Genomic DNA, 144,179 nt, shown 5'->3' with positions numbered 1-144,179 from the left:
CGGGTGTTCTTCAAAACCGTGGGATGAATAGACAGAGCGTAGTATCCCAAAGAGTTAATTTTGTGTGATCCAAGCAGTTTGTGATGTGTGTTGTTTTTACCAGACAACCATTGATGGAGTAGGACGATAAATTGTACTGATTCTTGTGCTAAAACTGTGCTAAACTGTTGTTTATCTGGGCACATGGTGTAACTCCAGCACTGGGGAGGCAGAAGCGGGTGTAAGGTCTTGCTTTGAGCAAAGCTTAGGAGTGCACTCAGTGGCTAAGTGCTTTGCCTGCTATGCATGATGCCCTGAGTTTGATTTCCAGCACCATGAAAAAAACAATGCAAAACAAGCAAGCAAAAAGTAATTATTTGAAGGCCTACACTCCCCTGCTCTTAGTGATGGGAAGAATATGGGATGTTCTTGCTGCAAAGTTAGTCTGTCAGCTAAAGAGCCACCTTTTCATCGCTTCGTTCTTTTTCTGAAAAATTTTAATTTGCTTGTTTGCCTATGTGCACTGTGTGCACCTGCCAGGGTTTATGTGCACCACATGCATACAGAAGCTCATGGAGGCCAGAAGAGGCCATCAGATCCCTAGGGACTGGAGTTACAGGTGGTTGTGAGCCACCTGACATGGGTGCTGGGAGCCACCTGACATGGGTGCTGGGAGCCACCTGACATGGGTGCTGGGAGCCAAGTGTGGGTCCTCAACAAGAGAAGAGGGTTCCTATTCTTCTCAAAAGAAAAAAAATGATTTGCTACTGATATAAACATGTGAATGATACGTGTGTGTGTGTGTGTGTGGGTGAGAGAGAGAGAGAGAGAGAGAGAGAGAGAGAGAGAGAGAGAGAGAGAGAGAGAATGAATCTTTTCTTGTCTTTACAAAAACCCTTATGGTGTATGGTGTGGAATTACAGTGACCTCGTTCTGAGGAAACAGGACAGAATCTAAAAGTACCGAGGGGGTAAGTGGGAAGGCCCGAGGCTTTATCCTTCTACAGTGAGTGCTGCTTCTAATGATAACTTTACAGACCCCTCCAAACTCACTTTCAGCCATTTCCCAAACACCCACAAGACAGCTCAAAAGCTAGCACTGTTTTATTAATGCCTTTTGGGTTCCATGTATCTACACACAGCCTCCTCAAAATAAAGACACAGACGCTGTCCGTCTGTGAGAAGGGAGACGCTCAGCCCGTGGCTAGCGAGAGAGCTGCCTTGTTGAACTCAGGGAAGAGGCACATTCCTTTCTCTTGGCACACAGCTTCCAGAACAATTAGCATTTTATAGGCATCCAACAAACACTGTGGAAGGGAATTGAATTGCCGCTGGAAATGGCTACAGTGATTAAAATATTAATTCTAAACAGCAGAGGGAGCACCCCTTGCGTAAGTAAATGTTTCACAGTGGCAGTCAACCCTGACCGTGCATCACAACCTCCCAGAATGTCAGGAAGTAGCCATGCCTGGCCCTCACACTCAGAAACTCTGGTGGAGTAGATCTGGGGTGAGACTTAGCCATTGAGAGTGTTAAAAACTCCATTGGTACAGTTGTTTTTTGTTTGTTTGCTTGTTTGTTTGTTTTTTTAAGTAAAGAGTTTATGCTTCTTTTGAAAAGTAACAGTTAGTAAAACTGTTCCCTGAATAGCATTCTTCCAAAGGCAGCACCTCTGAGAAGTCCCTCAGAACACAACTGGACCACTTGCAGAAGATGAAAGCCTTGCCAAGCCATTTGGCGACTTGCTTCTGAGAATTTATTTGTAGACTAAGAGGCAGTTTTGTTTTTCTGAAGCAAGACCTACCAGCTTGTTGTTAAAGGGCCAGATAGTGACACTCTCTGCTCTCTGTGGGAAACACTCATCTCTGTCATGGGACAGAAAGCAATCACTGTCAAGACAAAGGAGAGCAAGCACAGCTATGTTCTAATAAAACTTTATTCATGGATGTTCCATGTTGAATTTTAGATCTCAAACTCCTGTCCTCTTGATTTCTCCCCCCTTTCTTGAGACAGTCTCACTGGGCTTGGAATGCACTGTGTAGACCAGCCTGGCCTTGAGTTCACAGAGATCTGCCTTCATTCTCAAGTGCCAGGATTGAAGGCATGGCCACTGTGCCCAGATTGATTTTTTTTTTCTTTTTTGTTTTTGTTTTGTTTTTCAAGACAGAGTTTCTTTGTATAGGCTTTTGTTGTCCTGAACTCACTTTGCAGACCAGGCTGGCCTTGAACTCACAGCGATCTGCTTGCCTCTGCTTCCCTGAGTGCTGGGATTAAAGGCATACACCATCACACCTGGCTAGATTGATATTTTGCAACCATTAAAAAACATAAAAGGGGCTGCAGAGATGGCTCAGAGGTTACGAGCACTATCTGCTCTTCCATAGTTCGTGAGTTCAATTCTCAGAAACCACATGGTGGCTCACAACCATCTAGAATGAGATCTGGTACCCTCTTCTGGCAGGCAGGCACACATGCAGGCAGAACATTATATATATAATAAATAAATCTTGAAAACAAAACAAAAAACCATAAAGGGCTAGCTGGGCATAACTGTAATCCCAAAACTCAGCAAGGCAGAGGCAGGCGGATCTCTGTGAGTTCAAGGCCAACCTGGTCTACAAAGTGACCTCAGGACAGCCAGGGCTACACAGAGAAACCCTGTCTCAAAAAACAAACAAACAAACAAACAAACAACTACAACAAGCTAGTACAAGCTAGCCTAGTCTCCAAAGTGAGTTCCAAGACATCCAGGGCTGTTCCACAAAGAAACTCTGTCTCAAAAAACAAAAAACAAGCTTTTCTCCAAGATGGCGCCGAAAGCAAAGAAGGAAGCTCCTGCCCCTCCCAAAGCCGAAGCCAAAGCAAAGGCCTTGAAAGCTAAGAAGGCACTGCTGAAAGGCGTCCACAGTCACAAGAAGAAGAAGAAGAAGAAGAAGAAGAAGAAGAAGAAGAAGAAGAAGAAGAAGAAGAAGAAGAAGAAGAAGAAGAAGAAGAAGAAGAAGAAGAAGAAGAAGAAGAAGAAGAAGAAGAAGAAGAAGAAGATCGGCATGTAACCCACCTTCCGGCGGCCCAAGATCCTGCGGCTCCGGAGGCAGCCCAAATACCCTCGAAAGAGCGCCCCCAGGAGGAACAGGCTTGACCACTGGGCCATCATCAAATTCCCCCTGAGCACCGAGTAAGCCATGAAGAAGACAGAGGACAACGACACACTCGTGTTCACTGTGGCTGTCAAGGCTAACAAACACCAGCTCAAACAGGCCGTGAAGAAACTCCACGACGTTGATGCGGCCAAAGCCAACACCCTTCCAAGGCCTGAGGGAGAGAAGAAGGCGGGTGTTTGACCGGCTCCTGATTATGATGCTCTGGATGTTGCCAACACGATTGGGATCATCTAAACTGAGTCCAGCCGGCTAATTCTAAATACACACTTTTTTCACCATAAAAACAAACAAACAAACAAACAAACAAACAGTCAATAAAAGCCAGCTGGTGGAAGCACACGACTTTAATCCCAGCACTTAGAAGGCAGAGGCAGGCAAATCTCTGTGAATCAGAGGCCAGCCTGATCTACAGAGTGAATTCCAGAGCAGCCAGGGCTACACAGAGAGACCCTGTCTTGAAAATGCAGAACCAAAACCAAACCAAACCAAACAAAAAGAAGCCAGTATAGAGACAAAGAAGGGTTAAAAGATAAAAATGAGGCACCAAAAGGAAAATTTGTGTACAAGGGATTTAATCGATTTCTTGCCTCATATCCCTCACAGGAAGTCCCAGCGGAGCGACTTCTCAAGCCCCGTGTGTACTTGAGTGAGCAGGGGCTTTGCTTCTGTTATTTTTTGCTGCTGCTTTGTTTGGGATGGGCCTGGCTTGTCTCTTAGCTCAGTTCTTACTAGAGCCATCACAAGCCCCAAGAGCTGGCCAGTAGGGTCAGGACAGGACAGAGCTAACAAGAGCTTAATAGCCCAACCACAAAACGTGAGGCTGCCCTATGTCGAGCCGCTTTTACTGTCTTTTGAGTCATAAAAATGACCAGCCCCCGGTTCTCAAGTGAGTGGTTTATAGGCGTTGATTTACACAAACATGGGTCTATTAAATAGAAACCCAAACATTTTGGAAATTTAGACATGAAAGGGGAGGAGAGGGCATGGAGTGAGCTCCCACCAAGAGAGAGGCAAGAGGGCAGTCTCTCCACAGGTGACAACGGAAGTCTTCACCACTGAGGGGCACATTCCCCAAAACACAGGGTGAGGGGGAGGAGAGCAGTCGGCGGAGAAGGGGAGTGCCACAGTGTAAGCTGAATGGCTTCCCTGCCTAACATGCAAACCCTTCCTGCCTTTGAACTGAGCCAGCACACTGCTTACCCACCACATCAACAGCCATTTACAGGATTATTAAAGTGAGGAATAAAAACCTTCCATTACATTTTCCAACAAAATAATGATTGAGGATCACAGGGGAGGATGTGTGTGTGTGTGTGTGTGTGTGTGTGTGTGTGTACATTTTAGTATAATCTGAATGTTTCTTTCCCTCATCTTTGAAGAAGATAATGGGAGGAGGAGAGAGATAGGGTGCAGAAGGAGGGACAACCCTGTCAGGGTTGCAGCAGTGGCCCTCAAATAAGGCCGAACCGGGTCCTGGTCCTGGGTCTCACAAGCAGCCAGCGCCTCTGCCACTGCAGTGGTCGTAAACGTGTTTTATGCTTCCAGTTGCTGGCGGAGGCCTCATCGTGCCCAGGCAGTTACCCTCCCCTAATAGCATAGAACAAAGACCAAAGTCCCACCAAAATGACACTGGAAATTGCCCAGCTGACCCTCACCTCTTTGATGGGCTTCACTTTGGGAAGCTTGCCCAATCCTATAGGTTGGTCCAAGAGCCCATCTCTGTAGCGACACATTAATGTGCCTCCCTAGTCCCACTGGGGAATTTTCCAATTACACACACAAAAATAAAACCTACAAACCTGACAGCAGGCAGAGGAGCCTCCAGAACTATCGCTGACACCAAAAGCTGCTTCTCATTAAAGCTTGGGATTTAGTGCAAAAGTTAGAAGTGGGGACTTTCTGGAGAAGATAGGTGCAGAAAGCATCAAGCTTGCTTCTGCGGAGACAAAGCCACGGCTCGGGCCTCTGGGGGTGGTAGAGAGCAGACCCACCATCCATCATCACTCACTCCTGCCTGTCCTCCCTCCAACACCCTCCGTCTCCCAGGCACCTGCTCTACCCCCTCAAGGCCACACTCTCCTCTGCATACTTAAAGCAGAGCTTTTATTTCACTTTCTTCAGGGCCCCGCCCCCAGGGTGGCCACCTCTGTGCCACTGTGTGCTGAGTTTCCCAGGGGACAACAGCTCTTTCAGGGTAGGGGCCCTGTTCCCTTGGCAGTCCTGATTTCAAACGTAAATTTCCTGAATTGTTTTAGTTGCTTTTAACGTAATAAAAATATGGTTAAAAAATGGTTTTTTGTCTTGACTTCGTACAAATGCAAGAAACGAATCAGAGGGAAATAGGTCATATATGTCTTTATCTTTACCCATGAGAGTGCAGGTTCTTTATCTGACAAACTGGTCTTGAGCACCTGCTCAGTCAGACACAGTTGGAAGTCGGAAACAGAAGATAGAGCATCCTCCCTCCCTGACCTAATGCAGATCAGTTCAGGCCCCTCGGCAGTCAACTAATGTCGAAAACATGTGATTCCAAGCTCAGCTACATCCATGAAGTTCTGACGACACCGTGCAGTTAGATTGCCCCTATAGCTGGCTTGTGGCACAGGTTTTTAAAACAGTTTTTAAAATTTGACTTCAAGCATGGCAGTGGTGGAGCACGCCTTTAATGCCAGCACTTGGGAAGCAGAGGCAGGTAAATCTCTGTGAGTTAGAGGCCAGCCTGGTCTACAAAGCAGGTTCCAGAACAGGCAGGACTACACAGAGAAACCCTGTCTGGAAAAACAGAACAAAACAAAACAAAAACAACTTCAGGGTCAACTTACTTGTGGCATGGGACATACCTTTGTAATCCTAGCATGAAGGGGGCTAGAAGTCTAAAAACTGTGAATTTAAGGCCAGGTGAGTTCAAGGCCTTTTAGATCCTGTTTTTTGTTTTTGTTTTGTTTTGTTTTTTAGATAGGGTCTCTCTGTGTAGCCTAGGCTGTCCTAGACTCACCTTGTAAGTTAACATCCACATGCACTGAACAGATATCCGGTCCTTGGGTCTCTGGAGAGAAACCCAACAGTCCAAACCATGCAGCTGTGAGGTAAAGCTAAGGAGCCTACAAAACCCTGCCTGCCTTCCACCTCAGGATGGACCAGGCAGTGGTTCCCTGTGGACAGCAGCCAGAGATGAATGTTAGCTTTCAGTAGCTCTGAATAGATGTACCATCCAATCTCTCCACACACATACTGGGAAAATGAGAGCTTTTCTCAGCAGCTTCCACCATGTCCAGGCACCAAAATGTGCACGCCAGCAGGCAAGAGACACCAGTCTCAGAAAACATATCTAGTCTGCTGGCCTCCAGAGAGAGAGAGAGAGAGAGAGAGAGAGAGAGAGAGAGAGAGAGAGAGAGAGAGAGAGAGAGAGAGAGAGAGAGAGAGAGAACATTTTAAGGACCTTTAAAGATATTTTTCTGTCCACAATATTCAGAACAGAAAAAAGCCACATTTTTTATATTGCTCCTTCCATTTTCCTGTGGATCTACACTTAGGACTTGAAGTCCATTAGAAAGTCAGAGTGGCCGCCATCGGCCTGTGAGACAGTGCCATCTAGTGGCCAATGTGAGTATCACAGAGGAGAAATAGATTTCCCCCGCTCACCTGCAGGTTTCCTTTAGCAAACCTAGAGTCTTGCTGTCGCCAGTGTTCATACCTGCAGTGTGTTCCAGACCCACAAATGCATGCTGCTCCTCCCTAGGTATGAGAAACACAGACCATAACAACACTATAAAATATTTGGACTGATAAAGTATGGTAATATTAGAGTGAGTGATAGGGAAGGAAAATCCAGCCAATCAACTGGTCAACAATAACAGTGAGGGTCTGTGATTTGAGAAGAAAGCACATGGTGTATGTACGATGTCAGTGTTCCGCAGCAACAGCGAGCAGTACTGGAGACATACTACGTGTTGGCCACACAATAGGCCGTATGCTTCCGGCTTCTGAGACTAGATGTGAGTGGGGAGGAGGAAAAAATTTGGCAACAGTAAAAAGCTTCTGATGGTGCGAAAACCCAAAATGAACCCAAAGTCAAATGCATAATGAGCATTCTGGTGAGCATTGCCCACGATGCATTGCACAGCTTTACTGCAGCTATGTTTCCGGGCACACGCGTGCACAAGTGTGTGCATCATGGCGCAGCAACTTCTCACACTGCTTGAGACATGTTGGCTCAGACTCCAGACTTAAATGTTACAAGCTGCAGTGTTTTCACCCTTTGTACAAAACTTTCTTCTTTTGTAGAAATATGGTGGCTCAACAGTGGAAAATAAGTACTTACACACTATTGCCATTCTTCAGCAAGTAAGTGGCAACTTTTTTTTTTTTTTTAGACTCTGTTGCCTTGGCTGGCTTGGAACTCAGAGATCCGCTTGTCTCTTGAGTGTAGATTAAAGTTCTGTGACACCACACCTGGCTGTTAGAATGTTTTATCTGAGTTTCGTAAGATATTAGTGAGTTGGCTTTCTGAAACATCCCAGAACATACTTGTGTCGTTTTGTGAAGAGTTTATGTAAAACATTGTTCTCACCAGTACAATTATAAAATCAAAGTGTCATCCTTTTTTGGTTTTGTTTTGTTTTCCTTTTTGTTGTTTTGAGACAGGGTTTTTCTGTGTTGCCCTAGCTGTCCTGTACTCACCTTTGTAGACCAGGCTGGCCTGGAACTCACAGAGATCCACTTGCCTCTGCCTCCCCGAGCGCTGGGATTAAAGGCGTGCGCCACTGGACCCAGCTTAAAAGTATCATTCAATTCTGTTTGCTTTTTCTGTTTTTTGGCAACAGACAGCATTTCTCTGTGTAGCCTGGCTGTCCTGGAACTCACCCTGAAGAACAGGCTGGCCTCCAACTCAGTGCTGAGATTAAAGCCGAGCACCATTATTACCCTGGCTCAACTCTGAAGAACACTGAAGGTGCTCCATGCCCTGCAGCACCAAATGAGCAGCAATGTTTAAGTCTTTATGTAGAAATAAATAAGTGCGTCCATCTTATTAATAAGCAAATTCACTTTATTCTTAAATAGATGATAAATATCTTTAAATAAATTTATGATTTATTATCAATAAATGTTTGACTTATAAATTAATATTAAAAATTAAAAAAAAAAGATTAAGGTTTAAAAAAATAAATGTAGTTAATTAACAAAAAACTTAAAAATAATAAAAATTATTATTGAACTAAAAAAAAATAAATGTTTGACTTTATATAACTGTGTAAGTGAAGGTTGCATAAAAAGGTTTCTCTGTTGAGAATGGGTCATGAGAAAGTTATAAGGACCTAAAGGAAGGTGTCTCAGGGGTCCCCAGGAGACCAAAGGGAGCAGCGTCACCCTGGATCATTGAGCTGCATTTGGCTGTGACACACATGAGAAATGAGGTTCCCAGGTCGTTTGTGGCAGCTGTTGGTCCACTCGGTGTATTAACCCTCTGAAAAAGTGTTTTGAGATAATTAATATTAACGTTCTCTGTAAAGAAACGCCCTGCCCAGTGGAATAAAAAAGTCTAGACTCGCGACTACAGTTGGTTTGTGCGGTACTAGACAATATTTTATTTACATTTATTGATTGATTGATTGGGGGTGCACACACTACGGCATACCGTGAAGGTCAGAGGCAACTTTTGGAAGTTGGTGCTCTCCTTCCGCCACGTGTGTCTTAAGAATTAAACTCGGGTTGTCGGATTTGAGGGCAAGTGCCTTTACCTGCTGAGCCATTTTAGCAGCCCATGTTGGACGATCTATAAAATCAGAGAGAAAGCAGGAGGTTTAAAAAAAAAAAAAGGTCGGGCTGGAGAGATGGCTCAGAGGTTAAGACCACCACCTGCTCTTCCAAAGGTCCTGAGTTCAGATCCCAGCAACCACATGGTGGCTCACAACCATCTGTAATGTGATCTGATGCCCTCTTCTGGCCTACAGTTGTACATGCAGGTAGAACATTGTATGCATAATAATAAATCAATACATTCTTTTTTAATATTTTTTGGTCTTGATTTTAGGTTCCTACAGACGCCCATAAGAGCATGCTCCATGAAATAACACTGAAGTCTATTCTCCAAAGTCTATTCTTGTGACCCCTAACACCTGATCTTGCCGCAGCCGAATGAGTGCTGGCTGACTACGTTGCTGACAGTACCCACGCCCAGAAGGGACGGGGCCCAGGGGCAGCTGCGCCTAGGCCTATTTGAGCTCTCCGCTCCCTGACACCGAGTACAGGCAACGTTGCCAAGGAAACTCATCCGGGCCATTCTCTGGGGTGTGCGTAATGCATTTCTGATGAAAGCCACTTTCACTCTGTCCACCCACACGGGTACGCACATAACTTCTATTTTTTGCATCGCCTGCCTAACTCTCCTGTCTTAAGGCTTTTACTGTTCTCTCATTTTCTAGTCGCTCTGACAGCAAAGCATATAATACCCAGAACTTGTCACCCAAAAGAGTGAGGATCTGCTTCCACTTTTCCTCCAGCCCCTGCTAGGGCCTTTTAGGGCCTTTTTTGTGTTCGATTAGAATTACCAATATACCCGAGAAAGAGCCAGAAGAACTCACAGGGATGCCTTATTCCCTTAGTACATGTGTTAATGAAATTCAAATACAATAATATTTTTAAAAATTGAGCAATAACTGGGTATTGGTGCTTCTGGAAGAAGAAGAGTCAGAAGTTCAAGGTTATTCCCAGCTACATAACAAGTTGGAGGCTAGCCTGGGTTACCTTAGATCTTCTCTCAAATACATACACACACACACACACACACACACACACACACACACACGCACGCACGCACGTACGCACGCACGCATGCACGCACGCAGGCCAATAATATGGGCTAAGTATAGTTCAGAAGTAGAGCCCTGCCCAGCATGTGTGAATTCCTCTGATTAAAAAAAATGAAAAAGAGTAGAGTATTGAGTCAGCAGTGGTGATCCACACCTGGAATCCCAGCACTTGGGAAGGAGGGCCAGGAGAGGCAGAAGGTGAGAGATGGTTTTGGCTCCATAGTATGTTCAAAACCAGCCTGGGCTACCTGAGACTCTGTCTAGGAAAAAAAGGAAAAGAAAAGAAAGGAAATGAAAGGACAGGAAAGGAAAGGAAAGAGAAATAGTATACAATGGCAGCTATATGCCCTGAGTGAAGGGAAAAGTTGCATCTAGCCATAAGCTTGATGCAAGAAAACAACAGAATAAGATATCAATTAAATTTGACTCCATAAAAATTTAAATTACTGTTTCAAAAATGATCCAAAAAAATGAAAAAGTAAACAAGAAAATGATATAATATTTGAGATACAAATATCAAACATTTAATATCCTCATAAAACTGTAAAACATAGGCTGGCAAGATGGTTCCCTGGGTAAAGAAGTTTCCCACGCACACCTGGTGGCCTGAATTTGAACCCTGGGACCCACATGGTGGAAAAAGAGAAACAGCTCCCCAAAACTGTCCTTTGACCTACATGGTTTGGGCAAGGGTGTGCATGCATGCACACACACTCTCACACACACACATATTCACACACACACATGCACAATAAATAAATGTAAAAAATTAAAATCCAAAGAACGAACTAAAATAAAAGCCAAACTTAATACCCAAACAGACCCTCACTAGCACCTTAGTAAAAGCCACAATATATTTACAAAAGAAAAAAGTAAATAAAGCAGAGCATGCTGGCACATTATTTTACTCCCAGTATGAAGGAAACTGAGGCAGGAGGATTACAATCAGCACAAAGCTAGCCTGGGCTGAGTGAGTTCTAGATTGGCCTCAGAAAAATAGCAAAATTGTATCAAAAAGTAAACAAACTAAATAAATTACAAACAGTTAACATATGGAACAACATGGCTTCGGTAGTCATCAAAACAGGTGTTTCAAGATGCATTTTTCTATCATCACATGACCTACAACTTTAAAAAAAAAAAGTAATACGTGAGTGAAGCTGTTAGGACTGTATGCTTTCTCATATGCAAGTGTTGGAAGTATGGTGAGTGCGTACTCCACGCCTTTGCGAGCTGCATCCCTGTGGACATTGCACTCCCACAGTATTTATGAGTATACGCCGAGGGCCTTGCTAGAGATGCGAGTTCTATAACAAAATGATTGGCGCTGCATTGTTTGCGGTTGTGAGAATTTCTGACGCTGGAAGAGAGGTTAAATAAGTGATGGTGTGCTCGTGGAGGGTGAGGTATGCTGTCGATGGGGATGATATTTAAGAAAAGCTTTAAAGTAGGATTTGTTAGAAGACGCTGGGCATGGTGGCACATGCCTGTGATCCCAGTATTGTCATCTGGAGGCAGGAGAATCAGGACATGGTCATCCTTGGCTGTGTAAAGACTGGAAGGTCAACCTAGACTACTTGAGAGTCTTTCTAAAATAAATAAATAAATAAAACCGCTGTCCCCTTCCCCCCTAAAGACACAAATACAGGAAGGAACTTCCTTCAAAGGAAGGAAGGAAGGAAGGAAGGAAGGAAGGAAGGAAGGAAGGAAGGAAGGAAGGAAGGCAAACAAACAGAAAACTGAAAAGATGAAAAAATTGGGGTTAGAGAAAAATTGGAAGTGTGTGTGTGTGTGTGTGTGTGTGTATGTTAAACATTTGCTTGCTGACTTGCTCAGACCCACCTACTGAGGGGATGATGCTGCCCGCAGTGGGCTGGGCCCTCCTACATCAATCAAGGCCATTTTGGTCTGGGCAATCCTCCAATTGAGACTCTCTCAGATGATTCTGGACTGTACCAAGCTAACATTTGAAGGAAAGGAGGACATATATTTAACTCAAATAGAAAAAGATTCATAAATGTTAACATTGTCTGCCTGGGCAACAGATTGTGACTAATTACCCTGTTGTTACTCTTCTACATCTTCAACTTTTCCTTCTTTTCAAAAACACTTGATTTTATTTCATGTGCGTGTGTGTTTTGCCAGCATGTTTGTGCGCCACGTGACAGGGTACCTGTGGGAGCCAAAAGAACACTGGGTTTCAGAGATCTGGAGTAACAGACAGTTGTGAGCAGGTTTCCTCCGATTTCTACCTGTGCTCGGGACCATGCATACACAGATGCCCACCCCACGTATATAAACACACCCATGCACATAAAGTAAGTTAAAATGTAATGAAATTTTGGGGGAACAAAACTCACATAAAATGTAATACAAATTGAAAGAAAAAAAGAAGTCCAAATGAAACTTTCAGAAACATCACTGTTGATGGTTCATTATCTATGGTGCAAACAAGGAAGGGGTTGTGTGTGCATGTGTGTGTGCAGGTGTGCTCAGGTGCAAGGGCACACCCACACAGGCCAGAGAAGGACGTTTTTGGTGCCCTCCTCTATTGACTCAACCATATTCTTCTTCGTTTGTTGATTTGTTTGTTTGTTTGTTTGTTTGTTTGTTTATTGAGACAGAGTATCTCCGTGTAGCCTTGGCTGTTCTGGAACTTGATCTGTAGACCAGACTGGCCTCAAACTCAGAGATCCTCCTGCCTCTGCCTCCCAAGTGCTGGGATAAAAGGCATGTACCACCAAGGTCCAGCTATTTGGCCCTGTTCTTGAACTTGGACCTCTCTTTGGATCTGGAGATGTTTGTTTGGCTAGACTGGCCACCAGCAAGCCCCAGGATTCTTCATATCTCTTCACCACCCCCTATCTCTATACCCTGACATCACCCCTGCAGTTTTCAGGCACATGTGGCCACAGCTGGCTTTGTATGTGGATTTTGGAAACTGAACTCAAAACCTGGGTTTACAAAGGCAAGAGCTTTACCAACTGAGCCCCTCCCCCACCCCCACCCCAAAGTCCCCATTCTTGTTTTTTGAGATGGGATCTCACGGAGGCCTTGAACTCACAATCCTGCTTCAAGCCTCCAGAATTCTGAGGCCACAAGCATGTACCACGACACCCAGCATTAAACCTCTCATTTGTAAGTGGGTTTTGGCTGGGTATTGTAAGTAGTAATTTATACAGTACCCCTTAGATGTGAGCAATGGGGGAGACCAAACCTGAACCCCATTAGGAAAACCTGTGCAGGTCTGCTCCAAGGCAAAGGTCTGCCTTTGCTGCCTAGAATGCAGGACCCAGCTTTGCTTGTCCTCTGGTTTCTTGGCTGTTTGTGTTGTCTTTAGTGTATAGATTGATGAGAAAATAGGCTTCTCAGCAGAAACGAGAACAGACGTGTGGAAAGCAGATCCCTGGCCCGTGACTTCATAACTTGTCACTAGACTAGAGAGACCAGCAGCCAAGTAATCAGCTAGAAGGTTCTGTGAGGGTGCCTCTTGTCCAATCTTCTCATAGCTATACTATTTTTCCAACCTGAAGAAAAGTCTGAGCTGGGCATAGTAGCACACATCCCAGCTCTTGACAGGATGAAGCAGGGGGATTGAAAGTTGCAGGCCAACCTGGGCTAGCTAAGGCCAGGGAGACGCTGTGGGAAAGAGGATTACAAATGTGAAATAGGGGGCTGGAGAGGTGGATCAAAGGTTAAAAGCACTGATTGTTCTTCCAGAGGACCTGAGTTCAATTCCCAGCAACCACATGGTGGCTCACAACCATTTATAATGAGATCTGGTGCCCTCTTCTGGCAGGCAGGCACACATGCAGGCAGAACATTGTATATGTAATAAATAAATAAATCGTTTTTTTTTTTTTAATGTGAAGTAGGTAGGATTTTTCTCTGTCTCTGTCTTCCCCCCTAATAAATCGTTTTTTAAAAAGATGTGAAGTAGGTAGGATTTTTCTCTGTCTCTGTCTTCCCCCCTCTCTGTCTCTCTCTCTTCTAGAGACAGGGGACCGAGAGCCCCGTTAGTATGAGAAATGATTTGTTAACTGGTATATTACAATATACTCAACCTGCTGAGACTTCATTTTCAGCCATGTCACCTATCCCTTCCACACGGCCGATGAAAATTAACATTCTGAATGCTGACTCTAGGACATTGCAAGACCCGGACTTCCCGAGACAGGCCTGTTATGTTCATCTACCCAGAGCCATGTCAATCCTAAAGAAAACACTCAGGAGCTGTACTCAAACACTGTTAGGTGGGAAGGTAAAGATATGCAGTTATTTTGTGAGTGAGCATGTAAAAGCTCAGACAGAAACCAGTAAAGCCATTCTCATGCGGGTTATCCATGTATACTTTCTGGTGTATATATATATATATATTTTTTTTTTTCTTTTATTTATTTATTTTTAAGGATTCATATAGCTCAGGCTGGCTTTGAACTTGCTGTGGCTAACAGCCTCATGTTCCACCTCTCAGGTGTTGGTACTAGTTTATTACTTAGTTTATTCTGTCCTGGGGGCCTTGTGCCTGCTGGGCAAGCCCTCTACCAACAACGCAATGACACCAGCAGAGTAGCTTTCTAATGTTTGTATAATCAGACACAAGTTCTAATTTTTGGAAGCTTTATGTGCAGCACCCAGTAAATCAGGGGTTAGGAGCAATAACTTGTAGCAAGATCTACCTAAGCAGGACAGGATTGAAATAAGCCTCTGAGTTTGCTACACTTGGCCGCTCTGCCTTCATCACTCCGAGAACCCAGGGACTGCTTTGGGAGCTTTTTCTGTGATATGCAGAGTTGGCTGCAGAGCTCCCTCAGCTCCTTGGTCAGTTAGAGGAAGCTTGGGGCCTGGTGGTAGTCGGGGTGTCGGGGGTGGGGGAGTGAGGGGGTGAGAGGGTAGGGGGTAGGGGGTGGGGGAGTGGGTGGACTCTCACTGGGAAGGAGGTTGGGAGTACTTCTTATGGCCTGATGGCTCTGGATTGATTCAGACCTGTTGGGGGAACCATTAAGAGGACAAAGCTGATGAATAATAAATAGGACATTACACGGGCCCCTCCATCCCCAAAGGCCTTTAAGTGCTTTATAAACAAATAGATAAATTACCTACCAGGGACATATCTTCCACCAAAGTAACACGGCCTCTTCTGAGGGGGCAAAATGACAGCCGTTATGTGGCCAATGTCCAAATGGCTGGGCACCCTGAGCTGCCTTTTAAGTCAGAATCACCAGAGGAATGCAGATGAAAAAGAACTGCTCTAAGAGTGGAGCAGGGAAGCCTCTAGAAAAGACCAGAATTCCCAGCCTACTCCTCAGCTGCTTCTGTGGCACCTGTGGTAAGACAGGTGTCTTCAGAGATAGGCTTGTCACTCACTGGCAGAGCTCTCGACTAGCATGACACGCTCAGGTCCCTGGATTTAACTCTAGTGCACAAGGAAAAAAAGATGTCTTCCAGTTCGGCTTCTAGGCACCAAGTATTCTGAGGAGCCCACCAGACTTGCACAAGTCCCAGTCCCTTATCTGTAAAATAAAGACAGTCATAAGGACACTGGGCCGTGGGTGCGGTGTGAAGATGTGAGGGGACAAACTGGAGACCGTGCTTGTCTGAGAGAGGTGGCCGAGCAAACAAAACAAAGCTGTCAAAGGCACATGAAGAAGCCACCAAGAGAACAGGACTCTGATTTATTTATTATTATGTTACACTAACAGAGAGCACTTTTTTTTTTTAAAGTTTTCCAAGACAGGGTTTCTCTGTGTAGCTTGGCTGTCCTGGACTCACTTTGTAGACCAGGCTGGCCTCGAACTCACAGAGATCTGCCTGCCTCTGCCTCCCTGAGTGCTAGGATCAGAGGTACCCAGCTCTTTTTTTTTTTTTTTAAGAAAGAGATTTGTTATGCTGCCCTGGCATTCCCTCTGTTGACCAGGCTGGCCTTGAATTCACCTGCATCTGTCTCTAGAAGCTGGATTTTTCCAGAACAACATTGTCTGCACTGTGGAAATCTGGAAAGGGTGTATTAGAAGATTAATATCTTTTCTATTTCAAGTTGCACACACACACACACACACACACACACACACACACACATACACACACACGCTGCTGAGGTGCTGTAAACTTGTCTCATCTGATGAAGTAGAAGCCTTGTTCCTAGCTCTTAGAACATAAAACTAGAAACCATATGACTTAAGTTAGTCTAAGATCTGGGATAACTGCAAGGGATACAGAAAACCTTTCTAGAAATGTAAACAGGGAAGTCACTGCTTGCAAGGGCTGTCCAGAGGGAGATGCTTCAGGGGGAAAATGCATGCTAGCAACTTTCCTCAGAACAGTACAATGTACAGATGAGATCAGTGGCAGCAGCAGACGTTCCTCTGACCGCTATCCCGGTGAAGCCGCTGTGACTATTGCTGACGGCAGCTGCGGCCCTGCGCCTGGCCTCTGAGAGGATCATGGCTTCTCGTGTGAGCCAGTAATGAGCATCACACTCAGGCTCAGCACAGACCAACAAACCAGAATCAGAATTTAATTTCCCTCCCAGTCAAGCGCACCCACACTACAGCCTACACAGAAGTGAGGATCTGAGATAATAGTCCCAGGGAGGTCCTGCTGTCACGTCCTCTCAGGCGGCCCCTGCAGTGACTCCACACTGTGGAATTTTGAGCAACAAAGAAGACCTGTTTGCTTAAGGTCACACAGAAAGATAACGGAGCAGGAATCAAAGGTTATGGCCTCCGGTTCTTACGCAATTTCAGACTAATGTTATTCTGAGCTGGATAACATTTGCCCCAGCCAGGGATGCACAGTGAGAGGGTAAATAGGAGTAAAATAGAGACCTCAGTAACCCAGTACACCCAGCAGCAAGCTCCCCCGTCTGCTTGAAGGATCCAGAAGAAGCCAGAGTCACTGTTTCCCAGGCTGTACTGCTGGAAGATGGACTTGGGGGCTTAGGGTGTGTTGAAGATTTTCCTCACAGGCTGCCTCTCCTGACCACAGCCCTGCAACTGAGTAAACAGCAGGGCTGTCCAGCCTCCTTCTCCAGCATATATCTCCCCATCCTTTCCCTGCCGAACCTGGGCCCCCCCCTGCTCCTCCATCTTCCCACTCCCCCACCCACTCCCACCCCCGCCTCCCAAGGAGGAAGGGCAGCAGACATCAGAGATTAAGGACTTCTAGGAGCTGTAGGGTACAGGTGAGGCTCAGCACTAGGGGCTAGGGAAGTAGAACTTGCCTTTAAGAAGCAAAAGCCAGAGCTTTACTCCCAGCAGAGGCTGAGGCAGGGAGATTGCTGTGAGTTTGAGTCCAGTGTGGTCCACAAAGCGAGCCTAGGACAGCCAGGACTACACAGAATGAGCCTGTCTCGTAAAAACAAACAAACAAACAGAAAAATAAAAGAAGCAAAAGTCCTCAGAAGGGATGGAAGATGGGGACTGGCATCCACTGTATACCCTCTAATTTTGTGCAAAACCCCACAATTTAGAAAACTCTTTTATCCCCCCCCCAAATAAAATTAAAATACCATTACACTTCACCTAGCCACAATCTTTACTAACCTTTGACTCCATATCATGGTCAACAGTATGAATCCTAGCACTGGGGGAGGTCACTTAAAGGGACATTTGGGGAGCAGAGGTGTCCCCATGGGAAACCCCTCTCTATAAGCATGCAGGAGCCACAAGCTCTATCGGCCAGGGGCAGGAAGCCGTCACTTTCAAGCCAGAGGTGGTGACGATTAAGGAGCAGCTTTAGGGGCAGAGACGGCCTCCAGAGAGAAAGGACAGTTGAGCATCCCACTTGGCCAAGAATGCCCAACCTCTGCTGGATGCCTTCCAACTGGGGCCCTGACTTTTCTCTCCACAAATCTACTCTGAAGTTAACTTCATGGACAAAAAAGGAAAAGAAAGCCTTGGGAGCGCTCCAATCCCCATGCGCTCTTTTAAGAAAAAGCCCTTCTCTGCCTCTGCCAAAAACCCCTAAGATGATGACTTCCCCAGAATTCTCCCGCAGGCCTGTTTAATGCTTTCTGATAAGCACGCTCCGGGACTTCCAGGAACCAAGTCTCTTTGCATAAATCACCGTTTACTTTCAAGGAGGCCCCATTCCTACTCTGAGGATTTAGAAAATACCCAGGCAGCGAAGAATCTGTGATGTCACATCTGTGCACTTTCCAACAGTTACAGCAAGGATTAGGCTTGGGGTGGGCTAGGTTACAAACTGTCTTCCTCAATACTTCAACTCTAGCAGAATAAAAGCGAGGAGAGCTGTCAAGGAGGAGTCAGCTTCCTTACTGCTGAGTCAGCTGTGTGAGCGTCATCATTGCACGTGACCTAAGTCCTTCTGAGGCTCGGTGCAAAGCTCCAGATAAAATAAAAGGCCCTCAGAGGCACTGTGTTAGGAGCCAGTGAACTTTCTGATAATTACATGTCTCCTTCAGAGGCAACGAGGGTAAACTGCAGGATCCTAAGCATGTGGAACAGGCCATGAACCTTTGGGAAAGTTTATGGACTTATGACTGTCCCTACAGACTGATCACATGACCAACAAAGGCTGTATTTACCTAGGAATCGCCAGAAGCACAGTAGCCTCACTTCCTACGCGTGTTTCTTGGAAGCATCACCATGAACTTCAATTGAATGTAACACTTGAAAGGAATTCTCCAATAGTGTTCTCTGAGTCCTGAGCCATGGCCATGGATCCTTTGAAACCTCAATACGTTTTCGGTGCCACAGCAGCAATGCATCACCAAAAGTTATCTACTCAAAATAGATGGATGGATGGATTCTTTGTTTTAAAGTTCAGACTGTCTCTCTCCTATTCAAGAGCCTGGCAAGGTGGGCTGGGTTTGTCAGTTAGCTATCTACTAGACACTGGTAGGAACGTGTGTGTGACTTGGTCTGGCAGTCTACCCGGGCCTTAGGTGCCTGTGCCTTACTTATACCATGACGCTAATCTGAAAGCAAAGCTAGGGAAACAGAGGCTACACATTTTCCTGGGCCCCCTTAAAGAGTTCAGGAGCCTGTAGAGATAACAGTTCGTATTTCACCACAGAGCACCCTTCATGTCCCTCTTTTCCTTAGGCAAGCAGCTGGCAGACTTAGGCCCCTTTCTGCCCGATCACTGGCCACCAGGCTTTCTCCTCAACCCCTTCCTGCCTGCTTCCTTCTATTTCCTCAGGTGTCTGGGTCAAGCAGTACGTAGAAAAGGTTAGAGAACAGGTCCGTGCAATGGGGGATTCTGGGACCAGATGTTGGTAGCAGCGTCCTGGGTCTGGGTAGACTCTGTCCTGATGGACTCAAGCATGGTAACTGCTCATCTTTGCCCAATCTGCTCATCACAGACATCACTTAGATAACTGCCTCTGGCAGCCTACCCACCTCAGCCCAAACGCTTGATAACGGTTTTGGTTATTAGTCATAGAAGTTTAATTGTTTCATGCAGCTGAAAAAGCCCAAATCAGCAAACCCTGACTGCAGACACAGCTGGACCCAGAAACACAACTGAAGTCACTGGGTCCCTGGACTTTCCCCTCCCTCTTCTTGCTCACATGAGCATCGGGTAGTTAAGGGTGTAGGTCTGGTATGGGACACCACAACTGACTCACATCATTGAGAATAAGGAAGAAGATATTTGCTAAACACACCAGGGACAGTGGACAGACCCCCCCCCAAAAAAGGGGGGGGGCGGGGGCAGAAAGGAAAAGATAGTAACTAGAAAATTAACTATAGAAATCGAGCTTTAAAAGAAGTGTTAGAAAGTGTTTGAGGTGCAGGATTCTCTCTCTCTCTCTCAGCCACCCTGTCCACACATTTCCAATCTTAAGAGAAAATGCAAAATTGAGCTCACTGGGCGGGCACTCAACATTTACTTCCTTAGCATCCGAAAGATACTGTCAGGGCGCTGGCCATCATTTATGAGCCCACCCTCCTCTGGGTCGATTGTTTTGTATGATGCTCATGTCTATGAGGCATTCATATGTTTTTTTCATGCTGGTTTTTGGAGATACAGTGGTAGCCCATCACACAAGAATTCCACCATGCTGGGTTGGATCACCGAGGCAAGTTCAAACAGAGGTATGACATGCATGCCACTGAACCTTTATGGCACCACTGTCTGCTTAGCCAGTCCTGCCTGGCAGAACTGTGTTTGCCCCAGGACCTGGAAAGGTGATGACACTGAACCGCATTAGTAAATGTCCTATGCTTTACAGTACTTCTGCAGTATGGGATCAGTTACCTTAGCCTTTGGCTCTCTGTAAGAGCTGGGGCTAAAAGAGCTCTCTAAGAGACTCCTGCCCTTAGTTTGGTCCACTCAGATGCAGAATGCAACCACTGGACTGCATGAAGTGGGGAATAAATATATGAAGCACATGACTATGGTAGAGGAATTTTAATCCGGCAACATGGCTGCTCTGGCTAGGGATCTCATCTAAAGACCTTCTAGGTCTATGTGATCAGGCTGAAATACAGACACACGCTTAGCACACACCTTTAATCCCCAACAGTGAAAGTAAGATTAGTTTATAGGAGGAGGCAGTAATGTTTGAAAGTGACAAATCAGAGAAAGATCTGACAGAATGAGTCAGAGATAAAATATGCCCAACTCTCATGAGAACAGAGAGGAAAGAGAGGCTACTTAAGAGCAGTGCAGGGAGAGAAATGGAGGAGGAAGAGGAGGAGGAGCGAGAAGAGGAAGAAGAGGACTTGTGTGTGTGGCCGTTTTACAGGAACAGTTTTACAGAGACAGGTTGCAGACAGAATGAGCCAGAGAATGAGAAGGAGCCAGAAGATTAGAACATGTTGCCAGAGTTAGTTTGAGGCCAAGCGCAGCAATTGAGCCAGAAGCCAAGAGAAAAACCAGATTGAATCAGTCAGCTTGAAGAGGAGTTTGGGCCAGAACAGCTGAGTGAAGCTAGCCAGAAAGAGTTCAGAAAGAGCTAGAAAGAGTGAGCAAAAAACATTCTAGGCCTAGGTTAGCAGGCAGAGGCTGGAAGTTGAGGCCTTCAAGGTCCAGGCTGGCAGAAGATTAGATTGTATGGAGGCTAGAAGCTTCCAAGCCTAGGCCTAGGGATAGTCAGATAGAAACACGCTGAGCTCAGCCCAAGCTGTGTTTTCGCACAACTTGGGCATGACTCTCATCCCATCTCTTCATCTGAGGAAATAAAGACAACATTTACATCTGGCCCCAACTTTTACAGCTATTAGTGATTGTCTTGGCTCGGGACTGTCCTTGCTGTACCCTTTGTTCATGACTGCTGGGAAGTACCAGTCACAGTCAAACTAGGAGGGGACTAGAGATATAGCTTAGTGGTTAAGAATTGGCTGCTCTTGCTGAGGACCTAGGTTCAATCCCCAGCACTCACATGGTAATAATTGTCTGCAACTCTAGTCCCATGGTATCCAATTCTCTCTTCTGGCTTTCACCGGCATTGTACACATGTTGTATACAGACATATATGGAGGTAAAACAAAACAAAACAAAACAAAAACCTTCCTAATTTTTAACTCTAAAAGTGACTGTGCTGGGCTGGCTAGTTTTATGTCAACTTGACACAGGCTAGAGTTATCTGAAAGGAGGGATACTCAATAGAAAAAAAAATGCCTCTATAAGATCTGGCTGTAGGCAAGCCTGTGGGGCATTTTCTTTTTCTTTTCTTTTCTTTCTTTCTTTTTAAGATTTTATTTATTATTTATACAGTATTCTGCCTGCATGTATGCCTGCACGCCAGAAGAGGGCACCAGGTCTCATTGTAGATGATTATGAGCCACAATGTGGTTGCTGGGAATTGAAGTCAGGACCTTTGGAAGAACAGCCAGTGTTCTTAAGCTCTAAGCCATCTCTCCAGCCCCTGTGGGGCATTTTCTTAATTAGTGATGTATGGGGAAGGACCCATCACATTGTGGGTGGTGTCATCCCTGGGCTGGTGGTCCTGGGTTCTTTAAGAAAGCAAGCCATGGGGAGCAAGCCCGTAAGCAGCACCCCTCCAGGGCCTCTGCATCAGCTCCTGCATCCAGGTTCCTGCCCTGTTTGAGTTCTTGTTATGGCTTCCCTCAGTGATGGACTATAAATGTGGAAGTGTAAGACAATAACCTTTTCCTCCCCAACTTGCTTTTTGGTCATGGTGTTTCGTCACAGCAATAGAAACACTAACTAGGACAGTAACCAAAATTAATCTCAGTAATGGCCCTTGTCTTTATTTTGTATTTTTGGTCAAGGATCTAGTTAAGGCTAATGCATTCCACTTCACCTCTTATTTTGACTCTTTAACATTTTTTGTACTTTTAACAGGCATATAATAATTGTATATAAACATTTAAAGGTAACTAACACTTAATATTTAATGCAACTTCACCTAAAATGAGCAGAAGTCACCTTTTAAGTTAAAAACAGGAACAAGGAGTTGAGAAAGCCCTGGGCAAAAGTGGTGTCCACACACCAGTCAGTCACTCGTTGTTTCAATGGTAACACCTGCACTTAAAAAGACAATTGCAAAGCCGGGCGTGGTGGCACACGTCTTTAATCCCAGTACTCGGGAGGCAGAGGCAGGTGGATCACTGTGAGTTCGAGGCCAGCCTGGTCTACAAAGAGAGTCCAGGACAGCCAGGGCTACACAGAGACACCCTGTCTTGAAAAACAAACAAACAAACAAACAAACACAATTGCAGAAGCTCTTGTGAAAGCTCTCAGCATCCGATGTTGTCATTGAACTCTCCTTGAACCAGCTGCCACAGCCAGCCCTATAAAGCCTGGACTTTAAAGTAGATAGTTGGGGTGGGGGAGATGGCTCAGAGGTTAAGAGCATTGTCTGTTCTACCAAAGTTCCTGAGTTCAATTCCCAGCAACCATATGGTGGCTCTGGTGTCCTCTTCTGGCGGTCAGGCATACATACAGGCAGAACATTGTATATGTAATGAATAAATAAATCTTTAAAGTAGATAGTTGTATTGGTCATGTTTTGAATCTATACATAAAGGGGATTTAGTAGAGTGGCTTCCAGGCTGCAGGCTGGCTAGTCCAACAATGGCTGTTTCCTGACAGGAAGTCCAAGACTGAGAGTTGTTCCTGCTACTAGGCTGGATGTTCAGCTGGTCTTCAGGATACCCTGGAATCCGGAAGAAGGAGGCTCTAATACCCTGAGGCAACTTGCCAGTGAGCGTGAGAGGACACGCAGTCGAAAGCTTCCTTCTTTCCTATCTTTTACGCAGGTGGCTACAAGAAAGCTCGGCTCAGATTTAGAGTGGGTCCTCTGACCTCCAATGATCTAAATGTGGGGTGAGTCTTCCCACCTCAGATGATTTTCCGATGAAGGAAAAAACTCCCTCCCAGGCAAGGCCAGCTGTTTGGGTTTTAGTTGATTCCAGATGTAGTTGACAACCAAGATTAGCATCACAATAGAGCTGTAAAAGGTTTTGACACAGGATTTCACTAGACCAAGCTGGCCTTGAATCAGGATTCTCCTGCCTCTGCTTGAAGCGCTGGAACTGCAGGCCCAAGCCACGGTCGTGTCTGGCACAAGTGTTTTAATTTATGAAGTTGTCTCAGGTAGGGTTTCAATTGCTGTGAAGAGACACCATGACCATGGCAGCTCTTATAAAGGAAAACATTTAATGTAGCTGGTTAACAGTTCAGAGGTTTAACCCATTATCATCATGGCAGAAGCATGGCAATATGCAGGCTGACATGGTGCTGGAGAAGGAGCTGAAAGTCATACACACACACACACACACACACACACACACACACTTTTTTTTTTGAGAGACAGAGTTTCCCTGTGTAGCCTTGGCTGTCCTGAACACACTTTGTAGACCATGATGGTCTCAAACTCACAGATATCCACATGCCTTTGCCTCCCAGAGTGCTGGGATTAAAGGCATGTGCCACCACACCTGGCAATAAGGCAGCGACAGTAATACTACTGTTGTGGTTTGAATGAGAACGCCTCCTCCCAACCCCAGGCTCATACATTTGAATGCTTAGTCAGCAGGGAGTGGAACTGTTTGAGAAGGATTGGGAGGTGTGGCCTTTATGGAGGAAGTGTATCACTGGGGTGGGCTTTGAAGTTTCCCTCTCTGTCTGTGGGTCAGGATGTAAAGCTCTCAGCTTCTGCTCTAGTGCCATGACTGTCTGCTTTCTACCATGATGGTATTAGACTAAAACTGTAATCAAAGCTCAGTTAAAATGCTTTCTTTTGTAAGAGTTGTCTGGGTCATGGTGTCTCTTCCCAGCAATAGAGCACTGACTAAGACAGCACCTAACTTACAAGGCTGTTGTAAGGGTTAACTGAATTGACATATGGCTGTCACTAGTGGTATGGACGAATGGGTGCTGTCTAATGAGCCGTTGCTGTCACTGTTCCATACTGTAGTCCATGGTGGGTAGATTCCAAGACCCCTTGTGGAAGCCCAAAACCATGGATTAGATCAAACTCTATACATACGCAGACATTACGTACCACACACATATGGATAATAAGTTCATACTATGTATTTTCATATGCACAGACACCTGTGCTAAAATAACTTACAAATTAGGCATAAAATAAGAGAGTCATTAAGAGATGAGTAGCAGTAGCTAATGACAGAATGTGACAATGCTGCAGTCTACTGTCCAAGAGTCAAGGCAGGACAAATCCCGTCAGAGAGAGGTTGGCTACCTGTAGCTGGAACTGCAGAAGGGGATTAGTATGCAATGAAGCTGTGGACCACTCATGAGAGTCACCAGAACCTTCTTACAATGTCTAACTAGCCACTGCCAAGTAGCCTTGCCAGTCAGGAAAAAGGATCTTCTTTTCTGGGGCGGGGGAGGTAGGGGAGAAAGAAGGTCAGAGGGCTGGAGAGATGGCTCTGGCTGTGCTTTCAGAGGACCCAGGTTTAATTCTAAGTCCCCACATGGCTCAGAACCGTCTGTGACGACTCCAGCTCTAAAGGATCTGACGCCCTCTTCTGGTCTCCAAAGGCATGAGACATGCATGTACTCTATAGACATACATGCAGGCAAAACATCCATATATATTTAAAGAAAGTCACCATGTGTCCCCATCAGGGTCCCCACTGCACATCCACTGGGGCCTCCCTTTGCATCTTCTGCACCCCTGTTTCTCTATCTTGACACTACTTTCTAGGGTTCCCCAGAGCCTTGTACGAGCCATGAACAGGTGATACAGCGACCGCTGCTTTGTTTCATAAACACCAGGGTCAAGAATGAGACCCTGCAGACACAGCTCCGAGCAGCCAATGCTGATGGCCGCAGGCTTCCGGAGGCCACACTCCCACATATTTATTGACCTGGCAGGCAGCAGAATGAACCTGTTTTGCTTTATGTGCAAAACTTTACTCTGGGGCCAATTTCCTGGTGCCCCCCAATGACATATTGCAAAATGAAATAGAAGTATCAACAACGGTACTTTATTCCCCGAATACATCTTCCAAGAGCTCCAGTTACCTGCCACGTTGACCTCTCCTAGCCCGAACCCAAGCTGTCACCAACATTAAATTACTTTCTAAATCAGAGGTAAACTTTACATCATAAAATACCATTCATAGCCACATCAATCCAGCCTGAGATCTGCATCAGTTTCCTGACCCGAACTCCTCGCTATCCACAATTCACGGATCGACCAGCTTTGCTCTATCAATATGCCTCACCCAATGGGGTATTACGCTAATAGATTACTGGAGCTGCCGCCCACCACATTGATGTATAAGAGCAATATGTTAGGAAGGCCCCCACTCACCCGGCTGACAGATTGCGGCACTGGTCCTCTGGGGAAATCGTGCTGGTGATGTATGGCCCATAAGGGCACCAACTGGGAAAGAACAAGTTCAAAGTGGGTTCAGCTTAGCTTGCGGAGACAAAGGGAAGCAGCCCCAGGTCCCACCAGGCCCCAGCAAGCCCCATGTTTGTAGGCAAGAAGGCAGCTGTCCACACACAAAGACCTGCACGACTGTTCATGACTACTGTGCATGTCCCGGAGCTTGAATCTAAGCAGGCACACGGATGCTTATACTTTGTGGACATGTGATACATGTTATAAGAAAACTAATGGGAATTGCACAAGGATGCCACTTTGGAAAGATTTTAACTGTCCCTGTTTTGTTTTCATGTGATAAAACACCCTGACAGAGACAGCTTATCTGGCTATCTTTAGGCTATAGTCCATCACTGTGGATAAGTCAAGGCTGCAGCAACCGGAAGCAGCTATTCATTCGTTCCCAGTCAAGAGCAGAGAACAATGAACTCAGGCACACACGTCAGCGCTCAGCCTACTTTCTCCATCGTACCGTTCAGATCCCTCTGCCCAGGGAATAGCACCACCTCAGCAGATGTTGTCAAAGCAATCCCACACAGGTGCCTACAGCCTGACCCAGACAATCCCTTGTTAGGTGATTCAACATGTGTCGACTTGACAGTTAAAACTAACCGTCACATTACATTACTGACTGGATGTATAACTGTGATATATACACAGAAAGATACACGTCTTTATGTCAGTTATGGGGAAGCCAGTGTTGGGAGACATACTTTTAAACATGACATGCTTCAAGGATACTTGAACCCCTGGGCATCTGCTTGTACCAGGTATGATCTTGCTTATTTGAGACAGGGTTTTTCTGAGTAGTCTTGGCTATCCTGGAACTCAGTCTGTAGACCAGGCTGGTCTCGAACTCAAGAGATCTGCCTGCCCCTGCCTCCGGAGTGCTGGGACTAAAGGTGTGCGCCACCACACCCGCTGTGATCTTGTTTGTGTAACAAGGTTTTGCAGCTAGTTACAGAAGGGTAGATTAACATTTGCTTACCATCTGCTACTGGCCAGGGGCCGTTCTTCCTTTCTCACTTAGTGCCCACAGACATGGTCCATGAGGTGGTGGGACTTCTCCTTTCTGCACATGAGGAACCAGCAAGCACCTTGTCTAAGGTTGTGTAATTACAATACAGCTTCCAGTGTGTAAAACACTTGTACAGCTTCAAAGCAGAGGACAGGGGAGTAAAGCTGTTTCATGTTCAGCCAACCCGGGGAGCAACACAGTATTCGGGAAGGAGAAAGAAGGGGCTGGATGGCAGCTCAGCGACAGAGCCCCTGAACTCACTCCCCAGCTCCAGAAGCAACTGAGCAAGAGAAATGACATAGCATCTACGGTCATTTTATCATTTTTAAGTGTTTCCTATTTATTTGATTTGCAAAATAGGACAGGTATTAGCCAGGCAGAGCTACTGTGACGTTTTTGAATCATGAGTAAAGCGAATGAAAATAATTCAATTAAAAAAAAAAAAAAATCTTGGACCAGGAGGCAATTGTGAAGCTCACAGGATTTATTAAAGGCATTCTCTTCAGTGCACATGATTCTCACAGCATCCACTCAAACACAGTATAGCAAATTATTTAGCATAAATATAAATAAGTTTACAAGCATACCCAAAACCTTTTTGAAGACAGACAAGAGTTTAAAAGACAGACACTAGCTGAGTTTTGGGTGTGCACTGTAACCCCAGCACTGAGGAGACGAAGGCAACAAGATGACAGGGCAAAGGCCACACCGGGCTACCCTGCAGAACCAAGACTCAAAGAAAGAAAAAACTGAGTGAGAGGAGACGGAGAAACTAAAGCTTAACTGCTGCCCAGCCAGGTGAGAGCCACCACCCTGGTACCTCTGTGAGTTCAAGGAAGTACGGCCTTCAGGAAAAAACCCTTCTATGTACTTCCCAGCTTCTCAGCTTGGTAGCAGAAGGGCTACTTGCCAGAGCATTGACTGATGCACAGTGAACCTCAGAATGGCAACCCAAGTGGCAAAAAGAGAAGAGGAGAGTGGAGACAGGTCTTCTGCCCTGCGCACTTCAGGATAACTGCACTCAGGGAGGCCTGGTGACTGCACCGCACCACTTCAAAGCTCCCAGAGGCACAAGGGCTGGACCCTCACTGCTCAGCCGAGGGAGTCCTGCTCTACAGTCTCTCCTCATAGAGGAAACAGCAGGCGTATTCAAGTCAACCTCCCCGAGCTACCGAAGGCACAGGCTAGCATCTAAGTGAAAAGGGTCAGGCTACTCAGAAGACTTTCTTTCCAGAACCTGCTCAGCTCTCCCAGGCCAAGATACTAAGTATCTTTCAAATTACACATATTCTTGAGGTCAAAAATGTTAAGCTATTTCCTTAAGTTAAACACGCATGTAGGATATAATCTTTAGTACTTGATTGTAGATGAGTTTTTAAAGCTATGAAATATAATAAGGATCTTTAAGCTCCATCAAACAACATATAAACTAATTGTCCTTTAGCAAAGTGAGTGCTATCAAAAAAGGGCCAGCTTCCGATCCCCCAAGTGATTCTGGACACATTTCACAACTACTTTAAATTTTTTATAAATAAAGCAGCCATTTATGGAACACGGATAACACAGTAAACTCTGATGCCATCTGGGCATATTACTAATATGTACTATGTTATCTTTAGGTAGCCCTGTACAGTTTGAAAAGAAATAAAATGTTCGTGTTTATTATAGAAGATGGTAAGTGGTTAACACTTTGACAAAGAGTTTTAGTAAGCTGCCTTGGTTAAATGCGTGTTGAGAGTTCTGCCATACGCCTAATCTTATAAGCTACACTTGGGGGAGAGAATGCATAGGCCCAAAGCAGCCAACTGTTCAGATATCCACTCATGAGAAAATAACCATCTGCCAACAGACTGATGAGCCAGGTAGAGACGCTGTATCAGCGTTACAGGTAAGCATTTACAACTCAAGGCACTGAGAACCGTGGGACACAATCACTCACTTGTCCTGAGACCTTAATTTCATTCTGATGCCATTGTCCCAACATGCTAAACTCTTTGTTTAAAAATTGTTTGCCTATAAAATTCTGAGTGTACACTGAAGCTTTGTGAAAGCAGGACTCCACACTGTTTGTATTATCCATACCCAACAAGAGGCTGCACACAGTCACGGACTGAGGAAAATTGTCACCGAGTGTTTTCTTTAGTCATGGGCGGTCACCAAGTGCCTGTGCAATGGTTTCACACCCACTGAATCCGATTGGGGATGCAGTCCTGTGACGACACTGGCGGGGATGCGTCTATGTGTGGTTCACAAGCATGGGTCGATACGCTCCTACTGCAGTCAGGCTTGCCTGACTTACACTGCCCTTCCTTGCTAGTCTGGTGACAAGATGCCCAGGGTTTCAACAAACTAGGTCTTTCTCCACCTTCAAAACATAAGAGGAGTGACTTAGCTAGAGATTCTAGTTCCCCACAGTCAGCACGAGGAGGCAGTGTAGCTCCACAGGCGCCAAAGTCTCTGTGAAGCTTGCGAGCCAGGCTGCAGATGGTTTCAGTATAGCTTCGGAGACAATGCAGGTCAGTGGGGCACCCTATGCAAGAGGGAGAGGAAAAAGTGGGTTACCCATTCCAGGTGTCAGCAGGTACTGTCACATGACTCTGGGGAATCTTATAAGTAAAAGGGACCGCACACGACAACCCAAACCACTGGAGGTCATTCCGCAGAGTGCCTCTCTGACAGACAAGCTCTCAGCTTCCTGACTGAGCCAGCTATACGGAACCAGCGCCTACACTGGTAACTAATGGCGTTGGAACAGTGTTTGGTGGGCTGCAGTCATAGTTCAGGCTCAGAGAGAAAGGGAGCTACGTCTGAGTCCTTGGGTTACACGGTTCCAGATCCCACCGGGAGGACGTACCTCTCAGGGCAGATGCAATAATCTCAATGGTCTTCTCCAAGCAGTATTTTAACTTCAAGAATTCTGACGCAAGAGTTAACATCTTGGAACCTTGTCCAGAGCTTTCTTGTACTTGAATTCTGAAGCCTTTCTGTATAAGCAAAATTAATATTTCAATTATAGATAAGATAGATGACATGGAAGTAAATTTAGTCACAATGATTTTAATTGCTCAGAATTGTATCATTAAAGCAGTTTATACTATGTAGAAGAAAACTACATCAATAACAAATTACACTGAAACATTTAATTTTCTCACCAGTGCATAACTTCATTTCTATAAGCAAGCTCAAAATACAAAATTAACAATGATTACTTCTAAAAAGCAATAAGAATTTAGTCATAATTTAGGCCACATCCCTAGTATCCTAGCACAAAGAACAGAATGAAGCACAGTGCCGTAAAAGGCAAACGTTTAATTCCAAAGAAATCAGCCTCGCAGCATTTACTTTATTTAAATATTTACTTTCCTTAAATATTTCAGCCATGGGCATTACTGTCCTTTTTAGTACACTGATTTTATGCTCCATTTACCTTTTTCTATAAAGTGAGATCTGTTACATAAGAATACTTTAGTTCCTATCTATTGCAGCACATTAATTATTAAGTGTGTTTTTAGCCTATAATGATTACAGTCAGGCAAAAGCTGGCAGCTCCTACACCAGTAACTAAGAAATAGATGAGGTGTTAGTAAGTCCTTTAGTTTCCTGACTGTGCAGGCAGGAGTTACTGACTGGTGCAATGCAGAACAGCAGCCCAAGCACCGACACTGGTACCTAATTGTCACTGTGTCATCATGTACCCAACACTAGTGCGTTAAGTCGGCTGAAGGAGGACAAAAACACAAGCATGCTTGGTTAACAATCTCAGCGGAGCCGTCCGTCTCCAGTGACAACTGAACCAAAAGCCACGATTAAACAAAAACCAAAGCTTCTCTTACTGTTTTCCATTCAGCAAAAGTACTTTCAAGAGACCCGACCAGTGTCACAGCATTAGCTTTCATCTGCTTGGCGACCTACAGAAATGATAAATATTTTGTATATAAATTATCATTAAGGAACACAATTTTGCCTGGCAGTGGTGGCGCACACCTTTAATCCCAGCACTCAGGAAGATAGAGGCAGGCAGATCTCTGTTAGTTTAAGGCCAGCCTGGTCTACAAAGCAAGTCCAGGACAGCCAGAAAAAAATATTTATCATAAGAAGAAGAAGAAGAAGGAGGAGGAGGAGGAGGAGGAGGAACACAATTTTTAGACCTGTGTGAGACCAGAAGAGAAGGAAGTTCCATTTGTGAGTTATGCAGAAAACAGCTTGAAGATACTTAAGTCATATAAGTGGAATTTCCTTCAAAACAAATGGCACATGATTTCCATATTAAAAAAAAAAGAAAGAAAGAAAACACTTGGATTCAGCAATGCAGTCACTTGCTGTGCAAACTTGTGCCCCTAAGGTTGACTCCACAAAGTTGTCCTCTGACATCTACATACGTGATGTGACACACAAGTCCCCACACATACACATACATTAATAATAACATAGAAATATTTTATGTGATTCTCAGTTACACTCTTATCCTGCCCATGGTATTTCCCACATAACAGACTGACAGTCAGATCCCAGGTGGTAACTTCTAGCCTTCAGAAGTGGTGGGAGTCTTATACTAAATCACACAAAAAGCTGCAGGTCCACTGCTCACTGTTGCCCCCATCAGGTGGAGTCAAGCTTCTGCAAGGGGTGTCTGTGGTGTGTTTAATTGGCTTTATCCACTAAACTCTTGTCTAGGTCGCTCAAGACTTGCTGTTACAGTAAGAGGAAAAGCAGTAGGCCATGGTGGCACACCTATAATCCCAGTACTCAGGAGTGAGAGGCAGGAGGATTACTGTAAGGTTCAAGCTGGCCTGGACGACAAAGCAAGTTCCAGGCCAACTAGGGCTACATGGTAGATGGTGCCCCACCCCCCAAAAAAAGCACACCTCCATTTTTTATTTCATGAACCCAGCTTTTAAGTTAAAATCCCAGTGCCCTCTATGAGCCTATAAAGCACTTGAGATGTACTTTTTCTTTTCTTTTTTGGTTTGTTGAGACAGGGTTTCTCTGTGTGGCCCTGGCTATCCAAGACTCACTTTGTTACCAGCCTGGCCTTGAACTCAGAGATCTGCCTGCCCTGGAGCTGGAGTTATGGGTGGCTGTGAGCTGCCTGAAGGTGCTGAGATTCTGAGCCCAGTAAGCACTCTTACCTGCTGAGCCACCTCCCCAGCTCCTGCTATAGAGCTCTTACGACTTTTAAGTTGGAAGAATACAACCATAAAGAATACAACTGAGGTGGCTCAGCTGGTAAAGCACTCGCCATGCTACCACGAGGACCTGAGTTCAGTCCCCAGCAACCAAAGAATGAGCTCAGCATGGTGGCCTGGGCTGTCAATGCCAGTGCCGGGGAAACAAAGACAGGGGACTTCTAGTGAGGGAGTCTGTCTCAAAAACCAAGGTGGGCAGTTTCTGAAGAACAACATGTTGACCTCTGACCTCCCCCCCATGCACATATCCACACTTGTGCAACCACACACACACACACACACACATACTCTCATACATACACACATTCATATACACACACTCATAAACTCACACACACACACACACACACACACACACACTCACACATACAAGGGGGAGGGGGAGAATACAATGCGTTGAAATCCAAGCACATAACAAACTGCAGTGGCACACAGCAGAACTACAAGAGGAAGGAGAATACAATAACCAGGCAAATGCCACGCCTGTTGTAACACTTAGGACAAGCACTTCCTGTGTGTCACTCTGTTTCCACTGTCCTAGCCACACTCTGCACCTACTGCCAGCACTCCAGCAACAGATAGAAGATATTAGTGAGGGATGGGGCTGCTCCTGAGGGTCAGCAGAGAGCTGACTATGGCCTAAGAGTCCAGTACATCCCTCTCCTCAAGGTCCCACTATAGAACCTGAATCAGCCTCGTATCTATTGAAAATGCGCAGGACCCATAGACCTTGATTTAGTGATGATATGACGTCCTCTATTTTTGTTCATCTTTTAAAACGAATGAACAAAAATACACAAGCCAACCGTGATGGTGCAGGCCTTTAGTCTCCACACTTGGGAGGCAGAGGCAGGTGGATCTCTGTGAGTTCAAGGCCAGCTTGGTCTACAAGAGAGTTCCAAGACAGCCAGGGCTACACAAAGAAACCCTGTCTCAAAACAAAACAAAACCCCACTAGCAAGAAAGGCAGACATTTAGAAAATACAACATGTGTAAGCAACTCAGCACCTGCTGGCCACAGTTTCTAGTATTTTTTTTTTAATTAATATGCGTGGGTATTTTGCCTGTACGTCTATCTGTGTCTCATATATGTGCTAGAATGGATCAAATCCCCTGAAAGTGGAGTTACAGAGCAGTCTGCTGTAAGCCACCACGTGGGTGCTGGGAACTGAGCCTAGTCCTCTACAAGAACACTTGCTGCATTCTCTCCAGACTGCATCCCAGCACTGCTCGTGAGGCAGTGCCAGCCATCTGGAGAGCGGCAGGCACACTCTTAGAGTCAATGACGTCTTCACCAGGCCTGTGTCTTGGTGTGAAATCATTGGTGTGAATGTTCTGGAAAAAATATTTAGTTCAAGATGATTGGATTGGTAGGTGCTTGCTTCCGGATTTTTTAGGTAGAAAAGTAAAGATGGAACAGAAAAATAGAAAAAGACATCCAGAGAGTGAACAGCAGGTGTCGCTGCCACCCTCCATATGGCGTAGGCGCCTCAGGGACAGGGCACCATCTGCCTCTTCAATAAAGAAATAATTCATTATAAACTAAGCTACATACCATATAAAAGCAGAACTCACTGCATTAAAGTATTTCTTGTAGAATTTAAAGTATTCCAGACAATATACATCCCGAAATAAAACCTTTTTTAAGATTAAGTGTCTAACTGTAGTACCGCAGACCCTTCTTCCGCCACCTTACCTCCTCCTGTGCACTCTGCCTTGAGAGGCCTTGCTTGAGTTCCCACGCTTTTTCCAGCCCAGAGTCTATGAGACTCTTCATGCCTGAGGCTGCGCCATCCTGGAGAGCAGCTGTGAATTCCTGTTAGAAGAGGTTTCGCACTTTTAGCTGGCGAGCCCAGGTTTTATGTGTTAAATCTTTATTTACATGTTAAAATTTTACATTTGTATATGGGGGGATCGAGGGAGGGAGAGCGGGAGAGCACATACAGCTATGGGGTGGGGGGGCTCACAGACAGCTGTAGGAGCTGGTTCTCTCCTCCCACCATGTGGCACTAAGGGGTGAGCTGAGGTCATGAGGCTGATGGTGAGCACCTCCCACCGCGCCATCTCACTTGCTTGGTTTATATACTCTTCAGAATTATAAGATAGTGAAACTAAAATCTACTCCATTCATTAAATTCAGCTAAAGTTAATATAAGAAAATCTACTGGGAAATAAAATCAACAGAATTGTAGTTTAGTATATCACATGTGTTATGTTGGAAAGAATGTCCATTTTGGGTAGGGATTTATTTGATATAATACATTTTAATATAGTATTAGTCATAGCATAAACAAAATGGGCAGAGCCTGGTATGGTGGCGCATGCCTTTAATCTCAGCACTTGGGAGGCAGAGTCAGGCAGATTGCTGTGAGTTCGAGGCTAGCCTGGTCTACAAAGCGAGCCCAGAACAGTCAGAGAGCTACATAGAAAAACCCTGTCTCAAAAAACCAAAACCAACCAATCAAGCAACAAACAAACAAAACAAACAAAAAACCAAAAACACAAAGTGGGTAAATACAAATATTCTACAATTATTGGTTTTTGTTTTTGTTTTTGTTTTTCATGTGTAGACTGGGTGAGACCATGTTCCACAGTTAATAGCGGCCATCAACCATAGACAGAAAGGACATTATTCCTTCTTTTAGTTTTTGAGGTTGGTCTCACTATGTAGCCCAAGTTATCCTTGACCTCGTGGTCCTCAAGCCTTAAGAGCTGGGGTCACAGGTAAGCACCCTAGCACCCCTGTGTTGGCCTCACACTTGCTTCACAGCCAAGGATGGTCCTGCCCTTCTGCCCCTCCTGTTTCTGGCCCTAAGGCTGGATTACAAATGTGCACTTACAAGTGCCGGGGATCAAACTCACGCACACATGCAAACCACCAACAGAGGACAGCCCGGCCTTACCTTATCCAATTCTGACCAAAAGAATCTTACGTCTTATGGCCAAACTATTAAAAGTACAGGTTATTTTGAAAAAGAAAGAAAGAAAGAAATGGACTTATTTAGTTATTCTGCGCAGAGATACTTTTGCCAGAAGTCTCCAGCGTTTGCTCACAGGGCTTCCAGAACTAACGCTGGACATTACCTGGGCACTAGAAATCTTGCTGCTGTTTTCTAGAAGACAGAGCTTGCTCCCGTTCAGAACGGCTAGCTGACTCACACACCAGACAGCCTGCTGAATAATCTCTAAGATTTTGTTTTGAGCCTCTTTTACCATCGATGAAATATCCGAACAGCATCCCTATGAAATAAAAACGGACAGGCGGTGTATCACATATCTGAGATGTTAAGGGGTGATAAGGCAAGGGCAACAGGGGCAGCGGGTGAAGTTAGCTGGCGTGAGGGGCTGGACTTAGACCTTCAGTCACAGCACTGAAACTGACGATAATAACAGGGCTGGAGAGATTGCTCAGTAGGTGAGGGCACTGGCTGCTCTTGTGGAGGACAGAGGTTTGATTCCTGGCGCCCACATTAGGTAACTCACAACCACCTGTAACTCCAGTTCCAGAGGATCTGACACCCCCTTCTGTTATCCGAAGGTACCGGGCACATACGTGGTGCACAGGCATACATGCGGGTAACATACCCGTGTGCCTAAGAGTGAAGTCCATAATGTAGTGACCACTGAAATGCCTGTGAGAAGCAGAAAGCATGCAGCGCCGACACAGACAGTGGTAACATGAACCAAGTACGGCTCTCCTCCCTCAAAGACCTGACACAGTAAAGGGGAACATAAAGCATGAAGCTAAACCTAAGGCAGGATTGAAAAGTATCAAAAAGAGGAACGAAATGGTGTACCTTTGACCTTTCAACTTTAACACCCAACAGACAGTTACTAAAACTATTGTCTTTTCTTGCGGGGGAAGGCAAAGCAGAGGAGGAGAAAGAAAAAGCACCCCAGCCATCCCAATGCGCTCCATGCATCTATCTGTCTTGCAGGCACAGGGCCCTCCCGTGAATCTTCTTTCTGGTCCCTCCGTCTGCAGCTCTTAGAAGGCCTGTCTCTGCCTGCTATATGGAAGATGCTCATTACACCACTACAGCCACGCTTCGCCAGGAAAGTGTTCTGGGCAGCACCAGCTTCCCACGAGCCTTTCTGAGCCCAACTTCTTCCCCGTCATCCTGCATCTCCATCCTTTATTCACTGTATAGAACATGTCCACAAGACTTTATGTTGAAGTTCATTGAGTCAACTTCAAAGCGTTCTTCCAGGAAAATGAAGGGAAGGAAAGTTTCAAGGCAGGAAGTGGGGGCTGGACAGATGGCTCAGAGGTTGAGAACGCTGGCTGCTCTTCTAAAGGTCCTGAGTTTAATTTCCAGCAACCACATGGTGGCTAACAACCATTTATAATGAGATCTGGTGCCCTCTTCTGGCACGCAGGTGTACATGCAGGCAGATCACTCTCTTACACCATGATTCATCTGATAATCACAGTAACCCTGCCAGGTAGGTGCTATAATTCTTATTTTCCAGGCAAGAAAATGGAGAGACTCAAAAAGCATAGCAGTTTGCCTAAGGCCACAAAATAACGTAACAAAGATTTAAGCGCAGGATTTCTAACATCGAGAGTGAGTTTTTGGTTTGTGGGTGTATGTCCACCCTAACTCTACTTCTCTCTCTCTCTCTCTCTCTCTCTCTCTCACACACACACACACACACACACACACAGGCACACGTATGCACACACCTCTTAAACTTCCTGAGCTATATTCCTGCATTAGGGTTGATTCTAGGACATACCCTCAATTCTGATCCTAGCTTTGCCCTTTGACCTATTCTGCCCTTCTATGTTCATGGTCCTACGCTGTCAGATCTTCTTCACCTGAAGTTCACCCACATCTGTCTCTAGGCACCTCTGTGTTGTTCGTCTCCTTCCCTATTGTCTATATGCAAAGTGCCCCCATTTGATGTGAATTTAACATTCTCTCAACAGCACACATCCAACTAGCTAGCTATCACATCATGAGGCCTTGTGAAAAGACACTCCGAGCCCTGCACCTACGGAGAGCCTACTGCCACTGAAGTACGTGTACTATTAACAGGATGGCATATTAAAAGGAATAGTGAGTAGCTTGACTCGAGGCTGACAAAATAGCAAGCAAGAGGGGTACCCAACCAAGCTGGGGAGACCCAGAAAGATCTAGGAAAAATTAGTAAAGATGCTCCTGACTTGGCCCACTCATGAATTACTTATGACAACAAACAGTCCACTACAAAAATGTGGAAAGTTGAGGCTGGTAGGATGGCTGGCTCGGAGGGCGAAGGAGCTTACCATCAAGCCAGATGACTTCAGTGTGGTCTCCAGAACCCTCATGGTGGAAAGAGAAAACTGGCTCCTCAAAGTTGCCCTGGACCTCCACACATGCACCATGGCGTGTGTAACTTCCCCCACACCCCCACATGTAAAATCTATAATGTGAAAATTACTACATAAAATATGTAGTACATACCACTACATAAAATGTGACCAAACAATCTAGTAAGTGTAGGTATCCATTTTAAGAAGTGAAACTTAACCCTCTTGGTATTTTCTCGTTTTCCCTCTCATCTATAGGAGAATTTCTCATAGCGATCTCTGGTATAGCAACAACGTTCTATTCTTCCACATAATGGAATCCTTTCTTTTTAACCTGATCCATAGGTGCTTAGAATGAAAATCCACTTCTTGACGACAGATAGAGCTAGCCGTGGTCATGTGAAGTTCTGACCAAGCATACATAAGTGTTATAAGATGCCTCAGAGACTCCCTTTAAAGGAAGGTCCTTCCCTTATGTCCGCCCCACTCCCTGCTGCACGCGCACACCGCTCAGATGGTGCGCTACCACAACAGAGCATGATGAGGCCAGGCCCACACTTCAGGCACAGCAGAGGAGAGAGGGGCAAGGAGCCCGGATCCCTCCTCTTTGTGCAGCAGAACCTCCCTCAATGCCTATTTGCATTCTAAGGGACAGAAGCAAGCTTTTCCTGGTGGCCAAGCCCAATGTTACTTCATACAAAGAAGGCGGGAAAAAATTCCTTTTCTCACTACTATATCAATAGGTTTGCAACTAATTCAGCACAGCTGAGAGCCAGCGCACAGCCAGAGCAAGACTCTGCCTCTTTTCCAGTGACTTCACCTGGGGGCCAGCAGAGAATACCAGACCAAGACCTTAGACGTTCAAATCCACCCTATTACCTAGTAGTTACACAGCACTGAGCGAACCAGTCCTTTCCCAAGCATCTATTTCCTTATCTATAAAATAGTGGCAGCAGCACCTATCTGGGGGTTGTCACGAGGACGAAAAGGAACCAGTATCTGCAAACCACTCAGGACACAGAGGACAAGTAAGTCTTAGCTCAGTAAGCCAATTGCACCTACAGTTTTAGGACCTCAAAACAGGAAGCCCCCAGAAATCCTCAGTGTAATTTTAGGGACGATACAAGAAGGAAGAAAGTCGATAAATAGCTTTAGAACAAACAAATTCTTCAAAAACAGGAAATCGACTTACCTGCAAAAACAACTGTAAATAGCCTCCCAGTTTTTTAATGTCTTGTCTCAATTCTTCCTCAAGCCTCGCTGAGCTGGTACAAGGTGGGAAACCAGCCAGCCAGTGTTTGAACAAAACCACAAGCTGCTCAAAGGCACAAGAGATCTGGATGGTAAGTGCCTGCGCTGCCCGGTCAGAAGAGAACACTTGGAAAGAAGAAGGAAAATTACGGCAAGAAATAATCTTCAAATAAAAGGACAAACACGTGGCCACCATTAAAGCATCTAAACACGGTCGAGAGATGCTGGCCAGATGCATCAAATAATTATCCCAAATAACGAGTGCAGGGCAGAGAGCCACCATCACAGGGGTGGGAAGGAGCAGTGGGATTGCTTACAGTTGTCCTGACTTTCTTCATCCTGTTCTTCATGGGCTTTGGAGATGGCAAAGAGCCCGTTATACAGCTTAAGAAGATTATCTAGCAGGCTATCTGCTATAGTTTTTTCTTCATCAAAACTCTGTCCAAGAAAGTCTATCGATGAGCCAATCAATTCTTTGCAAATTCCAGGAAGAAATGATTCTGATGAGTTTGAACAAATGGTGCTTGGTTTTTCCATTAAGCCTACGTCAACAGAAAACAGCCAGTGTAAGCCAAGCTTGCAAGCATGATACTTTCAAGCACACGCACGGATGCAGGCACGTTGGGGAATCAGCGGCCAGTAATTCAAAGTAGGCTATTCTTATTTCAATGAACTCTTATTTCTATACACAATTCCATGTAGGGACCAATCACCTTCCCACTAGCATGAGCCCACAGGCTTAGTTAGTACCGCTTCATCCTTACTGTAAGTAACTGGACAATCCAAATACTCCACTCAACCTCTCTCTCTCCCTCTCTTTCTCTCCTCCTCTCTATTTATTTTTATTTTTTGGTTTTTCAAGACAGGGTTTCTCTTTGTTGCCTTGGCTGTCCTGAACTCACTCTGTAGACCAGGCTGGCCTCAAACTCATGAAGATCAGCTTGCCTCTGCCTCCCTGAGTGCTGGAATAAAGGTGTGCGCCACCACTGCCTGGCTTCAACTTAACCTTTCTATAGTTGATAGCAATTAATTTTTCCTAACACCTAAGGAAATTAACTCATAAGCCAGAAAAGCAGGCAGAGCCTTTAGTTTGTATGAGCTCTTTCCAGGGTACACTGTGATCAGGACAGGCTAGAGCTAACTGATGGCCTTCAGCTAGTGGGGCACATTTCTGGGAGATGGGCTTGCAGAAAATGTCATTTCTTAACCCTGACAACATAGAAGTAAGTGGGAAGAAGAAAGAGCTCACACTGGAGTACAACACTGGTTCCGTGATTCTCCCTTAAAATGCAGTGTTTTCTGGTCTAGCCCACAGCAGACTAGAAGTAGAATACGAAAAGAAGGCAGAAGGTGAGGAATATCAAACGCTCAGGACAGAGATGAGAGCCTGACTTGGAAAGGAAGGAACAAAAGCCCAAACAGGAAGCTACATCAACAGTGTATGTCACTATGACATGACACTAGAGTTAGTTATCCAAGACAGCTTAACTATGTATGTTCTCTAGACTGATGGATTCTAAAACTCAACATTAATATTTTAGAACTGTAAAAATCTAGTTGAAAAACATTATGGTCCTTGAGTTGAGAAGTTAAAGACACTCCTTAGATTCCCAAAGCTAGAAAATGCCAGGCACTAGGGCACAGGAACCCTTCCGGTAGGCTCCTGCTCAAAGCACTGGAGCATCTCCCACCTCACCCTGCACTGTCTCACTAATAGCCCCGGGCTGGCCTTGAAGGCATCATCTTTCTGTTGCAGCCTTCTGAGTGCTGTCAGGACTACATGTGTCTACCACCATCTCTCCCGGTGGAAAACATCAAATAAGCAAGGGTCTCAAATCTGACTCCCCCTTAAAAACACTTGTATAAAACACCTGCCTCTCCAAACCGGAAAAATAAATAAGTGTGTGTGTGTGTGTGTGTACGTGTGTACACGCGCATGCTCATGCCTATCGTGTGCATGTTTGTGCTCACACCAACATACACATAACCAGTGGATAACAACATCAACAAGTTCTATGGATAATAATTATCTTCTCTCAAGCTAATTTTGAGAAAATAATAACAAAACCAAACCCCAATTTCACTGAAGAAGATGAGCTATAGCTCCCTTTATTCCTACCCATATTCCATTAGGACCTTTACCAAATAGACTAATACATTAAATAGTAATTTTTAAACTTGAAAAAAGTTTTAGATGATTTATTTTATTATTATATGTGTCTGACTGTTTTGCCTGCATGAATGTCTGTGCACCATGTGCACACTTGGAAGCAGGCATTTGATCCCCTGGGGTTGGAGTATGGTTGTGAGCCACCACGGGGTGCTGGGAATTGAACCTCAGTTCTTTGTGAGGGCAACAAGTGATCTTAACTGCTAAGCCTACTTTCCAGCCCAGTCATTTCAAGCTTTTTATTCAATACAAATTATATACTATAAAATGTATGGGTCTTTATGGTACATGCTGGTCTTTATTCATGTCTGCAGACGCCCAAGCCCCACCCCTATCCACCTCCTTAGATCAACACATAACATTTTGACAACCCCTTCTCAACAGGTCCCTCTTTCTTAAAGGCATCCCAGCCACCAGGGTCTGGTGGTACACGCAGTAAATCAAGTGATGTCCTGCCTCAAAAGAAAAAATCAAAATGCAACCAAAGCAGGCACTGTTCAGTCTGCCTGTGGCTCTGCCGCAGCAGGTCAGTGTTGCCTGTGTTTGAACTGCACATCCTTGTCTCTGGCTTCTCCCACCTAGCAGTCCGAGGGCGCCTCCTAGGTTGTATGACCCAGTCATTCTTTCTTTTTATTCTTGCTCAGCGGTCCACTGTTGGGGGTTGGTGAGTTTGCCTTTGTTTTTGGAGTTGAGGACAGGGTTAGGATGAGGGTCTTTTTCATTTCCAAGGATAGTCCTGAGTTACTGGGCTCAATCCAACGCTCCTGCCCCCATCTCCTAAGCACTGGAAGTACTAGAAGCCTAGAAGCAATTTCAAGCTCTGAATTACTATAGGTAGTTATGCATACAACGCTATGATATAACATCCCTTCTAAGGGTAAATTAATTGTAAGAATACTGGTTCAAAATAATTTCTCAGGGGAGTACTTCCTATAAGGTTTGAGATATATATATATATTTCAATTTTATTATGCAGCTGGCATTTTACAGGGCCTTGAGCATACAAGAAGAGTCCTCTACCACTAAGCTTCCAAACACTTTCTTCAACTAGCGTAATTACTGGAGTAGGTGCTGCTCAGTAATGCAGTGTTTGCCTAACAGGCTTGAGCTGCAGCATTCCCATCACACACACACAAAACCCCCTAATTCTGCCCCCGTCCAATACATCCTCACAGACCAGCAGCAGGCCCGCACTGTCAGCTAGTTCTTCAGGAGTCATTTAAGCATCACATACTTGCCTTCTTTTAGTTCCTCTTCACACATCACGGTGTATGACACATACTCTGGTATAGTTTACCTTTTTTTGTACTAATAAGGAAATATTCACATACATTTCTTCCTTTTTCTTTTGTTTTGGTTTTTTTGAGACAGGGTTTGTCTGTGTAGCCCTGGCTGTACTGGAACTAGCTCTGTAGACCAGGCTGGCCTCGGACTCACAGAGACCCTCCTGCCTCTGCCTGTAGAGTGTAGGGATTACAGGTGTGCGCCACCACACCCGGTGTGTATACATTTCTAAACATATTTTCCCATATCTGAATTACCCATAACTAACAGGTTTTAAAACAAATCAGAGAACAGAATTTGAGAAACGGAATAGCCACTCAATCCACGCCTTCATTTTATGAAGGAAACACAGATGCTGAGAAATGAAATGATTTTGCACAAGCCCATGGAACAAGGAAGAGCGGAACTTCGTTACCACAAGGACAGTTTGATGAACGCCTACCTGGCGCATGTGAAGAATGCAGATTCTGCGTCGGATGGACTTGTATGTCATGCAAACAACCAGAAACTCTCCCATTCTTCATCAAACTTCTGCTCCTGAAGCAAAGATAAACTGTAGGATTGGTCACTGTACACCACAGGAGTACAAAAAATGTTGCCAGCTTTGTGGAAACACATAATCCCAACACTTAGAAGGCTGACCAAAGATGGAGTTTGAGGCCAGTATGGTCTACGTGAGACGCCCCCATCTCAGGGCAGCAGGAAAACAGTTTACCATGAGTGTGTATATGGGTTCTTTCCAACAAGAACTAACTCGTTTCAATCTCTGAGCAAGAATTTTCCTACGTGCAGGCATTGCCCTAAAATAGTTCGTGAAACGGAATAATTATTCCTTGTGCACTATTACTTAGGCTCTGAACACAGCTTGGAAACCTGCCATCTGGCCAAAGGGAGGAGCCTGGCACACAGTTGAATGAGTGCTATTAGGGCAGAGAGTGCTTCGGTAGTCTGGGCCATGGATTTGGCAAGGCCTCTTGGACCAGTGGCCCTGAAGGATGAGCATGAGTTAGCCAAGCAGGGGGCAGACTTGGGGAGCAGGGAATGGTATCTGAGAGCTAGGCCTGGGACATGGGAAGACTTGGTGGTAAAACGTGAAGAATCGGCAAGGGGCTGAGAGAGTACTTTCTATGAAGTATGGGGGGCGGCGCGGGGGGCGATAGCAAGAAATACAGCTGAGGGATGGGGTGGGATCAGCATGAATTATCTAGGGGGAAGCACTTAACAGAGAAATGATCTAGCTTTAAAAAGCATCTAAGTAGCCAGGCAGTGGTGGCACATGCCTTTAATCCCAGCACTCGGGAGGCAGAGGCAGTTGGATCCCCGTGAGTTCGAGGCCAGCCTGGTCTATGAAGTGAGTCCAGGACAGCCAGGGCTACACAGAGAGACCCTGTCTTGGAAAAAAAAAAGCATCTAACTAGACCATGTGCAAAGCATGCCTGTGTTAGCGGTATTTCCCAGGAGGAAGGGACACCTCTCCCCTGCTCCTTTCCCTCAGCCTAGAAAACACAGCATCTCTCCCTGTAACTTCTAGACTCCAAGTGCAACTCACTGTGGGAATCAACGTCCCTGAGCAGTGACCTACAGCTCAATACAGGCGACCCTTCGGTGCCTTCCTTGTCTAACTTTCTACTACTGTTGACTTGCCAAAAGGAAATACTATTTGTCGAAGACATTGTTAAATCAAAGTACTTTATCCACAAAAGCTTAAGAGTTTAAAAATAAATCTCCTATAACTTCTTATAAAATAAATAAAACCACAGAAATACGACTGAAGATAAAGGAAATTATCAATTTCCAAGTACTTACTTTTCTAGAGATAAAAAGAAAAGTAAGTTAAGCTAGGAGAAGTTATTATTCTTGCGACACTGTCCCATTAAACAATGCTTAAACTAAGAAAATGCTTGTCACATTCCTTTCAAAGAGTTTTCGTTCAATTTGAGAGAAGAAATTTACTTTTAGCTGTCAACAATCCACATGACTTATGGGCGGTCAGACCAGACTGTTTTATTGCACAGCAGCTGTGGTACAGCGCTGCCAGAAGCAGGCTCTGGAATAATCTGTCAGCCTTTCTATTACCTGCAGGCAGTCTTGGAGTCTGTAACTGTCATAAACATTCCCACAAGGCTGAAACTTCATGCACAAGGTCTTCGGCTATTTTAAAAATATGAAACTGTTAAATTACAGAAGTTCTCAAGAGTATCCTTGCCCAATGATTTTTCTTTTTCTTTTTTTCTCTGTATAAGAGCCCTGGCTGTCCTGGAACCCACTCTGTAGACCAGGCTGGCCTTGAACTCACAGAGATCCTCCTGCCTCTGCCTCCTGAGTTCTGGGATTCAGGAGTGCACCACCATGCATGGCCTGAAAAACCTAATTTCAAAATCTTGAAAAATATGAAAAGGAATCTTGGTTTCAGGTTCACATTTTTAACTTGCTTGTTTCTTGTTGTTAACCCAAATTAACAGATTTAAGACAGAAATCAGCACCATTCAACAAGCCAAACACCAGTGCTCGCTGATCATATGTTGTGGTCCACAGTGTATATATGTAATGTATGTGTGTAATAAGCTTACATAAAAAGCTTATACATGCTTTAGAATGAACTGCCTTCTTACTATTGAGAAGGCAGTAATCCTAAAACACAAGGGGTTTCATAAATCATTCTCCAGTTTGTTGGTCTGGTCATCATTTGGGGAAGTCATTATTACTAAGCTCTAGGTTGACCTACCTATTTCAAGCCCTATACATCATTCCATCAAGGACCAGCCTTAGGGCACGCTAGTGGCCCAGCCTAGCAACATCCTCATCCTTAGGTCAAATCACCCATTGACATCACTGTAGACATCTACCAGTATTGGATCAGAAATGGTCTCTACTCTGTATTGTAAGATCTCAGCACTGAAGATTAGACGTATAGGAACTCATGGTTCTAGATGGGACCTTCACCTCTGAGATTCACCACAGACCTAGGGTTTTACAGCATGTTAAAGTCTGCAACAGTCTAAGCAGCCAGAGGCTCTGAGTTCAAGTCCCAGCATTCATGTCAGGAGGCTCAAACTTCCTAGAACTTCTCCCTCTTTTGGACTCCACCAGTACCTCCATGCATGTGACACACACAAACATGCACACGTGCACACAAACACACACATTAAAAAAAAATAAGCAGAAAGTTCTTTCTCATGAGCAGTGGGGACAACACATGCCACAACAGTCAGGAAAGTCAGGAGATTCCCGTTCATGTAAACTGACCTGACAGCTAACTCATTGCATTATCAGATCCACGGCTTTGGGCAAGTTACCCGATCACAATCTCTTTTTTGTTGCTGTTTTGTTTTTTGAGACAGGGTCTCTCTGTGTAGCCCTGTCTGTCCTGGACTCGCTTTGTAGACCAGGATGGCCTGAAATCACAGAGATCTGCCTGCCTCTGCCTCCTGAGTGCTGGGATCCCAGACATGTGCCACTGTACCCAGCTCAATCTCAATCTTTTTAAAGGTTCAATTTCATCTTTCTAGCCCTGTGTTTGTTTTATAGATAACACTTATCATGTACAGATGTTCTGTATTACACTGATTTACTCTCTTGTGGTGCCCATACTAACATGACTGCATTTAAACATGTGTAACTTACAATAATATCACAGAATATGTCAGATTCTTGAGATGTTAAAAGCAATGCCATTCCTTTTTTATATAGGAAATTCAACTGATGCCATTCTAGCTGCTCTTAAAACTACTATGATAAAATACTGAACACTTTTGTTCATATACCAAATGGATAAACAATGTAATATACATGCACTGTAATTTGATCACTAACATTAATGCCACTTATATTTCTGAGTCCCCATTACAAACATATCATGACAGCAGGTCTCTTATGGTAATATATATATTATATAAATCTGTAGTTTATATACTTGTATATACACACAAGAAAAGCAATAACAAAACAAATTTACCTCCTTTTAGAAAGGGAAGAAACCGGTGTGCTTGTGATGTCAGGTTCCCACTCATCTTCAGGGTCACAAAAGACATCCTCACTCTTGTCACCACCATTACTCTAGGAAAATAAAATATAGCCTTTCCATTAACTACAAGTGAAAAATGTTTTACAAATCAGTAAAAAAGCTTAAATATCTTTATTATTTTAAAATATAAAACTAGAAAATTACAAGTTATCTGATTAGTTTTTTATTTCTGTTTTTGTTCTGAGACAGGGTTTTTCTGTGTAGCCCTGGTTGTCCTGGAACTCACTCTGTAGACCAGGCTGGCCTCAAACTCACAGAGCTCTGTCTGCCTCTGCCTCCCAAGTACTGGGATTAAAAATGTGCACCATTGGGGGCTGGAGAGATGGCTCAGAGGTTGAGAGCACTGACTGCTCTTCCAGAGGTCCGGAGTTCGATTCCCAGCAACCACATGATGGCTTACAACCATCTATAATGTCATCTAATGCTCACTGTATACATACTAAATAAATAAATCTTTAAAAAAAAAAAAAAATGTGCACCACCACCATCCAGCATATCTGATTAGTCTTCAAATAATATCATACTGTTGATCAAATTAAAAACTAATCATACCAAATTTTAATAAAACATGTATTCAGATAACATTATAAAATCCATTATTTTGGGCTGGAGAGACGGCTCAGCGGTTAAGAGCACTGACTGCTTCTCTGGAGGTCTGCAGGTGTACATGCAGGCAGAGCATTGTATACATTATAATAAATAAATAAATCTTTTAAAAAATCCATTATTTGAAAGGCTAACCTAAAAAACGAACCAAACAACAACAAATTGGCTGCAATCACATGGTGCTGGGAATTAAAATAAGTCTTATAAAAACAAAAATTATTAAATCCTTCAAAAATAGTAACCTGGACTGGGGAGATGGCTCAGTCAGTAAAATCCTTTCCTTGCAGTCACAAGAATCTGAATTTGTCTCCTAAAACCCATGTAAAGAATGCAGGGTGTGATGGCACACGTGTGTAATCCCAGTGCAGGGGAGGCTGTGGGTCTCTCGGGTCCACAACCTAGTCTATATAGTGAGCTCTAGGAACTGAGGCTGTCCTCTGGCTCACACACACACACACACACACACACACACACAGAGAGAGAGAGAGAGAGAGAGAGAGAGAGAGAGAGAGAGAGAGAGAGAGAGAGAAATAATAATAATAAACTGAAACTTAGGAAGCTGAATTCCATTCCCAGCACCGCATGTTTGGTGCCGTGAACTCCAGCTCCAGGGCACTGGATGTCTTCTTCAGGCCACACACATGTGCACATATAACACAAAAGCACATAGATATACAAATAAAAATGAAATAAGTCATAAACAACATTTTTTTAAAAAACCACTTGAATTACAAGAGACATATAACAGTAAAACTCTGAGGGAGACAGAGAATAATCCACCAATACTGAGGTGCAGTTCTAGACTGCGCAAACAGCTCAGTGATAAACTGCTTTCTTAATATGCATGAAGTCCCGTATTCTATCCCCTAAACATGCATACACACACACATGCATGCATGCACACACAGACAAACGTGTACATACAACAATCACTTCTTGGTTAAATATACTGATAATAATCTATACATTAGATATTTAAGCATCTCAATTAAAATTCTACCTAGATACCATAGAGGTTGATTCAGTCATGTGTAAAAACTAAGCAAAGAACTTCAGTGAATATTTAAAAGCAGGAAGTCAGTCAAACTGACTGCATACTAGGGTTTAGTGTGTACAACAGGGCAAGAGTGATCAAATGCCTTCAATGATGTTTTAAATACATTCATACACATTAATATAAAATCAAATTATTAATAAATATAAACACAAATGGAAAGGAGAACCACCCACAAGCCCATCACGTTAGAAACACTGTCACGGCTCTGACAGAACACTCCCGGGCTCCGTTGGGGCTGGAAGGTGGGCTCTGTGGTTACAGAGCACTTGCTGCTCTGGCAAAAGACCTGGGTAGATCCCAGCATCTCCTTGGCAGCTCCAGTTCCAGGAGATGTGGTGCCCACTTCTGAATCCCAAGGGCACCAGGCCTGCGTATGGTGCACATATACACACAGGCAGAACACACACATGTTAAAAAAGCAGCAGAATATATTTTGCTTTCCTGGAATAAACACTGCTTGCTCATGATAGAAGTGTTTGTTTGTTTATTTGTTTTAAAAACAACAACAAAAAGAAACATGCCGTTCGGTTTGGTTTGGTGGGTTTCATTCAGGATTTTTCTAGTCACGTTCATATTAAGGTTGGCTTGTCATCTGAGTCATGTTTTCAGCTTTTTCGTTGGTTTTGGAGGTGGTGGTTGCTTTTTGGTTTTTTGTTTTGTTTTTAGAGACAGGGTCTCTCTATGTAGCCCTGGCTGGCCTACGAATCTCTATGTAGACATCGAACTCAGATCCACTTGCCTCGTCTCCTGAGTGTTGGGATTAAAGGTGTGTGCCCCCAAGCACGGTTCTTCTGTTTTGTTTACTCTAAGCATCATAAGATGAATTGTGACAGGTTCTACAACACTTCCCACACAACAGAGCTATCTTCTCTCTGGCACCCTCAAAGTGTGCACTCATAGAGTTGACTAGCATCGGGATCTTTCTATCTCCTCTCTATTTCTCCCCACTGCCCGCTCGTTCTTTCTAGTGTTTGGTTATTATTGAGCCACGTTCTTATGTATTTAGACCATTCCCTATTTAGCACAGGCTAGCCCTGGACCACTGGTTACAGGTGTGAGTTACTACATCTAGCTCCTACCTATTTTTTTAATTGTTTTTTTTTTTTTTACATTTATTTCATTGACAGACTTTTAAAATTATTACATGGCTGTCTTTCCATTAAGCCAGCTTTTATAATTTATCTTTTCCTAGAATGTCTTTCCTCTCTAGAAGACTGTCAAATAAATAGCATAGAAGGAGCTCTAAGGCAATATACCACAGAGATACTTCAATAGCCATGCTCATTGTTAGAATGTTTACAATACTACCATAACCAGGAAATGGAAACTAGCCCAGATGTCAATCAAAAGATAAATGTATAAAGAAACTGTGATATATACACACAATGGAATTTTATACATCTGCCAAGAACATTGAAATCATAACATTTCAAAAAAATGAATGGCACTGGAAATCATTATGTTAAGCAAAATAAACCAGATTCAGAAAGGCAATGGTATTTAGTTGTTTTCTCTTATGTACGGAACTTAGATTTAAAATGGTGTGTGTGTGTGTGTGTGTGTGTGTGTGTATACACATGTGTGTGATAGGGGAATCATGAGAAAGACGACGAGATGGTGATGTAACACAAAAGCACAAAAGAGTTTGAGGGACGGGAACTAGCCACGGGGAGCCCTGAGAGACAGGAAGGGGAGAGTGATGAGTGAGAGCAAAGCAGAGTAACCTGTGTGTGAAGATGCTGTGGCTTATTTCATAAGAAACCTAGAAAATACAGACAAGCAGGGACAGCGAGGCGGCTCAGGGGGTTTAGGCCCCTGCTTTGAATCCCCAGGACCCACATAGTGAAAACAGAGAATAGGGAAAATAAGCTCTCCCAGGCTCCTCTGCTCTTTATAACCACCTTCTGTGTGTGTCTGTCTTCCTTATATACACACAAATAAAGGTAAAGAAAGGTAAAAATAGGATAAAATTTTATTGGTGACATAACTTTTTACTCAACTTGTTATCTTAATTTAAATACCATTTTTTGAGACAAGGTCTCATATAGCTCAGGTTAGGCTTGTACTGTCTATGTGCCAAGGATGACCTTGAACCCCTTGGGTTCCTGAGTGCTAAGACTACAATAAATGACATCTTTCTTAAAAATCACATGTCTCTTCACGTTTCCAAAGATATAATTCACTAGTTACTCCTTTTTTTCCTCACAAGGATCCCTTTGCTTGCTTTCCTTTGTCTTATTATCTTCTAGATTGAGTTAATTATCTTCACTTTGATTCAATAATTCACAAATTAAAGCTATGATAACACCCTGTAGGCTTTAACAAATAATATTTTCAGCATTATCTTTGCTTTATAGAATATAATTCTGGTAACACATAGTTTAAATGTGCAATATCTGACAAACATTAGTACTATAATTTAATATATGTTATAATTATGTTAGGGATAAGTAAATAACAATATAGAAAAAAATAACTTCAAGTTTATACTCCTCAAAAATGCCATAATAAATTTTTCTTTAAAAAAAATTCTGCATAGTGGCACACACCTTTTAGAAGGAAGATCTCTGTGTATTTCAGAGATAGCTAGGGCTACCTAGAGAGACCTTGTCTCAAAAAACCAAAGAGAGTTTTAATTGTGTATGTGTGTTTGTATGGGCCAAATAGTTCACTTATCCATGGAGGCCAGAGTTTTAGAGACCTCTGGAGCTGGAGTTGCAGGTGGCTGTGAGCTGCCTGACGTGGGTGGTAGGAAGAGAATGTGGGTCCTTTGCAAAAATAGTATGAGCTCTTAACCACTGAGCCATTTCCCCAGTCCCAAATTTCATTTGACTCAAAGATATAAACCTTAAAATAAAAATGTAGAGTGCTAGCTGGGCATAGTGGCACACACCTGTAATCCCAGCACTTGGGGAGGCATGCAGATCTCTGTGAGTTCAAGGCCAGCCTGGTCTACAAAGTAAGTCCAGGACAGCCAAAGCTACACAGAGAAACCCTGTCTCGAAAAACCAAACCAACCAAGCAACCAAACAAAAAATGTAGAGGACTGAACAATAGCACAGCAAACACTCTGAATTAAAAATGTCCTAGTCCGGCTGGACATGGTGGCGCATGCCTTTAATCCCAGGATTTCAGAGGTAGAGACAGCGGATCACTGTGAGTTCGAAACCAGCCTGGTCTACAAAGGGAGTCCAGGTCAGCCAAGGCTACATGAAGAAAAACCAAAAGCAAAAAAAAAGTCCTAGTTAAATGGGCCATTCTAATCCCAATAGGCAGGCAGGTCGGAAATTTAAGGTCATGTTAGCTATGTAACAAGTTCAAGTCCAATGGTTGCTGTATGAGATTCTATCTGAAAACAAAATGAACCAATAGAAAAGTCACATAGAACTGGGGAAATGACTCGGTCAATTAAATGCTTGCTAACCAAGTATTAGGACTTGAATCTGTGTGTACTCAACACTGGGTGCATTGGTGTCTGCAGTCTCAGCACTGGAGAAGCAGACAGGCAGATCCTTAGTCGAATTGATTAGTTCCAGGTTCAGTGACAGACCCTATGCCCCAAAATGAGGCCCTGTCTGGAAAATCTGAAAGAAGTCAAACAATACTTTACCATAAAGAAACAAAGTTAAGCCTTAACTTCACTAGTTACTAAAATAAAAGCCAATCAAATTCCCAATGTTACTTTGTAGCAATACTTACAGCAAGCAATAATGTATAGCATCAAAGTACAGCAAACAAAAACTATAATATTTTGTTACCATTTTGGAAAATATAAGGCAAGAAAACAGATGTTAAAACTAACAAGAAGATGGTTTTAATTGTGATCAATCTAAGCAACAATTGGAGACACCCAGAAGACAACAATGGCAAAATATGTAAAAGCATACATTTGTTAGGCACAAGGAGGTAATTTCAAGCCATGTGACTTGCTCTGTGTCTGTCTTCCCTGAAGCTTAAAGGCAAAGCTTGGAAAGCACACAGCTACAGGAACACTGTATCAGCACTGAATCGCTGTCATACTTAAACTATGTAGAAGTGAACCAGGAAAACTCCACAGGCATGCACAGGGACAGCAGAGTCACACAGCTGTTAGTGGTGGGGATCTCAGGAACAGATGGATTTACTCTTATTTAATAAGAACATGTCATTTCTATATTTTGCTTTATTTTGGGAAGGGAGGAGCTTGACAGGGTCTCATATAAACCAGTCTGGCCTCAAACTCCTGATCTTTGTGCCTCTGCATCTCAAGGCTGTGACCACAGGCATGCATGACCACAGCCAGCTGCACTATTAAAAGTTTAGAGAGGAGCTGAAGAGATGGCTCAGCACTTAAGAACACTGGCTGCTCTTCCAGAGGACATGGGTTCGATTCCCAGGACCCACATGGCAGCTCGCAACCCTTTGTACCTAACCTCAATTCCAGGGGATCCAACACCCTTTTCTGGCCTCTTAGGGTTCTAGGTACACAAGTTGTACACACACACATTCATGCAGGCAAAACATGCACACATGTAACTAAGTAAGTAAATAAATAAATAGATACAATTTTTTAAAACGTTTACATAGCTTTTGATATCACAAACCTCATAAAGCTCTTTCATCGCTGCAAGTTTAGATTCAAACTTTTCCAGACTCCAGAAAGTGGAGATCCCAAGCTGTAGGTTACGAACTCGAACGGAAGTATCAGAACGACCTCTGTCTGATGTATCATGTCTGAAAGAAAAGCCAAAGTGAGACACTGAACCTAAAACATATGAACACCCATGGGATAGAGACACAGCTCAAGGCAGAGAACACACACCACTCTTCCAAAGGACTCAAGTTTGGTTTCAACCATCCATATTGACTGGCTCACAACCACCTGTAACTCCAGTTCCAGGGGCTCTGATGCCCAATTCTGCCTCTAATAGCTACTGTGTGCACATGGTACACATAAACTCATACAGGCACACACATGTACATTATGATACATTATATATATGTGTGTGTACATATATATATATTATAAATAAATATTATATTTATTATATATTATATTATAAACATATACTATATATAATTATATATATTATAAATAAATCTTTTAAAAAGCTGCAAGATTGGGTGGTGTGGCTTAGGGGTAGAGAACATGCATAACAGATATGAGGCCATGGATTCATTCTCTAGCCCCACAAAAATAAAATAAAAATGAAATGTAGATAAACAGAATTTCAGCCCAAAAGAAACCCCAGTAAATTCTTAAAAATGGAATCTTAGGGACTGGAGAGATGGCTCAGGGGTTAAGGGCACTGACTGCTCCTCCAGAGGTCCTGAGTTCAATTCCCAACAACTACACGGTGGCTCACAACCATCTATAATGTGATCTCATGTCCTCTTCTGGCCTGCAGGTGTACATACAGGCAGAGCACTGTATAGTTAATAAATAAATAAATAAATAAATAAATAAATAAATAAATAAATAAATCTTTTTTTAAAAAATGGAATCTTAAAGCCTCTGTATCATGGATTCTGATATCTGTTCTTCCTACACACAGACTACTATATAGACATCAGAGAAACTTAAAAAAAAAAAAAAAAAGTACAGGTCAATGAGTGTAAAAACTACTCACCTGCCGAAAACATAGTATCTTTTACATTTGTCACTGATGGCATTGGCTTCCTGGATCATCATGGAGAGTTTCATGGAGCTCCAGTTTGGCTGAACTAACATAAAGCATGCAAGTTAGAACCAAAATGCACGTCTGATTACAAGCATACAATATACCACAGTTAGAATACCTTCATAAAAATACCGACACCAAGGGCTGGAGAGATGGCTCAGTGGCTAAGAGCACTGGCTGCTCCTTCAGAGGACCCAGGTTCAATTCCCAGCACCCACAGGCAGCTCACAACCATCTGTAACTCTGGTTCTCTAAGGATCTGACGCTTTCTTTCTGGCCTCTGTGGGTACCAAACATGCACATGGTACACAGATATACATGTAGGCAAAACACCCATATATATAAAAAGTAAAATAATAATAAAAAATTTTAATTATATTGAATGAATGGTTTTAACCCTGTGTCACAAGAGAAGGGCAGTGTTTGAGTAATTTTTGTTTAACTCTTGTAAGTCAAGACTTTATATAAAGTTAGTTGTCCTGTATTGGAGGAATGGTATAAAATAGAAAAAGCATACTGGAGGAGAGAAACACCCCAATGCCCTTTCTTAATAAATATTTTTAATATTCATTTACTGGGGGGTGGAGGAACATGAAAATGTCATGATGTGCACATGCAGGCCAGAGGACATGTTGTGGGAGTCGGTTCCCTTTTCACCATGTGGGTCCTATAATCCACTTTAGGTCATCAGACATGGCAGCACATGTTCTTACATGCTGAATGATCTTGCAAGCCCAAAATTAGTTTTTCTAACTTCCCCCCTCATTTCTTTAATGTCTAACTTTTCTAAATCATCAAGTAAGATATACCATATGTTAATTTATAAAGCTATACCCCTTTTAAATTTTCTAGACAAATTCAAACAATTTTAAAGGGTATCTAGGGTTTCCCACTGAGAAACACCTGTTTAGCATGAGTCCTTGCTCTAATCGAACACATATGAGCTTTTACACACACACACACACACACACACACACACACACACACACGGTCCCCAAAGTAAAAGAAGAGCAATTTAGCCCACAGCTCTATTTTCCTACTGAGAAGTTGAGATTTCTCCCTGTAGTGCTGGGGCTTTAACTCACAGCTTTTCACATGCCAAGTACATTCCTACCACTGAGTTACAACCCTTGCCCTAAATCTGGGGTGTTATCATAAATATTTTCTCTGTTATGTCAAACAAAAAGCCACGTTTTATCGCACAGGCAGTCTTTGCCATCAGTCTTCGACGGTGATGAGAGCTTCCCCTCCAAGACCAGGAACACGGTAAAAAGGCCCACTCTTGTCACATCATGAGTCCCAGCCAGGGAAACTGACAATGGGAAGGAATGGAATCCAAATGGGAAAGGAACAAAGTCGTCTGTGTAGAGCTGCGGGGGGCCACTAAAGAGTCCACCAAAACACATGTGAGATACAAAAGAGCAACCATGCCTCTGTGCACTGAAATGACACTAAGAACAACCCATCCATAATAACGCCAGAGCTGCGGGTGTAGCTCAGTGGTGGAGTGCTTGTCAGAATGCACAGGGCACTCTCACACACACATAACAGCACCGAAAGCAATGATACTCAAAGATAAATTTCACCAAAGAAGTAAAAGATCTGTATACTGAAAAACTAGCCAACTTTGATGAAAGAAATTGGACATAGATAAATGCATTAGAAGAACAAGCACGGTTGAAAGAGTGCCTAAAGCAATCCAAATCCCAACAGCATCTTTCCCAGTAATAGAAAAAAAAAACGCCTCATTTGAAGCTACGATTTCAATAAACTAATTTGGGGTACAGGAACACAGTCAGTCTATAGGGCTGATACAACTATTCTTCTTGTTTGTTTGTTTGTTTTATTTTGTTTTCTGAGACAGGATCGCTCTGTGTAGCCTTGGCTGTCCTGGACTCCGCTTTGTAGATCAGGCTGACCTCACCTCGAACTCATAGTAATCAGCCTGCCTTTGCCTCCCGAGTGCTGGGATTGAAGGCATGCGCCACTATGCCTGGCGATACAACTATTCTAAAAAGTGAATATTTCAAAACCATTCACACAAATATATTTATATACAAAAACCTAGCACCTAGAATGAAGCCTTATTTACTTATTTACTTACTTACTTAGTTACTTATTTGGCACTAGGGACTAAATCCAGGGATTTCTGCATGCCAGACAAACACTTTTCCACTAAAATATATCCTCAACCGTGCATTTTAAAGATGTAAAGGCAGCTAAAATTTTAGCAACTATAAGAAGACATAGAACTTCTATATACTCACTTGCAAACGTTTTATCCCTGTTTCCCCGGTTCTCCTGAAGAATTTGTACTTCTTTAGCAATTTTTTGCTTTTCGATTTCTAAAGCTTCTAGGATCCTTGCGTGGCGGATTCTATGGTCTTCTAAGGCCTAGTGGATATGCATTCACATAAAGCAGCACACGAGGAGATGCGGAGAGAGAGGTTATAAAGTCAGAGGCTGGCTATGCTCCTTTGCGTCATCACATCGCCATTTTGCTGTTGATATACACCTTATAACATCATGTTATTTATCTTACATATACACAACAAAACCTTTTTAAAAATCAGAATAGTCAAGAGAGCAAAACGGCACTTGCTGCCAACACTTGATAGACTGAGCTCCATCCCCGGGCCTCACACATGGTGGAAAGAGAGAATTCTGAAAGTTGCCCTCTGACCTCCACATGTGCACCATGGCACATACACACTAATAAACTAAGTGTTTAAAGAAAGAAGTAGGTAGGGGCTGGGGAGAGAGCTCAGCAGGCAAAGGGCTTGCTGCTTGTACAAGGATTATGCTTGTATCCCCAACATCCACGTGAAAATTTGGGAATCGGGGTTGTAGCAGATGGAAGACCAGCACCACGGGAAGAAGATAGCAGATCGCCCGGGCTCGCTGGCCGGCCAGTCCTGTGAAAAGCAGCAGGTTCCCTGTTCAGTGAATGACCCTGTCTCAACAAATAAGGTAGCAAAGGGACCAAGGAAGACATATGATGCCAGCCTCTAGCCTCTACATAAATGCCCACGGGCAGGCATGCCATGAATGTACTTGAGCAAATACACAAAAGACCGATCAATGTATGTAGACCAATGAAATTTCATCTTAACATACTCATTTCATTAGAAACGCATGGCTAAAATATTTCTTTTAATTAATTTTTTTGTTTTGTTTTGTTTTTCGAGACAGGGTTTCTCTGGCTGTCCTGGTAGCCCTGGCTGTCCTGGACTCACTTTAGAGATGAGGCTGGCCTCGAACTCACGGCAATCCACCTGCCTCTGCCTCCCTAGTGCTGGGATTAAAAGCATAAAATATTTTATTAAGCACAAAAGTTTTTTTTTTAATTCTTAATGATTTTCCTTATAAAATCACCAGGATTCTAAGAATTTACTTATTATTATCATGTCTGTATGATTGTGTGTATGTGTGTGTGTGTATGAGTGTGTATGTGAGTGTGAACATGTGTGTATATGTGTGTGAGTGTGTGGGGTGGGGGGGTGCAAATGCCAGGTGCGAATGTGGAGGCTGGAGGACAGCTGTGTAGAGTGGGTTCTTTTCTTCCATCTTTATGTGGGTTCCAGGGACTCGGGTCACTAGGCTTGTGTGACAAGCTCTTTACCTGCTGGGCCTTTCACTGGCCCATCAGGAGGAAATTTTGATGGCATAGGTTAATATTTTTCTTCCCATGGCTAGGAAGTAAAGAATCTCCAGAGGTAAGAATTGGGGTGGGGGGGGGGGCTGCTAAAAAAGGACAATAATTAAGAACATTTGCTGACTAAAGTTAACAGGGTACAAACTAAGAAGCATTTCCCAGGGTTTAAGTGGCCGCTTCGCTGCTGTTGTGTCCACCCAGGCTGACTGGAAGTGTGCACATAGCGCCATATCCGGTCAGCGCGAGTCAGCAGGAGCATTTTCTTCCACCCCTGGCCTCTGCTCTACTCTTCCTCATCCCACAGGCTCAGAAAAAAGAGAAAAGGAGGCCAGTGCTTGAGACGGACCTTAGGATCAGGGGAAGGGCCTGATGGGCCCTGCAGCACACACCTGTAAACCAGCACCTGGGAGGTAGAGGCAGACACATTTCCGTAAGCCTGAGGAAGCCTGGTCTACATGTGAATTTCAGGCCATCACCTCAGCTCCAGATTTTGCTTTTTTTTTGTTGTTTTGTTTTGTTTGAGACAGGGTTTCTCTTGGCTGTCCTGGACTTGCATTGTAGTCCAGGCTGGCCTCACACTCAAAGAGATCCACCGGCTTCTGCCTCCCCAAGTGCTGGCATTACAGGTGTGTGCCACCACACCCAGCTTCAGAATTTGCATTTCTAACAGGTTTCTAGAAGAAACTGATGTTCCTCATCCAGGGAACACACTCCAAGAGCCACTAATATGGAGCTGGAGAGACATGTCAGCAGTCCTCCTGAGAGTGGGGCGCAGTTCCAAGCACCTGCAAGGTCTTGGGCACCTCCAGTTCTTTGGGCACCAAGCACATATGTGATACACGCACATGCAGGCAAAACATTCATAAACACACAAAACCGAATCTTATTAAAAACCTACAAAACCCACCAATATAGGGAGAAGGAAAAGTCAAATATGCCAGCACAGTGGCTGCGATGTTAACACAAGTGTTCAGGTTTCATCTTTCAGTTCTGTAAACTTGGCCTTTTCAACATGGGCCCGGAAAACTGTCTTTGTCCTCATGAAGACCAAAGAAGTGGGTACCAAACGCTCTATCCTGAGTTCTGGGAAACCACCGCTCTATCAGGATGTGCTTTTCTTCCTACCACATTTTGGGCCCTGGTACCATTTCCTGATGTATACTAGTTAGCATGATGGACAATGTGCACTTGCAGACATATGAAAATGAAAACCTCGAATGGAACTAAAAGCAGAGGGCTGTATGCCTCCCAACGTGTCTGTGGGACGGTGCGCGAGCAGAACCGGGCAGAAGCTGTTCCCACCTACAGACCTGTGGCTCTTTCATCAGAGGCAGCTCCCCTCAGGACAATGGCATCTGCGAACAGGAAGAGTTACCTGCTTTGTAGCCAAGGTCTCCATCTCCAGGCGCCTTCTGTTCACATAGACTTCCTGTTCAAGATGCTGCTTCGCCTTTTCCAGCTCCTCTATTTTGTGACTAGCTTTTTGGTTATTCACTTCCTCCATTTTCTTCCTTTGAGACTCTTCCCTCTGTATTAATGTATTAACACTTATAGGAACTAACTCAGGAGAAAATGCAAAGCAAATTTTCAGAAAGAGTGGCCCTAGGGTGTAAAAGTCCCCCCCCCCCTTGTAATCCATGAGCAGGGATCCCCCTCAGCAGGTTGACCTGGAGCACTCCACTGCATGGAGGTTAAGAAATCTAACCAAACATGAATGTCACTAGTCTACCTTGTGGAGGTATGTCCTCCAAAATGGGTTTCTGGAGCTAAAAATTTGCCACTGAATCACCATGAGGAGCCACAACTCCTGTGCTGGTGTAGAGGAGTCTATTTTCTTCTCCCAACAGCCAAGATCTGCCATGAACTTGTTACCTGGAAACGTAGCTCTAACCTTAGTGTCAGACACACCTCTAGCTCCATTTTAAGGGCTTTTTTTTTTTTGAGCATCTCATCCCATGTGTCCCAGGCTAGCCTTGAGCTTGCTGTGTAACTGAGGCTGTCCTTGAACTCCCAATCTTCCTGCCTCTACCACTCAATTGCTGTGGTGTGCATCACCACACCCGCTCGTGGCTCACACCTGGGGCTGCACTCTATCAACCGAGCTCCCTCCTGGAAGCTCTCAGCTTTAGTCCCACACAACTCTGGGAAACTGGGAAGAAAGGCCAAATCCTCTTACCAGCTCTGCTTCCAGGGCTTGGATTTTGTTTTCATATGCAGCTTTTTGGGAGGAAAGCTCCTTCTGAGCCATTTCTTTTGCAATTTGAATTCCTTGCATCATTTCTTCCTTTGCCTTCAACTGGGCATCTTTTATTTCTGCTTCAAGCCTACAAAGTAGCAAGGTATCTTTACAACAGTGAATATTTTATACACCTAAGCACTCCTTAGTTACACTCAAATATTTTATTTTAAAATAGCATTTACATCTTAAAATTTAATTTCTGAGCCAGGCAGTGGTGGTGCATGCCTTTAATCCCAGCACTTGGAAGGCACAGGCGGGTGGATCTCTATAAGTTTGAGGCCAGCCTGGTCTACAAAGTGAGTCCAGGATAATCAAGGCTACACAGAGAAACCCTGTCTTGAAAAAAAACAAAAACAAAAAAAAATTAATTTCTGGTATTCTATTTATAGTGTTTTCAAATCTTTTACTGGTTTCAAACTGTGTCCATATAAAAAGTAGAACAGGATGAAAATATGATTATTCCTAGCTTAGTTATGGCAGATGCCTGATATTTAAATTAATATATTTTCCAGTATATAAAGAAAATGTATCAGCTAGGTGTGATGGTGCATGCCTGTAGTCCTATCACTCAAGGAGGCAGAGACAGATGGATCTCTGAGTTTGAGGCCAACTTGGTCACAAAGTGAGTTCAGAACAGTCAAGGCTACACAGAGAAACCCTGACTCAGAAAAAAATAAAAATAAAAAAATCCCAGCTCAAAAAAAAGCTGTGTAATTTTATAAAATATATCATATAAAATGCTATAGTAAACATTTAGTAAATATATAATTAATATATCTATAATATATTTTATGTATTTATACCCAATACAAATACACATGTTTATAATATATATTAATTATAATATTTACTATAAAAATTATAGTTAACACAGTGACCCAAAATAAGGTATTTTATGTTATACTAACAATGCTTCAATTCCATTTTAAGTAACAATAGAAGCCAGGCAGTGGTGGCGCATGCCTTTAATCCCAGCACTTGGGAGGCAGGGGCAGGTGGAACTCTGTGAGTTCAAGGCCAGCCTGGTCTACACAGTGAGTTCCAGGACAGTCAAGGCTACACAGAGGAAACCCTGTCTCAAAAACAAAAACAAAACCATAAAACACACGCACACACAGACTTCTTTTGAGACAGCATCCCAGATGCCAGGTACTATGCACCTGAAGAGCCACTGCTTTTGTTTATGCAGTATTTCAGGGTCTCTGTACTGGACTGTATCCCTGCGAGCCAAAGGGTTAGCTACTGAGGTAGTGAACTCTGAGGCACACTTTTTGTGCACACATATGCTTCACATCCATGATGGTACTTACTGCGATCTCTGTGCTGTAAGTAACTCATTTTTGGCAAACTCAAAGTCTTTTGGACCTTCGCTTGTGAGGGTATTTCTACTTGATGGTCTTTTTCCTTTCTGGACTTCAACAGGATGATTAAATCTAAAGTAATGATCTCCACCGAGAATTACCCGATCACCCTAACACACAGAAGAGAAAACGCATGGTTTGAGGGGAGTCTAAATGAAATAATTACAAATTTTTCCTAAAAATGAAAAATAAAAATAGAAAATTTTGAGGAGAAAACAATAAAATATTGACAATAGTTTCCTATGTGAGATAAAGTTTTAAATGGTTTGTTTTTTTCTCATTATTCCTTTAACTCCACAATTCCAGATGACACAGTATTACTGATGATAACAAACATCATATATAGTATTTTCCATATGCCAAGTGCTGTTAAGTAATTTCCATCTGCATGTATGTTGTGTAAGTATAATAAAAATCTTTACATTTCACAACTCAGGAGCTTCATATAATTCCAACGCTGAGACAGAGGAAACTAAAACACAGACTGTATTAGTTAGTAGCAGCTGACACTCACTGAGCACCACTCTTTGCAAACAATGCTGTAAGACCTATACATGAATTATTTTTAAGTTAATTCTTCACTACCCCTGAAAAGTAGAATTCATAGAACATGACCAGCATTCTGGGTTCGCCCACAACCGAAAGCCAGTTCTCCTGAGATAATTGTTAACAGCACTCTGAAAGCATCCTAGCCAGGGAGGGTGTTATTTGATCGTCTAGTTCAATAACTTGACAAAGGTGCCAGCACAGGGGAGGGACAGAGTGAAGATTTCGGTCCCCTGTGGCTTGTTCCTATGCCCAGGTCTTCTTGGGGCATACGATGATGCTGTCGGTGGTGAGCCTAGCTCCTGGTTCATATCGTAACTTCGCTGGAACAAAGGAAGGCTACTAATGAGTTAATCAACACAGGTTGTGAGATGGAGAAGTTCTCAGTTTGAATCAGTGACTGGGGTGGGGAGAGAACATGACCGTGGATGACTGGACAGCGCTTTACAGCGTCTTCCACCATAGCACCTGCCAACTTACATGATGCAATACTGTGGGCTCCGAGATGTGCATCCCATTTATATATGTCTTTGCTTCTCTGGCTGGGATGATACTCACTGTTCCTCCAAAATTCCTGATAGTGCTGTTAAAATTAAAAGCACAGTGTTATAATTGCAGGATATTTTAAAAAGTAAGAAAACATAAGAGGAATAAATCTGTTTAGATTATTCTTTTGATAGTAAGTTCATACCAATTTATAACAGCAATATATACATATGTATATATATGTATATATACATTTTTTGCTGTTGTTGTTGCTTTGAGACAGGGTTTTCTCTGTGTAGCCTTGGCTGTCCTGGACTCACTTTGTAGACCAGGCTGGCTTTGAACTCACAGCGGTCCGCTGAGTTAACCACTGAGCCATCTCTCAAATCTCTAGCAACAATAATTTTAAATTATTTTATATTCCCCCAGATACGTTTTGAAGTTTGGTAAAAAAAACAAAAAATAAACAACAATAACAATGAAAAAAAAACCACCAGCACCTCTAGCAGTTGTATCTGCCAGGATAAGAGGGACTTTTACTATAGCTTGATTAATTCCTAGAAAACAAAACAAAACACTAAAGCAAACCTTTCCTGAAAATGAAAGAAAAAATATACAGAAAAAGATGTTCAAGGAAAAAAAATCAAATAGTGACAATGGATTCCTCCAAGAGATTGTTTTTTATGTTTTAAAAGATGATTTATTAAGTACAAAGTGTCTTGCCTGCATGTGTGCCTGCACACCAGGACAGGGCATCAGATCTCATTACAGAGGGTTGAGAGGCACCATGTGGTTGCTGGGAATTGAACTCAGGACCTTTGGAAGAGCAGACAGTGCCCTTAACCTCTGAGCCATCTCTCCAGCCCCCCAATGAGACCTTTTGTATGTGAGTGAAACAGTTCACTGCTGGACAGAGTGTCTCTCCCACCACTGGACTACTTACCTAGCTGGTTTTAAACAATCCCACCCATGCTGCTCTCTTCCCTCGTGTACTTCCATTTACTCTGTCATACATGTCCACAGCCAGCATTCTGAGCTCCATGAAATCCACTTTCAACCAGCCATCTCTTTCTTGGCTATTTTTCTCCATTTGAGCCCCATTTCACTCAGGCTACAGCATCAGTGCCTTTCCTTCACTGAGCCCTCCCTTCAGGGAAGGACCTCCCTTCCTTATCAACCCCATCCTTCCAACCTCAACTTGCATGCCAGTCCCCTAGAAAGCTTTTCTCTGACAAGGCTGAAGTGGACTCCGTCCACTGAGTGAGCATGTAATGCTTGACATAGGGAAAGTCCTCACTCACTGAACACCCAAGAGCCAGATGTGTGTCAGCAGGGAAGACAGGTGTGAAAGCAGTGCTCTCGAGCATCATGGTCTAGCCAGTAAGACAATTGCTGATGAGTGCACTAAATGGACAGGACAGAGCCCAAGGCAGGCAAGAGACTCTCTAGACTCTTCATTCTTTGGTTTAGTTCTATATCTTTGCCACTGATATAAATGACGATGTACTTATGTGTTATGTAACATAATTAATAGAGGAGCAAAAGGCGCTGAAAACCTATCCGCCCTACCAGATTTAAAGACTCATTACTGCCAGGTGGTGGCGGTGGCAGCAGTGTACACCTTTAATAATCCCAGCCTCAGGAGGCAGAAACAGGCCGATCAAGGCCAGCCTTGTCTACAGAGCAAGTTCTAGGACAGCCAGGGATACATAGAGAAACCCTGTCTCGAAGAACCAACCAACCAAACAAGCAAACTCAAATCAGAGCTATAGAGTGTTAGAACAATTCCCATATTTGTATAAATTGCTACAAAATAAGGTCCAGGGAGAATTGATTACTCACATGGCAATTTCTTTTGATTTCTAGTTCACACTAAACTTCAAAAATGTAGAGAAAAAGAAAACATCTGTATGATGTCACTATAAAAACCTTCACGTATGTGGGTGTGTGTGGGGTGTTACTTGGGATTAAGCCCAGGGTCTTGTTTATGTAAGAATCTATCATTGAGCTAAACCCTCAGTCCTCTTTCTCACTTTTTCTTTTGAGATGGAGTCTTACTAAGCGCTTAGGTTAGCCTTGACTTCATTCTGAAGCCCAGACTGGCCTTGAACTTAGAATTCTCCTGCCCCAGTCTCCTGAGAGAATACAGGTCTATGTCACTGGGTCTAGATAAAATATTCTTTCTTAAACAAAACATAAAGCTAACAATCATATACAGAAAAAAATTAATACCAGGCACTAAAATAAACAGAGGAATCTCAAATGGCCAAGAAATATTTAAAGAAATGTTCAACATCCTTAGCCATCAGGGAAATGCAAATCAAAACGACTTTGAGATTCCATCTCATACCTGTCAGAATGTCTAAGATCAATAACACAAGTGACAGCTCATGCTGGCAAAGATGCGGAGCACCGAGAACATTCCTCCATTGCTGGCGGGAGTGCAAACTTTGTACAGCCACTCTGGAAGTCAATATGGTGGTTTCCCAGAAACTTGGGAATCAATCTACCTCAAGACTCAGCCACACCTGGCATATACCCCAAAGACACTCCATTCTACCAAAAGGACACTTGCCCAACTATGTTCATAGCAGCTTTATTCATACTAGACAGAAACTGGAAACCAGATGGCCCTCAACCGAAGAATGGATAAAGAGAATGTGGTACATTTACACAATGGAGTACTACTCAGCTGTCAAAAGCAATGACATCATGAAATTTGCAGGCAAATGGATAGAACTAGAAAAGATCATCTTGAGTGAGGTAACCCAGACATACAAAGACACACATGCTAGATATTAGCTAGAGAGTGAAAGACAATTACACTACAGTCCACAGACCCAGAGAGGCTAAGTCTTATTGTGGCTTGTTATGCTGTGTTTGGTTGATGTCCCTAGGAGCCCTGCTCTTTTCTGAGGGGGGTGGGTGGAGGGAAGGTGGATCTGGGAGAGGGGGAAGATGTGGGAGAAGAGATTAGGGAGAGGGGAGGGAGGAAAAACTGTGGTCAGGATGTAATATAGGAGAGAACTTTTTAAAAAAAAGAACTGGAATCAATATACCACAAGACAATAAAAAGATGACTCAAACACTAGAAGAACAAAAAGATGCTTACAGCACATAAAACTCATAAAACACTGGAACCAAGAAGATGTAAAGAGGAGAGATGGCTCAGAGGTTAAGAGCACCACCTGCTCTTCCAAAGGTCCCAGTTCAATTTCCAGCAACCACATGTTGGCTCATGACCATCTGTAATGAGATCCAGTGCCTTCTGGTGGCCGGAAGGCAGGTGCATATGTGGGCAGAATACTGTATAAATAATAAATAAATTTTTTAAAAAAGAAAAGAAAAAAATGGGGATTGCTGGAGAGATGGCTCAGTGGTTCCCAGCACCTACATGGTAGCTCACATCATCTATAATAGGATCTAATACCCTCTCTGGCAAACAGATATACATACAGGCAGAGCACTCATACATAAAATATATAAATAAGTAAAATTTAAGTACTGCTAAAGACCTGGGGAAAAAAAAACAGCCCTAAGAAAAAAATGGGCAGAGGACATAGGCAAGCAAGTAAGAGAGGCACAACATCATTAACCAAGTAAATGTGACATGAATCGATGAGACTCTACTTTATGTTCACTAAATTTATGCAAACTAAAAATCTGACAGTACTAAGTGCTGGTGATGATGTGGAGTAAAGGTATTTTCCGTGACAATGGGAGTAAAAACTAATAATCAATTTGAAAGTACTTGGTAAGACTGAACGTGTACATCTCCAGGGACCTAGCATTTCTACACATGCTTTCTAAACTTTAAAATTACTAAAGCATAGTTAAAATGCCATCCTATTTATACAGCACATCTGTTCCCACAGCTCAGAGCTCCTGAGTTCCTATCAATTTCCCCGAGGACCCTTTGGGTCAGTATGTTGGTTTACATCTGGGGACCTGCCCAGGAGAAACTACCATTGCATCAGAAGACACGTACAAGCACACCTGGGAGAGCTCCAAGGGCAAGCCTACCAGGCTAAGAAGGTGTTAAGCTCCTCAAAGCACTGATAGAATCACTTTTGGTGTTAACGGTGAGTTCTTTAAGTCCTCATCCTAGCACTCCTGATGTTCATCCTCCTGTAAGTAAGCAAAGATGCTAGGGACTTGCTAGCAATTTGACTTTAATTAGCAGCTGCTTGACTCCCCTTTGCTATCCTGGCTGCCTTGAGCAAAAGGACAGTCAGTCTAAAGCCAGCCAGACTATATCCTTATGTCAGCACCAGCCATTCTGGACACTACACACACAGATTGTTAAAACTACACAGTGACCAATGCTGACTGCTATAGCTCCAGGAGGTGATTTGAATGAGAATAGTCCCTGATAGGCTCATATATTTGAATGTTTGGTTTGCAGTTGGTGGACTGTTCAGCAAGAATTAGGAGGAAGTGTGTCAGTAGGCTCTGAAGTTTCAAAAGGCCCAGTCTAGAACCCTCTCTCTCTCTCTGCTTAATACCCGTGAGTCAGGATGTAAGCTCTTAGCTACAGCTCCAGACCCATGAATGCCTGCCTGCTGCCTGCCTGTCTGCTGCCTGCCTGCCTGCCTCCCGGACTGCTTGCCTCCCTGCCTGCTTGCCTGCTGTCTCCCTGCCTCCCTGCCTGCTTGCCTGCTGTCTCCTTGTCTCCCTACCTGCCTGCCTGCCTGCCTCCCTGCCTGCTTGCCTGCTGTCTCCCTGCCTCTCTGCCTGCCTGCCTCCCTGCCTGCTTGCCTGCTGTCTCCCTGCCTGCTTCCCTCCCTGCCTGCCTGCCTGCTGTCTCCCTGCCTCCCTACCTGTCTGCCTGCCTGCCTCCCTCCCTGCCTGCCTGCCTGCCTGCCTCCCTGCCTGCTTCCCTCCCTGCCTGCCTGCCTGCCGGCCTCCCTCCCTGCCTGCCCGCCTGCTGCCTGCCTGTCTGCCTGCCTTCCTGCCATGAGCCTTGCCATGATCGTCATGGGCTAACCTTCTGAAACTGTAAGCAAGACTTCAACTGCTTCCTTTTCTAAGTTGCCTTGATCATGGTGTCTCATCACAGCAAGAGAACAGTGACCAAGACACTCCTGAAGATGCAGCATCAGCCAAACGTTCATTTTCAAGGTCTGCTGTGGTTGATGCAAACATCCCTTTCCCAGCTATATAAGCAGGTTCTTCACTTGCTGAATTGGACGGGAGACACCCCTTCCTGTGTCCTACCCTGGAGTTTCTACAGTAACAGCCGATAAAGGCATCTCTTCAGTGTTCTTTTCATGCTTCCTTAGCATAGTGCAGACTGAGCTGGTGACATAAAGAAAACAGCGGCCCTGGAGTGACAGCAGAGCGGCAGCAACAGACAAGCAGTCTGCCGGCCATGACACAAAACTGGGAAGACAGCGGTGAAAAGAGACAGCTGCACAGTTCAAGAGGGTTGCCAGTACAGAGAAACAGAAGACAGAGAACCAAGGCTGAAGAAGAGTAAAAGGCTGCAGTGATCCAGAGGTGCTGCAGATGCTGGTCACTGGCAGAGTTTGTGGGAGCTATAGAGCCAGGAGGTCCTGACATCCCAGGCTGGGAGCCATTAGCAGTGGTCACTGTCACGGGCGAGGGAACCCCAGTGCCTAGGCTTGCCCAAAAGCGGCATGCTAGCTGTGCCAAGGGCTAGGACTACATGAGACCTGTAACTCTTGTAGAGCTAAGGGTTCCACTATCTGAGCCCTAATGGGAGCCATAAGACTCGGGTGCCCTCCGGTGCCACCCCAGCAGCACCCCGCTGCCTGATGGTGCACTCACTGCTGCAAAGACCTGCACTAGAGAAGCCTTCCCTCTACTACAGTCTCTCTCCAGCAGTCCAGAAGGATTCAACCAGCTGACTGGTGACACTTATGGGAATATTGTGATAGCAGGAAAGCAAAAAGCACTCAAATGTCTACCAACAAAATAAATTGCAATGATCTAATACAAAATCAGACAATGGGATACTTCACAGCAGTGAAAATAACTCTTGAAATGATAAAATTTAAAACACAACATAAAGTAAAAATTGTTTATAAATACTATCATTCCAGCAATATAGATAAGGCCATTCTCTCTATTTATGTGAGCAAGTTCACATAAAAAAATTGAATTTGTCAACCCAAACAAAAAGTCTTCCATATAAGATAGATAGTTTATTTTCATGCCTACCATTATAATTCTAGGAAAATAACTTTCTCTTTAATTAGCAGATCAAGTACTCTACAGAAGGAATCACGCTGAACCTTACACAGAGAGTAACTCATCTGGTTTTTCCTCTCTCTCTCTCTCTCTCTCTTTTTAAAAAAGTTATTTATTTATTAAGTATACAATGTTTTGCCTGTATGTACACCTGAAAGCCAGAAGAGGGCACCAGATTTCACTATAGATGGTTGTAAGCTACCATGTAGTTGCTGGGAATTGAACTTAGGACTTTAAAGAGAGGGTTGAGCTGGCTGTGGTGGCACATGCCTGTAATCCCAGCAGGGGCAGGTGGATCTCTGAGTTCAAGGCCAGCCTGGTCTACATACTGAGTTCCAGGACAGCAGGGCTACACGAGAAATCTTTTCTTGAAAACAGAGAGAGGGCGGGGGGCCGAAGAAGTATTGAGAAGAATCTGTATGAACAAATACCTTATATGGACGACTGCCCCATTAACAAGACCTAGAAGGATGCTGACATGGAAGGGGCGGAGCCTCGCAGGAGTGCAACGTACCAGTGATCATCCGCAATCAGCGCTCCAGATAACTGGATGTCGTGGCTGGAGTTTGGCTCCTGCTTCCCGATGGTAGTTACGCCTTCCTTTATCATGTAGAGCAGCATCTCTGACAACTGTGGGTCTTCACTGAGGTTAACAAGGTTCGGCAAATGGTTGTCCATTTGAAATGTGACCCCTGCTTTCTGGTAGAGGTAACAGGGAAATCATGAAATTATACGATCCACGTGAAAGAACGGCCTGTGTTAAACAGTAGGACCACTTTATAGGGTTTTAGTGCATTACAGGCTTGGAGGTTAAAGTTCACTGGGAGAGCACGCTCATGTGAAGTTCCCTGGTTTTAATCCCGAGCACACACGTGCACACCAGTGTGTATGTACACACACACACACACACACACACACACACACACACACACACACACACGCCTGTGTGGCTTCTTTATGACTGTCATCGTCAACTCCTAAACTCAAGAGTTCTGCAGCTCTTTCTTCACACCTGTCAGTCACGGTCAGATCCACCCCCCCCCCCCCCCCCCCCCCGCTACCCGCTCACCCCATCCTGCCTGATGTTTTCTGCTCATTTCACCGGCGCCACCTTAACTAGACTCACACCAGAATCCCCACAGTGCCCTCCAAGGCACCCTGTCAGCGATTTCCTTTTTTTCATATTCCATCTTAGCACAGAGGAATTCCTCAGCTCCCTGGCAAATACTTCCAAGGGCTTCTCACTTCCTAAAGAGTAACGACTGAAATTCCTTAGCCTAGGGAGCAAGAGCTCAGTAAGCTCGTGGTATCTTTCTGTGTTTACTTCTTATGACCCCATCTAAACGGCTTGACCTCCTCTCCTCATATGGTCTGCTAGCCCACAATGCTTTGTTCTGGCTACCGATATCTTACACAACCTGGGGCGGGGGGATGGGGGGGAGAGAGAGAGAGAGAGAGAGAGAGAGAGAGAGAGAGAGAGAGAGAGAGAGAGAGAGAGAGAGAACACAGCAGGTGGGGATGTGGGAATCTGAGCCCGAAATCAACATCAGGTGTCTTTCGCATTCACTGTCACCTTATTTTTTGAGACAAATTCTCTCACTGACCCTGGAGCGCATACAACTGAGCTAGGCTACCTGGCCACTGGACTCCAGGGATCCACTTGTTTTCTCCTCATCCAGTCTCCATGACCTACCAACACCCGACTACCGGACATAACCCCACCACGCCCCGCTTCTACATGGGTGCTGAGGATCTGCTCAGCACCTCACACTTGCGCACAGGCCTCAGTAAAGACCCGATGACGCGTCCCTCCAGCCCCTTCCAATGGACCAAGTGTCCTCAGCGGCCGCTCAGCTGCCCTTAACCCTTCTCAGATATCCTTTAGGCTTCGCTACATTAAGGGGTTTTGATTCCTCTAAAAATAAAAAATAAGAACAAAAACAAATCTTCCCTCAGCCTCACAGCCCTCTGCCTGACATACATAGTTTTCATTTTCAAAGAGTGCTATCTGTGGTTCTATTTCTTCATCTTGTTACTGTTCAATCAACTGTCCTCTGCCCGCTCCCCAGTCCCCACCCCCAGCCCTTCAGTGGCCTTATAATTTTACAGGACAATACTTGTATTTTCAACACCTGGGAGCCATTCTTGACTTCCACATCTATTACTACCAACACCTAAATTCAATTATCCCAGGGCTGGGGAAAGGCTCAGTAAAAGCACTTGCCACCCAAACCTGAATACCCAAGTTTGGAATCTTCAGAACCACGCAAAGGTGGAAGGAGAGAATCAACTTCACTAAACTGTCCTCTGATCTCTATATGGCATGAGTGTCTCATGGTGTGTGTGTGTGTGTGTGTGTGTGTGTGTGTGTGTAATGCATGCATACACACATAATACAAAGTTAGAAAATTATAAAGACAATTATCCCTTTCCCACACTTCCACCTCCTGAACCCCCCCCCCCCCACTACCACAGCTGCCCTCACTACAAGCCCTCACTACCTCAAGCCTTAACCACATCAGCAGCTTCTAAATGAGTCTTTCCAAAAACTGGTCTTTCCTCCTTCAAATCCACCTTGCACATTGCTCTGAGACCCCACTGAAAAGGAAAGTTGAACTGTGTGTGGTGGCACACGCTGCACTCCCTGCACTAGGCTCCAGGCAATCTCAACCTAGGTCTAAATATTCTCTTCCCATCGTAATGCTGCTGCTTCTTTGGTTGGAGTGGTAAATCTTAGCACATGCCAGCACTGGGAGCAGCAGGGATGGCGGAGTGATCCCAGACACTCCAAGAACAAAGAAGGTAAGCATCCCATGGCCTCAGACAGGACGGACGAAGCCCAAAATGGGACAGGAGAAGGGCTGCCGCTTGAGGGACTGGTTTAGCACTCAAATTGGCAAACACCATTCCAGTGCCAGGCCCTGCTCCAGCTACCTCAACTGTGGTGGCACCAGCACCAATAAGTATGGATGCTGTGTCGAGGTCCCAGGGGACAGCACTGGTCTGGCCACCTGGACAGGAGAACCCCTGCAGGAAGGCTGCTGAGCTGGGACCCTGGTCTGCTCAGAGGGCAGACACTGGTCTGACTCCTGTACAGGAGAAGGTCAGAACTGGAGAAACCAGAAATGCCTTTGTGGTCTGTGTTAGAGTCCTTGGTCTTGAACAACTCTTTATGTTAATTATCTTTATGTATTTCTTAGTACAGACTTATTATACGATAAAGATGAAAAATGGCATTTACAGGCATACTTTTCTATTTCAAATCAGTTTAGGAAATTGAAATGATACCTGTAACTCCTTTGTCTCTTGAAGTTTTCTTTTTTCAGCTTGTTCAAGCTTTTCTTTCCATACTCTTTCCAAAAAAGAAAATGCTAAAGTTAAAACAGCCATTTATGCAAGACTGAAATTAAGAGACCATCAGTGAAGCTTGCAGAACACCATTTAAAACATGACGACTGGAAGCCAGCTGTTCCAGTGTCCTCTCTTAAGTCCTACGAGCCTGCAGCAACACACATCACGGTTAGGACCGGTTTGCTCACCTCTGCATTTCTGCCATGTCTCTCTCCTGCTGATGCAGCTTCATCCTTAGGGATGTTATCTCCTGTCGGCAGAGTCTATACCGTTCAGGGTCAATATTCCGATTGTTTCTCTGAGCAGCTTTCAACTTTTCAATTTCTGCTTTCAGTTCTGAAGATGTGCAAGAAGACGAGTGAAGAACAACCAAATGTGGAAAATGAGTTTCCCACTTGCTGCTCCCCTTCACCACACTCTCCTCCAACCTCTTTCTGATTTCCCCTCTCACTGCTTCCTCCCTTTCTCACTGTAGGCTCACCTTCCTCCATCACTGGCAGGTTTATAACGGGTACAATGAGCAATTAAGCATCGAAAAATCATTTTCTTAAAAGTTGGATATATTAAAATTGGAACTAATAAATCAATAAATCTAAACTGTAGAACGATATTTTTGTAATCAAGAAAAACAGGGGGCTTGGTAACACGCTGTTGTGCATTCTTGAGAACGGGAGTAGCACGCATGTGAATGCTGGCTGTGTATAGCAACCTTCCTGTAAGTCCACTACTTCCAAGGCTGGCTGGCTTAGGCATGTTGGGGAGCTTGGGGTCACCTGAGAGAAATTCCCTCAATGGAAAAGATGGAGAGAAATCTAAGGAGACCCCTAACGTTAGCCTTGGGATTCCAAAATAAAGCATGCAAACACATGTGCGCACACACACACACACACACACACACACACACACACACACACACTTGAACACATAAACAGTGTGCACACACATAATTAGTAATAATTAGTGATAAATTTTGAGGCAATGTTCACCTCTAATTAGCTTTGCGTTCATATCTTCATTTACTTTGGCAATGTTGACGATCAGACGGGCCTGGGTGGCGTACCTAAGCGTGCTCAGCGTTTCCTCTATGTTGCTGGCAGCAGGGCTGACGGTAGCAATCATCGCCGTCTTTGAATTCCCACCCAGGCTTTCCTTTAGTAGCCTTTAAGGGAAAGGGAGAACAGGCACAGTCAGACTTTCTTCTACAACCACCTAGCGGCAGTCACTGTCTAGGAAACACAGAGCTATGACTAAGAGCATGCCACACAGGGCCACCTCTCTCCACTCAGGCCCCGGCAAAGCCATTCACATCCCAGAAATACTTTGTTCTCTTTCACACCATAGACATACACCCAACACAATTACTTATGCTTTGAAAGATACTTGCCACGTAAGAACGGATTCACGGTATGGGATAAAGACCCTCTTTCCGCTTGCTTGCTCAGAGAGTGCAGATATGACCTTCCCCAAAGTTAGCAAGGACTTGTTAATGCTCACGCCTTCCTGTACATGAGATTCAAAAATTATTATTTTTATTAACTTCTCAGAAACAAATTTATTTCACATAATATATATCTGTCTTCATACAGTTATTGAGTAAACTCTTTCATAAACTATCAATATTTTTATGACTCAAATTTTATTAATTTTCTTTGAAAACTAATCTCAGTGCATTATGTAGACCACAGCAGTCTATCAACTAAAGATAAAGATATATTTCTTTTGTTTTGTTTTTGTTTTTGGAGACAGGATTTCTCTGTGTGGCCTTGGCTGTCCTGGACTCACTTTGTAGATTAGGCTGGCCTCGAACTCACAGAGATCTGCTTGCCTCAGCTTCCCGAGTGCTGAGATTAAAGTCATGCACTGCCATGCCCAGCTAAAGATAATGTTTTGTTGTGAAGTATATTCAATCTGGACCTTCCTACAAATAATGCCCTCAAAATAAGTTTCACCATCGTGAGAAGAGTGAGGTAAACGCTAGGGTGTACCTGTGACCCCAGCTACTTACGGAGCCTGAGGCCGGAGGGAGGGTCACGAGCTGAGGAGTTCGTGAGCAGCTCAGCAGCACAGCGAGACCCCAACTCAACGCGGAGAGGCAGAGAGAAATGCCCAACGCGCCCCGATCACCTTCAGTTGCTCCCCACCAACCCACAACGCGGGGGAGGCAGAGAGAAGTGCCCAGCGCCCTGCTCACCTTCAGTCGCTCCCCACTCGTGTGGGCTGTAGAGCAGCGCTCACTGCCAGCCAAGTCTATCAGGTTTATGCGGCTCGTGATCCTGTGCTCGTGTTCTTCCCCTTCCACAAATTCAGTCTACAGCAACATCACAGGAAGATAATTTATGGGTTTTTAAACGGCTTGACATCAACATAAGCATTTAAAAGGCAAAGTTACTCAAGTTACAATTAAAAAAAAATTATCAAAAAATATTTATTTATCTATTATGTATTCAGTGGTCTGCCTGCATGTATGCCTCCAATCATATCTTATTATAGATGGTTGTGAGCCACCATGTGGTTGCTGGGAATTGAACTCGGACCTGTGGAGGAGCAGCCAGTGCTCTTAACCTCTGAGCCATCTCGCCAGCCCTCCAGATTACTTATTTTAAAGCCATCTCTTAGTATGCAGTAATGCATACGTATTCAGGAATCTACTAAAAAGAACAACTGGCAGAGCTTAAACTGTGACAAGTGCATGAAAGAACTTACTTAAAGACAGCAAAAGTAGGAGCTGGAGAGATGGCTCAGCAGTTATGAGCACTGACTGCTCTTCTAGAGGTCATGAGTTCAATTCCCAGCAACCACATGGTGGCTCACAGCCATCTATGATGTGATCTGATGCCCTCTTCTGGCCTGCAGGTGTACATGCAGGCAGAGCATTGTATACAGAATAATAAATAAATCTTAAAAAAAAAAAAAGAAAAAGACAGCAAAAGACTTAACTACTTAGCAAACAACTGTGAAGGGAAAAATTGCTTATCCCAGCAGTATAATAGCAAACCATTTTAAATCAATATAAGTGTCTAACAGCAGAGCGAATCAAATCATTATAATAGCTAGTGGAATAAAACTTTAAAAATTATTGGCCAGGCATGGTGGCACATGCTTTTAATCCTAGCACTCAGGAGGCAGAGGCAGGTGGATCACTGTGTTTGAGGCCAGTCTGATCTGCAAAGCGAGTCCAGGATAGACAAGACTACACAGAGAAACCCTGTCTTGAAAAACAAAACAAAACAAAAAACCATTATTACCTCTACAAAGAATTTCTATGGCATATGATTGTTAAAAGTTTTGTGAAATCTGATTGTGATTATAACCAACTGAAAGACTATGTACCAAAATGTTTATGGAGGCTTGAGAAGGGGAACCTATGTGTGGCTTTCTTTTAGATCTATTACTCTTTCTCTGTGTTCGTACACACATGTGTATGTGTGCATGGATACATGAGTGTGGTGAATGTTCATGCATATACACACACACACACACAAACACACCTGGGGATTAGCTCAGGCATTTTTTTTTAGAAACCATCCCTTCCTCCTTGTCCCGAGCATACCATGTAGCCCAGGCTGGCTGGGCAACAAGCCAGGGCTCTGCCTATCTGGGCCTCTGCAGGGTGGGGACTGGCGGTCTGTGTGACTGTGGCCAGCACTTTAACACAGATCTGGAGCCCGAGCTCAGATCCTCAAGCCCATGCTGCAGGCACTTTACTCACTGACTTCTCTCCCTAGCCTTAAAATCTCATTTTCTAATGTTTCTCCAACTATTCTAAAATTACTATATATTGTCATACATTGCTAAGCTTTTATCGATGATATAATAAATTGTTAGTCATCTATTTTCGATATCATAAATTACTGATCATATGTTTTTTATTAAAAATGATAAATACTATATTGATATATATAACAAATCATTAAAAGTTATTGGGAAATTTCCTAAAATCTATTCGCATTTATTGAGTTATATTTATACTTGTACTGTTAGACTTTAAAAAGTAAATAAGAAAAACACAAAACTCACTATCCTATCTATGAAAGTCACCACCGCCGCCAAAATACTTTGCTCTGACTCTGCATGGACACAGGACTCAGGATGTTAGCCGAAAACTGACCTCCCTGAGGACTAACTTTCACAGTCCTGAAAGGAAATTGTGCCTCCAGACCTGGCTAATGAGGTAATGGATATCAGAGGGGAACCCGCTGCACCACCTTACTATAAACTAGCACAGTCCCTAACGGCGTTCTAAATACTTACCCTCATATGCACAGATAAGAGTGGCTCTCACTCTCCATCAAAGAAGCATCTCTGTGAGGAAAGACCCTTACAGAAAACCACAACCGATCAAAATGCGGAGAACAACTGACCACAGGGTGCCAGGCCCCAACAGCCGCATGTACAGCATACTTTGGCACTTAAGGCTGAGGGGACATTTTAGAAGAGGAGGCAGAAAGGCTATAAGAGTCAGAGAGCCCGGAGTCCTGCTGTGAGATTTTTATCTTCTAAAGATGTCGGGAAAGCTTTGCCCATGATATCTCAATAATACAGTTACCTAAACAAGACCTGAGCAGGGGCAATACCAAGGGGCATGCCAATGTGGAAAGGAAAAACCTCAGGGTCCTCTACCACCCAGACCAAGAACCACAGACAACTGAGGGATGCTGAGTGAGGAGGTATCCGTCTTATTCAGGAATAACATCCATAAGTCATTCCCCACCAAGTGGTCAGCTCTGAAATCATATACACCCAGACAAACCGAGTAGTGTGTGCAGGTGTGAATGCATGTATAACAACAACAATTAAAGGAAAAGAGGTCATAAATTTGAGAAGGAGCAAGGTGGAAACACCATGGGAGAGACCAGAGGAAGAAAAGCAAAGGAGTAAATAGTATAACTATATTTTATTTAAAAAATAATATGGTATTACAATAAAAAGTACCTTGGTCTGGGTCATCACTAGGGTGAAGACTGAGTGAGACCGGGAGCTTTTGTCGTTCATGCCGGTAGCCGCAGTTGCTCTCTGTTTATTTCCCAGTTCCAGCCAGCTCTAGAAAGAAAGAAGAAGGCCAGGCAAGCCTACTGTGACTTGTTCAAAAAATTAAGTAACAAAAACTAAAGCCCAGTTGATTTTTACATGCATTTGTAGCTTATACACATGCTTAATTAGTTCATAAAAAGACATGATCTTTTAACAGTTTACATGGCCATTACATTTTTTGTTGTTTGTTTGGTTTTTCTTCCGTAGAAACCTCCTCCAAGAAATAATGCCCTTAAGAATCTATTTCTTTAAAAAAAAAAAAATCAAAATCTATTTCTAGGGCTGGGAACCACATGATGGCTCACAACCATCACACTGAGATCTGGTGCCCTCTTCTGGCATGAAAGCATACATACAGGCAGAATACTGTATACACTTAATAAATCTTTTTTTTTTTTTTTTAACTTTTTCTAGCTGGGCAGTGGTGGCACACACCTTTAATTCCAGCACTTAGGAGGCAGAGGCAGGCAGATCTCTGAGAGTTCGAGGCCAGCCTGGTCTACAGAGTGAGTCCAGGACAGCCAGGGCTACTCAGAGAAACCGTGTCTCAAAAAAAAAAATCACATACGTACACTTGATTTTTCTAATCTTCTAAAGTGACAGGATGTTTAGTTGAGAAAATCAATTAATTTGATCAAAATTTAATATGCAGATTCAGTTCACAAGATTTTCCCTTTATTCATGCCAACAATTTAGGAGAAATAGTCTCATAAATGTTTGACATTGTGCTCTATCTAGTTAAAATAAAATAAAACATAATCACTCTTACCTGAATATCAGAGTAGGAACTGACAACATTCCTGTAAAATGACAAAAACAATTTTACTAATGATTTTATTCTTGTTCTGAGGAATCAATAATCTTTTGGTGATTACTCTCTGACAATCCTAACAAACTAATTCACAGCTATCACACTAATTCTCCCTCAGTGATTGTTTTGGTTTTTCAAGACAGGGTTTCTCTGTGTAGCCTTGACTGTCCTGGACTCACTCTGTAGACCAGGCTGGCCTCGAACTCACATCGACCCACCTGCCTCTGCCTCCCGAGTGCTGGGATTACAGGCATGCGCCACCATGCCCGGCAGGTCATTTCTTAAAAGTCAGAAAATATGATAATGCCTTAAATTTTACCAGAAATTATGATTCTTTTCCCTACTAAAGCACTTCGAAATCTTAACATTATACTATCCCATTACATAACACCAAAATACACATTTCAACTCACATGTACATGTACAATATGCATGTTATTGAACACAGCTGAATTTACAGTGAACCATTTTTCTTTCCCTTAATGAAAAGAGCTAGAATGCTGAAAAAGAGTAAATGACTGTCGGCAGGCGTAAAACTCTTCACTCAGTGTCTTAAAGTAACAAGAATAAAAAGTGAGCTGTAAAGTTCTAAGTTGGTGAGGAGAGATGAGAATAAAAAGGAAATCCACATTTATACTCAGATTGATCGATACTTGGTGTCAGAAACTCCGAAGCTACTTTGAAAGATGCTGACACCACAAGAACAAAGACCCAAGAGCCTATTTGGACAGAGAGGAGAAAACACTTGGTTTCAAAGCTGGAAGGCAAATGCAGGGTGGTAAAGCCCATGGGCGAGCATTCTCTATCTGCTTTCTCCCCTCGTGCTGGCTGGTCAGACACTTACATTGACAGAGCTTCAACATATGGTCCAGAAACAGGATGCTCCCTCACTCTCAGCTGGAGGAAGCAAACATTACATCTTTAAGAATGTGACAAGCATTTAGTAGGAAATACAATTCTGAATCTTCTTTTAAAAATGTTCAAGTTGGAGGCAGAGATTTATCTTTACTCTATCCAGAAAGAAAAACGAAGATCTCACAAAATCTGTTAAGACACTAAAAAACATCATTACCAGAAATATTTATAGTGGAATAATATATAAATGTAGACTGTGCACATCTTACTTTTTATTTTTAAGGTAAATCCTGCAGTAGCTATTATATATACTTTTAAGTCTCTCTAAAACAAATTCACTGTAAACTTCAGATATTAAAATATTTCACCTATGCTTGGTTATGGTGGCACACATCTTTAATCTCAGCCCTCTGGAGACAGAAGCAGGCAATCTCTAGGAGTTTGAGGCCAGGCTGGTCTACAGAGCTAGTTCCAGGACAGCCAGGGCTACACAGAGAAAATTAAACACTATCTTGAAAAAGTAAAAACAAAAGAACAAACAAATAAAAATTTACCTATATTAATTTTAAAATACATAGAAATCATTGAAGAAATGCCATTTTAAGTCCCTCAATTTTATCACTGGCCAAAGAAAGTGATTTTAGATAGTCATTTTTAAAAAAAATTAATTTGTTTACTTTACATCCTAACCACCACTTCCCCTCCCTCCTTTTCTCCTAGTCCTCCCCTGCCCCCCACCTCCCCTAGATTTCCATTTCTTGTGGTCCTTCATAAAATTACAACTTTAATTCTAACTGCAGTTTTTGTGGTTTTGCTGTTGCTGATGCTGTTGAACTCTAGTCCATAGATAATCTATAAAACATCAAATGAATAGAGGCTAGAGCAATGACTCAGTCAGTAAAGAGCTGGCCTCGCAAGCGGGAAGACCCGAGTTCAATCCCTAGGGCCCACATGAAAATGTCTGGTATTGGCGGTACACACACTCATAATTCTAGCACTGGGGAGTCAAGACAGGAGGCTCACTGGCCAAGCCACTCCAACCCAACTGGTAAGCTCTAGGCCAATGAGACCTACGATATTCTGAGGATAACATCTGAGTCTGCCCTCTGCCTTCCACATGTAGGCAGACACACAGGCATGTGTGCTCCTGTGACCCCATTTAAAAAAGCCAAATAATCCACTTAAATGTATATTCTAGAAGAATACAAATTTTTAAAAACTTCTAGATCTCTTTTGGCTTACAGACTATTAGAAATTGCATATTTAACTCACACAACCTCACTAAATTCTGGGACAAATATTTTATTTTTAACTTTTAGAAAATATTTGATAAAGTTTATTTACTTATTTGTTTTTGGTTTTTTAAAGATAGAGCTTCTCTGTGACCCCTGGGTATCCTGGAACTTTATAGAACTGGCTGGCCTCAAACTTACAGAGATCCACCTGCCTCTGCCTCCTGGGAGCTGGGATAAAAGGCATATGCCACCATGCCTGGCTAAATTTTATTTATGTTTGCTTGTTGCTTTTGAGACAAGGTTTCTTTTTGTAACCCTGGCTGTCCTGGACTCACTCTATAGACTAAGCTAGCCTTGAACTCAGAGATCCATCTTTTTCTGCCTGAGTGCTGAGTTTAAAGGTATGAACCACATCTGGTTATTTGATTAAAATTTAAAAATAAGTTCAGTGTCAACTAATTTAATTTCCATTTGTGATAATGTTTAGATAGTTTTAGATAACAATGTAAGCGGGAGATCACAAGCATTTGTTATTAAATGAAAGTATTTTTGTAAAAATTAAAGCCATGTTCTCCAGAGAACTCACAAATATGTGCAGTTATATAAATGGGAAAAAAACCAAAAACCTCAAATGATAAATAAGTAAGAACAGGCAAAAAGGCTCAGTAGGTGAAGTGCTTACTCCCAAGCCTGGTGACCTGAGTTTGATCCCCAGAATCCACAGAAGGAGAAAATGGAATCTACAAGACTGTCCTCTTGTCAACACATACCCACACCACACCATAACACGTGTGCATCCACATTCCCTCTCCCTCTCTTACACACACACACACACACACACACACACACACACACACACACACACTTTTTAAACTACTTAAGGTGAGGAGAGATGACTCAGCAGGTAAGGGCACTTGCCACCAAGACTGATAACCTGAGTTCAATTCCCAAGATATACATGGTAAAAGGAGAGAATTGATTTCAGCAAGTTGTTCTGACTTCCCTATGCATACAGTGGCACACACATGTGTCCCCTTCCCCCATAAACCCACCCACCCACCAAACAAACAAATAATTATAGTGAAAATTGTTTAACTCTTACTGGTTGTTTTCTCTGCCCATTTTCACCTTTACAAACCAGAAGGTCATGAATCTTCTCATTATAAACTTCAAAGAAGCTCATTTCAAGATGGTAGCTAACCTAGAAGGCAAGAAACAAATAATCCAATTTACTTTAAAACTGCATTTTTGCAAAGCATATGCCTAATATGAATATAGCTCCAGAATATACAAAGAAGTTTTGCCACCAACATAAAAAAATATAAATAAAAATCAGGAAAAGAACTTGAACAAACATTTCTCTAAGAACTAGATAACAGAAAGGAAATGAGCACAGAAAGAGATGCTCAGCATCACTTGCCAGGAGGGAAATGCCAATCAAAGCCACAATGACAAGTCACTTCATACCCATGAGGAAGGCTGTAAACAACACCAACAATAACACAAACAAATTGGGCTGGATGATAGCTCAGCAGGTAAGAGCATTTGCTGCTTTTGCAGAGGACCTGGACTCAGTTCCCAGCACCAACATGACCTTACAGCCATCTGTAATCCCAGTTACCATGGATACAACACCCTCTTCTGTACTCTCTAAGAGCAACGGTACGTGTAGGCAAACACTCATACACATAATTTTAAAAATACATAAATAAAGGAAAACAACAAGTTCTGATGAGGATAGAAAGAGACTGAATCATCTTCCAGCGTCGATAGCAATATAAAATGGCAAAGCCATTGTGGGGAAAATGTTCCTCAGAGGTTAAGCACAAATTTACCTCACGGTTCACATTTCTACTCTTACACATCCAAAAGAACACAGATTATTCAAGTGAAAATTTGTATAGCAGTGTCCATAGCAACACTGCAACAGATATAAGCAGCCTTCTGTATTATTATGCAACTGCCAAAAGGCATGAAGTCCTGACTGATAAGTTGCTCTAACACGGATTCACCTCCAACAAATCATGTTAAGTAAAAGAAGCCAGACAGACAGGTTACACATCACATGACTCCATTTTTATGAAAAATTCAAAGCAGGCCAGAAGGTGTTATGCAGACTGCTTGTAAAGAAAACTCATCAAGTATTCCTCAGTATGAATCTGGTGGCTACAGTAATGACCTGACAGACAAGCTGTACCCTTCGTACAGTATTGGCATGACTGGTATGGGCATAATCAACCGCTTTCTGATTGGACTTGGGGCCTGCGCCACAGCAGTGAATTCAAGCCCGGTTTCTATATACTTAGTCAGGAGCCCATGCCTGGAGAGGTCACAGGCACTCGGTGTGAGCCTACTGCTGCTTTCCCAAAGAGTCATGCTGTTAAACTACCTTCTACACACTCGTGTTTATGCCCATAGATTAGTGCTGTGCCCAGACTTCGCCAAAGCAACTTCTTACTGCAGTGGATGGCAATTAATACACAAGTGTGAAACTAACCAAAGCAGCAAGTGTAAGTGAGGGTGGAGCGCCTGGCCCTAAACACAGGTACATCACCACCTCTCCCAAGGCCCAGGAAATGTGTGGAGGACAGTGCAATGGTGCACAGGAAGAATGGAAGAGCCAGAGGACCTAAAATGTGCAGCAAAAAGAGTTGTCTGCTAGACTTGACGCCATTGAATTCATGATGTCACCACAGCCACGGCTACCTGCAGGCCCAGTGCTGTGTTGCATCTCTAATTAGATGTGAGTTCTTTCAGGATAAAGATGCAATACAGCACATGAGTGACAGGAAGCAGAGTGCACACGGTGGTGTCACAGGAGAGGAGCGAAGCACGTCCAGACACGAACAGGTATGTGAGAATATCACGAAAAAGGTCATTTGCAAATGCTGTGACACAGGTGGGGGAATCCCACAAACACATATTAATGTCAATTTTATATTAAACAGTATACTTTTATGGGAGGCCCAGAGGACTCAGGGATGAAGATGTGGTGGAAACAAGCTGGGGCACATGACGAAAAAGCCCCCCGCACCCCACGTTTCCTTTGAGGCTCCTGCAGTCTGTCATCATGCTGGCTAACCACCTTCTATGACTGACATCCGTATACTTCCCCCTCGACCATCATGAACGACTAAGTCCAGTGCTGACATAACCACAATCAGTTAGTGGGGCTCAGTGTGTGTTAATCTCATAGCAAACTTCTAAGGAACATATCAAGTGAAGTTTCAAGTGATGAACCTTGGATTAAAATTTTCACTGGCAAGAGCATGCCTTTAGTCCCAGCATTTGGGATGCAGAGGCAGGAGGATCTCTGCATTCAAGGCCAGCCTGGTTGATGGGGATAATTCCAGGACCGCCAGGGCTACACAGAGAAACCCTGTCCCATAAAAGAAAAAAGAAAAATTGAAAAACAAAACCCAAAAACCTCTTTCACCTCATCCATCTTTCCCTGACTTCCATCACTTTCAAACGATTGGCCCTGAGGCCCAGGCAGCCAATGGAGAACACTCCAGCACAAGCACGCAGCTTCCACCTTCTGTTCTGCGTAACTTATACTTGAGTGTGAAAGATGAAACAGTCAAGTCCAAGTTCCTATGTGTCCTTTTCTGCTTTCTACTTAGTAACTGGAATGATGAAGGAGAGAGAACGCAGGAGGGCCATGCATTCACAGGGAAGAATTAAATAGAAATAGCTAATTCTATTTCTTTTTTCTGTTCTCAGAAAATGCCACTAATATCCATCTGGCTGTGCAGCCAGGAAGTGATTGCTCTCTCCCCACCCCTCATGTCCGCCAAGCTTACCAGTTCTACTTATCGTGACTCTTCAGTGTGCTCTGTTGCCCACAGCTGCTGCCACTACCTCAGTCTAGCTCCTCGCCATGCTGTCCAGCTCAAGCCCCAAGTCTCATAGCCAGTCTTTTGTATCTACTCCATTTCCCTTCGACCCATTCTCCATGTTGCAGACAGGAATATATATTTGTGAGTGTATATATATATATTCATATATATATGTATACATATACATATATATGAATATATATATATTCATAAATATGAGGATCAATCAAAATTAAATATATATAAAATGCTATAAAGAAATTTGTTATGTTTTAATGTTTGATTAAAATATAAAATTGGCGTGTGGCACACGCCTTTGATCCCAGCACTCAGGAGGCGCAAAGGCAGGTGCATCATTGTGAGTTTGAGGCCTGGTCTATAAAGAGAGTCCAGGACAGTCAAGGCTACACAGAGAGACCCTGTCTTGAAAAACCAAAAATAAACAAATAAATAAAATAGAATATAAAATTGCCAAAAGTATACACTTTTCATCCCAGCACTAGGAGGGCAAGGCAGGAAGATCTTTGTGAATGTGAGGTCAGCCTGGTCTACATTGCAAGTTCCAGCCCAGCCAAGGTTTCACAGTGAGACCCTGTCTCAAAAATGTAATTAAATTAAGAGCTGGCCCAGTAGTTCAAGTGTTTGCTCCACAAGCAAGAGGATCAGAGTTTGGACCCCTAGAGCCCACGTAAATGCTGGGTGGGTGAGGTGGGCCATCTATCATCCTTAGAGAGCTGAGACAGGGGCATCTCTGGAACAAGCTAGCTAGCAAGAACAGCTATATCCGCAGGCTCTGGGTTTGATTAAGAGCCCCTGAATCAAAGGGTAATGTGGAGGAATTTCAGTGAAGATTTCCAACTCCAACTTTGGGCCTTCACACACAGACACACACGTATACGTGCGCCCTCAACGTGTCCCCAAACACATAGGGAATATACATATACATGCACACACACCCCATAAAGACATGAAAAGAACACAAGTGAAGAGCAATATTTATAAGATGAGAATAAATAGGAGCATCTTATTTCCCTGTTTAAATCCTCCCATGGCCTAACGCTGTCTGGAAGCTTGGCTTACGAAGCCATCAAGGAACCAACTTCTGCTGCCCCGCTAGTTTCGTCTCTTGCCACCTTCCACACTCAAACCGAAGTAAGCAATTTACAAATCCCAAAGGCTCCTTACTTTCTTATTCTTACCTTTGTGTCAGCCGTTCCCTCCACCTGGAATGTATTCTCCAAACTAATCTAATACACACCCTTAAAAGCAAGTACGGCTGTTCCTTCTGAGGAAACCTGTCTCCCATGCACTTCCCTTCCCAGCTTGCTGTGCTTCTCAATGTGTCCCCCAGAGCTCAGTGAGATAACCAAGTACCCAAGTTCTCATGTTCGTGCTGTTCAGAGGGAAGACCTTTACGAGGCAATTGGGGATGGGTGAGGTCCTCCAGGCAAGAGCCCATGAGAGGACTGGTAGCTTTATATGACCTGAGCCTACAGGCCCTCTGCCATGTAATGATGAAGAAGGTTCTCACCATCAGAGGGTCTCCACAGTAGGCTTTCAGGTTGCAGTACAGTGAGGAACTTCCTTCTCACACATTTACCTTTGCTACTGTGTTTCAGTATAACAGAAAGAGGACTCTTACAATGTAACGACAGGGTGTTGGCTTGAATATATTTAGCATGCAATTGATTATACTTGGCTGCTGACAGGCCGGTCTCCTCTGTTTCTCTCTCCTGAGTAGAGAGACCCCATGCCCCCAAAACTAGAATAATCGTTTCCCTTAGAGAAGTACAGAAGCTAATTCTCAGGCTCCAACCAGAGCAACTGACCTGGAACCTCCAGAAGAGATTTAGTATGGCTTATATGCCTGCCCTGGGAGACCCCTGCTAAGTCTCCTGATCAACTGGATTGACAAAAACCTAGTCCTATATGTATATTGGCAAGCAGCAGCAGGAGCTCAGCAGACACTTCCTAAAGGGAAAATGAATAAACGATGCAAGAAGCCAGCAGGATTAAAGCTGAGTGGGGCTTCCAACCCCAGCTTCGCTGCCCCCTCTGCTGCAACAAGGTGTCCAAGAGCTCCTGCTGTGGACGCTAAGTCTGGGTACCTACTTGACTGCAAAGATAGGCAAACAGGTTATTTCTTGTATAACCACCTTTCTGGAAGCCACTATATAGCACAAAGGGAAAGAAGCAGGTGAGGAGCCAGGTGAGGTGATGCACACCTGAGTCCCAGCACTCAGGAGGCCAGGGCAGAAGAGCTGAGAACTCAAGGCCAGCCTGAGCTACAAAACACAGCAGAACAGCAAAACCCGGACTCCCCTGCTGCCCAGCAGGAAGAACTGCCTCTGCATTGGGAGCCTCCTCCCCGCTCCCTCTCCAGTCCGCAGCAAAGGAGGGCAATGGAAACGCCACCTTTTAGACCTTGCAATGGGTCTCAGTGGTCATGATCGTGATTTGAATTTGAACATACCTCTGGCGCTTGTTTTTTGGCTACTTGAGCAAAGAGATCTTCACAGAATCTCGGAATTATTCCTGGCTCTTCATTAAGTCCCATCATTCTAGAAGTATATTATGGACAAGAAGGAAGCATTTGAGTGTACAGAGTAACTGTAGACATTTATGGGATGTTTTAAATACAATGTAGGATGGAGAGGGCAGAGTAATGGGTAGATGTGTAACTTCAGTATTTATTGCTTTGTTATACTTGCAAATATATCTGAGCTGTTTTGAAATCTACAATCTACTGACATCAGCCACAGTTACCATAGTTGTCTTACTGCGTTATGCCTTATGCCGACACCTATGCCCCTGGTGTGTCTGGTCCTTCCTTCTGAGCACCTTTCTTCTAACCTTCCTGCTTAAAGATCATATTAAAAATACCTTTAATAAAACCCCACTTCAATAAAATAAAACCAGGTACTCATGTATGGCTGAAATTTTTAGTCAGGTATTTTTCCAGCAACTTCACGGTTGCTCTTATAGGTTAATACAAGGAAGATTGAAGGTTTTTAATGCTCTAAGCATGAAGAGATACCTTACTATCAATTCTCTTGTTTTACACACACACACACACACACACACACACACACACACACACTAACTATCCTCTTTGGACTTTAATTTACAAAAGAAATATAAGTTAGAGCTGGAGAGATGGCTCAGTGGTTAGGAGTACTGGCTGTTCTTCCAGAAGATCTGAATTCAATTCCCAGCACCCACATGATAACTCACAACTATCTGTAGTTCCAGCTCCAGGGAACCCAACACCCTCCTCTAGCCTCCTCAAGTACTCAGTATGTATGTGGTACATATATAAATGCAGGCAAAACATAAAGAAATTAAAAATTAAAAAAAAAATTAGCCAAGAGGGGTGGCACACACCTTTAATTTCAGTACTTGGAAGGCAGAGGCAGGGGGATCGGATCTCTGTGACTTTTGAGGCCAGCCTGGTCTACAAAGTAAGTCCAGGACAACCAGTGTTACACAGAGAAACCCAGTCTTGAAAAACAAAAAATAACAACAACAACAAAAATAAGTTATAGCAAAACGGAGACAAATATTTACAAGGTAAATTACCTCATGTGTAAACTAAAGCCTAGAGGTTAAAGTGCGGGCCTGAGTCTAAATCCAGTCTAGAATAAATGATGAGGCCTGAGCCCAGATCCATGTGATGTGAAATCTATAATCTTGGGAGGATGAGATGGCTTTAACAAGGAAAGGCACTTGGCAGGCAAACCTAGTGACCCGAGGTCACTTCCCTGAACCTATGTAAAGGCAGAAGGAAAGAACCAACTCCACAAAGCTGTCCTCCAACCTCCACACACGTGACACGGCACATGCACCCATGCACAAACACTATAGACACACATATAATAAATTTTTTAAAAAGTTTTTTAAATTAAAAACAAACAAGCAAGCTATATTCAGCTAGGTGGTGAGGCACGCCCTTAATCCCAGCACTTAGGAGGCAGAGGCAGGTGGATCTCTGTGAGTTCCAGGCCAGCTTGGTCTATATAGAGGGTTCTAGGAGAGCCAAGAGTTATTACACAGAGAAACCTTGTCTCAAGAACCCAAAAAAAAAAACCACCTGTATTCTCTCTACAACTATGAGTTTCTGACAAAAGAAAATATGAACATCTTTGGTTAGTCCTGCGATGGGTATCACTTACGTGTAGGACTTTCCAGAGCCGGTCTGACCATAGGCGAAGAGACAGGTGTTGTAGCCTTCAAAAGCTCTTTGTAGTAGAGGTGCCGCCAGGGCCTCATACACAGTTGTCTGGCTGGCGTAGCCAGGGTGGCGCTCATCAAAAGACCAAAACGAAATGTCGTAAGTAAAAGAATACATTTGCTTCATGTCGGGATGTTCCACCGTTATTTCCTCGCCATTGGTGAAGACGACCTGGGACGCTTTCTCAGTCTTCTCTCTTTGAAAAGAAGCACACAGAGGAACGTCAGCCTCCTCTCATTATGAAAACCATCTCCACAGAATACAGAAAGGCCTCTCCACGCTTAAGGTCACCATTCCTTCAAGGCAAGTCGATTCTTTAGCTTTATGTAGAAAATTAGGAAACCGAGGTCTCTCCAAAACGTATTTCCTGTCGCTTCAGTGCAGCTACTCAAAGGGTTACGGAATTTCAAATTCCTTCTCCAGAAGACCAAGTCTTAAAAAATCTTTCTATGGAAAAAATTTAAAAGTTCCCATCTTATGCGCATGTATCAATTCAAATCATGAAATGTCTTTTTGTATGGCAAAAAAAAAAAGCATGGGGATAAAATTCTATACAATGCACCAGGCAGTGGAGGCCCTTTAATCCCAGCACTAGGGGGGCAAAGGCAGTCAGTTCTTTGTGAGTTCGAGGCCAGCTTGGTCTACAAAGTGAGTTCCCGGACAGCTAAGGCTATACAGAAAAATGGACTCGAAAAACAGAACAGAACAAAAAAATCTATATAGTGTTGGCATAAAATATTGAAAACAATTTTAATTAACCTTGAGTAATTCTAATTTAAATCTGAAGGGTCTTCTGGCTAAGCAGTAACTGTTAATACGATGGTTCTTCCTTGCATGAGATTCCCTCACTTAAAATCTGCAATCTTCAGCTCCGTCCTTCGATCCCACTTTAAAAATCCTCACTGGCCCAGATGTCAGCCTCCTCCCTGGCCCCTTCCTTTCCCTGAGTATCTGCTTGACAATCTAATTTATCCTCCAAGCCAACTGTCTCATGGATCTGGTGAGTACCACTCTGCCCCACCCCACTTTCAGAGCTTCGCAGATGAGTCTGGAGACAGCCATTTGGTCCTTCCCAGAATCCTTCAGGGGTCGTCATCCATCATGGGCTTTGCTCCCCACAGCTCTCTTTTTATGGCCTCCCTTCCTTTCATGGCTCTGAAGCTTTTGTTAGCTTGACTTTCTCAGATCAATTCACCAGCATTCCTCTCCCTTAATCATCACCTCATTTTTGTTTAAAAAAAAAAAAAGAAAAAGAAAAAAGACCTTTATAGAAGTTATTAACTTATCTCTACCTACTAAATTTCAGTTCAAGCTCTAAGTTTCCTCACAGAAATGGTGGTCCCCACATCCACTTCTAGGTCACTCAGATACACATCACACTCACATACACATCACATGACCTTCTGATTTTTGCTGTCTTTCCCTAAAATATTTAAAAGTAATTCTATTCCATACTTACATTTTATATCTATTTTTAAATTATTTTTTTCTTTCTTTCTTTCTTTTTTAAGATAGGTTTTCTTTGTGTAGCCCTGGTTGTCCTGGAACTCACTCTGTAGACCAGGCTGACCTTGAACTCAGAGACCCACCTGGGAGTGCTGGGATTAAAGGCGTGGCCACCACATTCAGCTGACTTTTCAGAACCTTATAGACAATCTGTGACTGTCCCAACCACAATCGCCTTTAGAAGAAATATTCTATGCCATCCAAATCAAGCGTGATATGCCTCTGCATTTGTCATCATTGGGTACCAAACTCAGGTGATGCTGCTGACAGTCGCCGTTCTGGGGCGTTATTTTGGGAAGACCTCTCTGGGGAAGCTACGAGCTTGTATGAATCTTTCAAAAGGAGAGGCAGATACTCCTCACCTCCACAAATCACAAATTTGAGAGGAGACAGCATTAGAGAATTCAACGAGTCACTCAGCAGCAGCCTCCCCCTAGCTCCCTGGCCACTTAAGGTCCAGGCCTCACGAACCTGCTATATGTAAGCCAGGCTGGCTTCGAACTCAAAGATCCACCTGCCTCCACCCTCCTATGCTGGGGTTAAAGGTGTGCACAATCAACACCAGCTCACTTCCTAAAAGCAACATATATATATATATATATATATATATATATATATATATATATATATATATATACACACACACACACACACACACACACATACATACACACAGATACAACATATAGATTTTAATTTTTGTAGTCTACCACAAAAATAAGCAATACACTACAATTCAGCCCAAACACTGGTTGGCCGGAGATGAGGCTCGATGGTGGAGCGCATGCCTACACGTGTACATGAGACCTTGGGTTCGATTCCCAGCACCATGGGAAAATGCCAATCACCTTACAGACACACAAATGCTACACTGGCTTCCTAACAGCAGAGAGGACTTATTAAAGATACACCATGACGTGGAACTGTCTCGCCCTGAGAGCTAACACGCTGAACATACCTTTTGCTGAAAGGCCTTACTCGCACAGCCACTGTCACGTGACTGTTTTCTACTCTTAAGGTGTCTGCTTCTGTAAAGGTTTTGTCTTCTGGAAGGAGTGTACTTTCTTGTGATCTTTCCCTTTTATGTGTAAGAAGAGAACTTTTTGGCCGTGGTGTAACCCGAGGGCTCGCCATCCTGTTTTTCAGCATTGATATGGCTGGGCTTTTAGGTGGAGGCATGTCTTGCCTTGGTGCCAGTCTGTGTTCTGGAACACATTTCACGGGGGTCCTTGTTTCTAAGCTTCCAAACTTACTGGCGTTTTTTGCAATGTCCTTCCCGGCGTTCCCGTGGTGTGTACTTCCTGCTGCCGACACTCTGACATCCAGCTTGCTCTCAGTTGGTTTCGCTGCTAAGTGACCTGATCTCACAGCATCAGCCTGACACTGGGTGCCAACAGGCGGTCTACTGCTTGGGTTCTTAGCTGTCTTATTTTCATTGGAGGCACTAAGGGCAGGAAATATATCTTTGCATTTCTCACCAACCATCACTCCAGTGTCATCTGAGTCTTTCACGGAAACTACAGACGATGGGACGTAAGTGTCATGACTTAAAAGCTTTCCTCCTGTTCTTGTTTCCTGTGCATCACAGTTATTTTCTGCGTTACCTCCTTCCACAGTATTTGACGTTTCCCACTTTCCCACAAAATCTGCTTTCGCGTGACGACGTTGTAACCTGAGACTCGTATCAGCTGTTTTCCTAGTAGTGTCTCCCGCCTCACTGCCAAGTAAAGATGATTCTTTGTTCCAAGTAGGTCTTCTCTGAAGGCTCAGTCGGCTGGGGTCCGGGGGAACAGGCGGCTCTGTTGTTTTTTTACAGGCGGAGATAACGTAAGTACTATTTATGTCTCTGGCTTTACGTCCAGCACCCAGTAACGGATCACAGTTTTCACACTCTGACGTGTGTGACTTCAAGGGCAGTTTAAGTGGTCTGCTGTGAGTGAGGCCACTCGCAGATGAAGTCTTCTGGGCAGAAGGACCTTCCAGTCTATCTCTGCTGTGTCTATTCTGCGAGGCGCGTACTGACATCTTGGCAGCAGGTTATTTTAAAGGAGGACGTGGAGAATCTAAGCACTTTCCAGGTCTGCCTGCTCGACGGGCATTCTGTAGTTTTCAGCTTCCAAAAAGATTTGACCAACTACAAAAGAAAAGAAAAACGGTTACTACAAACTTTAAAGAGAGAGGCTCCCCCACTATAGAAGTAAATTCTCAGAGGCCTGTGTTAGACTAAGCCACAACCTCCACCTCCCACTGCACCTCCCACTGCACCTCCACCCCCCACTGCACCTCCACCCCCCACTGCACCTCCTCCAGTTTCCTCTAACCTCAGCCCTCAATGGACTTTCACTTGTTACTCCACATATATTTGCTGAGGGTTCCATAGACATTGCAGACTTCAAAGACAAGACCTCCTGTCCTTGTTTCCTTAATCTAGAAAGAGCCCACAGGTGAGCTCTATCTCAAGACAAATGAGCCAAGTGATTTAAGAACTCTCAAAATGTGTTATGTTAGCCGGGCGTGGTGGTGCACGTCTTTAATCCCAGCACTCGGAAGGAAGAGGCAGGTGGATCGCTGTGAGTTCAGGGCTAGCCTGGTCTACAAAGTGAGTCTAGGACAGTCACGGCTACACAGAGAAACCCTGTCTCAAAAAACAAAAACAAAACAAACAAACAAACAAAAAAAGTGCTATGTCAGCATACTTTTAGCACCCACACGCCCCCCACCCACACACACACAGCTCAGACTCATAGCATCTAATCAGAGTCTGCAGCAAAGAAGGTTTCTGAATACTCGTTACTGTATGCTAAATACAAGAATGCCTACAAAGGAGATCAGCATGATGTCACAAGGCTGACTCCTGTCAAATAGGTACCACAGGCATTACAAACTATAAACTGCATGTGTAGCCAGGTGTGGTGGTTGATGCCTGCAATCCCAGCATTAGGGAGGCTGAGGTGTGGAACTTTCCAGGCCAGACTGACCCTGTCCTCAGTGCCCACTGCCCCCTCAAATTAGGTAAGTAGACTGTCTTTTATCCATTATACAACAAACAAGACAGGCGTGTGTGTAAATACAGGCCAACAATATCTACCAGGCATTATTTAAAACAGAACAGTGGCAAAGCACACTGCTGGCTTCTGGCCAGCGCTTCATCACGCTCCTTAAATGGATGTAAACTCGTCTTTACGAGTCGACCTTAGAAGATGACACTGAATCAAAGAATTTCGGACATTATTACAATCAAGGAACAAATTACCAGAAGCTCATTTTTAGGAGTCTTTTAAGGTTTGACATAAGAGGCATCGTCACAATAAAAAAGAAAAAGAGTTCGGGTATAAGCATCTACCGCAAAACTTTCAGCTGAAATTACAGAACCCGCCCACTATGAGGTGAAATTAAGGACAATAGTTCCTAGTCTTAGAAACTAAAAGCCATTTGCTCTTTGCACAAATCAGCATGGTTTTTGTTTGCAGAGTTTCGCTATCTGATTTCCAAGAGGACTGGAAGGACAACAAGCTGTAACAGTGTACCTGGACCCCACCGAGTCCGCCGCTCCACACTCCGCGGCGCTGCCGCGGCTTCCGGGTGGACAGGGGAGAGCCTCGCGCCAGGGACCCTCGGACAGAAGGGGACCGAGCGCTCCCACCCGCACACCCGAGCCCGCTGGGCGAGCAACCGCAGCGCTCTCAGCTGGGGGCCGCTTTCCTCTCCCAGGACCCGTAGGACTCACTATTCCCGCGGCGGCAGCAATTTGAAAGCGCGCCTCGCCTCCTGATTGGTTGCTAGACAAGCCTTCACTCCTCTCCACCCCCGGAAGCGCAGCTTTTTCCGGGAGACTCGCCCCGCCCTCATCTCCTAGGCAACAGCCCGCAAGACCCGCCCCGCCCCGTCTCCCAGGCGACGGCCCGTGTTTCCTTCAAACCGGGAGGTACCACCCAAGGGTTTACAGGAGAGGAGATGAGGTTACCCGCCTCTCTGATGCCTTACTTATTCGCAATAAGATTTATTGTGAATGACTTGTACCCTCACGTTAATTGTAACAACATTATGGTATTTCATACGCAAGTCTCTGAGTGGTGGCTTGGACTAAGTGTCTTAGATGAATTAAAAAATTTTAATCCAGAATGTTTTATGAAGAATTAATGTCACCTTACCACACGAGGTTTGCTGTTATTAAACTTGTGAATGATCTGACCACTAGCAAGTGGTGTGGCTGGAATTTGAAAGCTGTTGAGGTAAAGGTTACAATAACCTTTTTGAAACCTGAAAAAAAAAAAAGGTAATCATTAAAGCAACCAGCTCAGCAGAATGATTTTAGCCAAATATTTCTCCAAATTAACAGTGTGGAAATAATAGAAAAAAAGGAGATACCAGAAGTAGCTTCAACTATATACAAAATACACAATAGTCATTTTTCTAATATTTTTTATTTATTCCTTGACAATTTCTTTCTTTCTGTTTTATGTGTGTGAGTGTTTTGTTTAAATGTACATCTGTGCACATGTGTGTTCCTGGTGTCCACAGAGACCAGAAGAGCACTTTGGAGCCCCTGGAACTGGAGTTACAGATGATTAAGGGCCACTATGTGGGTGCTGGGAATTGAACCTAGGCCCTCTGGAAAAACAAGCAACAAATGCTCTTAACTGCTAAGTCATCTGTTCAACCCTCATTATTAAATTCCTAAAAATCTTAAAACCTACTCATAGGGAAATTCAGCCCCCCAAAATATAGTGTTTATGAGTTCTATTGAGAAAATAATTATTCCATTAGTAGCAAAAGGAGGTGACAAGGGGAAAGAAAAAAAAAACTCAAATCCATGAGGATTTAAAAATCACGAATAACTCAAAACATAAAAGTGTAAGGTAACTAAGGGAATATTACAGAGAAGTAAATGTCTCTTTCAACTTATAATGATTTTACAACAGACTGTAACCTGGGTAAAGATGGCTCATTCAAAAAAGAATTTACATACATAGAAAAATAAGTCATATAAAACAAAATGAAAGCAATCCAGACATTAAAAAATAAATATGTGTAAAAAAAATTCTAAATTTTAGGGCTGGTAATTTTGCACAAACTTCAATGTCTAAATTTCTAGTCATGTACATTGGCATGTTTCTTGAGGTCAGAGGTCATGTCTGTTCAGGATCTCTCTAGTCCTCAGTATATGGCCTGATATATATTAAGCGCGCAGTAAATACTTGTCAACAAACCCTTCCAAACCATGAAAACAATACAGATATCCATACACCCAGACCTAGTAACTGTATGAAAGAAATTTATTCTGGGGAAATTCACAAGAATATTTTCTATTTTTATTACGTCCAAACTTGAAAAACACCTAAGATCCCAATCACAGTAGGACACTTTGAATGCTTGAAAAATGGGGGGGGGGGGGGAGAATAAATTGAATTATAGTTATTGTGTCCATTTAAGCTACATACTAATTGGGTTAGGTGTGGTAGCCCCGCCTATAATCCCAGAACATAGATGGAGGCAGGAGAATTTTGAAGTCGGTATAGCAAATTTCAGGGCAGTCTGCACTAAAGCAAGACCCTGTCTCAAAAAAAGAAAAAAAAAAAATCCTAAAAAGTTACACAGTAATTAAATACTTAATTGGAGCTGGCAATGATTAGACCAAATCTTAATGTGTGTTTTCTTACCAGCATGTGAGCTTGAGACGAAGTAGGAGGCCCTTGTGCCCCTCCCCCCTACCCCTTCCCTCCTCCGCAGCCGCTCCTCCCCCACACCGCGGCCCCCCCCGCCCCCCCCCCCCCGTGACTGACAGGAAATCCTCATCACAGAACACTCCTCACACTTCCGCTTCCTTATGTTTGCAATTCACAATTTAATTCCACAGGGTTATATTCTGCAGGGCCACCTGGAGACACCTCCAGTTTAGACATCTGTTGATCTTTTGGTCACTTCGCTGAGACAGCACTTTTCTCTTTGGAACCCTGTCTGCCGCTGGCTAGCAGGGGAAGCCACTTAGCCTCCTCCGAGTGACTCAGGTTCTTCAGCTGGAAATTGCTGATGAGAAAGCTACCCATCCTAAAGAGCCATAATGAGGATTAAATTCGTTAATGCATGCTTAGCACAGAGCCCAGTGCAGGATTAAAGCTCACCCGAATGGTAGCTCTTAAATTGCACGGCCTAACGTAACACTCTAAAGTGCTGAGAAGCCATATTCAAGGCCAGTCGTGCATTTTGGGGCTTCCCGACAATAATGACACATTTTATGAAAGGTGAGGATTATGATTTGAAGCCCTAGAAATAAGCAATGAGAAATTGTAAGTCCTTTTATAATGGCCTCATCGCGGTCTCTTAAAAGAGAACGAGAAAACACCGGGGGGGGGGGGGGGCAAGGTGAGGCTACTCATCTATTTTGCTCGTATGTAATTAAATTGTTAAGCAGCGCAGGCCACGTGCACTTTTCTTTGAAGGGGAACAAGAAGGAATCCAGCAAAATGAAATTGTGGCCAGCACAAGGTGGGTAGGTAAACCAGTTGAAACTCGGTTTCAAACCTCACTTCCAGGAGCAGCGGTCAGCCTCCCACCTGATTTGGGGATACGCATGTCACATTACCCAACATTCGAAAGCCCTGGCAGGTTAGAGGGGACGCTTTGCTGTTGCAGGCAGAACAGCTGTTTACAAGGCTCTGTGTTTTCAAGTTTGACTCATTCAAGTGATAGTTGCTTTGGGAGACTGAAGATGGAACAACTGTGGCCCACTGTCTTTGTTTTACTTTGTTCACCTTTGGCAGTGGCAGGGTGGCAGTGTCTGTCGCTTCTGTTGCTATTTACAGTTTATTTCCTAATCAGAGACAACTCTACAGCCCAGCTACATTGGGGGGTGGGGAGATAAGGAAAATAGAGGACCTGAAGCGCCATTTTATACTGTGCGCAGGTGGTGAGGGTGTCCCCTGAGGTGCTTCTGAAAGGAATGGCCTGGTGAGGAAAAAAAAACACAAAGTAGCGATATTAGAGCCTCCACCATTGCCAGTGGTGGCCTTCCTCTTGAGCCCAAATTGCCACATGGCCACCCACATGGCCGCGCCCTTTCACCTTCCTCAGGACCACATGCATGCTTCCCATCCATCCAGCTACCCACACTTGCCAGTACAGCTCAAAAGCTGGGGGCCAATTGTGTTCAGTCCAGCATCTATGTAGGACCCGAGGTCCCGTCTCCTTTGGGATTTCTTTCTGTAGATGCATTTGCTGCCACCATCCTGGCTCATAAAGTCTGGAAGGATCCTGTGAAAATGGACCATTTATAAGCTAGTTCTTTCTCATCAGAACTCACCAGGGAAATTTCTGTGAATTTTGGAACTTTGTCTGCAACACAGCTCAGGAGTTGCTGTCAACAGTCAAGGTCTAAGATCTAAGTGGGCTGGTTTGTAGGCAGCAGCCACCTTTAAGAAATAGTGGCATATGTAAAGCCAATTCTTTTTGCACTCTCTCTCTCTCTCTCTCTCTCTCTCTCTCTCTCTCTCTCTCTCTCTCTTACACACACACACACACACACACACACACACACACACATTCTCTTTCTCTCTCTGTACACACATACACACACACATATGTGATAGTTCTTTGGAGTCATTCTTGCGTCAGCAAATCTCAAAATAGCCAACTAATACATCAATGAAAGTCATGATTGCTAGAAAAATCATATTACAAGACATCCTTGAAATGTTTTTTTAAAGATATGATACTTTCGGGAACTGAAAAGATGGCTCGGTGGCTAAGAGCACTGTCTACTCTTCCAAAGGACCCGGGTTAAACTCAAGGCACCCCACATAGCAGCTTACAACTGTCTGTTAACTCCAGTTCCAAGGGATCTGATACCTTATACCAATGCACATAAAATAAAAAATAAGACATGGTACTTTGATGAATATAAACATAATTAGTTACATGTTTGGCAGTATACACCTAATTCTCAGGTATTTATGAGAATTAAATTAGAATGGATATGAAATGGATAACGTACATGAACTTAACACATTGCATGGGACTTAAGACCCCTGTCAATGACAACGGAATCAGCCGCTCCCATTTCCAGGCACTGAGGTAACTCCACTGATGCATTCTCCTTAGCTCTCTCTCCCAGCTGTAAAGCAGACATCATTTAAGTCCTTATCTAGTCCTCCCCTCAGAGAAACAGGTACCCGACAACTTACGGCCATCCTGCCCCTCTATCTTGCCTTCTCCATCTCCCAGGGACCTCCCACGTTAGGTTTTTTTCCATGTATTTCCTCCATCTTTGATACCCTTCTCATCTGAAATATATAAGATGCTTCCCAGCTGCTCCAGCTTTGTCTTTCTCACCTCATGAACTGGCCTTCCTTAAGGAGGGGTACCCAAGCCTAGAAATTATAGGACATTTTGGATGCATGTGGGAGAGGCTTGGCCAGGGCTGTTGGCCTGAGCAACTGAAAGGGGTTCAATCCAGACAAGAGAACACGAGTGAGGAGAAGCCTGCCATTACAACCCAGAGGCAAGCAGAGGGCACTGGGCCCCAAGCAGTTAGGATCCCAGCAAGCAAAGGCACATAGCCAACCAAGAAGAACTGGGGTACAAATGGGTACAAATTTGGGACATTTTTTGGAATACCAAGATGCTGTCCACAGCTGTCGTCCTGAATGTTGATCTTGAGGTATAGATTTGAGTCAAGGACATGATAAAGACAGGCACAGAATGCTTGTCTTGTTCAGGTTTCTAGAAAGCCTTCTGTGGTGATTTGGGGGGGGGGCTGTAGGCTCACAGGGAGTGGCACGATTAGGAAGTGTGGCCTTGTTGAAGGAAGTGGGTCACTGGGGACAGGCATTGAGGTCTCAGATGCTCCGACTGTGGCTTCCTTGCTCTTCCTGATGCCTGTCAGTGAAGGTGTAAAACCCTCAGCTATTTCTCCAACACCATGTCTGCCTGCATGCTGCCATGCTTCCCACCACGATGGTCATGGACTAAACCGCTGAACTGTAAGCCAGCCCCAATCAAATGCTTTCCTTTATAAGAGTTGCTATGGTCACGGTGTCTCTTCAAAGCGATAGAAACCCTAACTAAGACACCTTCTCTGCCCATTTTCCATCAGTTCAGGGACAGCTAACTTCTATGCTGCTATGATCCTGTCTGAGAACAAAGAAGGGTTAGCTTCTAAACTGAAGATGTGCCCTCCCAGTGTCCCCGGAAGCTGGACAGCTCCAGTCAAATTTGCCCTCTGTGGTCACTGCACAGGGAGGTGCACGCCTTTAATCCCATCACTCGGGAGGCAGAGGCAGGTGGATTGCTATAAGTTTGAGGCTAGCCTGGTCTACAAAACCCTGTCTCAAAAAACCAAACAAACTCCCTGTGTGATGATGACCTCTGTGGCACCTAGTGCTTTCCTCTGCTGCTTTCTGAAGGATTTTCCTCAGGTCCTGGCCTCCTGCACCTCTACCCAGGGCTGATGTCATTTCTCTCCTCAAATGAGGTGGAAGATTTGGAGACTAAAGAGGAAGACAGCTTTGAAGTTGGTTCTTCTAATTTCTAGAAGAACTAAGTTGAAACGGCTTATGCAGATGTCCACTTGGATGCAGAGACTGGAGAAAGGCCACATCCGAGAAATGCAAGGGCCCTGGAAGGACCCTGGATCCCTCACGTCAGGAAAATCTGTGTCAAATCCTCAACAACCTAGTCCCTGACTTCTTAAAAACACAAAGCAAAGGTCCAATCTTTAAAAGCCTCTTACGTAAACTTTCTTTGCATGCACACATGTATTTATATGCTTCCCATTCTAATACAAATTCCATTATTTAAAGGATAAATATAACTTGACAGGCCTGTGACTCCCCCCCCCTCACCCCCCTGCAACAGCCCTCAGTGCCCAGCTTGCACTTTATTTCAGCCATTTGGAAGTGTCCCAGTGTCCTGAGTAAATTGTCTACATATGCTTCTTGGTTGTATGGTAGCAGATATGCTCGTCCTGCTTCTGCCCTCCTGCAAAACTCTCACTCAGGCCAGACAGGTTTTAGAAATTCTGCTATGTGAACAGATGAACTCTTGAGCAAAACCTATCATGGAGCAAACCCACCATGGTAGTCAATGGTGGAACACTCCTGTAGTCCAGGAATTCTAGAAACAGATGTCTCAACAGGTAGACAAAACATAGCCCAAATAATCTGCACAGGTCCCGAAAATAAAGGGAAGTAATTTTCAAAAAATTCCACTAGGGGGCGCCAAACAGAAAGGAATCATGGAGTTTAGCGGCGAAGCCTCACACAAACTCTAGATTATTTTGCTTTCGTCTTTTAAAACACAAATCTGTCATACTTGAGTCCATGCCGCAGTTTTACTTTCAGGGCTGGAGATCAAATCCAAGTCGTTGCACATGCTATTCACGGGCTCCACCGCAAAGCTACATCAACAGTCCTTGCTTTTTGGAAACCCGGAGCTGCTTAAACCGGTTTAAACTCACAGAGCTGCCCATGCTGATTCGTAACAGCCTTCTGAGTGCTGGGATTATGGATTGGGCCACCACGCCCAGGCACAATTTTTAAATTATTAAAGTGTCATAAGTATTTTTCTCGTTTCGTAGGTGTTTTGAGCCTGTCACAAAAGGCGCATTAAGATGATGGACATTTAAAGACCGTTAAGGTCCAAGGGAAAGCTCTGATGAGTGCTGAGAGCACCACAACTTCCAGAGGGACTCGAGACAGCCTCCCCACCTGTGAAACACATGCCTGGATTAATGAAGGGTTGAGTCCCTTCCTGGTGCAGGACGCATGCATTACTAAATGTCACCTTGTAGCCCCATGAGGTAGGTGGGTATGGTAACATTGTTCTACAGGTGCAAGAATTTCCACACAAGTAACTCACCTGGTACCTTACGCCTATTATTTAGGACACCAAATGTCATTTTCTGTGCTCCTCATCCCTGCCTGGAACAGATGTTTTCATAGGCTTTCAGGATCTCGGGTCCTGTGGCAAAGAGGAATGTTTGCATGTAAAGTGACGCACGTAGAGATGTGTTGAGACGTGTTAGGTGTTGTGTTTTTCTAGTGGTGTGGCCGCTTGGAATTGTTTGCTATAGCACGCATGCCCTTTGATCCAGCCTGGTGGATGAAGGCTTTGTTTCCTAAGACAGGGCCACACCCCAAAGCCCAGGCTAGTTAGAACTGGTGGCAATTCTCCTGCCTCAGCTTCCCAAGAGTTGGAATTACAAGCATGTACCACCACGCCCACTTTAATGAGGTCTTTTTGAGTTCAGTTGTGGTTTCTTCATGGAGCAATCTAAGTCATTTAGCAGGACTCCCAGTCATTTTAAAGGAAGCGATTATGTTACGCAGTAATCCCTTCTAATACATAAATAAAAGAACTCAGGGATTAGCACATTTTACAGAGCACTCTTCTGCTCTTTGAATCATGCTTTATTTATTAATTTTTTTTAGGGATGGTTAGTAAGATGTATATGTACTTTTAAAATTTATTCTTCTTTCATACATTACAGCCCAACCACAGTTTGCTCTCCATCCACTCCTCTCTTTGTAGCCTTGTTGTTATTGTTTGTTTCCTTGATTGTTTTCAAGATAGGGTTTCTCTGGGTAGCCCTGGCTGTCCTGGAACTCTCTGTAGACCTGGCTGCCCTCACATGCGCTGCCGCCATGACCACTCAGCCAATTAGTACGATTTGAAAAGTATGATCAGTCCCAAAGGTTAGCGGGCAACATCTGAGTCTTCCGTGAGTTCATGTAGGAAGAATAGTAGGGTTTTTTTAGTTAAAAAAAAAAAAATTGCTCCAGGGGTCCCGCTCAAACTAAGGCACCAGCCAAGGACAATACAGGCGGTAAACTTTAAAGCCCTATCCAGATCTAGCCAATGGTCAGAACATTCTCCACAGTTGAGTGGAGAGTGGGATATGACTTTCTCACGTTCTCTGGTGCCTCACATTTGACCATGTCCCCTGGAGGGGGAGACCTGGTGGCACTCAGAGGAAGGACAGCAGGTTACCAAGAAGAGACTTGATACCCTATGAGCAGATACAGGGGGCGGTAATCCCCTCAGGAACAGTCATAGGAGAGGGGAATAATGGGAAAATGGGAGGGAGGGAAGAATGGGAGGATACAAGGGATGGGATAACCATTGAGATGTAAGAAGAATAAATTAATAAAAAAATTTTTTTTAAATTGCTCTTTGTGCATGCATGTGTGTGTGGTGGTGGGGGCCTGGGCCTCAGTGTATGGAGATGAAAGGTCAGCTTTGTGGAATCAGTTCTCTCCTTGCTCCTGGGGCTCACCGTCAGCACCCCGCTTGCATGGGCTGCCAGTGCTTCCCCCCCCCCCCAACTCCCCACCCCCGCTGAGCCATCTCTCCAGCCCCAGAACAACTGTTTCTAAGGACCAGCTGAGAGCTTTTAGCAGGCGCCTTCTCTTTGCTGTGCTTCTCAAACAAATCCTGGATCGTGTCTGACACCCTAGTGAAGATGTCGCTGACTATCAGAAGTGCCCCCATTTGCTCCAGTGATGAAGGAAAATGCCTTGAGTTGCTTTCCTGGTCAACAGATATAGAAGGAAGCCTCGGATGATTTTAATAAGGGCATGAAATGTGTGCAAACCTCTCATCTGTCCCTTAAATAGTTTGTAATCTAATTTCTTTATTTGTATAAGTTCAATTCTTGTCTAGACTGTCTGAAAGTGCTTGCAGTAACACACATTTTATTGTGTTTATAATCATAGTTGAGTGTATGTTCATATGTCTATTTTCTCATTTAAGAAATAGAATGAAAGGGACTCTGTCCAGTAATTTCTCCCCATAATGGTTATAAAAAGGACAGCTGCCAAGTGAAAAGCCACCTGCATCGTAAGAATTGGGCATCATGTCAGCTTTTGCAGAGGGAAAACAGGGTGTTTCTTCAACCTTTCAGCTTCGTGAATAAGACCACATCCATCCATAAGCCTCTGCCCATTTACAGAAGGTTTGTTTGTTTATTTATCTATTTATTTAATCTACACCATAGTCAGTTTTCTGACTCACCCAGAGGAGAAAGACGTCCCCATGGACCGGTCGGAGGCACAACAGAGAACTCTGTGTTCTCTCTGCATTCTGGTTCCTTCAGTTTCCTCCAGAGCACAAAGATGAATCCGGGATGACACTTCTGTCTTGCACGGTGAACAGTGTCCTCAGAAGCCATAGTGTAGGTTTAGATGAACTGTGTGGGTTTCTCTCAACTCGCATAGTACAGCCAAAGAGTCAGTCTGTTCACTGTACCCTCCAGTTCCCCCAGCTGTGTTTCTCAGAAGTTATGAACTAAGTGTCAGAGGTCCTCACTGAGCTCAGACTGCCGCTCTGACAAACAACTAGCCTAAGGAGTTTGGGTCACAGTCCCTAGAAACGAAAATGAAACAAGTGCTCAACTTACCCGGCATTGTTTTTTCCCCAGTGTTCACGAGAGGAGGGTATGCTGTTCCCTTGGAAATCTACGCTACTCTTTGAAAGTCTAGAACAAGGCTGTCCATAAAAACATGAGCTACAAGCTCACGGCCACTGTATTGAGAAACATATGAAAGAAAGCTGTCCATTCTAAAACGTAACTGACTGTGTTAGATCAATACCTCAGAATTAACATTTCAATGCATGATTAACATGCATCTCCTCCTCCATATTGCTCTTGTTGTTAGGTTTGGGGACAAGGGTCCACAATGTATGTAGCCAATCAGATTACAACCTGAGACCAATGGCAGGGCAAGTGGCAGCATTCCAGCTTCCAGTGTCCCTCTGACTCCCACTTCTTGGTCTTCCTGTTCCTCTGTCTAGGTTTTGGCTGGCCTTGGCTAGTGGAGGCCTGTCCATAATTTAAAGCTACTTCAGACATCATGATGTTAAGCTCACCACGGTTCTGTAATAACCAGATCTCAGATATCTGGCTGGGCTCCAGGTAATGTGAACTTCAGAAATGTTCCATGTCCAAATCAGGCAAGGTGACTGTGGTGGTTTGAATAGGTTTGGCCCCCATAGATTCACGTGTTTGAATGCTTGGCCATAGAGAGTGACACCATTAGGAGGCGTGGCCTTGTTGGAGGAAGTGTTGTAAGTGTGGAGGCGGGACTTTGAGTCTCTTTTTTTTATAAGTTCTTTTTTTTTTTTTTTAAGACTTATTTATTTGTGAGGCACCAGAGTACGTGAGAAAGTCATATCACACTCTCCACTCAACTGTGGAGAATATTCTGACCATTGGCTAGATCTGGGAAGGGGTTTAAAGTTTACCTCCTGTATTGTCCTTGGCTGGTGCCTTAGTTTGAGCGGGACCCCTGGGCCCAAATCTGCCTATCATATTGTTCTACTTGTAGATTTCTAGGACCCTCTGGATCCTTTTATTTTGCCCCCTGGAGGGGGAGACCTGGTAGCACTCAGAGGAAGGACAGCAAGTAGCCAAGAAGAGACTTGATACCCTATGAGAATATATAGGGGGACGTAATCCCCCTCAGGAACAGTCATAGGGGAGGGGAATAATGGGAAAATGGGGGGGGGGAGGAATGGGAGGATACAAGGGATGGGATAAACATTGAGATGTAACAAGAATAAATTAATAAATAAAAATAAAACAGGAGGAAAAAAAAAGACTTATTTATTTATTATGTATACAGTGCTCTATCTGAATGTACACCTACAAGCCAGAAGAGGGCCTGCATTATATTACAGATGGTTGTGAGCCACTATGTGGTTGCTAGGAATTGAACTCAGGACCTCTGGAAGAGCAGCGGGTGCTCTTAACCTCTGAGCCATCTCTCCAGCCCGGGACTTTGAGTCTTAAATGCTCAAGCTCCGCCCATTGTGAAACACATCCAATCCCCTTCTGCTGCCTTCAGATCAAGATGTAGAACTCTCGGCTCCTCCAGCACCATGTCTGCCTGCATGCTGCCATGCTTCCCACCACGATGATAATGGACTAAACCTCTGAAACTGTAAGACAGCCCTAATTGAACGTTTGCCTTTATAAGAGTTGCTATGGTCCATGGTGTCTCTTCACAGTGACGGAAACCCTAACTGTAATACACCCCAGTAAGCCCACACTTGGGACTTGGAGGCAAAAGGATCGGAGTTCCAGGTCCGCCTCTACTGGATAGAGACTTTGGAGCCAGTCTGCGACGTCCGAGGACTCTCCACTTCCTAATAGTCTCAACCCCCTGCACTCTCCTTGTAATCAATCCAAAAGCCTCATAACGAAATAGACACCAGTGACAAGTGGCAAATTTATACAAGAGTGAAGACAAAAGCGTAAAAAAAAATTATAGGGTCTCTATCCAGTCAGTGCTCATGAGCCTCAAGCCAAAGAATAATTCTTCTGTATTGCAATCAGAAAGAGGGTGGAAAATGCCTGCTTAAATGCCATGGCCAGGGATGGGGCACCTGCCCCTGATCCCAGCTGGTCAGGCAGAGGCACGAGGACTTAAGTTTGAAGTCAACCTGAGGTGCGAAGTGAGCTAGAAGCACATCTGGGCTACAGAGTGAGGTCTCAATAAACAAACACACAGACAAATAAGCAAATGGTCACATCATGTTTCTGAGCCTCAGAGAAACCCCTCTTTTTCTCTCTTGCTTTCTCCTTAGCGGGATGCTGTTTCTGGGTAGCAAGGCTGGGAGTGCACACAGGTGCTAAATGAGCCGTAATTATTTACAGGGAAGCCATTACTTCCCTGTTGGCAGCTAGACTCCGAAGGTGGTATCATCTAGCCCGAGGGCCCCTTCCTCATTATTTTCTGCAATTCTACCTATTAGAGACCACTTAAGTGTACTGTGGATTCTACCTTAATGCACAACCACACTCTTTGTGAGACAGAGCTTCATGAGCCTCCTCTCTGCTCATTTTCCTAAACTGTTTAAATCTTTAGTGATCTGCCCATTCCTGGACCGTAGCAACTGATACGCCCTCATCACAGCTTCATCTGTAAACTTAGCTTCCTCCCAGAGGACACAATGGACTCCATTCTCCTCTGTGTGAAAGGTGCTAGTTTAGGATGGCTAGCTGGCACAGAGAGGACAGGATCCGGCTTCTCTGAGGGACAGCTATGATCTGAGGGTGGGGGGCTGGGCTGGCCCTTCTCAGCTGCACTTCCTGGGCTCTTTCTCCTCTGTGACTTAGAGTTATGAGGAGGGAGACAGTTTTCACCTTCATAGATAGTTTTCTCCTAAATCCAGACTTCTACCCTCCTATAAACGGGCATCGGCCCTGGCCGGAGTTTCATTTCTGTTCCATTTCTAGGAAGGAGGAAGGTTTTCATTGAGGGGTTGTTGGGTTTGGGGTAGAAGCTGAGAAAACTAATTTCTTTATTTTCTGAGCTCAGGGAGGTGGCCAGTTCAGCGTCTGAACTGTGTCCTTGAGGGGAAGTTGTATTGCATATTTAAAGGTGAAAACCAAAATTAGCTCATACGGGGGGGGGGGGGGGGGGATGGTGGAACAGGGTGGTCAGCTCTGACTCAAGTTATTTTGCTAACAAGAAGTTCTAGCTAACCTTGAAAGTGTGCCTGGCAGATGGAGGCAGCTGGGCTTATGGTTGGGGAATTTTTGCTGATGAATAAAGCCATAGGGTCTGTTGAGCATAACCATAGTTTATGGTCAACCTGACCTTGTATAGAGACCCTTTTACATCAGCAACAAGCTGAGATGATGTAGCTGGTGGGCCTGAAATAAAAATATCTATATAGTTATGCTACCGAAGAGAGTGAAATAGGAAGTGATGTGGCTATTTTCTCCCTACACTGGTGCCCCTAGCCTCACCATGCCCCTCGCCCTCCTCATAGAGAATTCTCCTGGCTTCTGTGATAGCTGGTTTTGACCTGGTGACATTGCTAGAAGTAGCCTGTTGCCGTTGACTGATGGTTTTGTTCCTGGTGTTGCAAAACTGAGCATTAGCTCAGTGTTCAGCTGCAGTCACTTGTGTCTATGTTTGACCACAATGGTGGAGTCTGGTCAATGGCAGAATAGCAATTCCAAATAAAGCCAGGCTTTGAGGAAAACCAGCTGTGAAATCATGTGTGTGTGTGTGTGTGTATCAGGGAGACCAGATGAGGTACTGATGCAGTGTAGTGAGTAGCCTGATTGGCGTTAGGACTAGAAAGGAGGCAGACACCACAACATGTCCTCTGAGGCTGCAGACAGAGTAGATGACTAGCTGGCTTTCCACTCAGACCACTGAACAAGAAGGGAGACAGACAGCTCAGCATTTAGGGAGGGTTCACAGTCCAGGCTTTAAAGGGGCACACTGTTCTTCCAGAGGACCAGAGTGTGGTTCCCAGAACCCAGGTCAGGTGTAACTCCAGCTCTGGGGAATCTGGCGCTCTCTCTGGCCTCCCTTCTCTTTCATAGTAGACTGTTAAGAGTGAAGCTCTTGGTGGCAGGAGGACAGAGGGTTCAAGGCCAACCTAGTCTACAAAGCTCCTGAAAAAGAAAAGGGAGACTGTAAAGGGCATCCCCTGGGCTTTGGCTCCTGCTGCGTTACTTAGCCGCATGGTCTTGAGCAACATGATTAAGTCCTGTGTGCCTCAGTTTTCCCACCTACAAAATGGGGGTAAGAATAGCACCCAGCTCAGAGTTGTCAGGGGGATTAAATGAGATGGCACATTGGCCTGACAAGCAATATTATGCAATCCACATTTCCTATTTCTTATATTTTTAGTTGTGAGCCTAGTCTTTAACAGCTGAGCCATCTCTCCAGCCCCATTTCCTATTTCTTAACTCCTACGGCCCTGCCTTTGCAATTTGTCAAAGCAGCTCGTTGCTCACGATGAATTGGCTCAGGGCAGGTCATTCTCACTGAGCTGGAGTGATGGGCTTGGGCCCTTGTACTGGTGAGCAAAAACGGACTAAGAAGGGGCCTGAGTTTGAGCAATGGGACAGTGACAGGAGCCTAAAGGAGTGGGCAGCATCGCAAGAGGGAGGAGCGCAGAATGAGGAGGGTGCCTGAGGCTCCCCAGCTCTGCAGGCACTGGTCCACGTGTCTAGAGGAGAAATGCCACAGTTCCCGGGAAGCTAGAACACCCATTTATGTGAGCCCCCTACACACACACACACACACACACACACACACACACACACACACACACACACACGCTGCCAGACAGTTAGAGGTCAGCCACTGCTGTTCTCACCGGCTAGAAGAGGGTGAGAGAGATCACCAGTGGCCACAGCCTGCCTTCTGCCATTCTTACTCTGCCCAAAGAGAACAGGGGCAGAAGAGCAACCTATAAGCTGCTGTGCCAGATTTTGTCTACACATAGCTAGAAGGGGCTTTCCCAGAGAAGTGCTGGCCCAAGGCCCCGGTGGACTAATGAAAGAGCAGAAGTCCTCTTGAGGTAAGTATGCTGAGTTTGTCACAGTCACAGAATCTAATATATTCTTTGCTTTTGTTCCTACTAACTCTAAAATGGTCCTTCTAGGTAGGTTTGACTGTTTTAACAGCACCCATAAAGACAGAATCTGTCTCCTCAAGTGCAGTTTGTCACTGAGTGAGCTCTTACAGCTAATGCTCAGTATTAATATTAAATATGCAAAAACAAATGCTCCATCTCCTATTTGACGTTGCTTTCCTCACAAAGTCCATAACAATCAAACCAAAACTCACCTTTTGAGGCCAGGGAGATGGCTCCGCAGGTAAAGGCACTTGCTATGCAAGCCTGGAAATCTGAGTTCGGTCCCTAGAACTTAGATAAAGGTAGAAGGAGAGAATGGACTCCTCAGACTTGAATTTTGTCTGTTTGATTTTTTTTTGTTGTTGTTGTTTTGTTTTGTTTGTTTGTTTTTCGAGACAGGATTTCTCTGTGTGTATCCCTGGCTGTCCTGGCCTCACTTTGCTGACGAGACTGTTCTCAAACTCACAGGGATCCACCTGGTTTGTTTGTTCTTTCGTGACAAGGTTTCTCTTGTGACTCCCTCTTGCTGGCCTTGGACTCACAGAGATCTGCCTGCCTCTGCCTGGAATGAAAGGTATGCACCACCATGTCTGGCCAGGGGTTGTTGTGTGTGTGTGTGTGTGTGTGTGTGTGTGTGTGTGTGTGTGTGTGTGTGTGTGTGTGTGCACGTGCACGCACAGGTGCATGTGGGTGCCCACAAAGCTCAGAAGAGAGCATCAGAGCCCCTGAAGCAAGAGTTACATGAGGTTGTGAACCACGTGACATGAATGCTTAGAAACCCAACTCTGCTCCTCTTAGCCACTGAGGCATCTCTCCAGCCCCACACCTGCCCCACCCTCCACCCAAACTGGCCAGACTTGTGTTTCAGTGCTTTTCTACACTGTTTGTTTGACTTTGGGGAAGACACTGAATTCTACTCTGCTTCCATTTCCTCATCTGTAAAGAGGATGATAGTTCCCCATGGGGTTGCTGGTGTATAGAACGTGGTAGTGAACATGATTTCCTTTTAACCACTGTAAGGTTTCTGCAGTGGCTGGGTTTCTGCTGCATGGGTATTCTGAAATGTCAGTGGTTTATTACTGAATCCACTCTCTTAGTAGCAAGCTTGAGAGTTGCCTTCAATGGCTCTATTTCTGGTGCCAATGAGGTTCAAACCTGTTGGTGTGGCTCCCTCTCTGGCTTCAGGTTGAGGAGAACTGGCTCCTTGGGCAAGTACCCTGCATGACGAATGACACAGAACGAGAGGACATGCAGACCCACACCGCCTAGTTTTGACCTTTTCTCCTGTCATGCGGGCTCTCATTTGATGGGCCAATGCAAGCCATTATTAGACCAAACCCAAACCAGTAGGGCAGGAAGGTGCATTCCTATCAAATTGTAGAGGGAAATAATTGGCTATTTGCTGAATAGAACACAACCCCAAATTTTACTTTTCGACAGTTTCTGAATCATCTATCAACAAATAAAGGGCATTAGCAAAAAGAAAAGAAAATCTACATCAAGTCAATCCAGAACACAAGGAAGTATTCTGTAATCTAGAAAGCCTTATAGATATGAAGGGGGTGCTCTGCTGTTTTCTCTCAGGACAGTCATTCAACATCATGCATTCTGTATTTCTACATACACCTGTTGAATACTATAGAACTCGGCTTTTCCTCCATATTCCTCTTTCTAAGGTGGGCCTCACTGTTTTCTCTCAAGAGGTCCGCCTGCTTCAACCACAGGAGTGCCAGCCTTGCTTTTATTTTTAAATTGTATTATGATATTTTAATTTTATTATTTTAAAATTTGTTTTGTTTTTTGTTGTTCATGACAGCATTTTCTCTGTGTAGCCCTGGCTGTCCTGGAACTCGCTCTGTAGACCAGGTTGGCCTCGAACTCAGACCCATCTGCATCTCACTGACCATAAATTCATAATTTTAAAAAAGACCTACAAGCCAGGCATGGTGTCTCACATCTCTAATGTCGGCACTCAAGAGACTGAGGCAGAAGGATTACTGCAAATTCAAGGCTACCCTAGGTTACATAGTGAGTTTCAGGTCAGCTTTAATTACATAGTGAGACCTTGTCTCAAAAAATAAAAGAATAGCCAGGTGCAGTGGTACCCGCCTTTAATCCCAGCACTTGGGAAGGCAGAGGGAGGCAGATCTCTGTGAGTTGGAGGCTAGCCTGGGCTACAAAGGAATCCAGGATAGCCAAGGCTAAACAGGGAAATCCTGTCTCAAAAAACCAAAAATAAATGAACAAGAATAAAAAAGACATACAATGTTATATATAGTGGTTATTATATTGCTTAATTATATACTTCTAATACATAAATGCTTCATTTTACTCTAAGCCATACTCTTTGTAAATATTTCTCACATACTCACTGGGAGCCAACACAGAACTAAAGTAGGCACAATGAGGTGCTCAGGCTCGGTCTGAGCCCTCCAGCAGGCCTGGACCTTCCCAGTTTTCTTTGTGGGAGGTAAAGGGGAAGGAAGAAACCGCCTGACACAGATCTTGCTTCCAAAAAAAAGGAAGTGGTCCCAGCTTGGAGAAGGAAAAATGTTGCATGTGCAGAGTAAGGAGCCGTATCCTGTGCTGCCGATGTCCATGGAAGATGCTAAGGCCCACAGAAGCCTGGAACTGTGACCTTGGGCACTGAGAGGGCCCGTCTCAAGTCTGGGTTACGATGACTACCTGCACAAAGGATGACGTGAGCTCAGTGTGAAAAGTCATTAGGATGCCACTGAGAGGCAGGGGAAGCCGGCAATGTGCCTTTCCCCACCACAGTGTGCAAGTCTGCTTTATTGTTTTTATTCCCTAAAAAAAAAAAAAAAATCACCAAAAGATCTGGAGAGATGGCTCAGCACCTAAGAGCACTTACTGCTTTTGCAGAGGACCTGGGTTTAATTCCAAGCACCTCCATGGTGGCTCATGACTGCCCGAAACTCTAGTTCCAGGGATCCAATGCCCTCTTCTGGACTCCATGGGCACTCTACCACACACACGTATGTGCACGCATACATACATGCATTGAAAACACTCATACATAGAAAGTAAAAACATTTTTAATTAAACTTGTTAAAATAAATTTGTGTATATAGGTCCTTTTCACTTATTAGACAAACAGTGCCTGTTATCTAGTTCAAAAGGAATTCCAAACCTATTATCCTAAAGGTAATTTAATCATTAGCTTTGCAGCAGTCTTTAAATTATGTAGCTAATAACCAGTCTATTTAAGAAAAGGCGATCAGCCTCTTCAGGCCACTGCCACCCCATTTGGATTGCATTTGGCTCTCTCCTCCCTGCTGTATTAGGAACAGTCAATCAAAAAGAACCCAGTCGACCTTATAATCACATCTTCCTTAATTATCTCTTTACTACTTTCGCCGACTACAATACTTTTAAATTATTATGCCATTGCTCTCATTTTATTGAAAGTATAAAGGGTGCCTATCTAAGGCAATTGGTGATTACTTGCTCTTAAGAATTCTATTAAAAATATAGTAAGTTTTATTGAAGTTCTATTTTCATAGTTGCCATGTTATGCTTTACTTGATGGTCTGAGATGAAGCTGTGAGGGAAGAGTTTTCCCCACCACAGTGTGAAATGTTACTCTGTCACTGTTTTAATGGAATAAAGCTTTGTCTCTGTGTTTGTTCATGACAATTCTGCTTCCTCTCATAGAATCAAAACAAGATCAAACCTTGATGCTCATGAAATCATGATGCATTGCCTTGTTTCTGTGCCCTGCTTGGCAAGCCAGGCTGTGCAGCAAATGTAACTATCACCAAGGGGCTGAGAGAGGCCACGAGGCCAAGTCACAGCTACCTTAAACTCTAGGGACCCTCCAGCTTGGGGCACATTCCAGCTGTAATTTACCCAGCTGACTTCTTCTTCTTCTTTTTTTTTTTTTTTTTTTTTTTTTTTTTTTTTGAGACAGGGTTTTTCTGTGTCGCCTTGGCTGTCCTGGACTCACTTTGTAGACCAGGCTGGCCTCAAACTCACGAAGATCTGCCTGCCTCTGCCTCCCAAGTGCTGGGATTAAAGGAGTGCACCACCATGCCCAGCCTGCTTTGTGACTTAACACAGTGCTATACTCCTCCGCCCCCCCCCCCCCCCCCCCCCCCCCCGCTGCAAGTAAAGTCAAAATGCATTTAAAAACAGTCATATTCAAAGTGCTATCTTTCCTTCCATCTGCTTTTTGGGAGTCGCAGGCCAGGGATGTCTGGCTTCAGGGAGACCCAACGAGTCTGGGCACTGGACTTCAAAAGCAAATGGCCAAAGAAATAGTGAAGAAAGAGGGAATTGATTCATTATGGCCCTATGTGAGAGTCAAGGGGTCAGCATGGCCCTCTCTGTCTCCAGGAGGTTACTGCCATGGCTTTCAGGTCAAGCAGGGGAAGAATTAGAGTAGGGAGCACGAGGCAGTTAACTACTCTTGGCCAAACCGTGGCATTTGAGCTCTATCTCAGGCTGGTTCTGCAGGGCTCCAGGGAACGCTTATCACTTAAACAGGCAGCTTGGTACTCAGCATGAGATGATTGCTCCCTTCTTCCGGCTTGTTTCCTCCATGGGCTGACTGCTCCTGCTTATGAGGTCTGTCTTATCATGGGTTAATCTGCCTGAAAGGCTCCACTATTCCTGGAACCCAAACTGACTGAAGGAATGGTGCCATTTGGTGGCCTAGAACAAGATGTTGTAAAAGCCAGCACCATAATTATGATGTCGCTGCAAGACTTGGAAACACCTTGGTTCTTATCCTGTATCTCTGTCCTTGATGGTGAGGATTGGCAGCTTTACATGAACACTCCTTAAATGAGTGGCGTGCTGAGGAGGATTGCTGAGGAGCAACCTGACCCACTTTAAAGGTAGGACAGGAGACAGAAAATGAAGGCAGAGAAATCAAGCTCCGTATTGCTTTAAATTACCCACTGGGCACCTGTAGACAGAAGTGAAACAGCCTTCACTTCAAAAGGATTTAAAGAAAATGAGTAACCATTTATCAACTAGTCATAAGAAATCTGTGCAGTGTTTTAAGCCGACATCCTGGAAAGCCTCCAAGGCCCCTCTTCCCTTAGGCTTGCCTTTCTTACTAACTTCCTAAGAATGTTTTCTCTTGGGGAGGAAAAGGGTGTTGGGACAGGGTGTGGCTGTGTAGCCCTGACAGGCCTGGAAGTGATATGGTGAGCACGCTGACCTTGAATATGCTACAGCCAAAGCTTCCTGCCCCTGCCTCCTAAGTGCTGGCATCGCAGGCCAGCGCCGAGTTCAACATACTTCATGTAAGATGGTATTTCCACTTAGGACTCTTCTGCATACTACATACTTGTACATTAATGAAAGTGATAAATGACTCCAATTACAGAAAACGTCTTCAAAATTATAAAATGTCTACATCACCTAGCTTCCTCTCCCCAGAGTGCTTCAATTAAACACAGTGTAAGTGCTCTCTGTTACCTAACTCATCCATCATGGCGGCACTGTCAGTTGTAACATGCTTCTCCTGTTTCAGGACTCACTCCCCTACCAGTTCCTGGTTCCCTCCCAGCATTTGGGAGCCTCTATAAATATAAATCCCAAGGTAAATATCCCCCAGATTCGAGAAGGGAGAAGGGTGTACAGCATTTCCTCTGTAACTAAACTGGCCTTCTGTGAGCAGATTCTTCACTTCCCTTAGCTGCGAGAGAGCCCATCAGTGATGCATCAGTTCTCACTGCCAGCAGTTAATATTCCTATTATGTTCTCGGAAGTTCTGATGAACTGCCTGGTCCCCGAGCGAGCGGCGGTGTTCAGGACAGTTGGAGCATGCAGTCAGCCGCGGCGGGCGGCTGGAGCGCTGGGGAGCTGGAGGCAGAGAACTGGAGGGTGGACTTGGGTGGAGGAGGAATTCGGACAGCAGCCAGAGGAGCTCAGACTTGATGCTGTCAACAGGGAGAAGCTGCAGGTTTCTGAGCAAGGAGACACCGGAGGAGTTGGAATTAATACCCTCTCTGAACACATCGTTCTACTCTGGTTAGAAAGATGCTGGACAATAGCCGGGAGCGTGGCGCACGCCTTTAATCCCAGCACTCGGGAGGCAGAGGCAGGTGGATCGCTGGGAGTTTGAGGCCAGCCTGGTACAAAGCAAGTCCAAGACAGCCAGGGCTACACAGAGAAACCCTGTCTCAAAAAACAGGTAAACACACACACACACACACACACACACACACACAAAAACCAAAACAAAATAGAAAGATTCTGGACAAGCGGAACGGCCAGTTCAAACAATGCTAGTGTCATTCAGCTGAGAAGCAGGGCTCCAGAGCTCCAGGGGCAACGCAAAAGTGTGGTCATTTTGAAAGCAAACCAGACAGGATCTGGTGACTAAGCTGATACGGAGATCAGAGGGAAGGTGAATCAGTGATGCCATCATGGTTTGAGCATGTCTGAGGGCGCGGTAGCACTCAGCAATGTGGAAGTCAGAAAGGGAACTGGACTTTGCCTAAGGAAGATGTTAAATCTGGCTTCAAACATGCTCAATTTGAGCTCCAAAGTTAAAGTGATACGCTGAGGATAAACAGTCAGGGCACAAGTGAAGGGGTGTGATGGCAAATGGTGTACACAGAGGAGGCACCCCGTGCCTGAGAATCCAAATTCTGGAATACTCGGAAGCTTTAAGTTGACATGATGCCGTAAATGGAAAATTCTACATTTGACTACACATGATGAGTCTCAGTCAAAACAGAGCACTCTGAGAACATGCAGAATTACCTTCAATCCATGCTAGGTATGTGTGAAACGTAAATGAACTGGCATTTCAATTTGGGTCCCACCCTCAGAATAGCACTATGTATGTACATATATTCAAGTTTGAAAGCAACCTAAAACCCTTCAGGTAAGGGGTGCCCAAGCAGTATAAAGGTTTCGAATAGGTCAAATGCAACCACCATCTAGGAATGCTTCTTGGCTAATCTCTTTTATCTCTATTTTAGACTCCAAGAATTCAGCGGTAAGCTTGAGCTATGGAAATAAGAATTGAAAAGTATGAACCACAGAAACTAGAGATTTGGAAAGACCTCTGAGAAGCATAAAGCAAACCTCATTTCACAGGCGAGGGAGGCTCAAGATGGAGAGGGTAATTAATTTATGCTAATTGAAAAAACTGGCAAAGCTCTATAATTGGAACCTAATTATTCGCAAGCAGTTTTACCAAGATTTCCCGCCCCCCCCCCCCCCCGAGATGCAAAGAGAAAAATAAAGATAGGTGAAATTTTCATAAATTCAAAATTCATTTTAAAGGCTGCTCTTGTCTCACTCCTTTACTTGTCATCTGGTCCAATAATACCAAAATACTGCATATTATAAAATAACTCTTGGCACCAACAACCAAATAAGAGAAGTGTGTTTATTTAATTATCATTGGTTGGTTTTCACACTGTGGACCTTGGGCCTCTGGGGTCACTGTGAGCATGGCTGGGAGATGACAAAGGGTCCTATCTGTGTGGAGTCAATTTACTTCAAGCTGCCAGGAAAGTCACCTTGGATGACTTGTCACCTCAGGCACCATGCCCATGTTAATGGAGGGAATTCTGTGTTGTCTGTGAAAAACAGAAAGGGGTATATGATGTGCTGATGCGAATCTAAGAGCGGAGCACAACCCAGCAGTATTCACCCACCAGAAAACTGCGAGGCCTCATCAGAACACGAGCTCGTAAACTTAGTTTCATTTATTAAATTATGTTGATAGTGTGAGTTGTTTGTAGGTGAAATATGTGGCAATGTTTTCTGTTACATGTGATGAAACTGCATATTAGACTTTCTGGGGAAAAATCTGATTTACAGAATGTGCTTGGTACTAGAGATACTAAAAGAATGACACTAAAAGTATCTTATAAACTGGCTCTTGAGTGATTCAAAGTCTAAAAGCACTTACATATAGTTAAGATGTTTACTACTGAAAAGTGGTTTGCTTCAGTTCTGCCATAAAACAACCAAGAAATCAATTCAGCGCCTTTGTCATATAATTACTGGAAAAGAAATGGCTGTATATATGTTACTTCAGCTAATTTGTATTTTGAACTGTACAACTTTTTTTTTTCAAAACTATGAAACTGTTTATAATATAGTGCATCCCTGGCATTTCTTAGCAAGATCTGGCCCTGCACACTCTTCCTTCCTGTTTTGCTTGGCGTGTTCTTTCTTGCAAGGGATGATAATAGTAGACAGTAACTTAAAAAGTATCTGCCCCACCTTCCCTGGCCACTGACAGGTCTGCAAGAAGGGGGTCACTGACTTCAGCAGCATCCCACTGTGAGCTCACCAAGCTCCAACGCAGACTTTCAAATGCATGGTCCCACAGGGGGCCCTGGTTAAAGTCTTAAAGTCGGTGGGCCACAAACAAAACTGAGAGAGTGTAGGAAGAAGACTAAGAGGCAAGAAGGGGCTTGGCAGGAGGTGAGGGTGAGGGAACCCAGGAAGCAGTGTGTATGTGTGTGTGTGTGTGTGTGTGTGTGTGTGTGTAAGGACAAATTTAATTAAAAATATATCTTTGAGAACATACTAGCAGCATGGGCCAGTTTTATTTATACAGTTTAATGATCCGGTCTACACAACAGAGACCCACAGCACTTTGGCGCCTCAAGACAATGGAATAAAATGGGGAGTAGAAGACATGGGAGAATGGGGAGCAGATGCCAACGTTAGAGATCTGGAGCAGGAAGAGCTGGAAGGTCTCACTGCAGCAAGAAAGGGTGAGAAAGAAGTGAAGGGAAAATGCCCCTCCCTGCGGAGCACAAGCAATTAACTCCGTTCTCACCATGGGCTGTGAGTTCTCCCCTCCACTGTACCACTCACCTACTGCCTGCAAACCCAACGCAATGAGGGATTAGGCATAAAGCCAACAGACAGCTGAAAGGTCATGTGAGTGCAGCAGTGGGACAGAAGCCAGCTGAATTTAAATGACCCGTGTGTTTGCATTACTGCTTTGCGATGTATGTATGTATGTATGTATGTATGTATGTATGTATTTTAAATATAATCTCATCATTTGCTGTTGCTTTCTTTGGTTTTTTTGAGAGTCTCACTTTGTAGGTCAAGCTGACCTCAAACTGGCAATGATCCTCCTGCCTGAGGCTGCTAATTACGGGGACTACAGGCATGAATGAGCCATTACACCTGACTCTCCTGCAATAGCTGATTCATAAAGCCATCTTAATTTTTTAGGTACCCCATTTTCACTTATAAACAACTGTGAATCTAGTTTAAAGCAAACACTCAAACGGCTGCCCTGTTGTACAGAAATTATCAACACTTAGTCTAGCACATTCTGTACCAGAGCCTTGAGTTCAGCCTTGCAGTGCATTTTTGCTATAGCATTGGAACTCTGAATAACTGGCCTCCTGTGTTCCCTTCAAATCATATACGTATGCACTAAGACACAAAGTCCAAGGGATACACACAGGCGCTCTCGTTTGTGACATCTCCCCAGCCGCAGGGAAGATGCCGAAGCCCTAAAGCCTAAGTGTTAACATTTGTCTGACATACTACTAAATTTCCTCAATAAGTGGCACCAGTTTTTAATGAAATAAAAGTACGGATTATGAAAGTAGGTGTCACCCTTCCTTTCTGTAGTGGCTTGAATGACAATGGCCCTCAGAGGGTCATATATTCCAAAGCTTGGTATCCAGCTGGTGGAACTATTTGGGAGGTAAAACTAGACATTTTGTACTTCTTTTCAAAGCACTCTGAACATCTGTCACAGTTGCAACCACTCACTGTCTTCCGAACCATTCAGGAACAACTCAGATGTCACCATGCTGCAACAGGGCGGGAGCCACTGTTCCAGAGCACCCTGGCTCTCACAGGAATGCTCCAGGAACTACTACTTACACAACAGGAAGTGACGGCAAGAGGAGACAGAGTCTTTCTTTTAGCAATTCACCTTCTGGTTTTGCCTTTAAAAAACAAGGATTGTGAACTGAAATAAATGCAATATTGCTGTATAAGTTTTATTATATTTAAAATAATCTTAAGGATTCTTCTGATCCTTGTATGTGTTTATTTACTCAACCATACAGTAGTTATTAGGAATTTGGCTGATAACACATCATAGAACCTACCAGAAGTGGCAAGCCAGGTCATTTTTGTGAATTGCTCCTTTCGTGTTTCTTAATTATGTCCATGAGGTTGGCCCCCGTGACCAAGTTGCTCTGCGTCTGTTTGTCTTTCTGCTGTTCCTTTCTCTTCTGCTCATGAAGGTAAGGAGAGTTTAGCAGCTGTGGAGGGAGAATGGATCCTGTAGGCTTCACTCTTTTGGCAACATCCCAGAAGAGCTTTTTAGAGTTGTTATTGATGAAAGTAATTGCAGTTCCATTTTGACCGAGTCTCCCCACTCTGCCAACCTGAAGCCAAATGCAAAAAGACATTTTCAAGTCTCATTCATTTCAAGAGACATGAAGGCTACCATTTAAAGGTTATTTATACAGCTTAACTGTCCTTCAGATAAGGTTTCTTTCCTTTTTTCTTTTGTCAGCATGTGTGTGTGCATGTGTGTGTGCATGTGTGTGTGCATGTGTGTGTGTGTGTGTGTGTATGCATGTGTGTATGCATGTGTGTGTGTGTGTGTGTGTATGCGTGTGTGTGTGTGTGTGTGTGTGTGTGTGTGTGTGTGTGTGTGTGTGCAGAGCAATGAACCCAATCCTAGTGATATTCTCTGGACTGTGTGTTGAGTATATTAGTATATTAGTGAGGTCACTTCAGAGGGCTGATGCCAACATATGCATTTTTTACTGTCTTGTATTTAATGGAACAACACATAAGAGGACTGTTTGCTTTAGCTTTTGTGCATTGAAATGTTAGCTTTAAGCTATTTCATTTTTATACAGTTCTCAGATTGACAGAATTAAATGTATACAAAGTTGTGATTCAAATATCAGAATCCATAGAAAGCACAAACTCTACTTGTTTCTACAAATGATATGAAACATTTTCAAGTTGTTTCAATGATACAAAATGAAAATATTCTGAGACCGGTTTCAGAAGAAGGGAGACAGAGTCATGGTCAACGTCTGCTTGTCAGTTGAAATGTAAAATCTACAGTCTATGCTTAGAGATATCTAAGTGAGCCAAGTGTGGCTTCATGAACTCACGAAACTTTGACTTCAGAATCAATCAGAGAATAACAAGAGTTGGCAGATGTAGAGAACCTGGAACTCATATTGCTGGAGAATATGTAAAGGCTACTTTAGAAAACAGTCTGGCAGGTCCTAAAAATGCTAAACGCAGAGTTACCATGTAAATGAGTAATTCTGATCCTAATTACTAGCCAGCAGAAATAAAAATGTGTGGCCAGAAGGATCTGCATGTGAGTATTCACAGTGGGGCCACTGATATTATCAGAGGCCAAAGAGTAAAAAGTGCAACTAGGGAATGGGTCCACAAAGGAGGCAGATCATAAATGAACTATTTGGGGCAATAAAAATAAAACAAATTTGAAATATACATGCTACAAAATGGGTAAATGTTGAGAACATGCTGGGTAAAAGTAAAAGCTCCAGAAGAGCATGTGTGACATGAGCTCTTTACGTGAAATGACCACAGTGTCAGGTCTACAGAGGCAGAGAGCAGAGAGCTCATGGTTTCTCAGGGATGAGAGTGCTCGGGTTTGATCTGGGATGGGGATGGCTGCTGATGATAGGGGGCGTCCTTTTTAGGGTAGTAAGAATTTTCTAAAACTGATTGTAGTTATGTTTGTATAATTGTGTGAATATATTTAAACATTTAGTTGTTTGAATTCACTTTAAGTGAGTGAGTTATAGCTGGGTGGTGGTGATGCATACCTTTAAGCCTGCACTAGGAGAGGCAAAGACAGGTGGATCTCTGAGTTAACAAACAACCCATCCCCCGAAACTAACAGCAACAAAAGAGTGAGCTGCACAGTATGTGAACTGTATCTATTCATAATTTACAATGAGATATAGAGTGGGGGTGCATACCTGTAATCCTTGGTGCTTGGGAGGCACAGGCAAGAGCACCAAAAGGTTGAAGTCAGCCTGATCAACTTGGAAAGGCACAATTTCAAAAATTTAAAAAAGAGCCAGGACTATGACTTAGTAGTTGAGTGTTAGCTCAGTATGCACATAGCCCTCTTTTTAATAAAACAAAACAAAATCTCTAAGATTTTCTGAGTTCTAAGGTAGCTGATGCTATCTAATATCAAATTACTTTCCCCAGAAACTTTCTACCATTAAAAATAAAAACCAAGCTCCGTGTAGTGGTGCATGTCTGTAATCCCAGCACTCGGGAGGCAGAGGGAGGCAGGTCTCTGTGAGTTTGAGGCCAGCCTGGTCTACAAAGTGAGTCCAAGGCAGCCAAGACTATACAGAGAAACCCTGTCTTTAAAAACTCAAATAAATAAGTAAATAAATAAATACCAGACACAATTCCTATTAACATTATCTTTGACTCAGCTGTTCTAGATTTTTTTTTTAAAGGTAGTCTTGCTATGTTGCTCAGGCTATCCACAGACTTCTAGGTTCAAACCTTCCGATTCAGGCTTTCCCATAGCTGCAGATGCTGATTTGACCACCATGGCCATGGCCAGAGGAACTTATTGTATAGTAACACTCATAAAAGGATAAGTACATGAAAGTTACTACAGCATTCTTTAACAATAAAATCATTAGAAACACAGCATCCCACAAAGGATGTGCTAGCTCACAATACATTCACACAATGTGTTATCTTGCAACCGTCTGGGCAGGACAAGGCAGGTAAGTTAGTGAAAGCACTCAGGAGCCTGGCCATAGAGCACGTGCTCCCTACCTTGTAGCATTTATTAGATGTACCTACTATGAGTGCTGATGAGAAAATATATCTGAGGTATACTTAATAAAGCAAGGCAATAGTGCAGTAGGTATGATGTGGTCTCCTTTACATGCATTGATAAATATGTGTACCCATGTGCACATGTGCTTATAATTTGTTTAAACTTATCTGACAAAACTCCAAGATAGAATGGAAGGGTAAAGAACGCTGACTCCCTGGTAGAGTGGTACACATCATTAATCTTTGCTCCTGGGAGGCAGAGGCAGGCAATCTCTGTAAGTTCTGAGACAGATAGGGTTGTGTACAGAGACCTTGTCTCAAAAGAAAAGAAAAAAAAAAGAAGCCTTACTTCCTATTTTCTGCCTTTTGTCACTTACACTCTTCGCTCCTATGGAATGTGGCTCAAGAAGTGAAGTAATCTAAAGCACAGCCACAGAGCCGGACAACCAGCCAGCTCTAGAGTCATCCAAATAGAATCAAGGAACCTTCCAGCATCACTCAGCCCAGATGCCGTCACTGTGCTGTAGTGATGCGCGCCTGGGCGTCAGCCTTGGATGAAAGGCTAAATGACTATACTCAGCTTACTTTAAGAGGCAAAGAAGTGTCTCACTGCTGTAACATTTCACAAAAATTTCTATCCAAAATTATGAAATGTTTGAAAGGAAACATTTCCTTTTGTCTCCAGTGGGATATTCAATTCCAGACTAAGCCTAAGTAAGACTCAACGCAGCCGCACAGCACCGATACTGAAAACTGTCAGGCAGCCACAGCTTTGGGAGGTGAGTCCGAGAGAGGCTGTGCTAGAGGGTGTGTAAGCGATGCCGGAGCAGACAGTGAGATAACGTGGCACTTAGTTAGGCTCTGTTCCTGCCCGAAAGAGAGGCCATTGTTACTCTTGGCAGTGAAGGAAACAAGTGAGACTTTAAAAGGTGAAAGACTAGGACAAGTAAGGATATAGAGAGAGGACAAGATGCCCAGAACAACAAGCAGTTTAAAGGATCGCCTTTACTTTGGCAATACAGCAACCCAAAGCGGTCTTCTTCCAAAACAGCTTTCTTTTCTAGATATAAAAACAGCCAGTGTTTGTGCTTCACTGAAGGAAGCACAAGAAGAAGAAGCAAAATCTCAGAAAACTGGGAATAGGGCTTCCTCAAGACCCAGCTATTCCACTCCTTAGAATATACCCAGAAGATGCTCCAGCACACAACAAGAAAATCTGCTCAACCATGTTCATAGCAGCCTTATTCATAATAGCCAGAACATGGAAACAGCCTAAGTGTCCCTCAGTAGAAGAGTGGATAAAGAAACTGTGGCACATATACACTATGGAATACTACTCAGCTATTAAAAACAAGGAATTCCCAAAATTTGTGGACAAATGGATTGAGCTAGAAATGATCATAATGAGTGAGTTAACCCAGAAACAGAAAGACTCAAATGGTATATACTCACTTATATCTGCATACTAGCCCAAGGGGCATGTCCCATGAAAGCCTTCACTTACCAGGAAACTGGGACAGAGGAGAGGACATCCTATTGGGACTCTAGATGAGAGAAGCATAGGAGAATAGTAAAGTAGAAGGATCCAGAGGGTCCTAGAAACCTACAAGTAGAACATTATGATAGGCAGATTTGGGCCCAGGGGTCCCACTCAAACTAAGGCACCAGCCAAGGACAATATAGGCGGTAAACTTTAAACCCCTACCCAGATCTAGCCAATGGACAGAACATTCTCCACAGTTGAGTGAAGAGTGGGGTATGACTTTCACACGAACTCTGGTGCCTCATATTTGACCATGTCCCCTGGAGGGGGAGACCTGGTGGCACTCAGAGGAAGGATAGCTGGTTACCAAGAAGAGACTTGATACCCTATGAGCATATACAGGGGGAGGAAGTCCCCCTCAGGAACAGTCATAGGGGAGGGGAATAAGAGGAAAATGGGCGGGAGGGAAGAATGGGAGGATACAAGGGATGGGATAACCAATGAGACGTAACAAGAATAAATTAATAAAAAATTAAAAAAAAAAGAAGCAGCAAAAATAAACCAACAATTTAGTGCCTGAAGTGTGTTTTAAAGATTTAATTTATTTCTAATTTATGTGTATGAGTGTTTTGACTCTGTCCATGTACCGTGTGCAGGCCTAGTGCAAGCAGAGCCAGAGGAGGGTGCTGCTCTGCTGAAATTGAAGTTGAAGATGCTTTTAAGCAGCTCTGTGGGTGCAGCGCACTGAACCAAGTCCCCTGCAAAGCAACAAGCACTCTTAACTACCGAGCCATCTCTCCTGCCCCCTAACATAAAAAACAAAAAACCACCAACATTTTAGGTTTCATATTTTCAGTTTTTCACATAGTTTAGGTATATAGTTTTTAAAACCAAAATTTCATTTCTAAGCATATATATGTATTATGTGTATATACCTATATATTTAATTTTTTAAAGTTAAAAATATGTTTTATGTGTATGAATGAATGTTCTGCCTGTACATATGTATGTATATGTACGGTACTTGCATGCCTGGTACCAAGGAGGTCAGAAGAGGATGTCAGATACTCTGGGAGTAGACTTATAGATGGTTGTGAGCCATCATGTAGGTTCTAGGAACTGAACCAGGGTCTTCTAGAGGATTAGGCAGTGTTCTTAACTGCTGAGCCAACTCTCTAACCCTAAGTGCGAGCATGTCAGACACACACACACACACACACACACACACACACACACACATACACACTTTTTTAAAGACCAGAACTATATGAAGTATTACATTCTGCTTTTAAAAAACTGTTTCCTCACCCTGACAATGTCGTATTCAATTGAACTCATCAACAAAGTGGCAGGACACAGAAGCCCCTTACCTGATGAACGTACTCATCCATACTTGAGGGCATATCAAAATTCACAACCAGCTTGACGTTGACCAAATCTAGGCCTCGGCCCAGGACCCCTGTGCTCACCACGACCTCATAGTCTCCTTCCAGTAATCCCTTTCCAATAAAGCAAGAACATTCATTGTTTAGGCCAGGAGTGGGATGCATACCTATAAGCCCAGCATTGAGAGACAGAGGCCAGCCTGGTGTAGATAAGAGTTCTAGGCCACCTAGGGGTACATAATGAAACCTGTCTAGAAAACAATAAACATTTTTTAAAAATCATTATCTAGAACTTATTTTGTATGGCTTTGTATAATTCTGGCTTCTTTTTTTTAATACTCACCTCGGCATTTTGCTGCAATAGCTTGTCAACAAACAGAAGTCTTATACTTGAAAAATAAATATAGTTTAAGCTCTCCTAACCTCAACAGAATTAATTTTACTAATTTATCCCAGCAAATCTCCTCCTCAGGTGAGCTTCTGCTCTGCCCCAGGCCAAACTGACCTAATTTCCAAACAGTGGGCTGGGAATTGGCTATCCCGTTAGCACACACCCTTAAAAGAACAGTCATATTGCTCCCCCCACAGAAGCCTAAGCAAGAGGAATGAACCGTATGGTCACTGCTTGCCCTGTGTTCCCCGGCACCGACAAGGTCTGCTTTATAAGCGGCTGGTAATAGGCCATCTCCTGAAAATGTGGTAAGATAGATTGGGGAGGCACAGGAACAGAAAGATAAGTACGAACCTTCAGTATGTCCCTCCTTTCCACTTGAGACTTCTCGGAGTGGATGGACGTGCTGTTTAGACCTGTGATCTTCTGCACCGCCTCGCTCAACAGGTCTGCGCCTAGTTTGCAATCCACAAACACTAACACTGGAGGTTTAAAGAGCTTCTGATCCTGAGGAACAAAACAAGAAATTAAATTATTCATAGAGCATGATTTATCTGAAAAACTTCTCTGAAACCATTAGCATGAGCTAAGTCATTGAAAGGTTTACAAATACTGCTAAAAGGAAATTACATTTTATAATATAAAATAAAAACATATTCCTCTAAAACTAATGTTTTCATTTAAGGATGCACAAAGAGCTCGTCTCATTTTTCATCATTAATATTACAAATATATTTTAAAAATTTAAGACCCATTACATAGTTCTTAACCCTGCTTGCTAGTCAATACAAGCTATCTTTAACTTAATACCACATTTGTAAGTAACTGTTTGCATGGACCAGCTACTCTAACACGTCTGTTTAAATTGGCTCAGAGTCTCAAGGACAGAACAGCCAAGAAACACTTTGAGAGAATGTATATAATTTTTGAAAGCAAAAATATTGAATGTGTGTGTGTGTGTGTGTGTGTGTGTGTGTGTGTGTGTGTGTGTGTGTGTGTGTATGTGTGTGTGTTTGAGACAGGAGCATATTCTGTAGTCCAGGCTGACTGAAGCTCAATTTGTAGTCCAGCTAGTTTCAAATACAAGGCCTCAGCCTCATAAATACTGGGATTATAGGCACGATCATTATGCCCAACTCATGAGGAATAATCTTTACATTTAAATATCTCTGCATAATAAGGAAAATAAAAACAGATTCTGAGCCAGATGGTGTGACACAAACATTACAAACCTAGCACTCCATGAGCTGAAGGAGGATTGTGAGCTTCACGCCAGCTTGGTCTACAAAGTGAGACCTCAAAAATAAGACAAAAATGTTGCAGGATATTTGATCTTACTATGAACCCCAAGATTGTGCTATTTCCTGGAAAAACCCGTTTCTAGTTGTGGTGTGGCTCAGCCCTAGCACACACCTTTAATCCAAGAGCTTTCTGCTTGAACAGGATTAAATAAAGTCAACCATAGGTTAAGAGGTGGAGCAAGCAACCAGTTGACAGAAAGTTAACATAGGATTATTAAGGAAAAAAAAAAACCATAGAGAATAAGAGGAAGTCAGGAGGACGGATAGAGAGACTCACAGGAAGTAGAAGGGAGGGACATTCAGTTTTAGGAGTTTTCGAGATGGTGTGGGAGAAAGAGCTTCTGAGACACCAGCTGAAGAGGAAGATCAACTGGGTGCTTCCTCTGCCTCTCCGAGCTGGCAGGCTTTCACCCCAGCATCTGGCTCCTGAGTCTTTATTGGTAAAATCAAATGATTGCGATGTATGACCCCAAAATCCCAACTAGACATCTATACTGCATATTTCCAGAAATAAAACTTTGAGTTGGGCATGGAAGCAAATTCCTTTAATCCCAGTACTGAGGAGACGGAGGCCGGAGGAGTGTCAGGAACCTGGGCTATGTCATACCAAGCAAGCCAGCGATACATAGCAAAGGTCTATTTCAAACATACATCAGAAGTAAAACTTAATCTGATCCTTACGGAATTCTTATGTAGGTAAATATCTGCACCAGGATTCCTCCAAAGCTCCCCTTAAATATCACTCTCTCTGGAGCTGTGGAAGTGCAAGCACAAGTGACAAAACATGGCCGACTCTTGACTACTCACATTTAGGATTTCAAATAACTTCTTCTTTTTGGCTGGGTCTTCTACCCACAGGATGATCTGCCGCACGCTGGAGCAGGGCAGGTTCTTGTTCCCGGTAGTAATCCTCACAGGATTATGCAAAAGCTGTTCTGCGAGCTGTTCTATGCTGCCTGGAATTGTGGCAGAAGCCAGGATGGTCTGACAATCACCAGGAATGTTTTCCAAAACGTCAAGCACCTGCTGTTGGAAGCCCATCTTCAACATGGTGTCAGCCTAAAACAAAGGCATCCGAAAGTCAGGCTTATTCAGCACTACAGCTCAGAACCACTCAGGATAAGACTACATAATTAAGAACAGACAAAACACACACACACACACACACACACACACACACACACACACACACACACACACAGAGAGAGAAAAATGAATTATAATATAAAAAGATCAACAGGGAAGTGTTTATGTAAAATTATGAACGGTAAGGATTATCATTATTAATAGCTATAAAAATAGACATCCTACATACTTCAACAAGGTACTTTTAAATTATGGCAGCATATAACCCTGTGCCATTATGAAAAATGATCAGAAAGCTGTTTACTGGTTAATAAATGATTGCTCAGAGGAAAACAACAAACACTATGTAGTACGAGACTGTTTATATTACAAGACAGTGTAGTATATATATAGTCAAGAAATTAATCAAGCTGGGAAATGGTTTACACTGCAATCCCAGCACTCAGCACACTAAGGCAGAGGACTGGGTTCAAGGCCAGACTGAACCACAGAGTGAAACCCTGAAAAACCAAATGTCTCCCAAGGAGCCTAGAGAGCTGGTGTGTGTGGGGGGGGGGGGGGCGCTAGGGTGCGTGTTCTACTTCTGTTTAACAATGCTGAGAATTTAACCTAGGTTTTTGTGCATACTAGTGTCTCACTATTGAACCACACCTGTTGGCCTAGAATTGTGGAGACAGGATCTTGATACACAGGCTGGGCTGGCCTTGAATTCACCATCTTCCTGCCTTAGCTTTCCAAGTGCTGGTTTTATACAGGTATGAGCCACCATGGCTGTTAGGGCTCACTGTTTTTCAAAGTTTTATTTCCTTCTAGCCATGGGTATGTTCTACATAATAGGATTATTTTAAATTTAAAGATTAGTGTTGACTATGGTTCAAATATTGGTATTTCTCCAAAATTCATACTAAAACTTTACCACTAATGTGCATTGGTTATCCCCTGTCAGTCTGCCCTCCAGAAATATCTTCATTCAAATCTCATCATAAGCATCACCCATGGTTTGCCACTGCCATGCTGCCATGGAGATAGGCATGGAGATACTTGCTACAGCTCCATGGGGCAGAACTTAAAAGTACCCCTTTCTACTGTATCTGCTAAACTAGCAATATCTGGCATGTCAAAAGACCCCCAAAAAGGATGCCTTTCATAAATGTATGGGCAACCTTAACTCTAAGCACTAAGTAAGACCTAATTTTGTAACAAGCAACAAATCAGTGTCCCGAACCTCTCAAAATCTAGGAATCACCCAAGTTGAGTTTTTCAAGATCCCTGGGCTGCCGAATCAGGCTACTCTAGTGAGAAATCCAGTCTGGATAACGTTCCTTGGGCACGCCAGGGGTTCCATGCTTTTGTGTGTTTGTTGTTGTTTCCTTTCGTTTGGAGATATGGTTTCCAGATAGCCCGAGCTGGCTTTGAATTCGTTTACTTTACGTGTATGAATATTTTGCCTGCATGTATGCTTGATACCTGGGAGGTAAGAAAAGGGTGTTGGATTCCCTGGAACGCGAATTGGGGATGGTTGTGACCCACTAGGTGAGTGCTGGGAACCAAACCCAGGTCCTCTGTAAGAGTAGCAAGTGTTCTTAACTACTGAGCCATCTCTCCAGTGCCCTCAGACTGGCTTTGAGCATCACCCCACACCCACCATCCAGCACCACCAGCTTAGTAAGTGCTGGGGTTACAGGCCAGAATTTACTATCTGCCCCCCAGGTGGTTTATAATCACTAGGCCAAGTGGGACAGACCTGTGCTTGGTGATTGTGAGGCAGCCAGTGACACAGTACAGAGAGACAGTACAGTCTATGCAGAGTCCACCGGAGCAGAAGGAAGAAGCCCCTACCCTGAGGGGCAGCGGTCAGCTTCTGAATCCCTTATTCTGAAGCAGCGAGGAAGGAGCAGGATGGGGCGGGGGGCGGGTAGAATTCTAGGCCAAAGGGAAGGCCCGACAAGGGACAGATGGTGACGTGGAGCAGAGGTTTCAAATACAAGGGCTACATGAGTCCTGGCCCTCTTGCAACAGTGGCATCCATCCCTCCATTAGGGAGATCATTCACTCTCAGTTTCCATCCTAGACTCCTGTGCTGACTCAGCTGCCAACTCCACATGTCCCGCCCTCAGCCTCAGGCCTCTCTGCCCACTCCCCTCCAGCCTTCTCTTGGAGAAAGCAGACAGCACATAGACTCCAATGCACTCTGCCTGCAAGGAGGAGAATGTCTCCCCTTGGTCTACTGTTTACAGAAGGCCAAACTCAGACAGTATTGCCAGGACCCAGCACTTACTCACTTACCCTTTTCTGAAATCAAAGGCCCAGCTCTAATTTATGGCGTCACCTCTCCAGCTGCTGTCTTCTTCCCCATGGGCAGTCATCAGAAGGCTCAGACAAGATAACTTTACAGCCATTCTCAGATTTAACCCTTCAGTCCCAGGGCCTCCACCCTGCCTTGACCCCTTCACTCCTTGGCCGGTTTGTTGGCTGCTTGGTCTCTATGAGCCCTTCTTTAATTACTCTTGTACTGAGCAGAGGACTAGCCTCCCTAAACCACCACTTTTACCATGCTTACGCCCAGCTCGTAATTTAGAAAGCCTCATTGTCTCCCACATCAAATCCAGAAGCTTCTGCCTCCCTTTCAGAGCCCTCTATAATTTGACTCCACCCTAGCTACCCAAGGCCACTTGCTATTATTTCTCAGGAAGAATTCTTCAAGCTTGTTGGTCTCTTTCCTTCTCCTCCACAAGATTCTGCTAGTCTCTTCATTGGAATATTTCATCTGACCTCTGGTTTTTACATTTCCCCCATCTTCTGAGGAACAGTTCAAATCCCATTACTATTTTTTAATAGTGTCAAATCACTTACTATCTTACTTCTACTCCTGGCCTTAATAGTCCTGGACAATTAGCATGTAATATACACAATACAGTATTTTATTTTATAGCGGTTTCCCCTACAAGTTAACAAACTACGGCTCTCAAGACAAATTCCAACCTTTACCTATTCTAGGGGAAGCAGTCACATCCAGTCACTTTTTTCTTCTTCTAATATATATATATATATATTTTAATGGTGCAACAGATATAACCCAACACCTTGCAAGTGATAGGCAAGTACTTTACAACTTTTTTTTTAAAGATTAATTTATTATTATGTATACAGTGTTGTCTGCTTGTACACCCGCAGGCCAGAAGAGGGTATCAGGTTACATTATAGATGGTTGTGAGCCACCATGTGTTTGCTGGGAATTGAACTCAGGACCTTTGGAAGAGCAGGCGGTGCTCTTAACCACTGAGCCATCTCTCCAGCCCTTTACAACTTTTTTAAAATTTATTTTTAGTTTATGTGTATTGTGTTTGTCCGAATGTATGAATGTGTATCTCCTTTGTGCCTGGTGCTCGACAGATGCTCTAGGACAGAGCTGTAGAATCAGAGTATTTCTATTGTTGGAATAACCCTGTTGTTTGAGGTTGCAGTTCTCCAGGTCCGGATAGGTACTCTGAGCTCAGCATTAGGTGTAGGACTCCCTCTCCTCAGCAGACCCTCCTGCTCTCTGCCTGACTCCATCTGGAGAGTGGCTTTAGACATAGATGCCCCTAACCACATTTGAAATATGGCCCCTTACACAGGCCCCTGCTAGCTCTCCCCTCCCTGTGCCTGTAGGATAATTAGGTATCAATTATGTACAGCTATTCTGGAATGCCTCGCCCACTCCCCAAGGACTACTTTGTTCTCTCCAAGTAAAGCTGAACTAGCTCCCAGAAGCAGTTCCTAGAGTGTCTGATCTATCTTCCAAGCTCTGCGACTCACCGTCTTCTCCTCCTGCTTTGGTGGAGGAGAACCACACACTATAAAACGCAGGCTGGTCTGGAACTTGAAGTCCTGCTCCTCTGCTTCTCTGGGCGAGTGCTGGGTTTATAACCATGTGCACCCACACCTGTAGTTCTTTAATGCGTGTGTGTATGTGGTGCTCATGTAGGCATGCCTGCATATATACAGACATTCACGCCTGCGTGATGGCCAGAGGCCAAGCTGCGGTGCCGTTCACCCTTTGCTTTGAGAGAGGGTCTCCCAGTGGCCTGAGCTTGCCAAGCAGGGCACACTGGCTGGCCTCTGAGCCAGAACTCTGCCTGTCTCCACTTCCCCAGTTCTGAGACTGCATGACTGTGCTGCCACACTCCGCTCTTATTTATCTGCATAAATAAAAGGAGACTCGAACTCTAGATCCTCACTGACTGATCTCCTGAGCCCCACATCTGTGTTTTTGTTTGTTTCTGTTTTATCGTTTTGGTTTTCTTGAGATACAGTCTTGCTATGTAGCTTAGACTGGTCTTGAATTCATGATCCTCTTGCCCCTGGCATTACAGTAAAGGTATAGGTATGTGCCACCAATCAAGCTGGGTATTTTCATACTGCTATGATTGTAAAGATTAGTTTCAAAAGATCACACTGGACAGGGTTTCTCTATGTAACAGCTCTGGCTATCCTATAACTCATTCTGTAGTCCAGGCTTGCCTCGAACTCATGGAGATCTGCCTGCCTCTGCCTCCCAGGTGCTGGGATTAAAGGTGTGTACCACCACTGCCTGGCTTATTTAAGTTTTTAAAAGAATCATTTTATTTATGTTTGAATGTTTTGCTTGTATGCATGTCTGTGTACCATGTGAATGTCTGGTGCCCATGAAGGCCAGAAGAGGTCATCAGATCCCTTGGAACTGGAGTTAAAGACTGTTGTGAGCAGCAATGCAGGTGCTGGGAATCGAACCTCGGTCTTCTGGGAGAGTAGCTAGTGTTCTTTACCATTGAACTATTTATCCAGCACCCCACCCCCATCTGCTATTTTAAAGAAATATTTGCCAATCATTGGCCTACACTGTTTATCTAAGTACTTTTTTAAAAGTACAAATGGTGTGTGTGTGTGTGTGTGTGTGGTACCTGTAGGTTACAGAACAACTTGTTAAAGTTTGTTCCCTCCTTCCACCATGTAGGTTCTGGGGACTGAACTCACGCTGTCTGGCTTGGCAGCAAGCAAGTCTGAGCCATCTTGTCAGCTCCTACCTGAGTATTTCTATATCTCAATAGACAGAACAATGTTCCAGCCTTTATTTCAAGTGCATGTCTTTTTCCTCAACATTTCAGTGTCATGTAGGTTTGGATCACAATGAAAATGTTTCTGCCACTGCATCCCAACACCTGGAGTTGGTTAATCTGCACCTAGACATACTCCTGTGCTAACTTCTGCACAAACAATCAATAAGGCTGTTTGCCAGCTCATTTACCTTCTGAGCTGCAAAGAAACTACACCCCTTAAATGCTGAGGCACATGGGCAGGAGTGGCACATAACACCCACTCCATACCTAAACGGATGCTGCTTTTGCACCATCATGTTCCATGGGCTGGCAGGCCCTAGGAACCCTTGTCTACTGCACAAGTAAGTAAATAATATATATTAAATTAAAAAGCCGTGAAGAGATATGAGAATGAGTACAACCTAACTGTACCTAACGGCCATGCAGGAAAACACTGACTTAGCAGACCTTTCAAAGGACTCAATTGTATTATTTGTCATTTCTTTTGGATATCTTAGTCTATGAGACATTTTCCATCATTCCTCACCCTCACTACTGCTCTATAAGATTAAACACAAGAAGTGGTAAGAAAAAAAAAAGTTCAAACTCTAGTCTTGAGCCGTGGCTGCATCATCTTTACATACCTGAGAGTGTCCCCGGCTGTTCACTGGGACAAGGGCACACCAGGATGTGATCACCGGTCAGGGCCTGGCATCGCACTAATACCACTGCTACATAACACCAAACCTCTGCTGTCACTGCTGGTGGGGAGAAAAACGTGTCCTGGATGCAGGGATGGCATATGCTCCGTTCTCATGCTTGTCTGAATGTGACCTAATCAATGTGGTGGTGGTGGTGGTGGTGGTGGTGGTGGTGGTGGTGGTGGTGGTGGTGATGATGATGATGATGATGATAGAGGCCTGGCAGGATGGCTCAGGGTAAAGGCACTTGTAGCAAAGCCTGATGACCTGAGTTCAATCCCTGGAACCCTTGATGGAAGGAAGGACCCACCTTCTAAAAGTTGTCTCTGACCTCCTTCCACACAGGTGTTATGGCATGCATGTGCATGCACACACACACACAAATAATAACAATAATAATAATAACAACAACAAAATTTAAAATATAAGGCTGACAAGATAGCTCAGAGGTAAAGGTGCCTGCTGTCAATCCTGAAAACCTGAGTTTGATCCCTTACTCACATGTGGGAGAACCCACAAGTCATCCTCTAACTTTTGCTCTCACACATGGCAACATGGGAAGTGCACGAGCACATATACACAATAAATGAATGAATAAATAAAAGTTTTACATGTACACACATATAATAAAATAATGCACTTAGCTTCATTTTACACTTCAAAGGTATAAATGCTTCTCAGATATATTAACAATAACAACAAAAGTTTCACAACCAATGCCCAGGAAGAAAAAAGAGCTATCATTAAAGTAACTGCCTTAGTTTTGCTGCAGTGTACATAGGAGTCAGCTTAAAACCCGGTACAATAAATTTTTACAAGTCCCGGAATTTTTTTTTCCATTCAGAGAGAATGTTCTAAATAAACAAAGACATTACATAGCTACACTATGCTGTTAAATAAATTATACAAAATCGAGTGACTGCTTTTTAATGCATATGTGTAGTATATGTGTGCTTACAAATGCACACACAAGTGTGCCCATACGTAGGTGAAGGCCAGAGGTCAATAGTGACATCTTCCTCAATCACTTTCTGCTTTATTGTACACACACCCACACACACACCCACACATACACACACACACACTTTTATTTTTCTAAGTATGTGTATGTGCATGATTGCATGTAAGGAAGCATGAGTGGAGGTCAGAGAATGACCTTAGTGCTAGATGCTTACCTTCCACCTTGTTTGCAGAAGGGACTCTCTTACTGCTTTTGCTGCTAGTGCATTTGGCTTTTAAGTTATCAGTTTGAATGGCAATTGCTCTTACCTGCTGCGCCATCTTCCCAGCCACTCACCTTATTTTTGAGACAGTCTCTCGCTGAGCCCAGAGCTCACTGGTCAGCCAGTGAGTTCTGGGATCTTCCTGTCCTTGCCTTCCTAGCACTGCGGTTTCAGACATGCACCTGGACGCCCAGCCCTGACCCGGGCTCAGGTCCTCATGACAGTGCAGCAGGCACTGTTTGCACTCAGTCATTGCCCCAGCCTCCTCATTAAACGTTTTTGGGTTTTTTTTTTGTTCCTCCCGCCCCCCGCCCCCGAGACAGGGTTTCTCTATGTAGCCTTGACTATCCTGGACTCAATTTGTAGATCAGGCTGGCCTTGAACTCACAGCGATCCACCTGCCTCTGTCTCCCAAGTGCTGAGATTAAAAGTGTGAGCCACCACGCTCGGCTGTCACTAATAGTTTTAAACACGACTACTTACTTCATCCACTACCACAATTTTTATGCCACTGAGTGATACGGAGCTCTGTTTTGTTATGTCCAGAAGTCGCCCAGGAGTTGCTATGATAACCTGAATAAGAAAGCATAAGAGATAATATTTATTCATTTATTCATTCTTTTTTTTTTTTTCTTTTGTGATAGGGTTTCGCTATTACCCCATGCTTGCCTTGACTTTTCAATCCTCCTGCCTTTTGAATGCTGGGATTGTAGGAGTGCATCACCCCTGGCCTTTCATTCTGCTTTTACTGAACAGCTAGCATATGCTAGAAAGTGTATAAAGTACCACAATGAATAAGTAATACCCAGTTTCTGCTCTCAGACAATCTGTAGTCTATAGGAAGAGACAAATAAATACTACTGTTGTTTATATGATTATATAATAAGTGGAGAAGTCTGTCCAGTACATACTACATAAAGATGAGTCTAAAGGCTCAATGGGAGGAAGGAGTGGTTCAAAAACAACAAGGCATGATTCCAGGGCTGGCTAGGGAGAAAAATAAGGCAAACAGGGACCTCCTTAAGTAGATAGCAAGTACTCAGAGATAATGGAACTACGACCTAAAGTCACAGAAACCTGCTCAAAGTTCTTCTACTGGTCAAATCAGGGCCAAACCAAATCACAATACGAGTAGAGACCCTTTAAACAAAACAGGAAACCGGATTCAATACTGACGAACACAAGACATTTGCATATCCCAAAGCACTTCTCCCAAAAGATTTACTAAATACAAAAGGAAAAAAGAATAAACCTTACAGTTAAAATACAAGTTAACATTCAGCGAGGTGGTGGTGTAGCTGAGTGGTGGGGTGTTGCCCTAGCATTCCTGAGACATGGTGTTCTACCCCAGTATCTCAAGGAAGAAAACAGTAAAGGTCAGCCACTGAAAGGGGTGCAATGGAAAGAACAAGTGGTGTGAAAGCTGGGCACGGGGGAGCACAGCTGTGACTGTAGCACTTCAGATACTGATGCAGGAGGACTGCCATAAGTCAGACCAAGAGAGAGAGAAGAGTGGGGTCAAGGACGGAGGGGTGTGGGGCCAGGGGAAGACCCGGAAGCTGGCTCAGCAGGCAAGAGCACTTGCTGTACAAGCAGGAGGTCCTGGGTTCCGGTCCTCAGCACCCACAGAAGCTGGATATGGCTGCATGTGTGCCTGTGATCCCAGCACTGTGGAACTCCCGCTTCATAAGAGAGCCTGTCTCAAGACAGCAGGACACCCAGCATTCTCCTCCAGCCTCTACAATTGCATGGGAGTACATACCTGCACACACATGTGCTCAAACATCACACATACTCACCATATACATACTAAAGTTTAAAAAGAATGAAAGGATGGCTCAGTGGCTAGGAACACTTGCTGTTCCCAGCACCCACATGGTGGCTCACAACCATCTGTAACTCCAGTTCCTCTACACCAGGCACGTACATGGTACACATACATACATGTAGGCAAAACACTCATACAGATTAAAAAAACAATCTAAAAGAATAGTAAGAGAAATCACAGGAACAACAAAAAGAAGTGACTTATAAATCGTAGCAGTGTCAAAATCAGGAAAAAAATCATAAAGATTAAAGAAACACCATAAACCAAAGATGACAGAGATGCACTGTCTTAGATTCTTTTCCTGTTGCTGTAATAAAATACCCTAACAAGCTGGGCTGGGCATGGTGGCGCACGCCTTTAATCCCAGCACTCAGGAGTCAGAGGCAGGCAGATCACTGTGAGTTCGAGGCCAGCCTGGTTTACAAAGCGACTCCAGGATAGCCAAGGCTACACAGAGAGACTCTGTCTTGAAAACCCAACCAACCAACCAACCGACAAACAAGAAACCCCAACAAAACAACTTAAGGGATAAAGGTTTATTCTGGGTCACAACTCAAGAATACAGTCCAATTGTAGCAAGGAAATCCAGGGATAAGAACTTGGAGTAAACCAAGAGGAAAACAAACAACAGCCGGGCATGGTGGTACACGCCTTTAATCCCAGCACTCGGGAGGCAGAAGCAGGTAGATCATGGTGAGTTTGAGGCCAGCCTGGTCTATAAAGCAAGTCCAGGACAGCCAAGGCTACACAGAGAGACTGTCTCAAAAAAAAAAAAAAAAAACAAAAAAAAAAAACAAAAAAAGAAAGAAAGAACAAATGAAGGAACTTGAGGAGCTGCTTATAACACATCACAATCAGAAAGCAGAGGCAACCACCTTCTCTGCTTGCTTTTTCAATTTTATACAGCCCAGTATCCCCTGATCAGAGAATGGTCCAAATACAATTACGATGGGTCTTCCCAGGCTGGAAAGATAGCTCAGTGGTTAAGAGCACTGTCTGCTCTTCCAGAGGTCCTGAGTTCAATTCCCAGCAACCACGTGGTGGCTCACAGCCATCTATAATGAGATCTGGTGTCCTCTTCTGGCCTGCAGGCCTAATGCAGACAAAGCATTGTATATACATAATAAATAAATCTTAAAAAAAAAAAAAAGATGGGTCTTCCCACATTAATTAATATAATCAAGGTAACCCACCAGGGGCATGCCCAGAGGCCCATCTCTCAGGGGACCCAAGATCCCGTGAAGGTGGCAACAGTCACCATCACATACACCATCCAAATACAACACATCAGCCTGACGTGCCTACTTATTATTTGAATGCCTTTTGAGACTGGCCTTTACTCTGTAGCCCAGGATGGCCTTAACTTTAATCTTCTTGCCTCTGAAGCCATCGTACTGGAGTTAGAGGTGCTGCCACTACATCCAGCTTCATCCAGCTTCTGGAGCCAGGGGGTCAGGTGTGGGATAGGGTGTGTGTGTGTGAGAAGGTGGTGGAACTATAAAACGTGAGCGGCCTCCACAGAGCAGGCACCATGTTGGTTTCTAATCTATACTCACATGTCAGTGTTAACTCCCTGAATCTTTAATTACATATGGACATGCAGAATGTTGTCTTTGGTTATAGGAATCACATTCCTAAGTATTTTGGAATAATAGGGACCAAGTCAGAAACTTTCTTCCAAGAAGACTGGGAGAAAAAAGTTTCTTATACTGAACTGGTTGCTTTTGATGAAGGTAGAGATTTTTTTTTTTTAATGTATGGAAATACTGTATCCAGTCATATAAATGACTAATTATTGAAAACTAGAGATTACCACCAATGTACTAACTATGCTTTTCTAAGAATGGAAATGCAGCCAGCAGGACGGGCCAAGCTCAGCACTCAGAAGGCTGAGGTGGGTGCCCTGAAGTTGGAGGCCTCCAAACACACAAGAACTTGTTTTGAAAAAGTGCAAGAAGAATGAAAGGTCAGCTATATAAAGGCGATCAGAACTGCACCTACATGTCTCGGCACGTCATGTTTCAGTGCTGTGCGATAAAAATAGGTCAAGTGCTTCTAAGAGATTCCAGCAGGCTCTACTAACCCAGTTCAGTGTTCATTAAATATTTAATGGTTTACCTTATAAATATATACTGCTGAACTTATCATCTGTCACTAGTATAATATTACCTTTCTCTGTTTAATATAGTTTAATATAGTGGAGGTCTACAATTCCCCACTAATTGTCAATCGGCAATGTCTTTTCTTTTTTTTTTTTTTTTTTTTTTTTGGTTTTTTGAGACAGGGTTTGACTCACTTTGTACACCAGGCTGGCCTGGAACTCACAGTGATCCGCCTGCCTCTGCCTCCCGAGTGCTGGGATTAAAGGCGTGCGCCACCACGCCCGGCTAATCGGCAATGTCTTACAAGTGTATTTTACTTGTTTTAAATCTGTCAAACACATCTAATGAGATGTCCTATAAACAATAGAGGTATTAATACAGTTTTTTTTGTTAATATTGCAGGGTTTTCATGCCTGTTGGTAACCTGTTGTCTCTCCTCCCTTGGAACTTCAGAACCTCCCCGCCCCATTCCAGAAACTAAAAACGGCAATGTCCAAAACAGCAGGGGACCCCAGGGCCAACCGCTGCACCTAGGCTATAGTCCATCTTTACTGCTCAGCCTCTGTGCTGAGCTTCTCTTAAGCTGAACTGACAAGTACATACAACCATTCTAACTCAAGAAATCCAGCAAAGCCAGTTATCTACCACACTGTTAGCAAGCTCCAAAGCTACGATTACATCACATTACTTTCATGTATCAGAAAACAGACTATATAGCCCAGCAAAGGGGTAGCAGAGTCAGAGAAACTAAGGTTCTAGTTGGGGCAATTATTATTTATTACTTACAAACATTTATATAAACCTCAGCGTCTGAGATCAGCCTTCCCAAGCAAGAAAGATGAAATATACAAACCCACCTCCAGGGCAAATAGGGCTACATTAATTGAGGTGCATGAGAATTCCCAACAGAGCTCAATGGAGAACAGGCACTCCGCCAACACATAAATGAACCTTTCGTTTTAGTTTCTTTGTTGTTGTTTTGTTTTCGCTTTTAAGACAAAGTCCCACTCTCTATCACATACTGGCCAATCACTATGTAGCTCAGGCTGACTACAAACTTTCATTCATACTCCTGCTTCAAGCTCCAATGCAGGGGTTACAGACATGAATCACTATGCCGGGCTATAAAAATTAACTTTGGAAAAAAAAATTAGTAGGCAAACAACTAAAAGCTGTCAATCCCCTCCCCTCAAAAAAAAAAAAAAAAAAAAAAAAACCTCAAAAACAATTAATCTCGATACTTGGAAGGCAGAGGCAGGCAGATCTCTGAGTTTGAGGCCAGCCTGGTCTAGGACAGCCAAGCCTATAGGACAGCCAAGCCTATTATACAGAGAAACCCTGTCTCGAAAAACCAAAATGAAATAAAACAAAACAAAAACCCTTCAAGAATAGATGGACACACACACTCCTCTACTGTTTACAGAACTTTCAAAGGCCTTCTACCAGACAGACACTTACCTTAACATGCTGTCGTAACCGATAGAGCTGTGGGGGTAAAGGTAAGCCCCCCACAAGAAGCACTGTCTTCATGCGTGGCAGGCCACTCATCAATTCCTTGGCTTGCCTCTCTATCTGAATGGCTAACTCTCTTGTTGGTGTGAGAATGAGCGCAGACGGAGTTTTGTCCTGCAAAGAAGAGAAAAACAACATACAAACTCCAACAACTACTTTCTGATGACATGAACTACGCCCTTCACAGCGATACCATCAGCCCCAGATAGGAGCCTTCTGCTCACCCCATGCAGATTTTCCCTCCAAAAAATTATCAGAACTTGACCCATTTCTCATACAACTTAAACAACTAAAGATCAAAAGTGGGGAAGGTGTACATAGTAAACAAGGCGAGAAAGACATACTCAAATCTCTAGCAATCCTCCTGCAGGAGGAACCCCCTGGTCACCATGAAGGCCCACCAAAACTTGGGACTTTGGCACCTGGATTCTTCCCTCTCCACTTTCACACATTTACATCTTTCTTTGGTCAAAGAACTTCAGTTTACATATGCATGTGTGAGAGGCATTCACAGCCTATCCAATCCCTTAGCTCTGTATAATCACTGTGCTTGAGCTGTACTTTATAGACATCTGGTACCTTCCCCTCACACTACCCTCACTTGCTCTTTCTTCTCTTTCCTCTCTGCCACACTTCTCGCTCTTCCCACCACATGCACAGCCCACAAGCTCACGAGAACAGGCTGAGCATCCTCAATTCAGAAGTCTGAAACCAATGTGCCCTCTAAATAGGAAACCTTTTGGCGACCAGCATGGTATTCGAAGGTTCAGATCCTGGGGCTGTAGGGATGGCTCGGTGGTTAAGAGCACTGGCTCTCCTGAGGAGGACCCAGGTGTGATCCCAGTCCTCCCATGACAGCTCACTACCTCCCGCAGCTCCAGTTATGAAAGATCCAATATCCCATTCCAGCCTTCAAGGGCATAATGCATGCAGGTGGTAACACTGACATACATGTAAGAAAACACCCATACACATCAATAAAATTGCATATATATATATACTTTTTAAAGTTCCAGATTCTGGAGTATTTTGTGTTTTGTATTTCTGAATTAGGGATGCTCATCCAGGAACAGCTATGCAAATATTCTAAAATTGGGAAAACTCCCAAATCTTAACTCCTTCTGGTTCCAAACCACTTCAGATGATGACACTTGGCATGTACTAGGAAAACAAATGCGCAGAGTTTGTGAAACTGCGTGTGAAAATGCTTTATGCACTACAAACTAACAAAGAAGCTAATATTTCATGTTTCGTTCTGCTTGAGACAGAGTCTTACTACGTAGCCTCAGCTGTCTAGAACCCAGTCTTCCTGCCTCATTTTCTGGAGTGCTGGGATTACAGGCCTGTGCCACCAGGTCCAGCAGTACTAGTTAAAGATGAAGCCCAGGTGGCACTTAAGAATGTGCTTTGATACGCTGTAGCAGCATTAGAACTTTAACACACAATGCCAGTTTCTCCAAAACCCAAGAGGCTCAGCTGACATAAATGACAGCTCACCCATATGCTAAACAGAGGCTTCTTTCCCCCTTGCAGATCAAAACTTCATGTTCTTTTACAGAAAACCTGCTAAAAATAAAATGCTTTGTAAGGAAATTAACTTTTAGACCTTACAGGAAGAGATCTCTAGTTCAACACAATAAAAAGAGTATTCTTTGAAATGTTGCTTCACATACGAAACAGAAGCAAGATCACCAGATGCTTCTGCAACTTGACTGACAGACCCTTGAGCTGCAGCTTGCAAATTTGTTAGTTACAGTGAAACTTGGTTAAACCCCACCTGTTTCTGTGGCAAATACATATCACATCAGTAAATTACCTCACACAGAGCTCGGATGATAACAGGCAGGAGGAAAGCGGCTGTTTTCCCTGAGCCAGTGTCTGCACTGGCCAGAATGTCTCTTCCCAGAAGGCCCACAGGAACCATTTGCATCTGGATGGGAGTTGGCACTTCGTAGCCTGATTTCTTCAAGTTCTGATTTAAGGTCTCAGGAAAGCCACAGTGCTCAAAGTCAATAATTGGTCTGGCAACTTCTTGTCCTTGAACTGAGATTCCTAGTTGCTGCTTAAGGGTTTCAATCTGGTCCTCCCTGAGGGTCACAATAAAGGGGTGCTCTTTGTAGACATAAAAGGCATCCAGTGGGGACTCTGGCTCCGAAGCAGCTCCCCGTGGGCTGTTGGGTTTTAATGAATCTTCCTTAACTTGCAGCAGATGTTTTGCTTTGCACTCCAAGCTACACACGTCTTCATCTGTCTTGTCACAGATATACTCTCCATAACGACCACAGATGACACACACAGGCTCCCCAGGCTCTGGCCACCGCTGGGTTTTGGAGAATGACTTTATAGGCTCTTCAGAAGGGTGGCTGTCCTTCACACCCTGTTCGGGTCCTACCTCGGGCAACTGGCTAGAAGGACTGGGTAAGGGGCTTGACGCACTGCTCGGTCTGTCTTTCCTAACTGCAGGATGGTCTGGAGTGTCTCCATCTCCTTCCCCCTGGAGGCTTTCCGCTTCTGGCTTACTTTTCTTAGCTACGCAGCTTTTGAGGTCATCATTAGAACTCCTCTTGATTTTTAAAGATCTTGGAACAAACATTCTTCAATATTCTGTTGAGGAAATTGCACCATGAAATAGATATTTACCCTCAATTAAGCTCACATGTTAGTGCCATATGATGTTGTGTCAAGACTTTTAGTCAAAGCGATAATAATGAAGACATCATGTCCCTACTTAAGCCAAACTTCCATTTATCAATTTCCTCTGGGGGAGGGGATCCAGTCCTTGTCCTCACACACAGGTGGAATGAAAAACTGACTACAGTTCCCCACAACCCTCCTGTGCACACCATCTATTTCTGTTTACTGATCATTTATTTGTATTTACAGGGGGCGGATATTATGGAATTTCGGCAGCATTTTCACAAAAGAATATATTCCACAATTAGAATCTTAAAAATGAAAACTACGTACAAAACATGGGGAAATGCTATTATGTTTATATAAGTAACAGAGTGCTCATTCTATGTGTGTTACTGTTTTGCTTTGTTTTTCCACCTTCACAACCGCGGTAAGTAGGTCACTGCAACCTTAAATCCATATATAACACATACGCGTTTTATTTTTACATTATATACATATCAGATAGCATAAAATACACGTGTTTCTACATATGTGTGACTGGGAATGTACTTTAGTGGTAGAGTGCTTTGCGAGCACTCGAGTTCCACATTCCAAAGGAAAACACTGATTTCACACACACAAACATACACACACGCAGATGAAGAATCCAGCCACCTAAGAATAAAGTTTATTTATCAAAAAAAAATTTTTTTTTCTAAGTATTAGAAACCAAGTATTCTTGCTCTGGAGAACATTCTAAATGTTTTCACAAAGTACTGATTGGGGAAAGAATGCTTAACCTTATTTTGGGACTATGAAATATAATTTTTTTTTAAAGTCTTAAATCGCTATATCTCATTTCCTATTTAAAAAAAAAAAAAATGGCACCCAAGCCGCCTAGTCTAGAGGATCTGAGGATCTGGCAGGGCCATCTGGGAAAGCGGCAAGAGGTGGGGCCGCTCTGGGCTGCAGAGAGGGAGCCCGCAACCCACTCCTCCTGCTCTAGGCAACGCCCGCACCCGGCGCATTCCCGCCCACCCCAGCCGCCCGCGGGGCCGCGCTCCAGGCACGCGCACGTCACGAGGACCCTAGCGAGCGGCGCAGTACACGCCGCAGCCGCCGCCTCGCGCCCGGGTTATGGAGCACAGGAGCGGGAGTCGGGGGCCCGAGCTGCCAGGGCGGCGCACGCTCACCCGCGCGGACCGGGCCGCGTCCGTTCCCGCTCGGGCCGCTCCCTTCCAGGCGCTGGGCCGAGCTTCCGGCCGACTAGCCCCGGCCGGGCTTTGAGGGCCCCGCGCCTGCGCGCGGCGGAAGGCGGAGCTCCAGATGGCCACGCCCCGCAGTGACGCGCTGCGGGGGGCCCTACGCGCTGGGAGGAGGGCGGGAGCGGGAATCCTCCTGGTGGAGTGTGCAGCTGGGAGTAGGCTGGTGAGAAAGTAGAATTTGCCAGGAAGGGCGGGGGCTGCCACGCTTAGAAAGTGGGAAGTTTGAGTGGGCCAGAAAACCCTCTTCTCCCTTCAACTGCCGAGAATAACTCCCGAATCCGAGCAACTTGATATGGTGTAGTTGATACTTGGCGCATTACTGCCACAGCACTCCGCCCTGCCCTATGCAAAGCAAAACCAAGAAAAAACAACAACAAAAACTCTTCAAAGTCTGTCCTTAGTTTCATGGGTGGCCTTTGCTCGGCCAACTGCTGGAACAGCCTGGCAAATCTCAGGAGGCCTGCACTTCTGTTGGGGTGGGGAGGAAATAGGGGAAGGGAAGCAGGGGATGTTGAGGTAATGTTTGGGATGTTAAGTCTTTTTTTTTTTTTTTTTTCCCGACCTAATTCTTACATTTATAACTTTCAGACTAATATTTGGTGCATACAAAAATTAAACTTACCAGCTGTTTTAAGCGTGAGCATACTAATAAAACAAAAATTCGACTTCATGTTGTTATTAGTAAATTAATTTATATTTATCTCTGGAATTCTACTTGCTTCATCCTGATCGTGTGTGTGTGTGTGTGTGTGTGTGTGTGTGTGTGTTCAGTTTGCCATTTTCAGTAGATGCATTTTGGCTGACAATGTTTCGTTTCCCTCTTGAGCTTTCTAAAAATAATATACTACCATATTTTATATATGTGTGTAACCTTCCAGTATTTGCTTTTATTAACATTTTTTTCTATGATTCTCTGAAGCTGCTACATGTACTATGGAATTTTGCTTTACTGATCAGACGGATGGGATATTGTTCCTGCCAGGAATGTATTCAGTTCCATAGCACATGTGAATATGGGGCCACTTTACATCCTTTGTCTATATTAAGTGCACTAAATATATGCATTTTTCTGAGTGTGAGTGTTACAAACTTGCAATAACTCTTACCTGACTTTGGTGACATTTATTTTGCCTTTTCCCAATATAAATCAGTATCCACTTTTGAACTTAATATTTATTCATAACTTTAACATTTTTTTTCTTACTTTGGTCTTTTAAGAAAGGGTCTCAGCTAGGCGCGGTGGCACACATCTTTAATCCCAGCACTTGGAAGGGGAGGCAAAGGCAGGCGTGTCTCTGTGAGTTCGAGGCCAGCCTGGTCTACAAAGTGAGTCCAGGAAAGGGTCTCATGTGTGACGTTAGACTTCCTATGTAGCAGAGTATGGCCCTGAACTTCTGATCGTTCTGTCTCTACTTTCCAAGTGCTGGAGTTACTGGCATGTGCCACTATGGCCAGCTTGTACCTTTTTCCTTAAAAGCTCCCTCCTCCAGTCAGATAAACTCGTGCCCCACAAAGCCAGGCTGTGCTCCTGCAATCGTAAACACGGCTCCCAGGAGCACCCTTGTTTACCGCCCTTGGAGATGCACTGTACAGTCAGAGGATTTACAGGTGTCCAGCCTCAAGTTTATCTTTTTTAATTTTTAAAGTTGTGTTTGTTACTCGTAGGTGAAGGTCAGAGCATGACTTTAGGAAGCCAGTTCTCTGCACCTTGGTGAGGCAGAATCTCTGGTTGCTGCCACATTACAAGTTCCAAGGTAGCTGGCCAGGGAGCTTCTAGATGGATCTGTGTGTGTCTCCCACCTCACCATAGGAATCCTAGTGTTACAGATGTGTGCCACTACATCCAGCTTTTTAAATGGGTTCTGCAGTTCAAACTCAGACTTACGGGGCAAGTGATTCTCACCCTCCAAACTACTTCCTGGGCTGGGAGGTGTTCAGTCCCACAAGGCAACTCTGAACTGTCTCCCAGGTGGTTGGACCAGTTTCTATACTCTCACGTTCCACATTCTTTCCAATTTCTGTTATTTCCCAGACTTCTTGCTTTTTTGTTTTTTTGTTTTTGTTTTTGTTTTTGTTTGTTTGTTTGTTTTTCAAGACAGGGTTTCTCTGTGTAACCCTGGCTGTCCTAGACTCACTTTGTAGACCAGGCTGGCCTCGATCGGCCTGCCTCTGCCTCCCAAGTGCTGGGATTAAAGGTGTGTGCCACCATGCCCAGCTAAAAGATGTATTTATTTATAATGTGTACAATGTTCTGCCTGCAGGCCAGAAGAAGGCACCAAATCTTGTTATAGATGGTTGTGAGCCATCATGTGGTTGCCGGGAATTGAACTCAGGACCTTTGGAAGAGCAGCCAGTGCTCTAAACCTCTGAGCCACCTCTCCACCCCCTACTTCTTCCT

At 43.9% G+C, this 144,179-nt stretch overlaps 2 protein-coding genes and 1 pseudogene across 4 annotated transcripts; 1 reads left to right on the top strand and 2 right to left on the bottom strand.

Annotated features, from left to right (window-relative positions):
* Positions 1–2,777: 2,777 nt before the first annotated feature.
* Positions 2,778–3,373, top strand: LOC127190471 (60S ribosomal protein L23a-like; annotated as a pseudogene).
* A 25,022-nt stretch (positions 3,374–28,395) lies between these two features.
* Kif14 (kinesin family member 14) lies at positions 28,396–90,680 on the bottom strand. Its single transcript, XM_051147497.1, has 29 exons — positions 89,614–90,680; positions 87,091–87,345; positions 85,392–85,479; positions 80,182–80,280; positions 77,834–77,886; positions 76,948–76,978; positions 76,080–76,187; positions 73,339–73,455; positions 72,532–72,647; positions 72,134–72,306; positions 71,336–71,483; positions 71,085–71,148; positions 68,311–68,495; positions 61,578–61,680; positions 60,501–60,661; positions 59,128–59,275; positions 58,327–58,479; positions 55,564–55,690; positions 53,246–53,339; positions 52,220–52,349; positions 45,905–46,005; positions 42,392–42,486; positions 38,813–39,037; positions 38,437–38,621; positions 35,033–35,188; positions 33,645–33,764; positions 30,596–30,670; positions 29,617–29,746; positions 28,396–29,292 (listed from the first exon to the last, which is right to left on the bottom strand). Exons 1-29 carry the CDS (start codon positions 90,678–90,680, stop codon positions 28,940–28,942), a joined length of 4,860 nt encoding a protein of 1,619 aa, XP_051003454.1. The 3' UTR covers positions 28,396–28,939.
* A 22,178-nt stretch (positions 90,681–112,858) lies between these two features.
* On the bottom strand, positions 112,859–141,797 carry Ddx59 (DEAD-box helicase 59). Of its 3 annotated transcripts, none has more exons than XM_051147496.1 (9): positions 141,710–141,797; positions 139,717–140,504; positions 137,847–138,014; positions 132,942–133,031; positions 125,199–125,450; positions 123,445–123,597; positions 122,685–122,813; positions 117,125–117,406; positions 112,859–112,975 (listed from the first exon to the last, which is right to left on the bottom strand). In XM_051147496.1, exons 2-8 carry the CDS (start codon positions 140,491–140,493, stop codon positions 117,143–117,145), a joined length of 1,833 nt encoding a protein of 610 aa, XP_051003453.1. In that variant the 5' UTR covers positions 140,494–140,504; positions 141,710–141,797; the 3' UTR covers positions 112,859–112,975; positions 117,125–117,142. The 3 variants fall into 3 exon arrangements, with proteins under 3 accessions (XP_051003453.1, XP_051003452.1, XP_051003450.1); XM_051147495.1 differs by lacking the exon at positions 112,859–112,975 and adding an exon at positions 114,443–114,604; XM_051147493.1 differs by lacking the exon at positions 112,859–112,975 and having other exon boundaries at positions 117,034–117,406.
* Positions 141,798–144,179: the final 2,382 nt, after the last annotated feature.

This window comes from Acomys russatus, chromosome 6, assembly GCF_903995435.1.
Source record: "Acomys russatus chromosome 6, mAcoRus1.1, whole genome shotgun sequence".
NCBI lineage: Eukaryota > Metazoa > Chordata > Mammalia > Rodentia > Muridae > Acomys > Acomys russatus.
This window is presented reverse-complemented; position numbering and strand designations above follow the sequence as displayed.

Coding starts and splice junctions, on each gene's coding strand:
- Ddx59 (XM_051147496.1), bottom strand. CDS start 140,493: ATGTTTGTTCCAAGATCTTTAAAAATCAAGAGGAGTTCTAATGATGAC. Junction 125,451..132,941: donor AAATTGTGGTAGTGGATGAA/GTAAGTAGTCGT, acceptor CCTTTGTTTTAG/GCTGACACCATGTTGAAGAT. Junction 123,598..125,198: donor AGTTATTTGAAATCCTAAAT/GTGAGTAGTCAA, acceptor TTTGTTCCTCAG/GATCAGAAGCTCTTTAAACC.
- Kif14 (XM_051147497.1), bottom strand. CDS start 90,680: ATGTCAGTACGCGCCTCGCAGAATAGACACAGCAGAGATAGACTGGAA. Junction 76,979..77,833: donor TATGTTGAAGCTCTGTCAAT/GTAAGTGTCTGA, acceptor GTCATTTTACAG/GAATGTTGTCAGTTCCTACT. Junction 29,747..30,595: donor CTTTTGCTGAATGGAAAACA/GTAAGAGAAGCT, acceptor TTGCTTATACAG/AAAGGCTTCAGAATTCAAGT.